The sequence below is a fragment of the Chrysemys picta genome, chromosome 1 (genome assembly GCF_011386835.1).
Source record: "Chrysemys picta bellii isolate R12L10 chromosome 1, ASM1138683v2, whole genome shotgun sequence".
Classification (NCBI taxonomy): Eukaryota; Metazoa; Chordata; order Testudines; family Emydidae; genus Chrysemys; species Chrysemys picta.
The window spans coordinates 115,266,182-115,410,360 of NC_088791.1; the positions used below are offsets into that span (position 1 = coordinate 115,266,182).

A 144,179-nucleotide genomic window follows, 5' to 3' on the forward strand; every position below is an offset into this window, starting at 1 on the left:
ATTCATTTCAGTCTTGCCTCAGGTTTTACTGAGACGTCTGAAATCTCAACGTAAACAGCCCAGGGTGCGGGATTTGCCTCATTAAACTAGAGGCCTGTGCCAAAGAACAAGGGACCGCTGTGTCTACACCGCAGCTGGGAGCGAGCCTCCCCCAGCCCGGGGAGCCAGACCCGGGCTAATGGGGCTTGAGAGCTGGGACCTCGCCACGCCTCCAGCCAGCTGAGCTGCTGCCACCCCCCCTGCGACATTTACAACCCAGCGACCTCCCGGCTCAGCGAGCGCTGAACTCCCGCAGGCGCGCGGGCTGCGCCTCCCTCCCAGCTCAGCCCCGGCACGTGCTCTCACCCCCTGATGCATCTGACCCCACATGCCGCCCCCAGGCTCGCGACAGGCAGCGGTGGAGGCAGGAGCCGGTGGGGGCTCGCAGGAGCCTGGTGCTGCCGCGGCCGCCAATCACGTCCAACCAGGAGCGGCCGCGGGGGCAGGTGCCGGGGGAGCAGGCCCAGCGCAATGCCGCGGGGCCGCCCGCTCTGGACAAACCCATTTGTCCCCTACTCTGTGTATTACGGTAACCGCGAGACGCCCCCGCCCCTGAACAGAAACGTCCCAGAGCCCCCGGGGGGCTGCGCCTGCCCGGAACCGCCAAGGAGCCCGCGGCGCGCGGTGAATAGAGACGGGGATCCCCGCTCGTCTTCCCCGCCCCCCTCTGTGTGACCTCACAGCCCCGCCCCCGCGAGACCGCGGCCCCTGACGCCTAACGCTCCTCGGACCCCGCCCGCAGCTGGCAGGGGGGGAACGGACGGAACCGCCGCTTGCGAGAGCGAGGACACGCGTAATTTCCGCGCGGAGGCAAACAGACACTGAGCTCCATTCTTTCCCCCGCCCCCTCGGTTAACGTAACTTCCGGCGACACCAACTGCTCCGGCTCGTCGTCACTTCCTCCGCCGCCGCTTCCTGTTCCTGCCTAGCCCAGGTCGGCCTAGCTCGTGTTCCCGTCCTGTGCTGTCCCGTGTGTGCGCCCGTCGCGCGCCTCCCTCTCCCCTTTCCCGCCGCCCGCTCGCTCCCCCCTCCCCCAGGCCTCGCCACACGCGCCGCGCGTTCCTCCCGCCCTCCGCCTCCCCGGAGCCGCCGCCGCCATGGCGATGAGACAGACCCCGCTGACGTGCTCCGGGCACACGCGGCCCGTGGTGGACTTGGCCTTCAGCGACATCACCCCCTACGGCTACTTCCTCATCAGCGCCTGCAAGGGTGAGCTCGGGGCGTGAGGGGGGCCTAGCGCGCTCCTGCCATGAATGAGCTGGGGGCGGGGGGATCCCCGGCCTGGCTCGGCTCGGCAGCGCTGCCTGTCTGGGGAGGGGCTGGGGAGAGACGCGAGGGGGAGGGGCTGGTTTCCCCTGTTCTACTCTCAGGTCTGTGGGCGGCCTCCACCGGGGTACCTGAGCCCCGAAGCGGGTGGATGAGACTCCCCCCCCCCCCCCCCCCGGTTCTAGTTGCGTTACCCTGCGCTGTGGACACGGGCGGGCAGGTGACGTGGGAGACACCCAAACACACCTTAAGTCCTAACTCTAGCGTGGGAGACAAAAACCTGCTGATGCCTTGCCCTGTACCCAGGCTGAGTTACCCATCTGGGATAGAGGCAGCCACAGGGGTCGGTCTGCAGGGAAGATAGTGGGTGGGATTGTGTCACATTCCACCCACAGTGAGCATGATCTCAGCTTGACATCTCAGATTGCACAGCTGTTCGTTATGTAGTTGTAACTGCTATTTCTTGCATGCTTTGGGCAGCAGTGAAATAACTACCAGTGTTGATATTTGTGGAAACAGCCTTAGGGTGTTAGCAAATTGAAAAGAATATTGACAGTTCGTACTTATTTCAGACTCTGCATACTAAGAGAGTCATTACTCCATTACCTAGCTGAGTTATGTTCAGCTCACCTCTTAACAGTTCTTGTCATAATCTTAAAGGGGTAGAGAATTAAAAATTTTGCTAGTGGATTTTTTTAAATTCTGAAATTAGGCACCACCACACCACCTGGCAAAAAATAGCAGTTCTACAAGTTGCTGTGAGCGCAGCCCCCTTCAACTCCTGCACTTTCTAGGTGGTAGCTGATTATAAAATGAGATGGTTTTTCAAATAAATTAACTGGCTCATAATTAGAATTAGAGTGCTAGTATTACAGTATATTAGCAGCACCGAATTGACTTTTCTTCATGCTCATATCCCTTTCCAGCAGGGCTTTCTTCCAAACCTCATAAAGCTTCCACCCTCCCACCAAATACATGCGCACACATTTTATTTCTCTACATATCCCCTTCTATAAAAGACCCTTTTGGACCATTTACTGAGTCCGGGTTGTATTTGTCTGTCTACAATGCCACTTTCTAATTCTGTTTTATTTTTATAACTGTACATGTATCTGAAGAGTAATCTATATATCAGACAACTTAAAAATGAAACTTTTTGTAAGCAGTGTTGGTATCAAAAGCAGGTGCTAATATGTTGAAAGACTTACAGCACTGTTAACAGGGTGACAGAAAACTACTAATTAGTAAATGAACCAGAACACAGACAAACTGTATTATTATTTATATTGCAGTAGTGTCTAAAGGCCCCAGCCAAAATTGTAGCACCATTTTGTTAGATACACATAGCAAGAGTCAGTCCCTATATGAACAGATAAAAAATTAAAGCACCATTTCTTATTAAATTGGTAACAAAATATATTGTTTCAAAGGTATGTCACATTTCCATTGACAAAGAGCTCTGGTGTTTTCTTTTTTGTTACACAGTAGTGTAACTGGAACTGTTTCATTAGAACTATGCTTGCTATTAAGTAAAATAAAGCTGTTTTATCTGAAAATTAATCTTTGTTTTTGCCTAGATGGTAAACCTATGCTACGCCAGGGTGACACGGGCGACTGGATTGGAACATTTCTAGGTCATAAAGGTGCCGTCTGGGGTGCTACTCTGAATAGGGATGCCACTAAAGCAGCTACAGCAGCTGCAGATTTTACAGCGTAAGTAATGATTAATACTGAAATTTCATTGTGTTGTGATTTCATCTTGTGATACTATATTTTTCTGAATTGTGGTGTTAAAGAAATTACTGTTTTATGAGACTTAAGATGGCTGAGGAGTCCAATCCATGCTCAACAGGTTTTTCCACATATATAACAGGTAGTTGCTTGGAGAGAGCACAACTGCTGGCTGGGGTACTGTACACTTTCCTTCCTTCTCCGCTGTTCCTCAGCCTCTTGAAGAGAATCACCTTGCTCAAAACAGGCTGAGGCTTGATGTATGATGCAACACCATTGCAGTCTAGTGCCAGCCAACTCTTCTCAATTTGTGGGGTCAGTGACTCTCAAGATATGCTTTCAGGGTGTCATTGTAGCATTTTCTCTGTCCCTCTGAAAGTTATGTTACCGTGACTAAATTGAGAAAAGAGGACTTGCTTCAGAAGACAAGTATCAGCCTTCCACACACAATGGCCAGCCCAGTGAAGTTGATTTTTCATAATATTCAACTCAACACTGTGGTGGTAGCTGCAGAGAGAACGCTGGCATTTGGTGCAATGATCTTCCCATCTGATATGGAGAATCTTCCTAAGGCAGTGCTGGTGGTATCACTCCAAATGGCTTTGGTATGTCATCCACGTCTCATACACATAAAGAAGAGTGGGGATGACTATTGCTTTGTAGACCAGGATCTTAGTTTCCATCTGCAGATCTCTGCCAATAAAGACATGATGAAGCAACTTTCCAAAGGATGCCCTGGCACAACAGATCCTGTGTTCAAACTCCACATTGAAATTAGCTGTTTGGGAGAGGTGGCTACCAAGGCAAGGGAAATAGTCAACATGGAGTCCACCACTGATGACAGTTTGTCAGAGAAGGGGGCAACTTGTGCTGGGGCAGGCTGGTGAAGCCACCTTAGTTTTCTCAATGTGGAGGAAAAGTCACAGGTGCCTGAGAAAAGATCTAGAGTGGATTGCAAGTCAGCTTTGGTGTGCGTGAGGATAGCACTGTCATCAGCATACTGAAGATCACTAATAACAGTCCTGCTGACCTTAGTTTTAGAATGAAGACGTCGCAAGTTGAAGAGCTGGCCTTCCATGTGATGCAATAATCCCAGTTCCAGAAGAAAAGCAGTCACAAAGAACAATAAGATCATGGCAAAATAGATGGAAAAAGGCTTTGGGGCAGTAACACAGCCCTGCTTAACACCAGTACAGATGATGAGTGGGTCTGTCTCCAGCCAAATAGAGAAGATGGTGGCAGTCATACCATCGTGAAGTAGCCTGAGAATGCAAATGATCTTCAATGGACAACTGAACCTAGATAGCACCTTCCATAATGCTCCACGATTGATGGGATCAGAGACCTTAGTTAGGTCAGTAAATGCCATAAATAATGGCTGGTGGTATTCTCTACACTTTTCTTGGATCTGTTGTGCTACAAAAATCATGTTGGTGGTGCCCTAAGATGGTCTGAAACCACAGTGGGATTCCAAAAGGACGTCTTCGGCAAGAGGGAGGAAATGGTTCAAAAGGATGCAAGCAAGGGTCTTCCCGGCAATGGAGATGAGGTCAATGCCTCGGTAATTCCTGCACATTGACTTGTCTCCTTTCTTAAAATGGTCATAATATTAGCGGTCTTTAGGTCGGGTGGAATTTCCTCATTAACTCAAATTCTAACAACAAGTTGATGAAGTTTTTACATGAGTGCTATTCCACCAATTTTGAAAACCTTCACAGGGACACTATTTGGGCATGGCACCTTGTTGTGTCTAGTCTGAATAACGGCACCCCAGTCTTGCTCAGAAGATGGGGTGGGAGGGTCTCCAAGTGGTTCTGTTACTGGATGCAAAGAAATGGATTTGATGGTGGGAGCTGAGACTTCAGATTTGCGGTCAATAGTTTCGAAGTGCTCCTTCCAACATTGCTTATGGGCTGCATTGTCCTTAAGGAGGGTGGAGCTGTCCTGAGATTTGCTTGAAAAAAGCTTCTCATATCATGTTGATCAGCGAAACTACGGATCTTGCTGACATTTGGCTGTTGCCACTGATTCTTGATGTCTCACAGCCTCCTTTGAACTACAGCTTTAAGCCTATATTAAGTCTCTCATTTTTGCAGGTTCATTTTGCCAAGTGTAAAATGGCTTTCTCTACACCTTTCTTCTGATGAATAAGTGCTAAGATTTCCTCATTCTCATTAAACTAATTTTGATGGCGGCGAGTGGAGTATGCAATCTCTTCAGCATCTTGTGAATAATGGTTGTCGGGTAGGTCAGAGAGCCTCTTATGAGGTTACAGTGAATGAGAAGCTAGATATGAGTCAACATTCCCCATTCATGGTGAGCAGAAGGAATCCTGAAAAGGACTGCTCAGTAGTGGCCGCAGCTGTTGAATTGTGCTTCTGTCTCACAAGTCCAAGCGCAAGATGACCAACACATGGCCGCCGCTTGCCTGCAGATTAATGACTAGGGACTCCCAGAGATCACTGCTCGTCCACTCCACTACTCATCCATTGCCGCGGAATTTGTTAGTGGGAGATGTTAACACCATTGGCAGAGGCATACGTGTGAAATCTTTTAACGTGAGCCAGTGCACAAGTGGCAACCTCGCAAAACTTGACAGGAAGGAGCCCTGGAGCCGGTGGCAGGGAAGTTTGAGACAACCAGAGGTGTCAGTCCTGCTGCAGCCCTTACCTACCTTCACAGCTGCAGAGAACTGACAGGTCTTCGAAATACACCTGTTCTGCACGCTTTGTCTGGAACCTCCCCTCAGAACTGTTCACCAAGGGTGGCCCTACCAGGAGTACACAACTCCGGATGACATAGTTCTGAGGGTCATTGGGACACACAAGCCTCTCCACCACAACAGGATAACGATCCAAGGAGAGGAATGGTAGTTAATACTGTCAAGTTGGATAACTGCCCTATTTTATGGATGAACAGCCTGATTAATAGCATATAGTGGGCCTACACAGACAATTCAGGTATCCTTCATAATTCTTAATTATGTTGCAATTATGTGGGATACCAGAGTTAATGATTTTGTTCCACCACTGCTAATTCCCTACTTTTAACACCCTGTTTTTCCATTGCGCAGGGGTCAGGTAGTAATCCATACAACTTTCCCACCAAGATTTTGCATAGAAGCATGTAACTCAAAGTACCTGCTGTTAAGTGAAATTGATGAATATTGAATATTCTTGAGCCTCAGTCTTACAAAGACTTAAGCACAAGCTTAACTTTATGCACTGTGAGCAGTCACCTTGATGCCACTGGGGATACTCGCAGTGTGGAAAGTTAAGTATGTGTGCAAGTCTGTGTGAAAATGTGAATTCCATTCATGAGCACTTAGTCTATGTAGATCTTGTGACGGGTTGGATCACAGAAACCCCCTTGGGAGCTGCCACCCGATGTACCAAGACTACCCCTGCTTCTGTTTTCCCTGCCAGTTCAGGACTCCAGCACCCTGTCTTGCTGAGCCAGACTCTCCCATCTGCTCCAACATGGACCCAGGGTCTGAATCACTTGCCCCAAAGCTGCAAGTTTACCTGAAAACAACTCACAGTAGTGTGCTTGTCTTTAGTACTCAGATACCCAACTCCTAGTGAGGTCTAAACCCAGATAAATCCGTTTTACCCTGCATAAATCTTATGCAGGGCAAACTCATAAATTGTTTGCCCTCTATAACACTGATAGAGAGATATGCACAGTTGTTTGCTCCCTCAGGTATTAATACATACTCTGAGTAAATTACTAAATAAAAAGTGATTTTATTAAATACAGACAGTAGGATTTAAGTGGTTCAAAGTAGTAACAGACAGAACAAAGTAAGTCACCAAAGTAAGCAAAATAAAATGCATAAATCTATGTCTGATCAAACTAAATACAGGTAATTTCCTCACCAGTTCCAGAGCACTCCCTTTTACAGGCTAATCTCCTTTTAGTCTGAGTCCAGCAATCACTCAGACCCCCTGTAGTTACTGTCCTTTGTTTCAGTCTCCTTCAAGTATCCTGGGGGGGGTGGAGAGGCTCCTTCTTTAGCCAGCTGAAGACAAAATGGAGGGGTCTCCCATGGGTTTAAATAGACTCTTGTGAGTGGAGACCCCCCTCCTCCCTCCTATTCAAAGTCCAGCTCCAAGATGGAGTTCTGGAGTCACCTGGGCAAGTCACATGCCCCTGCATGACTCCGTCTTTACAGGCCGACGCCATTGTCCACATGAAGAACAGGAGTACTTGTGGCACCTTAGAGACTAACAAATTTATTAGAGCATAAGCTTTCGTGGACTACAGCCCACTTCTTCGGAGGCATCTTGCATGTCTCCAGGAAGACTTCTCATGTGGATTGGAGCATTCCAAGATGCATTGTTCCCCAAGTGTTTCCTGATCAGGTACTTAACCTGGCGAATTCCTTCCTAAAGAAGCTGACCAAATGCCTCACAAAGCTTACTTAGAAACCAAGCAAGCATACAGCCCATATTCTTAACCTTAAGTAGAAAATTATATATATGTACAAATAGGATGAATAGATATAGTAGACCATAACCTTTACGGAGATATGTTACATGGCACAGGCAGCACAAAACATATTCCAGTTATGTCATACATACATTTATAAGCACCCCCTCCCCATAAAGCCTTATGGGGTACACTGTCACAGATCTAAGTAGGAATACTGTACCAATCTACCTCTAAAGCTACAAGTGTTGTTAATCCTGAACTGCTCCAGAGAGAAGAGAGGTAGGAGCAATGGGCTGGTAGTACAAAAGAATTAAGGAAATGGCTTTTAGGGGGGAAAAAAGTATTCTCACAAACTAATCATTTCCAGTATTGGGTTTTAACTGTTTGAGAAACTCACCTTTATCCAGAATGGTGATCCCTAGTGTGCAGTAATGATCAGAACATAGTAATTATGTATAAAAAGGTCTACTGTGTTAGAAATAATGGTAATTATCTGGGAAATGTCCCTGTAACCAGAACAGCCAAATTAGCTTGTAATAAAGTCAGTACTGGCTAATGAAACCACACTTGTACTTTCTTGTCTTTCAGTAAAGTATGGGATGCTGTTTCAGGGGATGAACTGATCACACTGGCTCACAAGCATATTGTCAAAAGTGTGGATTTTACTGAGGTATGAAAAATCTTTGTCTTATTTGTCAGGGAATCAAACAATTGAATGTAACTGCTGCCCTTGTTTTCATGTGCTTTATGCTTTGTCAGGGAGAGGTTTAGGTGAACTTTTCATTTCTGAGGGATGAACTAAATGTAATAGGTGTTTTAGCGGGTTACTAGAAAAGTGCTATTGTAATATTCATAGTAACATTTTAGTTTTTAATAAAAAAGCTGACTCGCCATGACTTCTAACTATTTCAGGACAGCAATTACCTGTTGACAGGTGGACAAGATAAATTGTTGCGTATTTATGACTTGAGCAAGCCAGAAGCAGGTTAGTCTGTTTTTCTTATCCTACTGACGCATTCATTTTGTAGAGTTGCACACAATTCAGTTGACTGTTCCTTTGAAAATATTCAAATCTGTTCTATTTCATGAATTATACTTAAGAGATCAAGATTTGAAATTCTGTTCTTAATGGTTGGTGTTGATAGGATATGAGATCTAAATTACTGTTGTAGGATGTGCTGAAAATCTCTAGCATCCTTCAGGTTGTGTTACCTTTTATTTATTTTACTGTCAACACTAGCTTGATTGCACATTTTTAAAATAAAAAACTTCAAATCATTTCAACTGTTTGATGTCTCATCAGTATGAAGCATGGGTTCATGCACACAAGGTACCTGCCTCTGAGTGTTTGCCGGGCTTCGTGTGCTCACATCTTGCATTTACCTGCAGGGAAATGTAAACTTGTTTAATACCAGCTACTTTGTAATGTTCCCAGTATTTCTAGACTAGGGGCTCATCTACACAATAAAGTTGCGCTGGTTTAATTTAAATGGATTTTTAAACAGTTAGTTTGAGCCTGTGCAAAATCCCGTGTGGACACTCATTTTGGTTTGAGTGTCTCATTTCAGTTTAGTTTATACCTGTTCCTAATTTACTTGTTCTCAACTGAGACTTAACTGAAGTAAGAGAGTTAGCATTAATTTAACTTCATTAGTTTAAATTCATACATGAAGTTAAATTGGTGCAACTTTCTTGTGTAGACAAGCACTAAGAAGCTTGTATCAATTTGGCCTGTGTCACTCACTCCTGGAATTACTTCAGGTAAAAAATAAAATACAACTCTATCCACTTGACAGCATTGTCATCCTGATGCCATTTACTGATTTATGACAACTGGTAATTATTTATAGTGACTTATAAACAAGGTGAAATGGTTTGTTCATTGGTTTTAAGTGGTAAGATTTTTTTTAAAATCTCCCTGTTATTTCATGTACTAAGATGTTTGCTTTAATCTTAAGAACCTCAGGTAGTCAGTGGACATACTTCGGGTATTAAAAAGGCTTTATGGAGCAGTGATGACAAACAGATCCTTTCAGCTGATGATAAAACTGTCCGGTAAGAAACACTAACTTTCCATTTTTTTTTAAATGCTGTTATCTCTCCATATAATTGTATGTGTGTACAGTTGGCTTTTGGGTTTATAATACCAAAAACATAGTTATATTTAGAACTCAGATACAGAAATAAATGAAACTTAAGTATATAAACTTCAATAGTCAGTGTCTGATTTGTGGTATGTGTGATTCCTAATTATTATATACCAGGTAGGGTGGTCTTATATTGACCTTTCTTAATGTCCTAATCTATGAGGGTATATAGCTGAGATAAGAATTGTTAATCATGTGATCTTATCAAATATGCTTTCTGTCACTAAGCCCCAATATACCAGTTGATTAATTTCATATTGTTAAGTCACTGCCCTCTGCCTTTTTCATGGCAAAACCCCCGAGAGGATGAATTCATAACTGGGATGAGTCCTGTCATTGAGGCATTGGGAGGGAACTCTTATTGCCTGTGAAGAGATAGTGGCAAACAAATGACTTGACCTTTAGTAACATGTCCATCATAGTCCAGCTTGAAAAATGTACCAGGTATTCACTAGTCAGAGGCTGATATAAAAGATGGGGAAGTGTTCTGCTGTCTGGAGGCAGTGCTCTGGTGACCGACCAGCTCAGTCCTCTTCCCCACCTTGCCCCACTAGTGAGAGAGGGGAGGGCGCTGGGATTCTTACAAGTGTCCTACCCCATTCACTGTATCTTTGGCTCAAGTCTGACTAGTAGGAGTCTGATAAACTTGAAGCCCCCACAGCCCCTCTGACTGGAGAGGAAGAGCATTCTTTTTGTTTTTTTTTCCCCATAGCCTAGAACCTCCTGAGCAAGCTTGGCGGAATCTATACTACTACTGCTGCTGTGACCAGGGTGTTATCTCCTCTTCCCATCCCCTAGACTTCTGTCTGATGTGATGTTGAGTGCAGAGTAGTAGAGGTCTGTGGAATGGGGTGGGGTTAACTCTGCCATTCAGTCCCTCCTCCTCAGTCTCCATTTTATCTCCATCAGTAACTGACGGGTTCACAGTTGTTCACAGGATTTGAAATACACCTCTACCTCGATATAACGCTGTCCTTGGGAGCCAAAAAATCTTACTGCGTTATAGGTGAAACCGCATTATATTGAACTTGCTTTGATCCACCGGAGTGCGCAGCTCCCCTCCCCCCTCCCCCGGAGCACTGCTTTACCGCATTCTATCCGAATTCGTGTTATATTGGGTCGCGTTATATCGAGGTAGAGGTGTAATAGTAATTAAAACTGGAAATATCCTGATTAGTTATCCTGAAGCTTAGCAGAGGCCCTAAAGCTGACAGTTTGCAGTCATAGGAAGACAGAATTGCATATGGTGTTTTATATTTAGACTGTTAGTACAACTACATCTTGCTGTAAATGAAACCTGAGATACTATATATGTATTAGCATTAGTCCCTCCTGCATCTGCACCAGAAAAAGCTTCCTGCTTACCAGCTAGGGGTTTGAAGTCTTGATCATAAGTGTTATCACTAGGAAGCTGGATTGCTCAGGGCATGGGTGATTGTGTACAGAGCTCATCATCCCTGGGTGACTGACTGAAACACCAGACCAGTTTAACAGTGTAAGTATCACTTAGTGTTGCTGTAGCAGAACCATTGCTGCGTTCTGCTCCAGAGATAGCTGTATTTTAAGAGCGTGTTGTGGCTAGTGATTTAGTGATTAAGATCAGCATACCATTAACAATCTAGAATGACTAGAACCAATTTTGGAGTTTTTGTTTAGGTAGCATTTGTAAACCAAAGCCTCGCATTGATGGGAATGAAAGTAATGTGGTTTACTCAAGTAATTTTAAGTGTCTTTTTTTTCCAACAGCCTCTGGGACCGGAATACCATGACTGAAGTAAAAGCAATAAATGTTGCAATGTCTGTGAGCAGCATGGAGTATGTTCCCGAGGGGGAGATACTGGTGATAACCTATGGGAGGACTATTGCTTTTCATAGTGCAGAGACGTAAGTTTCAAACTTGAAATCTTCAGGAGTAGAGGGCATATGGGAAAGGTGACACTGAGCCAGTATGGTTGTGGGAAAAGGATCTTGATCTGCCACACTAATGAAACTAAAATTTCTCTTTCCATCCCTTTCTTCTTTTTTCTGCCCTTGTTTCCCCCAAAATAAAGGGGCATAGACCCTCATCTTTAGTTTAACTATAAAAATCCAGCTGAAATAGTACTTGAAAATCATTAGCAGCTAACAGTTGTTTGCAGGTCTCTATCCAGTTCTTATTGCACAAAGGGTATATCACTAAACCACCTCAGTTTGTAGTGATTAGCATCTTTGTTTGGAATGGTGGTAGAGAGGCAAAGGTCTGACTGAGGTTGGGGACTGAACTACTCAATCAGCCCTAGAATCAAACTTACTAGCAGACACATCTAAACTAATGGACATATAAATTTGCCACAGCTATACATGGGTATAGTGCTTATAATAAATGCTCTTGTTGAGAATTATTATTTGTATTGGCTTCTCTATATAATATCTCAATCAGGATCAGGGCCCAGTTGTGGACAAACTCCCTGCAGAGCTTACAGTCTAAGAAGCCTTTTTGTTAAAGGACAACTTTCCAACAAATTACTCATTAACTCACGTTAAGACTCTTGTACTAGCGAATAAGTAACAAGGTACCAGTGTCCAAGAGTATACAATATAAAATTAGACAAAACAATTTGAAGACAAGGAAAAAGAAGAGATTAAGGGAAGAACAAGGGCGGCAGACAAGAATATTACGACTTTGTTTGGCTATACATGTATCATCAGGCAGCAAATGTTTTTGCATGTATAATTTATACAAAACTAATTTTGGTTTAATATGATTTACTTAAAGTAAAAATCTGAGGTTGTAGTGCAACACAAGTAGCCCATGCAAGAGAACTGTTACATGCGTACAATAAGTGAGGCATTGGTCACAAAACGTTAAGGTGTAATAGCTTGTCTTTAGCTTAGTGAAATGCAAATTTACCATCTTAAGATTTATACCGAAAACAGTATTTTTAAGAAAGCTGTGATTTTGTAGGAACAGCATCACGTTTTCCTAGACTGACAGGCTTAAAGTGCTGTTTTTAAAACATATACATATAGAGCATTAACAAAATTTTTTCCCTAGTCTGGAGCAGATTAAATCGTTTGACGCTCCTGCTACAGTCAACTCTGCATCCCTTCACCCTGAGAAAGAATTTCTTGTTGCAGGTGGTGAAGACTTTAAACTTTATAAATATGACTATAATACAGGAGAAGAGCTAGGTAAGTTTTCCAGTTTTCATGTGGTAAAGATTGTAATTTTATTTCACAATATCTTGTGATAACTTGTACTCAGATTAAATTTGAAAGTTTATTTGGCTCTCTCATTATTTCAGAACACATTTGTTACATATTTAAAGGCATGCTGTTAACTTTAACTAGTCTAAGCAGCCTGGAATAAGCAGGTATCCACTCCAATAGAAATCTATGAGTCAGATTCAGTGTTTATGTAAATGGTAGTGTAAATTGCATATCATGTGTAAAGTAGTGTGGCATTCGCTGGTTGCGCAAAAAAATAAGTTACTTAAACATTTTGTTTGCTTGTATGGACAATGCACATGTTTGTTTCTCCACATTCTTTATCTGTTTTTTGCCAGCCAAATGAATTTGGCAATATTCTTGTTTTTGAAGCACATGAGAATCTTGCCAATTCAAGTCCCATACTGGTTTAGAATAATGGATATAGTTGGGAGGATAGATGGAAGAGCCTGATGTGCACTCGTGATACCTGTGTCTTATTTGTTGGCATGCTTGCTTTATACAAGAAGGGAAATGGTTATTTCCCTGGAACAGACTATTAACTTGTCAGTTTTTAATTCAATAGCACATTTTGATAGACACCAAAATTCAAAGTAGCAGCCGTGTTAGTCTGTATCCGCAAAAAGAACAGGAGTACTTGTGGCACCTTAGAGACTAACAAATTTATTAGAGCATAAGCTTTCGTGGATTACAGCCCACTTCTTCGGTTGCATCCGAAGAAGTGGGCTGTAGTCTACGAAAGCTTATGCTCTAATAAATTTGTTAGTCTCTAAGGTGCCACAAGTACTCCTGTTCTTTTTACCAAAATTCAAGTTCGCCGGGGTGCAACTGTAGCTCGTACTCCTTGGTCTGAGAAGATACACGTGCAACCTTTTGAGAAACTGCTGTATTTTAAAAAATAAAACAAAACAACAACTTCCTTCTTCCCCTCTTCACCAGTAATTCATTAGTTCTATTTATTTGTTGCCTAAGATTTGAAATTTAACACTGTGCCAACACTGTTTCTTATAGAATCTTACAAAGGACACTTTGGTCCCATTCACTGTGTGAGATTTAGCCCAGATGGAGAGTTGTATGCTAGTGGCTCTGAGGATGGAACGTTAAGACTGTGGCAGACGACAGTAGGGAAAACATACGGTCTTTGGAAATGTGTAGTTCCTGGTAAGAACTTTGTTTGTATTTTTGTAAAACTCAGTTGCATCCGAACTTGTCAAAATCTTGTACAACTAGTTGCCGGTTAAAAGTCAGACCTGCCAGAGTAACTTCTTTCCTTTAACAATCTCTGTATCAGACCTATTCAATTTAATTACATAAATACTTGCTGTTTCTTTTTTGCAGCTACAAAATTAACCTTTAAAACCAATAAGCTAATTTAATAAACACTTGGTGAATATTCGAAGCAAAATAGTCTCATATAGAGTTTTTTTTCCTTTTGGTGTTATAAAAATGTAAAATAAGACTCAAACCACATGAAACACTGTATTTTTTTTCAGTAATTTAAGCAAGGGCAAGACAGTAGAAACAAGTGTGTATAAGTAGAGAAGCAAAGAGTGATATTGTAAAATTGAGGGAATTTTAAAAAATAAATTTGTTAAAACCAGCAATAAAATGCCTAGCCCCATGCAGAACAGCTCTCCAGTAATGGGAAGTGTTTGCCAACCCTCCCGCCCCTCTCACCACTAGACAAAGTTTTAAAATAAACTTTTCTTTTTCTCACTTAAAAATAACTGGGGATATTCTATCGGAGTCTGAGGTGAATGGGGATTAGGATTAGCAAAATTATAATAAATGTTTTGTTTTTTTTTCACAGAAGAGGAGGGTGGAGAGCTGGCAAAAGCAAGGGTCAGCCTTCCAGGAACAGCAGAAGAGGAGCTAGGTAATGTATTGATAACTATCTACTTCAAATACACCTAACAGTGTCAAAACTAATCCACAGGGATTAATCTGCATAACATTCCCTTTTGTGTTTGTGGATAAGGTGTCAACTCTTTACTGATGCTTTTCAAAATTTACAAGATCCCTAAAACTAGTTTCCTGAGACTATGTGGAAATAGCCAAACATTTTTAAAAAAAATCAAGAAGCTAATGAGAAAATTATAGACCAGTGAGTAGAACTATGTATAATCTTGTAAACTGTTTTAAAGGGATATGGTGAAATATTTGTGAAAAGTTTAATTTTAAAGATGGTTTCAGGTCCTGCTATGGTGGTTATTTTATTTTCTGTATCTAAGGTGAAGTTTGAAAATAATTTTCCTATTTTAACCACAGAAGACCTTACCTCTGAAAATTCAGATTCCATCTACAGCTCAACTCCTGAAGTTAAGGCTTGACCATCACAGCTGTTATGCAACAAATGGACATAGAGACTAAATCAAGCAAACGGTGATAAGCAGCAGCCTTCCAGAGTGCGCTTTCTACATAAGGCAAAGATGGGCAGTAATTGATGAGAATGTGTTGGAACTGGCTAGGTGGTATCTATAAGAGAACTGAGTATCGAAAAAGACAAGTAGTAGAGTTTTGCTATATTTTAGCGCACCTGCCTACTGTCTTTTTGAATGAAGTGTGCAAGCCAAGATCCAGTCTCTCCAATTTCAATTAAACTTACTGTAGTGTGTTTTCTTTATTATGGAGGAAAAAATGTAATGGCTTTTACCAGTATTTTTTCTGAAAGTTGAAAGATGTGGCTTTAGTTGTAAAGAAGGGATTATGTGCTCAAGTATTTGGTTCGGTTTTTCTGTTTCATTGTACACCGCTTCTGAACATCTGACTGTTTTCAGTTGTCTAAATAAAATGCCTTGACAACAGACTCATATTTTATTGTTGTTAACATTGGGTTCATATTCTTTTTTTTTTTTAGTATTCTGCAAAGAGAAAAAGGGAACGAGCATTTTTTCATATTTAAAGTCTCTGGAATAGTGGGTGACAGGTACCCTGCTTCACAAGTGTTGTATCTTTTATTCTTTAAACTTAGTTAAAATCTCTAAAAGATCAATTTTTGAAACACCTGAAGTATATGCTGCAAAAATATTTTGGTTGTACATCAGAATTGTTTCAGAAGCTGACCATCTTCCTTTACAGTGGATTTGTACAGAGCATGCTTTTAGTCATCAGAACTGGCTTACAAAATAGGTTTCTCTTTTCCTTCAGTATAAACCATATTTTTCTTCATTAAAGCCATGTTATTACCATACTTAAATTTGTAATGTCACTTATTTAATATTGTATAACTTTTCATTTGTGTAGTGCATGTGTGGAGCAGCCTGATAGCCACAACTTTCTTCCTTTCTGAGAGGTAATAAAGGCATTATTTATCAAATAATGTGGCTTCAAAAGAAATAGCTTTTGACAAAACAGTCTTCTTGCTGTTATAATCTGCCAAATAAATTCTAAGTGAACCAAAACGTGAATTTCATGGTATGGGGATGAGGATTTTAAAATGTTTTCTGTACTTCTGGTGTTCAGACTTGCAGCCTTTAAAATACCAGAATGGCTCCTTGAAAAGAAATATTGATATTGTAGCTTTATCATACTTGTTAAGATTGAAAGGAAATTTAAAAAGCGACCTCTGTGAGTGCAGTTAAGCATTCAAGTGGATTTATAAAAGTTAAAATAAGTCAAACATAGTATGATTCCTTGTTTTCTTTCCATATTTTAAAGTAGTAGTAACTGTCAAATGTAATTTATAGTAAAACTGTCTGACACTACTTTAAAATAGACTTTACAAAAGTAATACTTCATTGCAGCGGAGGACTGGAAATAGACAATGCCAAGATTTTAAATGAATAGTCTAAAATTAGACTCCTAAATCCATATTTAAGCACCTTCCTAATTTTCAGAACAGTTGAGCATCCAATAGTTCATTGGAAGCTACTTAGGTGTTCACCTTTTTTCAAAAATCAGGCAACTGCCTGGTGGCTTCCTCTAGCATCAATTGGAGCTATTGTGTTCTCAACATTTCTGAAAAAATCAGGTACCATTCCAGTTAGTTGGAATTTAGCTTTTCAAACTATCACATCTTGAAGTTTGTGTTGAAAAGTACATAGTTGCTTTTTAATCTAATTTTTAAATTGGTCTTTACCTAGTAGCTTAAAATACTATCCAAATTCTATATGATGTTTCAAAATCTTGTAGCCCTGACCCCTGCTCTCTTGCAGTGGCCTATCGAAGTGAGATTTTGCAGTTTCTAGTGCTGGAACGAAGGATGGGTGCCAAAACAGCCAACATAAATAAGCCAATATCTTCAGTCCCAGACACAACCCTAGGAACCTCCCTCTTGCAGTGTCCAGTTATGCCCACTGGATGCTGCAAGCTTTTATGAGTTTGTCAATTTAACAAAGAAATTAATATGTACTAGGTTTTTTTTATCCCAAGGGAGGTCTCTGACACACTTTCAACCAAATGTATTGCTTTAGGTAGAATAAACAGACATATTAACTATGGAAGATAGACTATAAGTCAAAACATAAGTCAGATTTGGTCAAATGAAATAAAAGTACAATGCATTCTAAGCTTCTCTTAACACTTTCAGTGCCCTTACAAACTTAGATACTTCTCATCATGGGCTGGCTGATTGTCCTTTAGCTAGACTCTCCCCTTTGATCAGCACATCAGTCGCTTGGGGTGGTGGCTGTAGATGTAGGTGGAAGAGAGAGAGTGAGCCTGGCAAATGTCTCTTCCTTTTATCATGTTCTTTCTTCCCTCTTGGCTTTGCTCCCTGCCCCCCCCTTCAGAGTCAGGTGAGCATTACCTCATCGCAGTCCCAAACTGGCCAAAGGAAGGGGGGGTGACTTACTGGAGAGTCCAACAGATCCTTTTGTTGCTGCCAAGGCCAGTGTCCTTTGTTCCTGTGAGACTGGGTTTGTCCCCTACCTGCCCTGATGAGGTGTGAACTATCTCTCTGCTCCTGGAGAGTTTTTGCTTGGGCTTATTTTAAGGCTTGTAACTATGTACATGAAATTATAACCTATACTATAACATTACTGTGACAACAATGCTCAGTGCATCATGAGCCTTCCGGAGACACCTGACATGACAAACTGCATTGGATACCACCCAATTATTTTACAAGGATGAACATGGGGGTGCTGGGTGTTCCCTTGTGGTACAGAGTGCCACGTACACAAACTGAAAATAGATTTTATCAGAAAGGGAAACAATTAGCTGTGATTTATTATGAGGAAGAGAAAGCATGTTGCTGAAGCTAGATTTTTTTGCGGGCTGTTTATACTGAAGACTAAAGTTTGGAGAATACCAGGAGCTGGGTTAGCTGTGAGTGATGGCTTATTTTTCTTTTATTCAAGGCTGTAAATAAAAAATGTATTTCATAGCTGTGAAAAGAAAGGCCACACTATTTTTATGTGCAAAAATTTTGTTATAGCTCTAGTTGTTTAACTAAAACTACCCAAGCCCTATACAGTACCTTTTTCCCCAAAAGAAGTGTAGGATGGTGTTGCCCTTACCAAAACACTTGAACCAATTTAAACAGGCACCAGCCAGCATTCCCTACCAACTGACAACAATTCAGGTTTCAGAGTAGCAGCTGTGTTAGTCTGTATCTGCAAAAAGAAAACGAGTACTTGTGGCACTTTAGAGATTAACAAATTCGTTGAGGGAGCTGGTCAGCATCCCCTGGATGGAGAGTGCGAGGTATAATTGTGCTGGGGCAGTGGCTTATGTCCCCTGAGGCATACACCGCAAAGTATGATTGTGCATGTGGGGAAGGTGCAGTGGTTGCTTTGAATGCCGACAGCAACGCACAAGTCCATAATGGAGGAGGGGAAGGAGCTAACGACGGGCTGTCCCTGCCTGCAGACAGCAATGTAAGGGGGTGGGTTATTACTGGGGAGCGCGAGTTCCCCAGACTCTCCTCCCGAGCAGAAGGGCCTGATTTGAGTTTGGTGGGAAGGCGCAGCTGGCCAGCGCGGAGCTAGCGCACCAAACCCCTCCCAGCCTGGGTGGGGGGGACGAATGAACAGCCTAGCCCGGGATCCGTCTTTCCTGCCCGCCGCGTGAGGGGAGGAAGCGAAGGGCTCAGCAGGGGCGTACCCAGGAAGTGCCGCACTCAACCCTGCTGCTTTGGCCCGAGGGCAGCGCGGGGCGTGAGCGTGGGGCCTGCTGCTAGTGCTGATCATGTCGGCTAGAAACCCGGGCACAGAGCTGGGTAAGGGACAGCAGCTGATCTATCCCACTGAGCAGCCTGCACGTGTAATGGAGGGGTGGGGGCGTGCAGCAGACACACGGAGAGAGTCAAGACGTTGTCCAGCGTTCAGGTGCCTAGGGGACTCCTCCCCAGTGGAGGTGAAGCTGTCAACAGCCCACTGGGGCGCTAAGGATCTTACCCTGCCTGAGCCTTCAGGGAAGGGATGTGTGTGCAGAAGTAATGGGACTCCCAAGTTTTGTTGTTGCTGGTAGATCTGTGCCGCCTGGACAGCAGAGAGGGTAGCATGGGCTAGCTGTGACCCAACAACATGACATATGGACCCCTCCAGAACAGTTAGTATCAAGGTGGGAACATGTCAATTTCCACAAAACTTTCATCAGGAAGGACAGAGAAAGAGAGGCTCTCTCTAGCTGGGTGGCTAGGGTACTGGGCTGGGGTATGTCTTACACACTCCCAGTTTCACTTCTGTGAAACCGTTTGAAAGATTTTCTTTTTGTTCCAAAGCTCAAAAGTTGTTGTGCTATGGAATTGTCATCTTGGGGTTGTCTCTATCTGTTTGAACTATTACTTGCTAACTTTTTATATGATGAATTATCCTGCTGGTGCACTGTCTGAGAGGAGATCTCAGATTTAAAGGAGTTTTTGTATTATGTAAAATTGTTGAGTAGCTTTTATGAGCATATTTCAGCCTATGGCATCATTCAAGGTTTTGATGATTAAATATTTGGAATTTGCTCTTTGAACTTAGTGATTAGTCATCTGTGCCACACGGTATTTTTCTGTTTTCACAATGGTTGACCTTACTTTTATGAACTGCTTTCGTCTGAAACGGATTATTTTCTTGGTTAAACAAATGTGGGGTCTTGGCCCACAATTTGCTGTCCATAAACATTTGTGAGAACAAAAGTCCAAGGGTGCAACTGCTCACAAAGCAGTATGAAGAGGCTGATTCCAACCCTGGTTTATAATCCCGGGATGTGTTTATAAAACAGATTTTCACACTATTTCAGTAGTGACCACCCCAAAAGTCAAATATCCTGAGTCAGGGCCCCCAACATCATGAGCTTGGCTTAAAAAATAATAAGCCATAAAAATATGGGTTGTTATTATTTTCCTTGTTCTTTAGCCTTTAGGCTAATCGTGGGTCACATTGTCAAGCTTTTCTCCATAACCATGAGGACTGGAAATATATTTTGTTGTTAAATGAATGCTGTGATTCACTTGTAATCATCTATCTCCAGAACCCGAGGCTTTAAGTAATACCCCAGTAGGGCAAGATTTAGAAAAACATTTCAGGAGTTGTCACCACTGCTGTTCCAAGCAGCTTTAGACAAATGCCAACAGTGCCACAAAAACAAGGTAGGACTCCCTGCCCTGATTGTTTTGTGACTCTAGGGTTCTGACTGAATCAATGTTTTCTCTGTTCCTTTCACCAACCTTATTGGGTGGTGAGAGAATGGGATGTTTTTCTACTCCTTGCATCCTCGTGTGAATCAAGGGATTCACCTTTCTCTGTACATTCCTTTTTCTTTCCTGGAGTGAAAGCGATTATTTTCCCCGCCTGGACTGATTCTGAGTTTCCCACAAGATTACTGGTAAAAAAAAAATTTGTTGCCCTCCATTACATTATCTTTAACCAAAAGGACATCTTTTATTTCCATCTCTTTGAAATGTTGCATTTCCTACAAGCAAGCTGCTGAATTACAGTGATCTAGTGCAGCAGCTCTCAACCTTTCCTGACTACTGTACCCCTTTCAGGAGTCTGATTTGTCTTGCGTACCCACAAGTTGCACCTCACTTAAAAACTACTTGCTTACAAAGTCAGACCTAAACATATAAAAGTGTCACAGCACACTATTACTGAAAAATTGCTTGCTTTCTCATTTTTACCACATAATTATAAAATAAATCAGTTGGAATATAAACATTGTACTTACACTTCAGTGCATAGTATATAAAGCAGTATAAAAAAGTCATTGTCTGTATGAAATTTTAGTTTGTACTGAATTTGCTAGTGCATTTTATGTAGCCTATTGCAAAACTAGGCAAATATCTAGATGAGTTGATGTACCCTCTGGCAGGGCCGGCAAGTTATATGGGCCCATGGTGCCCGTGCTCCAGGAATATTCAGGGGCATGGCTTCACCAATGTTTGGGGCCAAGTCTCTCCCCCATCCCTGCCTGCCACCCCCACGCGCCTCCTCTGGAGCGTCTCCTGGCCCTGCCTGCTGTCCCCAGGCAATTTAAAAGGGCCCCGGGGCCCCTGGCCACCACCACTGGCAGCACAGTGAGGCTGAGGCGGCTTCCTGCCCACTCTCGCTCTGCACCACTCCCGGAAGCAGCCGGCACATCCCTGAGGCCCTGGGAGGGGGGGGTTGTCTCTGCGTGCTGCCCCTGCCCCAAGCGCTGACTCCACATCTCCCATTGGCAGGGAAATGAGGCCAAAGGCAGCTGCAGGGTTGTGCCTGCGGGCAGTGGCACGCAGAGATCCCCCCTGCCTAGGAGCTGCTGCCAGAGGTCACTTTTGGGAGCTGCCTGAGGTAACCACCGCACCCCTCACCCTCTCTCGCACCCCAATCCCATGCCCTAGCCCAGAGCCCGCACCCAAAGTCCCTCCCAGAGCCTTAGGCAGGTGGCAAGGGGGCAGGACTTGGACCCATTCTGGGCACCACCAAAAATTATACAAACCTGCTGCCTCTGCCCCCTGGAAGATCTCTGTGTACTCACAGGAGTACGCGTATCCCTGGTTGAGAACCACTGATCTAGTGTATGATCTGGGGTAACTTGAAGTGACAGGAGAATGACTCTTAAGTGTCTCTATCTGAAAGGCATCTTTTTGCTGGCATATGTATGATAATATTCAGTGTTTGACTCACACCATCATACTGGAGGGTATGTGCAAACCTTATTCATGCAGATTACGTAGGGTGACCAGACAGCAAGTGTGAAAAATCGGGACAGGGGGTGGGGGGTAATAGGAGCCTATATAAGGAAAAGACCCAAAAATCGGGACTGTCCCTATAAAATCGGGACATCTGGTCACCCTAAGATTACGTGTTTTTTTTTTTTTAAACACTTAGATAGTGATCACCTATGTGGTTCACTGTGAAATGTTTATGTAGAATCCTATAATATTACCAGGCAAAGCAGATTGTATCCCTCTCAGTAAATTGTCCTCAAATAGATCCACATATATAATGGAGGTACTATTGTCTGGTGGATAGGTTATGGGACTAACTCAGGGGCACCTGGTTTTTATTTCTGGCTGAGTTCATGAGTTGCTGCATGACCTTGGCCAAGTCACTTAACCGTTCTATACCTTGGTTTCTACCTTCTACAACAAAACTCCAAAATAATGATTTGTAAAGTAATTTGAAATCTACAGCAGAAAAGCACTACATAAATTTATTATTACCACTCATTCTCTGTAATTCACATTCAAGTATGTTCAAAACATTTCTATAGCAAGTATTCCCTTCTGAAATTAATTGTTTTCCCCTCTCCAAAACAGCTCTCCTCCTTGACTTATTTTGAGTGCAAGATTATAGTATGGAAACCACTGTGGGATCCATCAGGATTAATGGTGCCATTTAAAATGTAAAATAATGTTAGAGGTTTTCCTGCCTGCATATTGGAAGAATGTTTTAAATCCATTTCTTAAAGAATATTAATATTTCAGGTCTGGTTTTTTTTTTTAGTTAAGTAAAACCTTCCTTATGCAGCGACATAGACTGTGTCCCAAATGTTAAGGTGCTTTAGTGTTTAGGAATCAAATCTGAGACACCTAGGGCCAGATTTTCTTCTGTTGGACTTATGGGTGCTCAGCATTTCTAAAAAAAACAGGCCCAAGGTGTTCCAAAATGGGCACAAATAAAATAATAATAATAAAAAAAAATCAAATGCTCTTTTTGAAAACTTTGCAGTGCTGCTGTTTTAAATATTTTTGGATTGCTTAGGTCCTGTATGTATTAATTCTTTAGATGTAAAATAAACTTCAAGCAGAAAGAGTCATTTAAAATAAAGTGCATTGTGTGGACAGAGCATGCAGACAAGCAGCTGAGGACAGCAATGGATTCTCAAGAGGCAGTGATTTAACTGTCAATTACATATTTACACTGGGGAATGCAGAGAATGAATTTGGTCGGATCACCTGAAAGTTTTTCATATCAGAGTCAGAAGCATAAAATAAAGACACTTTGAACATTTACATTTCTGCCATTTTCATGGCTTTGCTATGATGGCAGCTGTCCAAACCTTTTCTCCTAGACCCATGCAACATGGGAGGGCTCAGCAGGTATTCTAAGGGCTTAGCTAGCTTGTGCTAATATCTTTTCAATGGCAGTGCAAAGCATTTGCCTCATGCCTACCTGGCAATGCTTGCTGCACACAATCGTTGGATGGTGATTCAGGTTTTCTAGTAGACACCTAGTGGTCAAATATATTTACAAAGAATTTTAAAAGATTATTCCATTTGATTTCTTCCTTTCTCTTCTGTTCTATGCAAAAACATGTCACTTGTACATCTAAAATGTCTTATAAGGTGCCAGGATTATAGCACGCCTATCTTTTCCATAAATGAAAGTGAGACTGTTGTCCTCAACTCATGCCATATGATATAATCACTCTTTGTTTACTGCAATTTTACATTCCTTATTTTCTGTAAAATAAAGTATAAAAAAAATCATCAATTCCATCTTCTTGCACCCTCCCCCACTGTCCCATAATATCAGAAAAAGAAAGTTACTTGATTAAAACTAAGGGCAGGTGCAGTTAGAACAGATAAAAGGAAATACCACTTCGTACAGAATACAGTCAGCCGGTGAAATTTGCTTGCCACAAGACAGTCACGTACTGAAGGCAGATTCTGAAAAGGGCTAGAGGATTTTACAATCCAACATTTTTAGTTATACATGCTGAGATTGAGGAATAAATCTCTCGTATTTATGTATAAACTGATTGTCACAGGCATCCAGGGAGGAAGGAATCTGCCCTCTCCCCTCCCACACTGCTTCCAAAGATGCCCTGACCAGGTGCTTAATCTGTGTGTTTTACCACTTTCCTCTCAAGCACCAGGTATAGACTACTGGAAACAGGATAGTGGATTTGATAGACCATTGGTCTGCTTTGGTGGGGCACAGGCTACGTCTATATCAGATGAATAAAATAGACTTTTGCTGGAAAGCATTCTCCCCGGAGGAGTGACTTTTGTAATACATGCCTCTAGCATTCTCCTCTTGCCTCATTTGGTTTCACTGTGGGGTTAGCAAACTGATATACAGACTTTCCACCAGGAAGTTTATCATAATTCTCCCAGAGGGATTTTCATGTGAGGTAGCCTCATCAGAGGAAGAAGGGACGCCCTGTAACAGAGGTTACAGACGGAAGATAAAAAGAAGGATGCTTAAAACCAGAGATGCAGCTAGTCTGTGTAGAGCAGGGGTGGTCAAACTACAGCCCGCGGGTTGGATCTGGCCCATCAGGGCTTTGGTCCGGCCCATGGGATTGCCACCCCATGGCTCCGCAGGCACTGTGCTGCTCCCGGAAGTGGCCAGCACCACATCCCTGTGGCCCCTGGGGGAGGGAGTCAGAGGGCTCCACACGCTGCCCTCACCTGTAGGCACCGCCCCCTGCAGTTCCTGTTGCCCAGGAACAGGAAACCGTGGCCAATGGGAGCTTTGGGGGAGGTACCCACAGGTGAGGGCAGCATGCGGAGCCCTCTGCCATCCCCCCCAGCCCCTCAGGGGCCGCAGGGACGTGATGCTGGCCGCTTCCGGGAGCGGCACAGGGCCAGGGCAGACAGGGAGCCTGCCCTGGCTCCGGTGCACGCCCCTGCCACCCCAGAGCCGCTCCAGGTAAGTGGTGCTGGGCTGGAGCCTGCACCCTGCATCCCTCCTGCATCCCAACCCCCTGCCCTGAGCCCCCTGCTGCACTCCCTCACCCCTCCTGCCCCCAACCCTCTGCCCTGAGCCCCCTCGTGCACTCCACACCCCCTCCTGCATCCCAACCCCTTGCCCTGAGTCCTTTCCTGCACACCACACCCCCTCCCGTACCCCTACATTCATGTTCCTGCATGCAATTTCCCCACCTAGATGTGGCCCTCAGGCCAAAAAGTTTTCCCATCCCTGGTGTAGAGCTTGACTTCCCTTGTGAGCTTTAGTAAGTGAGAGCTCGGGCTCAACACCTTTCAAAAATATGCCACTTATTTAGGTGCCTTACTTTTAGGCCATGTTTTCAAACTTAGGTGCCTAGTGATTAGTCCCAGGCAGATAGAGGTGGGGTGAGAGATCCTGCAGCAAATCAGTGGGAAAGTTATGACTAGAACCCAGGAAACGTGGCTACCAATCCTGCACACTCATCATTATTACATCATTCTCTGCCTTTGCAAAACAGTAATCGTAATTCTGAGGTAGGGTGACCAGATGTCCCGATTTTATAGGGACAGTCTCGATTTTTGGGTCTTTTTCTCATACAGGCTCCTATTACCCCGCCACCCCCATCCCAATTTTTCACACTTGCTGTCTGGTCACCCTATTCTGAGGACAAAGTTCATTCTTGGATATTAAACAAACAAACAAATAAAATCCTTCCCATTTTCCTCAGCCCAGAAATTTGAGAGTAGATGGAGGGATTTTTCCACCAGGAATATAATCTAGTTTATTTGAAAGGTATATATTTGTATAGTTGGCATTTCTGAGCCATTTACATGTGCAATCTAGCCTGTTGGAAAGTGGCATTTATATAATGCAGTGTGGCATCCTTGTTTGAGAGAGCATAATATTATTATTATTTATTTATTATTAATACCTAGCTTTTATATAGTGATTTTCATTAGTGGATGTGAAAGTGCTTTACAAAGGATGTAAACATCATTATATTGGCTTAATTTTTAAATTTAAGATTTTTTTGTGATTGGCCATTTGATTTAAATATTAAACATTTCTTGTGCTTATTAAACTAATATTAGAGCAAGGTTGAAACTGGCTTACAGTTTCTCATTCAGGACTTATTTCTTTGTCTTCCTTTGAAGCATTAAACATTAACCATTGCTTAAGACTGGATGCCCCATTTTATTATTATAAGATGGGCTGGTAGCACTGCCTATTGAGGTTGCCTGAGGGGGCTGAACTGAGTGGGGTGGGAGCTGCTGAACTGATGGTGGAGGTTGCCGGGGGCGGGGCTGAACTGAGGGTGTTGAGGTCCGATGGAGTAGGGAGGCTGAACTGAGGGGAGGGATAGAATTGGGGGGGGAGGGGGGCATTGAGGGACAGGATTAATGCTGGGCAGATGGATGGGCAGATGTGGGGATGAATTGGAAGAGTGGGCACCACTGATTGCCCGCCACACTGGGGAGGGGCAGGGGGAGTTCAAAAGTCAAAGGACAGACTGCGCAAAAAAAATTTTTGTTTAAAATTGTAATTTTTTTGGCCAAACTTTTGAGGGCCAACTCGTGATTTTTGATTTCTTGAGATTCACAGTACTGTCGCTTGTGCTCTCAATGTGCCTTCTGTTGGCATCAAGGCAGCATGGTAGAGTAGGAGGATGCAACCTAACTGGAATGCAGATGGGGGAGGATGAAAAGCTGCAGGGTTGGGGACGGGGAAGGAGCTTGAGAGAGGATGGGAAACGAGCTGGGGGCGGGGAGAAGGGGAGTTCAGAGCACAGGCAATCTTAATTTTGTCATTTCATAACTTTTAGGTGCTCGACTTTGCAACCTTGACATTTGTTTAATGTAATTTTATTTAGGTTTTCATACCTGTTTCCTGATTGCATTCTTTACATGTGTGTGTGCCTTTATAGTAACTCATGCTTCTCTATGCCTTGGGAGAAATGGGGGACTCCACATTGCCCAGGGTTATTCCTCCACCTAGCACTGCTCTCCCCACCTCTAGGATAAAGAATGAAAATATTTGTAAAAATACTCTTAGGTTGAGTTGGTGGACAATTTTTAACTAGTGTTTTTGTTGAAAAATGGCCTTTCTGGAAAAAAACAAACAGTTTCAACCGTGGATTAGCTGAAAGCGTTGTGAAAAATTTCATGTAGTTCTGACTCTGTGCACATTTCTCATGACATTTTTGTAAAAACCATTATCAACATTTTTCTGTTTACCAATGCCCGTCCCCCCCCCCCCCCCACAACTAGGTTTTTAGGTAATGTGAAAAAAAATCTGATAAATGTCCCTCCCCCCCCCCCAATGAAAAATAGGTCTGTTTTGAACCTTGCAAAACTGACAACTTAAAATTTTATTGTGAGTTGTTTAAAATGTTTTTGACCAGCTCTAAATTTAGAATGGATCGATTTGACCCGTGGAAAGTAATTTGTGTGATTGTGTGTAATACAGGAGCTCTTGCAGATTCCTAACATGCCTGATAATAATTGGATTTGAGTAGGTGGATCTTTGTAACTATGCAGAGTCCCCTTGAGGTCAATGGGGTTGTCTATGCGTGCGAGGGTCACCTGCATGGATCCAGTTAGACCGCGGCCATGGAAGGACAGAGATGATTGCAGCCCTGCTGAAGCCTAGCATGGGGAGCAAGGACCACTGTATTACCATGATGTGACAAGCAGGGTCCAGCCACCCGAACAAGAGAACAGAAGGTTTAACCCCCCCAAATAAGCAGTTAAACCAACTGATTGCATACTATATTATTTTACTGTGACAATATATAGAGTAAGATCTTGTATGAAAGCTTGTAATACATAAAACTTAATCATGAGATAGGATATGGTTATGAAGGGTGCGTGTATATGTGTGTGGTGTATATCTATCTTATCTATCTATATACAAAAATTTAACTGTAGTGCAACTTCAGCATCACCCCGCAGCAGGGCAGTGAAGCAATCAGGCATGGAGTGGGGCTGCCTCCCCAACCAAAGCAGACTGGCTTTGAGCACCTAGCCCCTGGTCCAGGCCAGGAAAAAACAGTAAGGAACCACCAGAGCAAATGGGAACAGCTTGAAACTGAAAAGAAAACCCCAATCTTCAGGAACTAAGAAAGGAAGGAGTTGTCCCCACTTTAAATATCTTTAGTGACTGAGGTGGAAACAAAACTCAAACCCCTTTTAAAATGAAGGGGTTTGAACTGAAGAGTATCCAGAACTTGGGGGTTAGTTTCCAGGCTGTCCGTGAATGCTGAGGGCTTGTCTACACTGGCAACGCTAAAGCGCTGCCGCGGCAGTGTTTTAACTTGGCTTGTGTAGTCTACGAGGAGTGTAGGTACCAGCGCTGGGAGTGCGGCTCCCAGCGCTGGTGCACTGTCTATACTGGCACGTTACAGCGCTGAAACTTGAAGCGCTCAGAGGGTGTGTTTTTTCACACCCCGGAGCGTGAAAGTTGCAGCGCTGTAAAGTGCCAGTGTAGACAAACCCTCAGTCCTTTGTATAGCTAGGGGGTAGGCTAAGAAACTGTTTTAAGGTAATAGGTAACACTTCTTAGAAAGGGGAATTGTATCTAATCAGAAAGGTTGCATCTTTGTTAGTTTTCTGTGTAACTTGTATATGTTTGCTTTTCTTTGCTATTTCATCCTTGGAGCTGTAGTTTTTCTATTAAATTGACTTTGTTTATTTTTATCCCAAGCGGGTCTCAATTGTGCAAATGAGTATAATGTGTGTGCCAAAGTGAGCTGGTAACTGAGGGGCTGACTTAATGCCTTCAGGGATGACGAACCAAAGGGTGACGGTCTGAGTGTTTGGGAATTAAGAACTTGCAATGGACATATTTGGGGAGACCTGGGATTGGAAGAGTTAGTTGTTAGTGTCACCCTGCCAAAAGTAACGCTGGTTTCAGAAATTGAACAACCGCTGCACAGCACAAAGGTCCCCAGAGTTACAATGTATGCAGTGACAGAACCCCTTACTGGTTTGGGTGATACCCAAAATGTCACACATGATTATAGTTTCTAACTCAAAAAATCAAACCTCAAAACCCACTTTACGTGGTAAGCAATTTAACACATTCCATTATGAGATTTGATCCTTGAGCTGTTACTTATATTTGTAGTTCTGTTGAACTCATTAGGCCTATGTAAATGAGTGTGGGAGGCTGGATTTGGACTATGTTTAGTTAAATTTCTCACTTTACCACTAAAAATGCAAACACTATCTTTAAAAAATATATATTTTTTATTTTTAAGCATTCAATTTAGCTGTTCAAAGGGATTAAATAAAAGTCCAACTTCTGGTCAGGAGCAAATCTGCATTAAAAAAAGACTGGGTTATGTAGATCGGGTACTTATAAGGTTATGTATTGAAGCAGATTTTTTTATTTATTTGTTACTGATGGAAAAGCTTAGTATTATTGGATTTGTGTTGCCAATTCAAAAGGGAATGGTTTTCCTGTTAAAACTTTAACTACAGTTTTGAAGGTTTTCAGATGTCTTCAGAGGAAAAAGTAAACTTTAAGAGAGTGATTACAGAATATTGGCTAATTAGCTGTAATGTAGCTGCTTTAATTGCTCTTATCCCTGAAGCCACATGACTATGCAGATGACTAGCAGATGACTTATTTTTTTTTAAAAAAGGAGTGTTCACACTGCAAGGTTAATGAGCCTAATTAAATATAGTTTTCCCTAGCCAGACTCTCTAAATCATAAAGTGTGTGGGGGGGGGGGACCCAAGGCAAACAGTTCTGTTTAAAATAATGGTTATGTTCTGAATTTTAATAGACAAAAGTTAGGATTGAGACTGATTTTTTTTTTCTGAATAAAGACATTTATGTTTAAAGGTCTGGTAAGATCTCACATGGGAAACTTTGAAAATCTATTTAAAGATGATTATGCTGATACATATTTATTTATTTTTCTCTTCCCCATCCCCTTCTTAATTAATAGAGATGTGTGCTTGAAGAAAGGATCTGTGCTGCATTGGAGACTCCATCTGCTCCTGCTTATTACCATAACCTTTGTCCTTCCACACCACATCCCTTACAATTTTTTGTTACCCTCACACTTTGCCTCACATGTCTAATATTACATTGTAAATTCTTCTTGGCAGGGATTTTGGTCCAGATTTTTAAAGGTATTTGGGCATTGCTCTGCTCAGCATTGTAATCTGTAAAAAGAAGAACAGGAGGACTTGTGGCACCTTAGAGACTAACAAATTTATTAGAGCATAAGCTTTCGTGGACTACAGCCCATATATATGCATCCGAAGAAGTGGGCTGTAGTCCACGAAAGCTTATGCTCTAATAAATTTGTTAGTCTCTAAGGTGCCACAAGTCCTCCTGTTCTTCTTTTTGCGGATACAGACTAACACGGCTGCTACTCTGAAACTTTTCATTGTAATCTGTAAAAATCTGGACTCTTGTTTTATTTGTTCTGGTAAGAACCCGGCATCCTTTTTCGGTGTTGTACTAGTAATGATAATTAATATTGAGCAGATGACTTTTTAAGGGGGTATTGAATGGGAAAACTGAAAACATAAGTTGAGTTAACAGAAGAATCCCTTAATGGGATGGTTGGTTTTCCTCAGTTGTCCAGCCATCTCTCGAATGGCACAGACTCAGTTGTGTCTTTTGTTTAAAACAAATATATCTGTTAACATGCTTGTTACTTCCTCAAATATATGTCTGTGATTCTCCCTCCCAGAGAAAATTACCCAGAGTTCCTCAGTAGCTTTGACCAATGGGTTAACTAGCACCATATGAACTGCCATAACCAGATTAGATCATCTAGTACAGTATCATGTCCCTAAGAATGCCCAGTATCAGATGCATCAGAGAAAGTTGCTAAAGACTCCAAAGTGGATAATAATGGAATAACTTGCCCACGGGGGAAGTTTCTTCTTACCCCCCGAAGGATTGTCTACACAGCAAAAGCGGTGTGCAGGCTAGCTGACACAAGCGTGCTTGAATCCAGCTAGTGTAGATAACAGTAGTAGTGAAGACCATGCAGTGTGACCATGCAGGGACCAAGCACAAGCCTTGCATGGTCCCTGGGTACGTACTCGGCTCATTAGCCAACTCTGAGGTCCGTGCTGCGCTGTCCTCACTGCTGTTGTGTCACTTTGGTAGGCTAACCTGTGCACAGCTTTGGCTGTGTAGACTCACGCTCAGTCAGATTTAGGTTTATGGCATAAGATAGCACAAAAGGAAAGAATTACCAATTTGTAACAAATTGGATTTAACATTCCAATCCTTCCTCTTCTGCATTCTTTCCATATTCTGTACAAGCAGTCATGTGTTACGACAGACTTTTTAGCTCAATGAAGAAGTGATACAAAGTTAATTTTCTGACAGATCAACTCAATTGTCTTTCAGTGAGTGAGTGAGTCTGGAAAGAATCAGGACATTATGAACAAAGGGGACTCTTCACTGTTTGCCGTCCAGTGCCAGAGTAACTGGACAGTAGATCTTATTAGAGAAGAGGTAAAGCATTTCAGACGAGGTACTGAGCTTCTAAAAGAATTGATCAAATCTTCCAAAGGGATTGAAAGGTCGTGCTGCCCCCAGTAGGTACTAAAGTTATCAGGAGTCTTGATAAATTGCAGCAAGGTCTAATGATTCTGCCTGTACACTAGGCACACAGGAGGAGAATCACAGCTCTGACACAGATCCATGTTTTAATTCCTCTCCGTAGACTAAGTCAAACATTGTATATAATGGCTTCTGGGAACACTGATCACTTCAGGATCTCAACATCACTAGTACTGCTACAGCAGCAGCACAGCTGTACCGATGTAGCTGCGCCCTTGTAGCGCTGCTAGTGCAGAGAGCTCTCCCATCCATAGGCACTGAGTTTTTCTTTTCCCCGGGGGTGCTCCACCCCTGCTTTGCCCCGAGGCCCTGCCCCCACTCCATCCCCTCCTGCAACGCCCTGCTCTCGCTCTGCCTCTTCCCGCCCCCTGATGCCCCTACCTGCTCACTGCTCTCTGCCCTCCTCCAGCCGCTGATCAGCTGTTTGGGGGCACCGCTGATCAGCTGTGGCTGGTGAGTGCTGAGCACCCACTATTTTTTCCCGTGGGTGCTCCAGTCGGCGGGAGAGCTTCTCCTGTTGACATAGCGCTGCCCACATCGGCACTTAGGTCAGTGTAACTTATATTGCTCAGGGGGGTGGCTTTTCCACACCCCTGAGAGACTTAAAGTTATACCGAAGTGCTAGTGTGTACAAGCCCTAATGGATCAGCTACCTTATAGTTAAACTGTTTATATGTGCATGTTCAAAGGTCTTCCAGTTGCATTTCATTTGTCAAAAATTCTTAAAGGGATGAAAATTCTACCACCAACCCCAGGCTATAAGAACATATAACTATAGCACTTTCCAATGTTTTCAGAGATGTGGGGCGAGACCAGAGTGCTGTTCCTTTGAATGTGCAGGTTTTCGACGTAGCCAATGCAGAATCATTGAGGTGGTTCTGTTATAAAGTGTGTTTGCAATTACATAAATTCCTTCCTCTCTGATTTTAAAGCATAAGTGGATGTGTATGGTGAATGCTGCTACAGTCTTGATGGAAACATTACAAATTTGTAAATGATCATTTGTTCTCTATAATTACATCTGACACACTTGGTTCATTTTGATTTCTCTGCTTGCAGCCAGTGTTTTCTCTATGTCTTTGTTGCTTGTTCAATTATCTGTAAATAAATACGTGGTAGTAAGAAAATGTTGGATTGGTGGGATGTTAAAATTTTGCATGCTATTAGCTTTGTACAGATGTCTCCAGTTAATCTGCTGATAAACGCAGTTAAAATACTACAGCGGCACAGCTGCAGCTGCCCTGCTGTAGCGCTTCAGTGTAGACACTACCTACACTGACGGGAGAGGTTCTCCCATTGGTTTAGGTAATCCCCCTCCTCGAGAGGCAGTTTCTAGATGGATGGAAGAATTGTTTTACTGACCTAGTGCTGTCTCTACCAGGGATTAGGTTGCCTTAACTACATAACTCAGGGGTATGGATTTTTCACACCCCTGAGCAACATAAATGAGTCGACCTAACTTTTTAGCATAGACCAGGCCTTGGTTTCTTGCCTTTGTTCTGCGTTCCCACCACATCTCCCCTTAACCTCCCAGTCGCACTTGTTTCCTCCTTGAGCTTCCAGAAAGTCCCAGGTCATATATAAATTAGGAAAATGGGCTGTGCTTAAAAATGTATTGTCTAATATATTTGAACTAACACAATTTTAAACACAAACATAGACAAGGTTTAACAACTTTAAAAATGTGTTAGCTGGTCATCGTCAATCTTAGAGTCCAATGAGGAAAAAGACTTGGGCCAAGGTTTCCAAAGGTGCTTAGTGATTTTTGGTTGCCTCAGCTGTTGGGTGTTCAACTGAAGACTCTTCAAAGGGACCTGATTTTTCAGAAAGTGCAGAGCACCTACCTCCTGAAAAATTAAGCCCTTTTTAAGGTACCTCCATTTGGGCTTTAAAAAATGGAGGCACTCGGAATCACTAGTCACTTTTGGAAATCTTACCTTTGAAGCTTTGCATATCCATAGGTAAGTTGTCTTCAGAGTGACCACATGGCTTAATTCCCGGGTCAAGAGATATTTAGGAAGAACTAGTTGGAGTTTAACTGACCATAGATTTATAGAATATTTTTCTTTGCTTATATTCATCTGCCTTTAGTTTCATCATTGACTCGTTATTTGATCAAGAGTATATGTACACAAGTGAACGTTAATTCAAATTAAAACATTTGCATTGTCATGCCAATGAAAGTTTCAAAGTTGAAGATGTAGAAAGCCTAATCCTGGAATGTGCTGAGTGCCCTCCGCTCTCATTTGCTATTTAGCCTGTTTTCAAAAGTGGATGTTCATTTGGGTGCCTCCAATTTTTGGTGCTCAGCTTGGAACAGCTTAGGCCTGACTATCCGAGTTGGGGAGAAGCCAGAGCTCCTGTTGACTTTACTTGCAGTTTGTGGATGCCCAGCACCCAACATCCAAATCATTACCCACTTTTGAATGTTCTTCCTTCAATTTCCTTAAAGGCTGAGAGTGCTTAGCACCTCTTAGGGAGTATGCAGCATCTCATAGGTTTTGAGAGAGTCAATTTGCGCGCGCGTGTGTGTGTGTGTGTGTGTATGTGTTTCAAAGAATGGGTGATTCTGGAAACTGGTAAACACAGGGCCTGATCTGTAGGCTGCTAGTTGAAATTCGCCTGGGACAATAGTGACCCAAACTCCTTACCATCACAGGCACTGGGTGGTAGCTTTGGTGAAAAGTGATGGCATGAGCATAGATCCCAGGAGACAAGTGGCCACATCACAATTGGTTATAACTGGCAGCCTGAGCAGAGCAGCCAAAGGTTGAACGGGCACAATCTTGCCCCTCAAGGGACAAGTCAGAGGTTAGTGAAGCACACTGGTGGGTAGTGTGAGGAAACTGAATTGCCATTTTCTGTGCTGTACGTCTTATAGGCATAGAAGATTTCAGAGTCCAGGACTAGCAATCTGTCATCCTTCAACACCATTAAATTAACTCAGAAGTTTTAAAGGGAAACAAAAAGCCAATCTATACATCTGATTCACAGACCCTTCCCTTGAATAAGTGTTGACAAGGTGTCACGCTAAAGGGGTTTTTAATATTTTGCATTGGTGAAAGACCTTTACGTCCTTAAAGGGGCACACGAGTCCAAAGCTACCTTCAAAGGACTTGAATTATAAGGACCTTTCCTTTTAAAATACCATTAAAATATATTAAAAATACACTAAAATTAATGGGAGTCTTCTTCCTAGACCTTGGCTCGATCTCAAGAGTGCAAGTGAATCAACCTGCAGTTATAAGGCATGCAGAACAAATTCAGGCACGAAGAACTGTGAAAAAGGATTGGCAAGTAAGTGCTCTTTTTAAGCATTCTGTTTCTGTATATTTAAAGCAGTCATTTCCCCTCTCTAGACTGTAGTATTGGATTTCATTCAAGATGCATGTAAACCTAAAAGATTGCAGTTGTCCATGTCTTATTTTAATAATTTGTATTTGATGATGATGAGTTGGACTAAGATGATGCATTTATCCAAAAAAGTTAAAAACCTGATAACTCATGAGTGGCCAAACTACAAATGAATTTCAGGCATCTTTATTCATGAGTGGATTAAATTGTATATTACTATCCAAGCATATTTATTCTGTTTCCCAGACAGATCTCTCTACAAAGTCTAATTTTTTAATTTTTAAAGCTGTATGATATGATTGTGGTCCCTGTCAAGTTTGACCTACCTAACTGTTTTTTTCCTTAACGATGCCGAATGTGTGATTTTTGCTTAACCAGTTATGTACAATTCAGAATACGCAACTTACTGTGGAACTCTTGGTAAAGAAATTGGTACATCATGCATGTTAAGGGAGTTGATTCTGCAACCCTTACGCATGTTGAGCAGTATTTTGCCAGGAGTCCCACTGGCTTCAGAGGGGCGACTTGCATTAATAAATGTTTAACATACATAAAAGGTATGGAACTGGACCCTGTGATAGAAATCCTGGCAAGGTGCAAGAGTGTCCCAAGACTTGGCCAAATTTTGCCTTCAAATACACGCACGGCTTTCAGAGTTTCCAGTGGGAGCCCTATTGGAGGGCAGAACTTGACCCATAGGAAGTTGTGGTAGTGTCTTAAAGAAAAACTACACCTGTTCAGCTGTATAAAAAAAATCATAGAATAGGTAAAAATGGCTTATCTCCAGGAATAAACTGAAAACTTTAAACACTGAATTAGGAAATTGTTACATTATAATTGGCATTTCTAAGCTTAGGGCTGGAGGCAGCCCTCTTGTCAAAACTTGTGATACAAGAGGCCAAATTCAACCCTGGTGTAAGTGGGCATAGTTCCCATGGACTACAGTGAAAGTTCTCTGTTTACATCGGGATGCATTTGATGCTATCAATGTGAAAACCCAGTGGAAGAATCTGTAAGACCGCTTTCTACCTTGGTATAAGAACTGTTCAACAATCATAACATTAATGGTTCAAAAACACACTTTTAAACATCATTTCCTCCCCAGTCTGTTACAGCAAGTTTAAGGCAGGTTGGACGCTGGTTTACAGTCTCTCCTATGAGTGTCCTGCACTTTTTAGGGTCACATTGTAGCTATATGGTCTTCCCCCAATGCTAGGTTGAGAAATACCAACAGTGATAAAAAAAATCTTGGAATGCTTCTTAACCTAGAGAACATTTAGATGCTTGGGGCCTGATTCTCTACTCCCTGGGCATTCATTTGTACCTGTGTGAAGTGGGTATAAAACAGGAACAGGAGCACAAGAGCCAGCAAACAGAGCTGTAAACGGGAGTTTGAGTGGGAGTTCTGTTGGAGGAGAAGGGAGGAGGCAAGCCCCTGTACCTTCGAGGCAGTGAGTGAGTTTTGTGTGTGTTTTTTCTGTTTTGTGGGCGGGGGAAGGTTTTTTTTTTTTCCCTGTTCAGTTTGCAGACACTGGTCGGAGACAGTGTGAAACACAAGCAGAAACAACTATGATGTTACAGCAATGCAAGAAGCCTGGGAACTACAATGTAGGAACTAGAACTACTGGTGCTGAAAGTGAAACCAGATATTCTCGGAATAACAGAAACATGGTGGAATAGTAGTCATGACTAGAGTACAGGAATTGAAGGGTATGTGCTGTTCAGAAAAGACAGAAATAAAGGTAAAGGTAATATTGTATGTAATGATGAGGTAGACTGGAAAGAAATTAGAAGTGATGGAATGGATAAGACAGAGTCTGTTTGGGCTAAAAGCACTTTGGGGAAGAAAGCTAGTAGTGGTTCTCCTGGGATAGTGCTTGATCAGCAGATTGGGTATGCTACAGACCACCAGGATCCAATTTGGATATGGATAGAGACCTCTAATGTTTTTAATGAAATAAATATTACTGGGAATTGAGTGATTATGGGAGACTTTAAGTTCTCTGATATATATTGGAGGACAAGTGCTACTAATAATAGTAGGGTCCAGATTTTCCTAGATGTGATAGCTGACAGATTTCTTCACCAAATAGTTGCTGACCACAAAGATGTGATGTCATTGTAGATCTAGTTCTGGTGAGTAGTGAGGACCTCCTAGATGAACTGGTTGTAGGGGACAACCTTGGTTCGCGTGATCGTGAGCTAATTCAGTTTAAACTAAATGGAAGAATAAACAAAAAATAGATCTGCAACTAGGGTCCTTGATTTCAAAAGGGTAAACTTAAAAAAATTAAGGGAATTAGTTAGGGAAGTGGACTGGACTGAAGAACTCAAGGATCTAAATGTGGAGGAGGCTTGGAATTACTTTAGGTCAAAGTTGCAGAAATTATCTGAAGCCTGCATCCCAAGCAAGGGGAAAAGCCTTGTAGGGAAGTGTTTGACACCAAGCTGGATGAGCAAGCATCTCAAACAGGTGATTAAGAGAAAGCAGAAAGCCTACAAGGAATGGAAGATGGGATGTATCAGCAAGGAAAGCTACCTCTTGGAGGTCAGAAAGTGTAGGAATAAAGTGAGAACTACCAAAAGCCAAGCAGAGTTGGACCTTGCAAAGAGAATTAAAACCATTAGTAAACGTTTCTATAGCCATATAAATAAGAACATAATGAGTAAAGAAGAAGTGGGACCACTAAGCGCTGAGGATGGGGTGGAGATTAAAGATAATCTAGGTGTCACACCATCTGGTATGGGACACAAGCGCCAATCTCAGGTCAAACTGCTAGAATACAGGGCATATACCTCAGACTGGTGGTGTAGTCTATCATAAGGTGACATAGTTGTTAGTCCATAAAATCACTATACTGGTTCACAAAGTGTTGAATGGATTACAAACATTTGCCAGTGCTTGTATAAATAATTTAGCTGTTTTCAGTAACTCCTGGCAAGATCACATAAATCATGTAAGAATTGTGTTACAAAAGCTGAAGGAACTCCACCTCACTGCCAAAGTCTCCAAATGCAGAATAAGGTTTTCAAAAGTATCCTATATATAGGACACAGGATGAACAATGGGTTGGTATGCCCTGATCTCTTACAAGTAGAGGCCATCAAAAGCTGGCCTGCCCCTAGACCAAAGAAGCAGGTCCAATCCATTATTGGTCTGGCTAATTGTTACAATAGGTTTGTAAAGGGGTTCGGTAACGTTGTGACCCCCATAACAGTCCTTACAAAGAATGGGAAATTCTTAGGATGTATTCAGCAGTGTCTGGGACACCCATTCCTACATCAATTTTGTGTTCGGACTGTGACGCTGTACATAAAAAAAAAATGACCATGTTTACACGAAGATTCACTGTGCAAAGGTTCAAGAAGGGTATTGAACAAACTGACCTCAGAGACAAACTGTCTAAGCAGAAAGCACGGTGTAACAAAAATACTTGTAAACACTCATTTGTAAAGAAAATTATGGTGCTTATGGTAAACTGTGTAATGAAAAACAAGATTTATCATTAGCACTATAACTAGTCATTAGCGTTTCCTTCACCTTAGTGTTTCCCTTGACATATGCCTTTAATTCAATCATATCTTTAGGGCTCTGGTATTTTAGGGTTCAGTGAGGTAAGGGTGTAGGAGAATCTTGTATACTAGCAGACCCTCACCTTCAGGATCCAGCCCTTCTCCGCCTCCCATTCTTGGACAATTTGTAATCTGAGCCTTCTTGTTTAAAAGACTCTGCTTGCTGACTAGGAATATCTGTTTCTAGCAGCATCCTCTCAGCAGCTTTCTTTGGGTAAGTGGCTATGAGCAAAGCTCCCTTCCCCCTCCCAGCCAGTTAATTTGGATGTTTACAGACACTGCTGATTGCTTGATTTTGAATCTACAGCCATTACAAGTTCAAAGACTGGCCTCCGTCTCTAGGGAGATACAGTCAGTTTCCACCCACATGTCAGAATCAGTGTCCTGGTGACTTTCAACTATTAAATTGTGCTTCCACATGGAATCAGATGTACCTGAGCTCACTAGGACATATTCAAAGGGTCTAGAGGTGAGAGTCTGTCTACCACCACCTTTTGTGTTCCCGAGGGTTCGTCTGCATGGCTGCTCTGCTCTGAAAAGTCAGTTACCCAAGCAGGATCTGACACACAAGCTAGATGGACAGGTGCTGCATCAGCCTCTCTGTCCTGGGCATTTTCCATTAAGGAATCAGCATAGGATATGCCAACCACTCTACTACTCTAAAATGCTGGTTAGGCAAAGCCAACTGGTTACAGGGCATCTTTATATTCCCCCAAAATTCTTTTTCCATTTTCCCCTTCTGAAACCTTTGCAAAGCCACCTTTCCTGGTACTCTGTAGAGTTAAGTCAGTAGAGCTATGCTCAGCTGGAAAACTCTGGCATTTAGCAATGGGGACAGCTTTTTCAGTGGGTACACTGCTTTTCTCCACAGACAATGGCTCTTCTCGAGCTATTGGGAGCAATTCTCTCCTGCACTCTTCAGGCACAATTAATTATCTGTTTCCAAGTTCACTAGGAAGCCTCTCTTTCCCTGAAGGAGCCTTCCTAAACAAAAATCCTCCCCTTCCTTCTTCAGTTGAAGCTCTACTCTGAGCAGCAACAAATTCTTCCTGTGTTTAATTTAAGTCCAGAATCACCTCAGAATCGTATCAGACAAGTTCTCAACTGGCATAAGCTGGGAGACGCTCTCTACCTGCTTGCAGTTTTCCTCACTGACACCAGGCAGGGTACCTGCATCAGAGCCATAACTTCTCTGTGACCTGGTTATGATATTAACCTGATGAAACATAATTATGATATCATTAACAATCAAGATATCAGTGGGTAGCAAATCGCAAATACCAACCACAATATCACCTTTAAAATTTTCCCACTCCAGGTGGATTTTGGCCAAAAGTACTTTCACAGAGAACTCAGAGAGCCAAAATATTCACACACCTATCTGGCAACAAATCTCCTGCTCTGACAAGATTTCCTTTAACTAAAGTAATATCAGATGCTTAACAGTGCCATCCTACACAGCTAACATTATTAACTTTTGCACTGTTAATTATTTGCTACCATCCAGAGAGTCAGCATTAATATAATTCGTGGGGTCATTTCCTTCCTTTTCCATCTCCTTTCAGGCTAAGTGACAGCATTTGCACTCAAGGTGGCAGTGTTAGTGCTTACATGGTTAGCCTCTGTATTTAAGGTAACAGCATTAGCACTCAAAGCGGGTTTCGTGGGTGCAGACTGTGGAGTGTTTTTAAGGTTTGAGCAATTTGGTTTTATCTGGCATGGGATTCCACTGTGATTACAGATCACCTGTTTCCTCTTAGAGTGAGAGGTTTTATGTTCTGGACTTTTATGAGGTTATTTAACAAAATTAGGGTTAGGTTTATTCTTAAGCTTTTGAACCCTTTTAAATTGGGGTGCAGAGGGATTACCTTTCCTCTGGGGCTTATATCCCTCATGAGCCCTATTTGCTATACATTTGTCATCAATTTCTGCTTCTTTTAAAACTGAGTCAGGCTTTCTATCACATATTGTAGCCTTAACATCTTCAGATGTCAGCCTAAGCAACTGCTCTAGAGTAGTTAAATTCAACAGTTTACCAACGTCGTCATATGCTCCTGCTCCCATGACCCACTTCTTAACATAACCAAGCAGTTTATGTGTGCATTCCACATAAGTAACATTATCGGACATAAGATTTCTAAATTTCAACCTATAGGGCTCAGGAGTCATTTTAACCTTTTCAGTACAGTTGCTTTTATCATAGACTTATCATAGAATCTCATGGTTGGAAGGGACCTCAGGAGGTCATCTAGTCCAACCCCCTGCTCAAAGCAGGACCAATCCCCCGACAGATTTTTGCCCCAGATTCCTAAGTGGCCCCCTCAAGGATTGAACTCACAACCCTTGGTTTAGCAGGCCAATGCTCAAACCACTGAGCTATCCCTCCCCCCCAAGCTTCCTTCACCCCCAAGCTTCCTTCACCCCCATTTCATTAAACACTTGCCTCCCTTTACCAGTCAATTTGGTCAGGAGAATCAGCATCCAGTTTTCTTCTGGAATGTTATGAACATTCCATTTAACCACAAAGTAGATAAAAATTCTTCAAGCTACTTAGATTCTTTATAAATTGGGCAGGTTTTATATCAGTCTCTGTTGTTGAGAGAAGTATCCACAGGGTGTTCTCTTTGCCTGTTCAGGACATGGAGTTGCAGCTTGTGAGCCTCTACCTGTTTTTGATGTGCTTCTCTCTCGGCTTGTATCTGCTCCATGTGCGTTTTATGAGCCTCCTTTTCAATTTCAGCCTCTGCTAGGCATCTCTGGTATGCTCTTTCCTCTGCATCCTCAGCCTCCTTCTCCTTCATTTGAAGTTCTGCCATTTTTTCTTCATGCTCAAACTGTTGCTTGTTCACCAAGGTCTGCATCTGGATTGTCTCTGCTGCTGCCTTTTGGTCACATTCCATGAGCAAATCTCTCATCTCCTGATTGGAGATGTCCCCCGTAAGACCTATTCTTCTATCTTTACATACTTTTAAAGTTCATAACCTCATAGGATTATGACTGACTCATGGTCACTAACTTTTAACCCTTAAAACTCTCAATATCAACTTTAAATGTTAACAGCACTGGGTTCTGATCCAAAGCCCAATTGACCTATGTGTATCCTGCCAAGACTATGCCAATTGTCATGACACCTGGTTTGGGACACAGCTAAAATCACTCTCAGGTCACATTGCCAGAATACAGGGCATCTATCCAGACTGGTGGTGTAGTCTATCATAATACTTCACCAAGCCAGTAACAAATGTGTTCTTCCAAAATACTGCACTAGTTATCATGGAGCCACAGACAGTCCCCTTCAGGCCCTTTAGCCCTTCATGACTTCTGTGATAAATCATTATTAAAACCAGAAATCACATATATTAGGTTCTTCCATTTCCAAAGAACCAGAAACTCACTCCAGATCAATATGTATTTCTGGATCTCACCCAAAAACCAAGCTGATAGCCAACCCTTTAGTAAACTAAACTAAAGGTTTAAATAAAAGAGAAAAGAGTTATTAAATGGTTAAAATGAATCATATACATTACAGTTGATTTCAGAATCTGTAGATCAGGGTAATAGCAGTGCTGTTTAATCTGCTAGTTTGCAATAAGTCTCTTGTATGTCCAAAAGTTCTTCTTTGAGTGCTTGCTCATGTCCATTCCATATTAGGGTGTGTGTGCTCACCACATGCACTGGTGCCAGAAATTTTTCCCTTAGCAGTATTCGTAGGGGACTGGCTCTGGCACCCTCTGGAGTGGCACCCGCATGGCGCGGTATAAGGGGCACCGCTGGCTGCCCTCACCTCAGTTCCTTCGTGCCGCCAGTGATGGTGCTGGAACTTCTGCTGCTTCGTCTAGCGTTGTTTCGTTCTCAGTTCTTGAGAACTTTGAAAACCTGTAATATGGTTGTATATAGTTAGTAGTTCTTAGTTACCCTTAGTAGTAGTTCTCAACTCTTTGTTAGTCCCGAACGGGACTCAGCCAGGGGATGGGGCATGCCCCGGTCCCCAGGCTTTAAGCCCTGTGATTGATACAGATGGCCTATGCCTGTCAGTGATCCACATACCAGCTGCCTAAGGTGCTTGGGCGAATGGCACATAAGTGACAAGTGCCGTATCTGCAAGTCCTTCACACCTAGGACAAAGGAGGAGTGTGATATCCATCTGAAAGCGCTCCTGATGGAGTCGGCACTCACTCCGGCACTGGAGCAATGGTCTGACTCTTCACCAAGCGCCGCAGCCTCTGTGCGCAGTGCTCTGCTGGCGCCATACACAAGCCAGCACCGGTCCCCCTCCACAGCTCTGGTCAAGAAGCTGAAAAAGACTGTGAGGGAAAGATCTCCTACCTCCCGCAAGGGAAAGGGGAGGGCTGGGGGCGAGCCATGACCTGTGCCAGGCAGCTCAACACCCCGATTGGGAACTTGGGCCCCAGCTCAGGTCGAGCGGTGCAGCCCATCCCATACTTTGCTTGCGATAGCGGTGTTGGCCCAGGTCAGTTTCAGGTGCTGTCGACGCCCGAAGCCCTTCAAGTGGCTCAGGAGATCCTGACCCTCCCGGTGCCGCCCTCACTAGCTCCAGTGGTATCCCAGTCTCAGGGAAAATCCGTGTTGGGACCTATACGTGTGTCCCCACCTCAGCGGCACCGTTCCCCAAAGAGAGGGATGTCCTGCCATCGCTCACCCGCCCGAAGCCATCATGCCTCAGGACTAAAGGCAGGCTTAGCTAAGCCCTCTTCAGTCCCTGCACTAGGGTCACTGATCGAGGGACTCGAGGCATACTTCGCTGGTGGATTGGTGCAGACCCTCTGGGGCATGTGCCACTCGGCAGGAACTCCGGGACCAGCCCCGACTGTTTCCAAGGGCCTGGTACCGATTCCGGGACCGTTTGGACATCAGAGACCGCTGATCGCTGGGCCGTCATTGCCCATCTCCAAGAAGGAGATCACCCTACTCAAGAAGCGTGAGGCGTGGATTGCCAGGTATCCGATGCAGATCCACCAAATGCTGTTGGTCCCGGAGAGCCGGACCAAGACAATCTCACTCGGACAGGTCGGCTTTGGGACGCTGAGACCGGCACTGGTCAAACAAGAGCCGCCGCTCAGCCTGATACTGGTTGCCAGGTACCGACGGCTCTGTTGGTAGCTCTGGCTCTGGGTGAGGTTCCTTGACTGCGGGACAAGCCCCGGTACTGGTGGTGCCGACTACATTATCAGAAACGAAACCTGTTCCATGGCCCCAAGTGCAGTGGCCGGCACCATGATACCTGTGGAACCCCTGTGGGTTCACCCAACCATCCCAGGCTGCCCAATTGGTGTCTGGAGCCTCGGAGCGGCCAGTGGCCTCGGTATCCAGTCCCCCTCCAGTGCTCGAGGCTTCAGGGGGTAAGACCCTGCAGGTCCAGGAGGACCCGGGGGAGCAAGCTGCTGGACCACCAATGGATGTGGAGGTGGCACCGGCATCCTCCTTGTCATTGCCAGACAAGGCTATCACGGGGGCCCCCCTCACCCAGTTCCTCAGGATGACACCAAGGTGCACCAGGAACTTTTGAAGAGGGTTGCTTCTAACCTGGGGCTTCAGGCAGAGGAATTGGAAGAGCCCTTGGACTCTCTGTTTGATGTCCTCTGGTCCTCGGCTCCCACCAGGCTGGCCCTACCCCTTCATGAAGGGGTCTCCAAAATCACTAATGCCCTGTGGCAGACCCCCTCTTCCCTGGCGCCTATCTCTAAAAGAGCTGAGCGTAAGTACTTGTGCCAACCAAAGGGCACGAAAACCTATACTCCGACGCAGCCTCCAGTTCCCTTGTGGTTGAGGTGGTTACAACCCGGGACCACCCCCAAAAATAAGGACTCGCGGAGGCTGGATTTTTTCAGACGTAAAGTTTATTCGTCTTCCAGCCTTCAGCTGAGAGTAGCCAACCATCAAGCCCTCCTTGGCCGATATGCCTTCAATATGTGGCAAGCCAAGTTCAAAGGGTGGCTCCCTGAGGCTTCCAAGAAGAGTTTCCAAGCGATCCTCGATGAGGGCATGACTGCGGCCAAGGTGGCCCTCCAGGCAGCGTCAGATGCTGCTGCTGCTGCCTGCACCATGGCTTCCGCTATCTCCATATGGTGAATCTCTTGGCTGCTCCTCTCTGGGTTGTCCACCGAGGCCCAGCAGTCATTGCAGGAACTGCCCTTCGACGGTCCTATTTGCAGAGCAAACAGACAGCAAGTTGCATGGCCTCAAGGACTCCCGCACCACCCTGAAAACCGTGGGTCTCTACGTCCCAGCCCTGGCACATGAACGGTTCAAACCACAGCAGCCTCAGGGCCAGGGGAGCCAGCCTCGGAAAGACCAGCCCCATAAACGAGCCAAGGGTTACAAGCACCGCCCGAGCCACCCGCCTCCACCCTCTGCCCAGTTGGGCTCAACCTGTAAGCAGGGGGCCAAACAATCGTTTTGAGGGCGCGCCCGAGAGCGACCTACCAGACTATTCCCTGGATCCATCTTTCCCAGTGTTATCTGACCACCTTTCCCCTTTCCTCCTGGCTTGGACCGCTATAACTTCGGACCTCTGGGTCCTCAGCACAGTGGAAAGGGGTTATATCCTCCAGTGCCTTTATACTCTTTCCGCCCCCTTCCTGCCCCCCTTCCCCGTCCCTCTTCAGGTACCCCTCTCATGAGAGTCTCTCCTCGTGCAGGAGGTAAAGAGGTTACTACATCCTGTGGTGGAAAAAGTTCCTCTAGAGTACAGGAACGAGGGGGGGGCGGTTTATTCCTGGTACTTTTAATCCCAAAGGCCAAGGATGCTATATGGCCCATCCTGGACCTGCGAGACCTCAACAAGTAAAGTTCCGCATGGTCTGTCTGGCTTCCATTATCCCCTCCCTGGATCTGGGAAACTAGTATGCCGCCCTCAACTTGAAGGACGCATACTTCCACATAGTGATTTTTCAAGGACACAGACACTTCCTCTGGTTTACAGTGGGGCCCCACCACTACCAGTTTACGATCCTCCCATTTGGCCTGGCGACAGCACCGAGGGGGTTTACTAAATGCACGTTGGTGGTAGTGGCTTACCTCAGTCGCCAGGGTATCCAAATCTACCCGTACCTTGATGACTGGATTTCAGTAAGGCATCTGATACAATTTCACGTGGGAAATTATTAGTTAAATTAGAGAAGATGGGGATTAATATGAGAATTGAAAGATGGATAAGGAACTGGTTAAAGGGGAGACTGCAACAGCTCATATTGAATGGTGATCTGTCAGGCTGGAGGAAGGTTATTAGTGGAGTTCCGTAGGGATCAGTATTGGGACCAATCTTATTTAACATTTTTACTAATGACCTTGGCACAAAAAGGGGGGGTGGGCTAATAAAATTTGCAGATGACACAAAGTTGGGAGGTACAGTTTTGCCAATCTGGAGGAGGACTGGAATATCATATAAGAAGATCTGGATGACTTTGAAAACTGGAGTAACAGATGTGACAGGTTCCTCCCAGGGTGCCACCTGGAACTGGGGTACCACTGAGCCCTCTGACTCACCAGTCTGGGCTCCCTTTCACACTGTGCTGCTGTGACAAGCTGCAGACCTGCTCCGGTCGTATACTTCCACCAGCATTCACACAGGCAGGGACACATACAGCTGCAGTTACATGCAGGCTCTCTGACCAGCCACTGCATGAACCAACAATAGAGAGGCTACAGTCAAGATAACCTCCAGCTCCCCAGGCACACATACCCGCACTGGAGTATAAACACAAAATTATGCCATCTTGCACTGCACAGGGAACTGTACAGCATAAGCTCATAGAGTTTGCCTCTCCCTCAGTGTGGAGAGGCAATGCAACAGCCCCTGCCCCTTGAGCTAAGATTCCCAAGAACTTCACGCCAAATTTACTGGTTTAGATTAAAACATAAAATAAGTTTAACTACAAAAAGATAGATTTTAAGTGATTATAAGGGATAGCAAACAGATCAAAGCAGATTACCTAGCAAATAAACAAAACCGCAAACTACGCTTAACATACTAGATAGACTGGATATTAATTAGCAGTTTCTCACCCTGACTGATGATAACAAGCTTGCAGATTCTTAAGGGACAACTGCATTTGCTTTGCAGTTTGGGATCCCCACCCCTGTTCCAAGTCCTTTTCTTTAGGAGTGTCTCTTAGGTGTTCAGTTGTGGGGGAGTGAAGAACAACAGATGATGTCACTCCCTGACTTATATAGCTTTAGCACAGGGCGGGAACCCTTTGTACCAAACTCAGTTTGTGGTAAAACACTGGTATCCAAGATGGAGTTCCGTGTCATGTGGCCTGGCCACATGCCCTTGCTGTGTCATAGCAGCCATGACTTACAAGCTGTCTGCAGCATTCTCAGGAAGGCTGACCAGGTGGGGGATAAGCATCTCCTAAGGCCTATTGTTTTTCCTAATGGCCCATTACCTTGAATAGGCCCTTCACACTTGACTATCTAGACTTGGAAGCATTTTGCCTAGTGGGTGTGTCACCCAGGTGTGACTACCCGTGAAATACAGATACATAGCCAATATTCATAACTTCAGATACAAAAATGATACATGCATACAAATAAGATAATCATATTCAGCAAATCATAACTTTTCCAATGACCCCTTACATGACCCATCTTGTCCAAAATGCATCATAATTATATCATAATCATACAACTATGAAGAATATGGGGTGCAATGTCACAATAGAAATGGGTTGAAATTTTAATAGTGCAACATGGAAGGTTATGCGCTTAGGGATTGACTAACAAGAATTTTTCCTCTGAGCTGGGGACTTGTCAGTTGGAAGAGACTGAGGAGGAGAAAGACCTGGGTGGATTGGTTGACCACAGGATGACTATGAGCCGCCAGTGTGATGCAGCCAAGAAAAAAAGCTAATGCAGTCTTAGTATGCATCAGGCGAAGTATTTCCAGTAGAGATAGAGAAGTGTTAGTAACATTATACAAAGCATTGGTGAGGCCTCATCTGGAATACTCTGTGCAGTTCTGGCCTCCCATCTTTAAGAAAGATTAATTCAGACTGGAACAGGTGCAAAAAAGGGCTACTAGGATGATCTGAGGAATGGAAAACCTACCTTATGAGAGGAGACTCAAAAATCTTGACTTGTTTAGCCTAACCAAAAGAAGGCTGAGGGGAAATATGATATCCCTCTCATGTGTTTATAGAGAGCAAAATACCAGGGAGGGAGAGCACCAAAGTTGTCAGAAGAATAAATGGATATAAGTTGGCCATCAGCAAGTTTAGGCTCGAAATTAGAGTAAGGTTTCGAACCATCAGAGGAGTGAAGTTCTGGAACAGTGTCCAAAGGGGAGCAGTGGAGACAAAAAAATACCTAACTAACTTCAAGACTGAGCTTGATAAGTTTATGGAGGGGATAGTACAAGGAGACTGCCTACAATAACATGTAGCTGATCTGCGCTGCCAGCAGCAAATATCTCCAACGGCTGGCGGTGGGACACTAGATGGGGAGGGTTCTGAGTTACTACAGAGAATTCTTTCCCAGGTGTCTGGCTGGTGGGTCTTGCCCACATGCTCAGGATCTAACTGATCACCATATTTGGGGTCGGGAAGGAATTTCTCCCTGGGTCAGATTGGCAGAGACCATGGGATTTTTTGTCTTCTTCTGCAGCATGGTGCACGGGTCACTTGCATGTTTTAATTAGCGTAAATGGTGAATACTCTGTAATTTGAGCTCTTTAAATAATGATTTGAGGACATCAGTAACTCAGACAGAGGTTATGGGTCTATTATAGGAGTGGCTGGGTGAGGTTCTGTGGTCTGCAATGTGCAGGAGGTCAGACTAGATGATCAGGATGGTCCCTTCTGGCCTTAAAATCTGTGAGGAGCATTATGATTTGCTGTAAATTACCACATATTCACATAAGGTGCAATGAAGTGAAGAATCAGCTCCTTGGATTGCATAGATATAATCACTTGGGGTGGTGATTTACTCTGGTGTTGATATCCCCTTAATGTGTCTGCAAGACAGAGGCATTGTTGCCCCTGGTACCTTTCAGCTCTGTATTTATGTAGTAACATGACTGTTGAGCTAAATAATTGAGTGTTTCTTTAAAGAACACCAAAGGGTTGTTTTCATAAACATCTTTTTTCATCTACCCAAGTGCAGATGTAGCAGAATATCCATGTGCTGCCTAACAAATAGAGATGGATCTGAATGTGATCCTTAACTCTTAAAACCCTGAACTTTGGGGAAAGTTCAGATGTAGATAATATTCCACATCCGAACTTTGTGGCTCAAGTCCATATCCACGTACGTGTGGGTGTGGGTGTGTATGATATATAAAGCCAAAATCCTATTTTAAAACAAATAAAGTTCACACCATTTCTTGGAAGCAGTTTACTACATCTGTCTTCACAACTCATTTCCTAAGGGATGAGACTAGAATCCCTTTCTTAGCAGCTGATTAAATATTCCCTTCTTTTTGGAAAACAATTTTTGTTTTAATTTAAACCAGGTTATAAAAAAACCTAGTTGATGTAAAAAGCTAACTTTCTGAAGAAGAAAAAAACCCCAATCACAGTTAAAAATAATTTTTGAAGTTCTGTAGCATCTTTCGTCCAAGGATACTGAAATGCTTTAGCAATGTTAGTCAATTCTCTCAACTTTTTTTGCAGGAAGATGGGTAAATATTATTGTTCCCATTTTACAGACAGTTAAACTGAGACACCTAGAGTTTTGGACCCAAATATTAAAACATATGTAAGACACCTAGGGTGAAATCCTGGCTCCATTGAAGTAACTGGCAAAATGTCCATTTACTTCAGTGGAACCAGGATTTCACCCTGATGCATATGCACAGATTAGGGTTGTAAAATGTGATGGCAGCATGCATATTCCTGACTTGTGTGCGTTCAGGTGACTTGCACTTACAATTCATGCGCCTGCTGAAGAGTGTGTATGCTTTCTATGCAGACTAGCTCTGCATGAGGCAGACTTAGCATGTTACAGGAACGTGGACAACTCTGTTGGGGAGAGGTTGCATCCTTCCTCCAGTGGGTTGCCCAGATACAAGCATCATTGTTTTAGGATCCTGGTGGAATAATATGCCAGGATTCCTGCTCATTATTCAGCCTTTGATCCATGTGCCATAAATCGGAACTTGGTCCTTTGACTATATAATAGCTGATTTTTAGACATTGGGTAACATTTTCAAAAGCACCATTGATTGTCAATGAAACTTAGGTGCCTAAGAGACTCACTTTTGAGATGGGCTTAGTCTCCTAAATCATCTGGGTTGGGCCACATTAAAAAATTTAATCCATTTTTTTATGTATTACTTTTTTCCCTAATAAAGGCTGCTTGGCTACTGAGAGCTGTCACCTGCATAGACCTCACCACCCTCTCAGGTGATGACACCCCTTCAAACATTCACAGGCTTTGTTACAAAGCCAAACATCCAATCAGAGAGGATCTTTTGAGAGCCATGAATATGCATGATAAAGGTATGATGGTTTTGGTTACATTACTTGCAAGCTTTGGCTTTATAAAACTGGTTATGGGCAGAACATAAACTTGACGTCTTCTTTTTCAACTTCTACTGCCTGAACATTACTGATGCCAGAGCTAGTATTGCACAGCTAAGCAGCCCTGGAAGACTGAACTGGATCCTAGACAGTCTCATTCAAAGAAATGGTAATATAAGTTCTGATTGCAAAATCTTTATCCCTAGTTACGATGTAAGATGTGCAGGAAAAAGCCTCACCTTAATTTACAGATCCCAGATCGAGATTGCAATAGGGGCATGTGACGGGGTGGATCACAGAAACCCCCTTGGGAGCTGCCACCCGATGTGCCAAGACTACTTCTAGCCCTGCTTGCCCTGCCAGCTCGGGACCCCAGCACCCTGTCTTGCTGAGCCGGACACTCCCGTCTGCTCCAACAAAGACCCAGGGTCTGAATTACTTGCCCCAAAGCTGCAGGTTACCTGAAAGCAGCTAACAGAAGTGTGCTTGTCTTTAGCACTCAGATGCCCAACTCCCAATGGGGTGTAAACCCAAATAAATTCATTTTACCCTGCATAAAGCTTATGCAAGGTAAACTTATAAATTGTTCGCCCTCTATAACACTGATAGAGAGAGATGCACGGTTGTTTGCTCCCCCAGGTATTAATACATACTCTGGGTTAATTAATAAGTAAAAAGTGATTTTATTAAATACAGAAAGTAGAATTTAAGTGGTTCCAAGTAGTGACAGACAGAACAAAGTAAGTCACCAAGCAAAATAAAATAAAATGCGCAAATCTATGTCTAATCAAACTGAATACAGATAATCTCACCCTCAGAGATGCTTCAGTAAGTTTTTTTCCTCAGGCTGGACACCTTGCAGGCCTGGGCACAATTCTTTCCCCTGGTACAGCTCTTGTTCCAGCTCAGGTGGTAGCTAGGGGATTCTTCATGATGGCTCCTTTTTCCTTTGTTCTGTTCCACCCCTTTATATATCTTTTGCATAAGGCTGGAATCCTTTGTCTCTCTCTGGGTTCCCCCCCCCCCTTCACTGGAAAAGCACCAGGTTAAAGATGGATTCCAGTTCATGTGACATGATCACATGTCACTGTAAGACCCCAAACCTTCATTCCTCCCAGCCTGACTCACAGGAAGGCTTGCCTGCAAACAGAGCCATCCAGTCAATTGTCCTGGTTGATGGGAGCCATTAAGATTCCAAACCACCATTAATGGCCCACACTTTGCATAATTACAATAGGCCCTCAGAGTTATATTTCATATTTCTAGTTTCAGATACAAGAGTGATACCTTTATACAAATAGGATGACCACACTCAGTAGACAATAAGCTTTGTAATGATACCTTACAAGAGACCTTTTGCATGAGGCATATTCCAGTTACATTATATTCACTCATTAGCACATTTTTATAAAATCATATAGGCTGTAACGTCACAGGACACTTATAGAATACACTACAGTATTTGACATGGAAACCATTAAGAGAATAAAACTATGAAATATATTTAAAAAAAAACCCACCTCTCTCTTTTAATAACTGGACGGTAAGGTGCCACTAAATCTATTTGCATTAAATGCACATGATACCCCCAATAAACCTTTGGGCTTTTTTTTAATATCTGTAAATGTTTTGGGTCATAATCCTGGCTGAGGTTTTTCTGTGTAGCTCCAGGATCTGGCTCTTTGCCTTTGTGCAGACAATTAGATACAGACACGTGCTGTGTGTTGAAAAATTTGGCTTTTTAATCTCTCCTCAGAATTGTCTTTGCCACCCAGTTACTGTCAGTAACTAAGAAAGGGATCAAAATAGCAACTAGTTCTGTTTACTAATAGAGATTTCATTGGGGTCAGGATTTGACCGTAAGGGTGTGTCTACACTGCAGCTGGGAGACATGATTCCCAGTGTGGGCAGACAGACTTACTCTAGCTCGAGTAGAGATAGTGCGTTAAAAATAGTAGTGTGGACATTACTGCCCGGGCAGTGGCTCAGGCTAGCTGCCCAAGTCCAAGTCCACCTGACTCCTTGGGTCCAAGCTTAGGCAGCTAGCTGAGCCACCACCCTTGCAACAACTTCCATGCTACTCTTTTTAGCACACTAGCTTGAGCAGAGCTAGCACAAGTCTGTCTACCTGCACTGGGAATCACACCTCCCTGCTATGGCATAGGCATTTCCAAAGTATCTTGCAGAACTGGGCCCTCAATATAAGTCTAAATGTTACACCCAATACTGATTGGAATGGAATTGTTAAGGCATTGATGTGGCCCTACAGAGTTTCTATTAAATGATAGCCGTAAAATGGCATATTTTCATACAATATTCAGCACTGCACAACGTAACTTCTCAGAAGTATTAATATCACTGATGTGTCAGATGCAGGAGACTGTTTTAAAATGCCACATGATTTTGGTGCTTTGTTTGAACTACAACATTCAAACAAAAATCAAACCCACCAATATTGCATAAACTCTTGGAGCCTGATTGACAAATTGCAATGGTAAGTTTTACACAGACATAACCTCATTGTTTTCAACAGAGGTGTGTGGTGTAAAACTAGAGTAACATAGTGGTGAACCAGGCCCTGGATTGTTAGCCATAGTCATGAAATAAGAAAGACCCAATCCCTTTTTAAACTCTGATTTATGAATTCTTTCTAAACCTTTATACATTTTTTAAAAAAAAACTATTAAATATCAGTCCAAGTTCCTTAATCTGTGAGAATAAAATTTGAAATAGAAACATAGTGAAACTGTGCTAACCCAAACGGTATTCCATGCTAGTCAAACTGCGCTATAGGCCCCTAGGTACAATACTCTGATAGCATAGTTTCTTACATCATAAATCCCAGAGCAAACTGGTCTGAAACTGGCGTATAAAGAACTCCAGCCTTAAACTGTGTCTGCGATTGAGCTACGATTGATGCAGCCTTAGTGTTCTCAGGGCAGGGCTAATGGACATGGTGGCAGCTCTACCAGTGGCCACCTGAGCCCTGCTGCCATTAAAACTCCCACGGTTGCTACAGCCAGCGGAGAGCAGTTGGTGGTTGTGCAAGAGTAGGAGATTTAAAAAAAACAAATCTAGTGCACACAAGGCCATAGTGTGGACTAGAAGCCAATGCACATTACGTAGAAATATACAGGTGAAACAGTGGATTGTACTTTTTGCAGGTATTACTACAGCAGCTGTCTGTGTGTATCCAGCTAGAGTAGCTGATGCTGTTAAAGCACTCAAGGCTGCTGGTTGTAACATACCAGTAGCTTCAGGTAAGTTTCTTTTCTTTACAAGTATTATTTAAAAGATTATTTTCCTGGTGGGCTTGTGCCCTTTTTGCTTTTATAGAATGGGTGAAGAATACCTGAAAAGGTGGTGGGGTTTTTTTTGTTGGTTGTATTTTTGCCGGGGGCCGGGGGGGGGGGGGGGATCCTCCTTGTTTTTCACTAATAAGTATCTGGAATGTCAAGTTTTTAGTTGTCAAGTCTAAGTTTTGCTGGAGGAGGATCTCCTGGGAGGTCTTTGAGGTGTGTATGTTGATCTCATACCTGAACTGAAGAGGTAGGGATAATGAATCTTTACACCGACATTTTTTCTCCCAAGGGGAATTAGTCGTTAAAGCTGAATAGCTGTTAACATCAACAAATCAAAACCCTTCCTTGCTTAATAGCTCAGCTTTTAGGTTGCATGCAGGTGGATCCTTCCACCCCATTGAAGTCAGCAAAGCTCTGTGCAGGTGCAAGAGTCCATCCCTGTAAAAATACCTTCATCTTGACTCTTTGTGATGTCATCATCTCTCTAATTCTTCAGGAACCACAGAAGGGAGACAATGTGGAATTTAGGATTGAAAAGCACCACAAAAACATGTTTGTGTTTGCAGGGGGGAAAGAGAACTTTTCCAGATTCTCTTTATACATCAGAAGGGGAGAGAGGGGGAGGGAGTGGAACAAGGATAATTTTTTTCCTTTCCAAGTTATCTTTATATTGTTTAAGTACAAAAATTCAAATGACTGTTGAATAGGATATGATTGCATTCAAATTTACCTATATTGTGACTATTACTTGCCCATATTAGTTGCACTTATTTTCAAATACCTTTTACAAGAATTTGGGAGGACTAAAGAACATACACATCGAAGATGATTTCACACATTAGGACAAATTCAGAGCTTGTGTATGTAGGCAGAATTCTATTGAAGGCAATGGACTTATATGTATTAGCCAGGCTGAACTGGAAATAGCTGTAAGGAAAGTGGGAGAAATCAATTTGCAGGAGACATTTAAAACTGAGCAAAGCACTGATTAAGGAACTCAAGGGAAGAATTAATGTTCTTGTAAATGAGGTGGGGGATGAATTAGGTGCCTTCTAGGTCTTTGAGTCTTTACTGTCGCTCTAGAGTAACTTCCCTTTCAGGGGAAAAAAAGAAAAAAAAACCTTAACTTTTTATACCCCCAATCTGCCTTAATAACAATTATATTTATATAAAAGTCTTTGCTTACTTCACAACTTTATTTTTCCCATTCTTCATAGTGGCAACTGGGTTTCCAGCTGCACAGACTTCACTGAAAAACCGATTAGAAGAGATTAGGATAGCAGTGGAAGATGGTGCCAGAGAGATTGACATTGTAATTAACAGAACCCTTGTGCTGACTGGCCAGTGGGAAGGTAAGCACTTGCTAAAGCTAAAGAGCCAACTTTTATCCTCTGCCCATGTCGGTGATGGCAGAATTTGACTTTTGGTTGCCCACTGTGGGCCAAGATTTTCAGAAATGACTAGTGATTTGGGTACCTCTATTTTTTGGGTGCTGAACCAAGGCACTCTGAAAGATCCTGATTTTCAGATGGTGGGCGTGCTTACCACTTTCTGAAAATTCAGGCTACTTTAAGGGATGTCATGTTAGACAGCAAGAATCACTTGCTCACTTTGGAAAATCCTGACTTTTAGATTTAGTCTTGAAAGTGTTTATATAAAGAGATATTTGAAAAATAATTTCCCAACTTCTGCTTAGTTCAAATGAGACAGCAGAAAAGTGAATGCTGATGGTCTAATTACCCACAAACAGAATGGTTAAAAAATATCCAAACGGGTTGTCAGTGTAGATGGTATGTCGTTAAAATGTGTGTTTTGGTTCTTGACAAAAATGGATGTGTCTTCTAATTGCTTTTCTTCGAAGTTGAGAGTACAAATTTACAGTTCATATTGTTACTGGTGTTCTCTCTCTCTCTCACTCTCTAATTAGTTCATGTAATAATACTGGAGATGGTTTCACTCTAATTGGTTCTCCCTTAATGTACCGTGAATGGTTTGCCTTAAGTGCTGACAATGGTCCTATAACTAATCTCCATGTAAAGGTAAACAAGCACTAATAGCCTTCACTGAGAACTCTTCAGAAAGGAATATATGATAACTAAGTTTAGTTAAGGAAATGTAATCATCATAGTAACGTACCATATTTTCTGATCTATCTTCCTTCAATTAGCATTGGACTAAAATTTCATCAGTTGCAACATGCCAATATTTGTATCTTCATGAGTTTTATCGTAGTGCTAACTTGTTCATGTATCTTGATCTTTTTCACAATATTCTTCACTTACACCAGCTTGTACTCAAATATATGCAGCAACGCAGGTCGCTGGCATAGACTCATAGACTCATAGACGTTAAGGTCAGAAGGGACCATTATGATCATCTGGTCTGACCCCCTGCATGCTGCAGGCCATAAAACCGTCCCTACCCCTTCCCTGGACTCTGCTGCTGAAGTCCCCAATCCTGTTACTAGTGACTTCAATCGGCAGAGACCCTCCTGCTAGAGATCCCTGCCCCATGCTGCGGAGGAAGGCGAAAAACCTCCAGAGGCTCAGCCAATCTGCCCTGGAGGAAAATTCCTTCCCGACCCCAAATATGGCGATCAGTAAGACCCCGAGCATATAGGCAAGAGTCTCCATCCTGACCCCTGTTAGCCATTATGCTATTTACCTACCATTGCTTGGTTTTCTTGACTACTATGTTTTACCATTAAACCATTCCCTCCATAAACTTATCTAACTTAATCTTAAAACCAGACAGGTCCCTCGCCCCCACCGTTTCCCTCGGAAGGCCGTTCCAATATTTCACCCCTCTGACGGTCAGAAACCTTCGTCTAATTTCAAGCCTGAACTTCCCCACGGCCAGTTTATATCCATTCGTTCTTGTATCCACGTTAGTACTAAGCTGGAATAATTCTTCTCCCTCCCTTGTATTAATCCCTCTAATATATTTAAAGATAGCAATCATATCCCCTCTCAGCCTTCGCTTTGTCAGACTAAACAACCCAAGCTCCTCTAGTCTCCTTTCATACGACAGGTTTTCCATTCCTCTGATCATCCTAGTGGCCCTTCTCTGCACCCGTTCCAGTTTGAGTTCGTCTTTTTTAAACATGGGAGACCAGAACTGCACACAGTACTCCAAATGAGGTCTCACCAGCGCCTTGTACAACGGAAGCAGGACCTCCTTATCCCTACTAGATATACCTCGCCTAATGCATCCCAAGACAGCATTGGCTTTTTTCACCGCCACGTCACATTGTCGACTCATAGTCATCCTGCGGTCTACAAGGACCCCTAGGTCCTTCTCCTCTTCCGTTACTTCTAACCAATGCGTCCCCATCTTGTAACTAAAATTGTTATTAGTCATCCCCATATGCATCACCTTACACTTTTCACTATTAAATTTCATCCTATTTCTGATACTCCAATTCACAAGCTCATTCAAGTCTCCCTGCAGGATATCCCTATCCTCTTCCGAATTTACAACGCCTCCCACCTTCGTATCATCCGCAAACTTTATCAGCCCACTCCTGCAATCAGTTCCGAGGTCAGTTATAAATAGATTAAATAAGATGGGTCCCAAAACCGAACCTTGAGGCACTCCACTAGTAACCTCCCTCCAACCTGACAGTTCACCCTTTAATACGACCCGCTGCATTCTCCCCATTAACCAATTCCTTATCCACCTCTGGATTTTCATATCGATCCCCATGTTTTTCAGTTTAACAAAACTTGAACACCTTAATGAGGCTAAGTCGGGAGGACCGGACAATCTTCATCCGAGAATATTGAAGGAATTGGCGCGGGAAATAGCAGGCCCGTTAGCGATAATATTTAATGAATCTGTAAACTCGGGGGTGGTCCCGTTAGACTGGAGAATAGCTAACGTGGTTCCTATTTTCAAGAAAGGGAAAAAAAGTGATCCGGGTAACTACAGGCCTGTTAGTTTAACATCTGTAGTGTGCAAGGTGTTAGAGAAAATTCTGAAAGAGAAACTAGTTGAGGACCTGGAGATTAGTGGCAATTGCGATAAATTTCAACATGGTTTTACGAAGGGCAGATCGTGCCAAACGAATCTGATCTCCTTCTTTGAGAAAGTAACGGATTTATTAGATAAGGGAAATGCGGTGGACCTAATATACCTGGATTTCAGTAAAGCGTTTGATACTGTACCCCATGAGGAATTATTGGTTAAACTGAAAAACATGGGCATCAGCTTGGCTATCTTTCAAAATGGCTATTTTGATTTCAGATGCAGTAAATAAGTTGGTGATCTCAGTCCAGATCAGTGTGGACTGACATCTGTATCACAAAAGCCATCATTGGCAACAAAGGTTGAACTATCTTACTTAGATTGTTAGCTCTTTGGGGCATAGACAGTCCTTTTGTTCTGTGTTTGTAGAGTGCCTAGGACAATGGAGTCCTGGTCCATGATTGGGGCTCTTAGGTGCTACCAGAACACAAATAATAAATAATAACAGGAGTGAAATTGCCATGGTAAGTAGATGATCCTCTTTTCCTCCACTAGAGGTCATACCTCCAGTAAAAGATTGAAAGATACTAACTGGGAAGTAAGCATAAAGCTCAAACAGCTGCTGTCCACAATATATTTGTTCTAAGGACCTAAATGGAGATATAAATAATCATTATCATTCAAATGCCATTTTAAAGCTAATTCGTTGTGTTGATTTTTGTGTTGCAAAAATTAGTCTAATTCAGTGACATGGGAGATACTTATGCCCTATCCATGTTGTTATGAAGCTAAACTGGTTTTGAAAAGAGTTTGGTACAATTTGAACAATGGTAAGTGAAACCATTTTAGAAGCCAGTTTAGGCCTTTTCTGCACTGTGGGAATGTATCACATTAGAAAATGAGCTAGCACCATTTTAACGTAGTTAAACATGACTTATCTTCTAGAATGGACTAGTACCATTGTGTGGGTTTTTAAAAAATATATTAATTGATTGTGGTTAATCATATGTCCCGCTCCCATAATCCACTAACACATTTTTTAAACACAAAAGTGCCTGTTTACAGTAGGCTCCAAATTGTGTCTAGTATCATGCTAGTTAAAATGTGCGTGTTAACACATTTTCTAAAACAAAGCATTTTATGAGTGTAGACATACCCTTTGAGTGACCACACTAAAAATATTAGATGTGCTAGACTTCTAGTTGGAACAGTGTGCGCACTAGTTGGGTTCAAATGTGATTCTGTAGCACCTTTCCTGCATGGTTCAGAAACTGCTTAGTGTAGACACAATATGAAGTTGTAATAGAGACATTAATGGAGGCACAGTCTTCTAGTACTTTTTTATAGGGTGTATACAAATGGAACTATTCATAAATAATCTTCTCATAAACATATTTAGCATTTTAGCATTTTAATGGGTTACACTATGCAAAATATCAATAGCATTAATCCCCCCCCCCTTTTTTTTTACTATCTGACCAAATTCTGAATAATAGTTTTTTGTGTAGGATCCTAATATGGATCCAAATAAATTAAATTATAAGGCGACTTATATAGTTCCACTATTAAACATTCTTGAGAGCTGCAAAAATCAAAATGTTAAAATTTTTAAAAAGTGGCTAATTAGTTATCAGATATGAACAAATTAATTTTTAAAAGTGCAGGTTGTGCCCTTCTGTGGAAAAAACCACTGACTGGGATCAGTGAGGGGGATATTCAAAAAGTTCCCTCATGGTGTTTCCAATAGATAGTTCTGTCATCGAGGCAGGGTTTGTCCCATCCACCTAAGGAGCAAAGAAAAGGTTCAACTCAGACTTCCCCATCCTCTAAATTCTACTGGAGGCCAGAGCCATCTGCACAACAGGCCCCTTTGTCTCCACATTTGCTCTGAGTTTATTTGCTTTCCTCTACCCCTTTCAGCCATATTGCCAAACCCAAGTATGCAAAAATCATGAGATTTAAAACAACCCCCCCACCCCCCAAAAACAAAAAAATTAGTTCTTTTGATTTGCCTTCTTGCTTTAGAGTTTTTAGGGTTCACTTGGCTCACAAACTTTTCTCCACGACCCATGAGAGCTATAAACTTTGTAACTGAAAACTAAAGTTTTTGTATAATCGCTTGTCTCTGGGAGCTGGGACTGTAAGGGAAACATCAAATATTGCAAGACTTGATATAAAATAGAGAGCGTTTGCGATTTCCTCCCCCATTTCCCCCCCCTTTTTTTCTATGGGCAAGGAGAGAACCACATATGAAACGGCTGCCTCTACGTGACTATCTCCACATTATTGCTTGAGCAGGGTTTGCACCCCGACAGCAGACTTGAAGTGGCCACTGCTACTCAGTGGTGGCCATGTTATAAACAAATGCAGTATTTGCATTTTTTCCTTCTTTAGTGTTCAGACAGACATCTGACAATTACACTGAATTCCCATACAGTTCAGATATTCCATCCAGCCCTACCACATTCTCATAGCTGTACTTTTGTTCACAATCAGCGTTACAAAGCATATTATCACTGCATATCCAGGAACGGGAGTGAGGACTAGTCTTGAGCACAGTTCCAGCTAACCCAGTTGACTGCAAGAGAGCCCTATCCACAAGAGAACACCAATCTGCCCTAGAGTAGCGACAATTGGTGCCTGAAAAAGTTGTCAAGAATTGTTCTGCTTAATGTGCAGAACAGTGCTAAATAGCTGTTTCTGAACATGCCTGCAGTTACCATGCTTCAGAGGTCACAGCATGGGCAGGCTTTAGACACAAACTTCTTAGAACGGGGTCACTAAGTTACCCCATTTAATCATCAGAAAATGGAACTTAAAGTATATTGTACATGATTATGAAAAGGGATGTCAAAGAAGAAATAATAGAGGGACCGTGGCGGGCTTTGTACCTCGTCGACCCCTTAAGTCAGGGGGGCGGGAGGTAAACCCGCCTCTCTATGCCTACATCCATTTTCTAACCCCCCCCCGCCCCAATAGTCAGCACAGTGTGGCCCAATGGCCAGGGTCCGTCTACTGCCTGTTCCCGAGTGGGGTAATACGGCCTAGTGGCCAGAGTCCGTTCAATGTGCCCCTGGGGCAGTGCAGCCTAATGGCCAGAGCCCGCCTAATACCGCTTTCCCTAATGGGGTAGTGCAGCCTAGCATCCGGAGTCCATTCAGTGTGCCCCTAAGGCAGTGTGGTCCAATGGCCAGAGTCCGCCTAATTCCCCCTCCGCTAGTGGGGTAGCGCGGCCTAGCGGCCAGAGTCAATACTGCCACCTTTGGAGGCAAAACAGGGGGCCTAGTGGCTGGTGCCTGGGGGCCATCACAAGGGAGTGGTGGCCCCCGTAGGGGGCCCCGGGCCCACCCAACTCCACCATGCCCCAACCCAGGGCCCTGCCAGCGGCAGAACGGTCCACCACGGGGTCAGCGGGGAATCCTACTGAAACACGCTGACCTCATAAGGGTGGGAGGTACCACTCCCTCGCCCTCTCTGGGTCACTTCCTACTGGCTCTCCTGCAGCAGTGGTATCGGGGTCTCCAGGCTCCTCAGCACCAGACACTCCCTGGGGTTCCGATACCGGCAAGCCTCTGGTCCAGGTTTCTGGCACTTCAGCTCTCGTAGGTAAGGGCTGTAACGGCTCCTGGGCTGAAGCCCCTGCCAAGTGTCCCTCCTCAGCAGTCAGCCCTGACTGAGCAGCTCTGCAGGCTTTTACACCTGACTTCCAGGTGGAGCATGCCCAGCAGCGCCTCAGCAGTGGGTTTCCTTTGCTAGGAGGAAGGATTAATCCCCTTCGTACCAGTGCGGGGCTGATCTGTCCCGTCACAGGGACAGATCCTGAACACCTGGCTCTCAATCACAAGTTATTGGGCACAGTGCAGAAATTACTGTGTGAAATTGTGACCTGTGTTATGCAGGAGGTCAGACTAGGTGATCGCTATGGTCCCTCCTGGCCTTAAAATGAATTAACTCCGATTGAAGTTTATTGGAAGTTGCAGGTCTTAGGCTTTGCCCCATGAAACAGGATGAACTGGTACCACTGCAACTGTGGTGTGGATGTTTTAACTTGAACTGTATCCGCTTTTTCTGCATGTGGTGACAGACAGTTACGTATGAACAGAAGTAACTGGGGAGGAGCACTCAGATGTGACAGGGTGGGTGGAGTAGATTAAAAATAGACAAATCAGATTTTGACTTTTCTTCATTTCTTTTATCCACAGAAAGTGTGTGGCAAACTTGAAAGCAGGTTTTTTTTTAAAAAAATAAATAGTTGTGATTTATTTCCACAAGGGGGTCACTGAGTTTATCACTGATAGATTTCTGAGAGTTTATGTAGGAATGTACATCTGTGTGTACTGTAGCCTATCATATTTGTCATGAAAAGAGAACTATCCAAGGAACAAAATTTACTCACCCACCCTTACAACACTGACGATGACATTAACGGGGGAAAAAAACCCTGATATTTAACTCGCCCATCAAGGAAAGCAACTCTAGTGGATGAAGGAAAATTTTGTTGCAAGGCTGATGTTCAGTATATAGGATTAACATTCTACAGACATATATATGATTTATAATATAGCCCAAACTCTGGCTATATCTAATGTCTAGAAATGATAAATCTTTTTGCATTCTACAATTTATTTGAGGAAGCCAGAGAAAGGGCTAAGGAAGTCTTTCCAAGCAGGACCCATGTGTTATATAAAATTGAAAAGTGGTGGCGAGGGCAGTAAATACATCTTTGTTCCAGTGACTTCATAAACCACAACTGCTTTGCTCATGTGCTTTATAATAATGACAGAACCTTTGCATATACTTGTAGCCCCAGTGTATTTTTATGGTTGTTTTCTCATGCTGTGATTCTTCAAAACTTCAGGTGTTCTTGACAAAAATATGTGTGGTTTATATTAAGTTTTTTATTTTGCAAACTAGATCTTTCTGTTTTTATGTATTTTTTCAGCTTTTTCCCCCTAGACTGTGGGATAATTGGAGTCACCTTGATAGATGAAAACTGCATTTTCTAAGTTTTTTGTTACTTTGTTTAAAAAGTTGCTGGACAATGTTATATTAAGTATTTTAGTGAACATCCAATTATACTGAGAGTTACTTTAAAGCTATTCTAACATATTGTTGAATATATTTATTGCACTGGAAATATAATAGTCTAAATTTACTTTTTAACAATTTTTAACAAGCTTTCTAATGGTGCACGTTAAAAAATTGTTAAAGAGCAGATTTAGTACAGTAGTACTTTTCTGAAAGTATTGTGTATTTAACTATCTGATTTTTTCCACTGGCTTATTATGAATGAAAGGCAAATGACATTTTTGTTTGGGAGAGCAATAGGCTGCAGAAATGGAAATGGAACACTATACAACAGTATAGGCCATGTGTCAAAAAATATGGGCTTGATCCATGGCCCATTGAAGTTAATGGGAATCTCTATCAATAGGTGTGTGGGATTGGGCACTATGGTCCCAAAGCCTGCTGAGATGCCATGATCATGCTGCTCAATCTCCGCCAATCCCTTCTAGGTAATAATGAGCTCACCATCAGTTGCTCTATTATAGTTGAAGCACCAATGTCTTCTGAAGGCCGAACTCCATAGGGGAACTATATACCAAATCCCTCCCCACTACTGGTTCCAGTAAGGCTTCCTTCTCGGATGCCACTAAGGAATTGAAGGATCTGTCACCTTTTCAAAAGGCCACTTCAGAATTTGTCTCCATCTCCATTGGCCCACTGGACTTTGGTAACAGGAAGTTGCATTGTTAACGGGGCTATTGACAGACCTGTATTTGGAGAGTGACATCAACAAAATCACTTCACTACCTTCTCACCTTCCAAAACTTGCCTGGATTTGGTGGGGGACCTTGTTTCTGATTCTCATTGCAAGAAGATGGGTGAGGAATGGAAACGGAGGGGAGAGAACTATGAGAAGAGAAAGGAAAGGAAGATTAAAAAACCAACCAACCAACCAAAGAGCGAGTGAAGGTCAAACCAGAAAAGGAGAAATTCCTTAAAACAGGGTTGAGCAACTTTAAGATAATAGAGGGCCACAAATCCACTAAAATTCTTTGGCAGGCCAAGGAAAATTTTAAGATTGAGCAGAGTCACTGAGGGGCTCAGTCTTTTAACAAAGCTGCTGTTGCCTCATGCCACTCTGCATCCCCATCAGCACAGACTGTACCTCAGTCAGCTCCTCAGCTGGTGTAAACTGACACAGTTCTGTTGACTTTAGTGGTACCAATTTACAACAGTCAATGGGGATATGCTGATTTACATATCAGCTGAGGAACTTACCCAAATCTAAAGGCTAAAAGACAGGCTATGATTCTCTTTCTCCCCTTTGAGTCTTTGCTGAGTTGAAAGTGACAACTTTTAATACAGATATTGCTCCGTGTTTGCTACTATTAACAATTTGCGCTGGAGTGTTGAGGATTGGTTGGCTGTTTTTTGTTTTTTTTTACAAAAGCCAGAAGTTGGCGCTCTCACAGCCTTTCCAATGATAGTGGAGTAGTGTAATGGTCTAAGTTTCACATCTGAAACAAGAAGGCTGTTTCTACACTAGTCATTTTTGACATAAAAGAAGTTTTCCACCATTACTACTAATTGGTTCAGTGCCACCAGTTGTAGCAAAAGGAGCATTGGTGTAGACAAGGCATGAGGCAGTCACTGGCATTTTAACCACTTTGTCATCTAGCCCTCTTCAGGAAATCTGAACAACATAGTGGTTAAAATACCAGGGGCTGCTAGCATCCTGTATGCACTTTCCCAGTGATGGGACTGGTGGAGCTGAACAATAGACACACATTTTTGGCAGCAAACCCTACCACATACAAAGCCAGGACTCCAGGAAATCATGAGTTCAGGTCCAGTATGATCTACTCAGCCCGGTTTCTTTAGGAAGCATGCAACTTGAATATCATGAAGCTTGTGCAAGTAATTTGGATGCAACCTTAAAATGGCCTCCCGTCTGCTCTGTGTGAATACTGAAGCCTTTTTTATAGGGTTAGGGGTTTGTCCCAACATCCGTGATCAAAACTTCCTTTCTCTTTACTATATTGCAATATGCCTTGTGCCAGTAGGGTACCTTCCCCCCAGGTGCTGTAAAACTGAAAAGTGTGTTGGGATATTTTAGGATCAAAGGCACCAAATAAAAACAAGATATTATCTGTAAGAATTGTTCTCTGAATATATGGTAATTATTACAGACATGTTATTGTGTCCCCACTGCTAGAGTCAGGGGGAAAAAGTACATATCCATTTTCACCATTATCTTGAAGAATGTGGCAGAAAAGATACTGATGGCTGAGGAGCCTCAGTTATTCCTCTTCATTGGGTGCCACACATCCCATTGGCTAATGAGGCAGTTAACTCATTCCTGCACTAATTTCATATAGAAGCACATATCAAAAGTGTGTGTGTGGGGGGGATAATACTATAACTACAGCACTACCTTCAGAGAACAAGATAATTTTCTTTCATGGCATCCAACCTAAATTTACATTCTATTAATTTGTTTTGAAAATTTTGGCAGCATGTCTTAGAACTAGAGAAAACTTGAATCTTTTCTTATTGCTACTGAAACTAGTAGAACATGAAAGCTGCTTTCCTTGGTTTTCTAAAGGCTTCAGGAAATAGTCACTCCACAAAAAGAGACTGTATTATGATCTAATATGAGCATCAACCAGTCATATTATCACTTATCAAATCCTCTACTCAAGCAAATAACACAGGTTCTTTGTGTTTTCTTTCTGAGTGTTGATTTGATCTAGGAGGCTTCTGGAGTATCAATAATACATGTTCGACTGTATGGTAGCACTGATTAATTCACACTTTGGGTACATAGTGAGATGTGAAGTAAGCCAGGTGTCTATAAAGGGACTCACTAAGTGCATTAGCCAGTTGTCTGCTAATATGCATAGTATGTCGCAGCGGAACACTGCAGTGCTATCAAACATAGCAGCTACATCCTGACATCAATAGAATGCAGAAGCACAGCAGGTGGAGTGGAGGACCAGCAGTGAAGCAGTTTGATAAGTCCACTGAATGGTTTGGAGAGTCTCTTGGGGATGGAGAGAGGATTGCTAGTTTATCACTAAACATGTCTTTGCTCTGTAGTGTCCACAATTATCATGGTCATTGCACAGCAAAGCTGTATTTAAATATATTTTAACTTTATTTTATCATTATTAATATACATTGATTTCCATTCATGTATTAACAAATCTTACTCATAATCTGAATTTGTTACCTTTAAAGGACCCAGTTTGGTTGGTCATCCTTTATCTGTATCTTTATTTTGTTAAAATTCCAAAAATGGGAACATTATATTAGAGAAACTACTTGATTCTGATATAAAGCTGTTTGTCATTGTTTCCACTGAAAGGGCTTCCCATACTTGATTTCTCCAGGTCGCTAATGTTGGGGTATCTGCCCTTTTTCAAAATGTCTGTAGTTATATTTTACTAGAAAAGCATGACTGTGTATTAATATTCATGTTGGATTTATCTAGTGGCTGTTTCCCATGCTTTGTGTTTTTAGAATACTTCAGTCTCCACCAAAATATGGTGGATTTCCCAGTGCTTCCACACTCACCCCTCATTATCTGATCAGGTCAAAGAGGTTTAATCATTTTTTAAAACAATACCAATTAGAAGTCTCTTAATGTTTTCAAATTTATTCTAGTCCATACTGAAATAAGAGTCTGTCAAGTTGCAAGGGAAGGGCACTTGGGGGTGTGGCGTTCCTGTGGCTATGACAATCGTTTCAGATTCAAAAGCAGAGTTTTATTGGTTTGTTTGTTTCATAGCTACAGGTTCACACAAGAGCTCCTTCCTGAATTCTAACCAGCTCATCTTATCAATTATGGAAAAGGATAAGGGCCAAATTCTGCCCTTGGATGCATGTATGCAACTCCATTGGGAACTGTGTATGTCATCTAAGGGCAGAATTAGAAATGGTGGGGTAGAAGAGGAGTGGAAGACAAGACAGAGTGGGACAGGCTGAAAAACACATTCCAGAAAGTTGATGAGAAGGCCGAGAACATCAGAAGGCTGGAGTGAGAAGGAGAAAAATGACACAATGAATGTAGAGGAAAGCTATTAACAAGCAAACAGGAGAGACTTTAGAAGTATTGATAATGTTTTATTGGTATATTTAGGGCTAGTCAGTGAGATTTTTAAGTCTTTGTCCTGTTTATACTGCTGTCTTGTTCTCATATTTGAATATTTTCTTGTTTCTGAATGAAATGAAGTTAACAGCTATTAAAATGAAATTGAAACTGTATAGCAGTGCTAACTACCTACACAGCAATGTGATTCTTTGAACCTTTAACATTTTGCTTTATAACTAGTTCTTAGACCTGGATTCACCCAGAAGTGGAAATAAACACCGTACTTCAGAATGTTTCTTGACCAGCTTTATGACTTTCCTGTAGGCCTCTATGAGGAGATCCGTCAGTTTCGTCAGGCCTGTGGAGATGCTCACATGAAAACAATCTTGGCAACAGGAGAGTTGGGATCACTTACCAATGTCTACAAAGCCAGCATGGTAGCGATGATGGCAGGTAAATATATGCATTTTTAAACATTCTGTAGATAATGCAGTTACGAAAATCTTTAGTTTTAAATTAGGGGCTTGACAATTGGATGTTAAATACTTAGACTAGACAAAACTGTGATCTAACCCCCCCTGCTAGTAACTATTAATATCGCAGGTAATAAGATATGTCACTTGTTTTGTATAAAACTATGATATTTACTGGAGCTGGTCATAAAATGGGAAGAATAATTTGCAAAAGTTTAGTAAAAATTTGTCCTTATTTTTATTTATTTGTATTTATGGTAGATCCTAAAGGCCCCCATTGAGACTGGGCCCCATTCTACTACTCACAGTACAAACCCATAGTAAGAGACACTTCTTCCTCTGAAGCACTTACAATAAAGTAGTAAGTTCATCTAAATTCAGAATGTCAACAAAGCTTTTCATCAAAATTTCAGAATTCAGAACATTTGGACCAGTTGTAATATGGACAAAAAAATCTGATTTGTAAACATTATTAATTTGCCAAATAGTACATATGGGAGAACTATTTCCATTTACCTTGGGCTACATTGTGCAACCCTTACTCATACGAATGACCACTTACACGAGTAAGTCCCATATAATAATTCTACCACTTTATATATTCTTAAATAGCATTTCTCATTAGATCTCAAAGTACTTTACAAAGGAGGTCCGGATTAGTATATCCAGTTTCCAGATGGGAAACTGAGACAAAGAGAGGTAAAGTGACTTACATTAGGTTACCCAGTAGATCAGTGGAAGAGACAGAAATAGAACCAGAGACTCTTGAATCCAAGTCCTGTGTTCTATCCACTAGGCCATATTGCTCCAATATTGTTGGGACTGCTGCTGTAAGCTCATGTTGATGAGCCCTGTCTATCCCTATATAAGTGCAAATTTAGATCTGTGTATTGAGGATGAAATTCACCTTTGAGCCCTTGAAGTCTGGTGTTCTCAGGGTTTAAGTGGTGCATATGCCTTGGGCTGGGCCTCTGCATAGGTATGAATATCACCCGATGTTAGGGCTTATGTACTCAGGATGTTAGTGTGTGGCAAGCCAGCGTGTGAATCTACAGTGCACCAACTTGCCATGCAGTAACGTCCTGTGTGGGCACTGCTACGGTGAACTAAAAGTTCCATAATGCACTCTGACAATGGAACTTTTAGTGTACTGTAGCAGTGTGCATACGGGATGTTATTGTGGGGCAAGCCAGCATGCTATATATTCACACTCTGGCTTGTTGTGCATTAACATCCTGTCTGGAAAAGCCCTTTTAAGAATGTATAATAGAAATTTGCAGTGGAAAAGTACTGCTCAGTACTAGGATACAGTCAGATCAATGAAAACTGAAAACATATCCAGTATGTGCTTAATGGATTTTATTCATTTGATCATTCTTTTAGAGAATTCTTTTATACACTGATAGTAAAGCATTGCTTTGATTTATTTTATAAATAAGACTATTATACTGTGGCTGTTATAGGAATTACAGATAACATTCATTAGTATTTGTGTGCAGATAGCTTCAAAATGACAAGGCCCGCTGCATTTTCAGGGAGCAAATGGTGTCTGCTAAAGCATCCCAGCCTCAGTGCATCTGAACAGGGATGTATACAATTTTGGGGGGAGGGAGGGTGGATCCTTGTCCAAGCCAGGGCCGGCCCACAACATTTTGGCACCTGAGGCGGGGAGCTCAAATGACACCCCCATGCCCCCTCACTTGGGCCTAAACTTTGAAAAGTCTCAATTCTGCCTTCTTCCTGTTCTACTCCTCTCATGGTACTGCTCTGCTACCTACCGCAATAAAGGAGAACTAACAACTTAAAATGCCTTGTTCAAAAAATTTAAGTAACACTTAACTTTCAAACGCCTGAACAGTAAATGTAACTTTTCTTGTTTGCATAGTAAACACTGGCATTTTTATCTGTTTGAATAATCAAAGTGGTGCTTTCTGTGCCTTCTTGGTTGCAAAGATTTGAACTGCTTCCCGCTGAAGGTCCACAGTCTGGGCCAGCTCATGATCTATTGAGATGGTTGCAAGGCCGGCCAGCCTCTCCCGTGTCATTGTGGAGCGTAGATGTGTTTTTATTAATTTCAGCTTGGAGAAGCTGCGTTCTCCATTGGCAACTGTTACAGGAAGTGTTAGTAGTATGCACAGAGCAACAAAAGCATTTGGAAAGATGGTGGTCATCTTATTTGTGCACATATATTCCAGAACAGCCTTTGGAGTTGATCCTGCTGAAATGTATCTTGAAAGGTCTTTCAGTTCATCACCTAAATCACTCGCATCAATATCGCGCATGTCATCATGTGTCAACACTGTCTCTAGTGCCCTGCATTGCTGGTGTAGGTCTTCTTCAGGTATAGTGAGGAGTTTTGGAATATCATACAACATCCCAAATATACTGCTGTGTTCCTTGAAATTGCATGAAACGTTCTGCAACTGACTGCATTGCACAATCTAGCACCTGGTTAAAGAATTCAACTTTGAATTGTTGTTTGGAGTCTCTTACGGGATTATCACATACCTCGTAATCAAACTGTCGTCTTTTTCGGTGACTCTTGAATGGGTGGGAAAATAGCTTCAGTGTGAAGTTCCTCTGCTAACTTTTGTGCACTCTTCAGAACATTTTGAAATCCTTCATATGACCGGTAAGACTGTAGGTATGACTTTGCTTTGTCCAGTTGTTCCATTCCTCCAGATATATCAAGGTCAACACCTTGGAGTCTCTTGCTTACAACATTTATTTCAAACAGTATGTCATGCCACAACACTAAGCCACACAGAAATTTGAAGTTATGTATGTTTCTGGTGATTCCATTTCCCTCTGCCACTGTTCTCCCACGAACAGTTCCTGTCAGTTATCCTCCATAATGGCAACTATGGCATCATCTATCTTCCCAATTGGGTGTTTGATAGGCTTTATCACCTCCACTCGACTTTCCCATTGTGTGGCACTCAGAGGTTTCAGTATCAGAGAGGATGTTCCCAGATGTTGCTTCAAAATTTGCCGTTGATGCAGAGAAAAATACATAGATGCTTTGAATTACATTAAAAAATTCAGCAGCCTCACTAGAAGCTGAGGCTGCATCACTGACCATCAAGTTCAATGAATGAGAACTGCATGGGACAAAAAAAGCTCGAGGGTTTAACTCTCAGATCCGTGTCTGCACTCCTCTCTTCTTTCCTCTCATGTTGGCACCATTATCGTAGCCCTAACCTCTCCTGTCAGCTATCGCAACTCCAGCTTTTTAAGAAGCACATTTTTAAGAAGCAGTATCTTCCAGCTTTTTAAGAAGCACATTTGTCATACCAGCTCCTGTAGTATCATCAATGTCAATAAATTCTAGAAAATGCTCTCTGACAGTCACCATTTCAGGGACATTTTCACTAGGTTCTGTTGTTGTTACAAAATGCCCATTAAAATAATTTGTTCCATATGGCTGATGTCAGGTGTGCAGTCCAGAATAACAGAATAATATCTTGCTGACTTCAGATCTACCACAATCTTCTGTTTGACTCTTATCAGAGGGGTAGCCGTGTTAGTCTGAATCTGTAAAAAGCAACAGAGGGTCCTGTGGCACCTTTGAGACTAACAGAAGTACTGGGAGCATAAGCTTTCGTGGGTAAGAACCTCACTTCTTCAGATGCAAGTAATGGAAATCTCTAGAGGCAGGTATATATCAGTGTGGAGATAACGAGGTTAGTTCAATCAGGGAGGGTGAGGTGCTCTGCTAGCAGTTGAGGTGTGAACACCAAGGGAGGAGAAACTGTTTCTGTAGTTGGATAGCCATTCACAGTCTTTGTTTAATCCTGATCTGATGGTGTCAAATTTGCAAATGAACTGGAGCTCAGCAGTTTCTCTTTGGAGTCTGGTCCTGAAGTTTTTTTGCTGTAAGATGGCTACCTTTACATCTGCTATTGTGTGGCCAGGGAGGTTGAAGTGTTCTCCTACAGGTTTGACTCTTGTTGCCAGTAACTGTATGATCTCATTTTGAATTATTTTTCCAAGATAGTAGTGTGTGTACATTCTTGGGTGGTGACTCTTCTTAGATGCTCCTGGAGCACAGCATCAAACTCAGCCATCAGCACCACAATTTTAAGGACATTTCCATTGTTTGGCACATACAGCTGATCTGAAGTGTCACGCAGTGCTAGGTTTTGGGTAGCAAGCATTCTCACAATGGCAGTGAGCCTTTTCAGAACATTTTGCCAATCTTCTCTTGATGCTGATCATCTGTGGTGGCCTTTAACCTTAGTCTCATCTCAAGCTCTTTCCACCTATGGAATGCTCTCTGGTGATTTGCTGCCTTCTCATGGCATGCCAGATTTCTAGCCAGATTTTTCCAGTCCTTTGTTCCTGTAGAACCCAATGTAACTGGAACATTAGACTGGAAGAGTTTGCAACAAAAACAGTATGAAGTATTCTGGATTTTTGAGTACATAAGCCATGGCTTCTCCACTTTGTCACCATTGGGGATTTCATGCCAGTAATGTGTTGGATGGAAACTTCTATTTTCATTTTCTTTGGGGAACATGAAGTTTTTCACTTGCTGTGGCCCATGCAGTACAAGGAAGTCCCTCAGGCTACTGCTCAAGTGGGTCCACAGTCCTGGATCATTTAGACTTTCAGGAACTAAACTCAGCAGCAGCTGTTTCTTGCGCCTCCACCACACTCTTCTCTGATCTACACTTTTCTTCAGGAATGTGCATGGTTACCTTCATTTGAGATGGAGATATGGATGCTGCAGTAGCTGCCAGGTCACCTGCATTCTGACTAACTGGAAGATCAGGCATCTCCTCACCACTCACATCCACACTGGGGCCGGAAGGCTCACCGTGAACATTTGTGTCTATGTATCTCAGGAGAGCTCCTTCCTGCTTAGATAGAAAAGCTTCCTTTGCTTGCTTGCTTTTTCTGAATGCTGCCCCAGAGGGGCGTTTTCTTCTTTCACTCATGACTGCTGTTCTGTGCCAGCTATAGTGGCTCTCAACACTCAATTGAAGGGGACAAATAAGCAGGCTTGTAGCAGGGCCTGAGTGAGGGAAGATATCAGCATCTTAAGGGCCTAACTGGCTCCTACTACTTCAGTTGACTGCCTGTTCTCATCAAGTGGGTTCAGGGAAGCAGCAGGAAACAGGAAGCTCCCTGACAAGCTGGTGTTAATCAGTCCAGGCTCCTGGAGGTGCTAGAGAGGTACATAAGAGGCTCCTCCTCCTCTCTCTCCCTGCAGCTCCTGCTGCTTTCTGTTATTCCCTCTCACCTTTTCTCCTGCCTGCCTGTTATGTCTCTTGTGCCTTCCTTCCTCCAGCACAGCACTCCACCATCTCTGTGCAGCTAGAGCAGAGAGAATACATATGCACCAGCAGCAGACACAATTTTCTACACTTTGGGACTTAGTGGCGCGCCCCCCCCCCCCCCCACAGTCTGGCACCTGAGGCGGCCACCTCAGTTCACCTCATGGTAAGGCTAGGCCTGGTCCAAGCAATTCCAAAATGCCTACAGGTAGATATCCAACTTGGATTCTGTCACTTTAATATTTTAAATACAGTGAAAACTGCCTAGAAAGATTGATTTGGGCAACCCCCATTTCCATCTTCACATCCATTGTTGTGTAGAGAATGACAGCTCCATGAAACCATTAGCTTCCCAAATCACATATGTTGATACTCTACATGCAAAATCTCCAACGTGTAAGAACAGCACACATCAACTAGGTATTTTAGTGGTAAAATGGTTAGTCAGGTTATAATTGGGACACCGAGAAACAGCAATGTTCTCTATCTGCAGCTAAGAGGCACTCCAAAATTGCAAAATATTTCCTCCTTGTTGAAAACATCAAAGACAATTACTTTTAATCTGATCCTTATGCCTCAGCCGAAAGCTGCAAAGTAAGTGGGAGACAAACACCTCAGCATAAACAGGAAGTGATATTTTTTTGGAAGTGATTTAGGGTGTCCTCATACTTTGTTTGTTTGTTTTGCACTGGTATAGCTGTGACAGTGCAGCCCCCCCAGGTAGGTGCATGACAACAGTTCAAGCACTGTTTTGTACCAGTGCAATGTATGTATATTAGCCTGGTGCAAATTCCTTTAGTCTACACAAGCTTTTAGGGACATAAGGTGTCTCATAATTAAGACTCAGAACTAGGAGTTAGCTGACAAGGGTTCTATTCTCAAAACCCCTTCTACAAACCCACTTATTTCACAGTGCTCATTAAGAAGAGACTTTAATAATTGAATTAGATGGAGGGAAGTTTAAATTAGAATCACCTAAGTTATCCCCATCTCTGGAGTATCCTGTCTTACTTGTGCCCATCTTTATTACAGTTAGCTCTCTGAGACAGAGAATATCTTTATTTTTGTGTAGGATAAATCACCAAGCACATTATCGACATTGAACAAATACTACTCTAATAAAAACTTCCGGCTCTGCCACAGCTTTCTTCTGTGACCGTGTACAAGTTAACCTCTCTCTGTGCCTCAGTTTCTCCCTATGTAATTTAGAGATGATACTTTTCTACCTAAAAGGTGCTGAGAGGCTCAATTCCTTAGTGTTTTTGAGATGTTCAAATAGTACAGCGATGAGGACTATGCCTGTAAATATGGTTTTTTATCCATACATCAAAATAATTTGTGACAAGGGGTGAGCCATATAACAATTACACTGTAGTTTAATTTGATCTGCTGATCATTTTCACCTCTTTTGTAGTACATAATAGTTGAAAACTGCAAATAATTTTGGTTTATTCTATACATTATCTCCCCCCCCCCCCGCCTTTTTTTTTTTTACTGGTGTAGTTTTCTTGCAGTACAGCAGGTGGCTCTATTGTTAATGATTTTCCTAGCATCATGATTCATTTTGTAAGTACTCTTGTGAATATGTATAGTAGCTTCTTTATTTTGATCTCTTGCTTTCTGTTTGAGAGTGGGTGTGGGAATCTGAACGATTGGAGAGCTGTATCCAAGTGGTCTGGGTCAAATTTGGAAACACGGGAGCTTGACTTTCACATAGACAGAGAACCCAAAACTCCGGTTGAAGTCCGTGTGAGCTGCAGGTGCTTAGCACCTCTGAAAAATAAGGTGCTGTTGCCTAGATCTTCACAGGTGTTTAGACGCCTATCTCCCATTGAAATCAATAGGAGTTAGGCATCTAAATACCTTGGAGAATCTGAGCCTGTGCACCTAAAGTTAGGTTCCTAAATCTCTATTTTCAGGCACCTAACTTCTTTGCAACCAATACTATTTCTTTTTTAAAAGCTGTGCCTAATTTTCAGCTTCTAAATCTTTATCCTGAATACATGATCTGATTTTCATATGTGCTGATCATCAAGCAGACCCATTGAACTAGGTAGTTGCATGAAGGATGAATTTGACACTATGTCTTGGACCATGCTAGAAACTATCATTTTGCATGCATGGATGCAAAAAGAAAAAAATAAAAGTTGCCATTGCATGATCCTGAGAAAACTGGGCTTGACAGCATACTTTTTGCTATCATGCCTAACAGAGATGAGGATTTTTTTTTTAAAAGTAAACATTTGCACTGTTGTGATCTGATTATTTTGCTGTTAAATATCTGTTACTGCCTGAAGCTGATAGCATCACATCAAGCCAAAATTGTGAACTTGGGCTCAGGTTTTCAAAATTGAGTGCCTCGTTAGGCTCTTAAGTCCATATTTAGGCATGGTAAGAAGTCACCTGATTTGCAAAACAGGTGCAGATCAAGCCACTCCCATTGATTTCAGTGTGCTTAATTCTTGCGACCATAATACGTTTTTCACCACAGAAGAATCAAATAATTTAAAAAGCAATACAGCTGTGGGCTTTGTTTTTATTTTTTTTAAATTCTCACCCTTGTTAAATGACTCATGGAAACGGCTACAATTATACTAGCAAGAAGCATGCTGTCAATCCTGTTAACTTTAAAAAAGTTACAGTGATGCTGAATCTGGTTCCTAGATTGGGAAGGGCCCCAAGAGTGTAAACAGTAAGGACACCAGAAATTCAAATGGACAGATATGCCTTTCTGTGGTTTAACTATTACTATTAGTAGTAGTATTTGAATAGTGCCTACCAGCCCCAGTCATGGACCAGAACTGCATTGTGCTAGGTACTTTACAAACACAGAACAAAAAGACCATCCCTGCCCCAAAGTGGTTACAATCTAAATAATCCAGTTGCCAAGGCACGTAGGGAGTTTTCTGGGACAAGTTGGTGGAATCTTAGCCAGAAGTTTCTGTAGAATAAGCTTTAATCTAAAATAAATTACTCACCCCTGTCTGGTGAAGGAACCCTTCTGAACATATGCCGATTCAGTGCTGCCATCTTGAATTTACAGACAGCTAATCTGAAACAGACAGGCCCCTGAGATCCAAATCTAGGACTAGCAAACAGCCTGAGCAGTCAGGTTGTGCACTGACAACTTCCTCCAGGGCGGGAGCGGGAGGAATCCTTCTGCCCTTGAGCAATCACTGGCAGCAGAGAAGTTCGGTTGCCCTTACAGCCTCATGGCTGGAGAAGCCTCTGTACCACTTGCTCTGCATAGCCACTCCAAGTGCTGCTACATTCCATTTGCATACTAGAACTGGTTCTGCTACAGGAGGGCCATCTGTAGCCATTGGGGAGTGGGTGGGATTTGCCCCTAAGAGAGGTGAAATTTCCTCCTTCCAGCTCCATGGGGTACTAACTGTGCAACTCCTCTCTGTGACTTAATTTCACTCCTGAAAAATGCTATGTCTAACATATAGGATCTTTGATCTTCTCTCATCTGTTGCTCCAAACCTTGTGTACACCTTAAACACTGGCAGCAAGTAAGAGTAGTCTTCTGGCTGACTCCCTGGATAATTTGTCAAGTGGTTATTTTGTCAAAGCATTTCTGTATGGATATTGCCTGATTTTCAGTGGTGTTGTACACCCATGGCAGTTTGACTTTAGTAGTAGCTATTGGTGCCCAGCACCTCCGAAAACCAGGAAATAATGGGTTACATTAGATTTTATGTTGCCAGTGATATGTAAACATAACTGGAGAAACAATTGGCTGCTGCAGTGCTAATATTAATGAATTAAGTCTTGCAAATTTCAAAAGGCCTGTAGGCACTACAGCAATCCCAAATTAATCCCAGAATTGCATCAAAAGAACTTTTTCTGTGTCGTTATTTTAAATCCAGGTCAGCAAACTAACCCTCCTCCCAATGGTAACAAACTTTTTGCCCCTTAAACAACAGGAATTTGTGGAGCAGGCCAAGGATGTACTTCGGTAAATATTCAGAGGGTGAGAGTTCCTGTGACAGGGAAGGCGCTATCACCTTTCTGTCCTCTCAAGATTATAATGAAGGATGGTCTTAATTGCAGTGGTGAGGTATTCCTATGTCCCCAGGTAGACAGGTCCTATGTTATTTCACATCCCAATTCTGTTTCCTTATGGCAGAGGACAAAAGTCCATCTTCGGCCTAGGATTCCTACCTGTTCTTTAGACTTTGCTAGGCAACATATTTAGCAAGCGCTCTTCACCTGATCCAATACCCATGGAAATTAATGGAAAGACTCCCATTGGCCTAACGGTTTTAGCATTAGGCCTACAGAAGGTTGGGGAGCGAGTGCTTGGACAGTTTCAGCTGTCCAACAAACCCCAAAAAAGAAGTTAGTGGATCAGCCTATGTGACTTTATTGCATGCAGTCATATTGTTGGATTATATTACTATTTAGAGAACATGAGGCACATGTCAACACTAGTCACAGATTTCTTTTTTAAAGGAGGTGCTCCTTCATATTCAATTTCTTAACATCCCCATTATGTTATCCCCAGTCCACCCACATTCTGAATGTTCAGCATTGCACAGTGCGTTGTAGCCACATTATTCAAGCATTTCATTGTCCTCTGAAACATAAGGTGTTGACAGCAGCCAGAAGCAGGATACTAGACTACATGTACCATTCATCTGATCTGGCAAAACGTGTGCCTAGTTGAAGGCTGTGATTTTCAAAGGAGTGGGAAATATGTGCTTAAATTCCATTGAAATTCAATGGGAGTTGGACACCTGCCTCCTTTAAGCTCTTTTGGAAAGCCCAGATGAAGTCTTTGAGATTTGACTGACAGTATTAATTCTTCTGGAATATTTAACATTATACACCGCTCTTTATTTAACCCTGTGCTAAACCGCTACAAAAATCTTGACATCCCTCTAAGGATAATAAGTTAGCTGAGAGGTGCAATTCTTGCAGTGTTAGGGAAAAAATAGTGGCACCTGGGAGTGAGTGCACATAAGTGGCTAAGGAAGTACATTATTTTCGAGGAAGCAGACTGCAATTCAATATGAATCATGAATCTTACATCACTGGCTGTTTATCTGCCATGCTCTCATTTCTTGAGGTCTTTGAAGTCTTAGGTTATGGCTATGGTGCAATTAGACACTCATGCCTGGCCCATGCCAGTTGACTTAGGCTCGTGCTAAGGGGCTGTTTAATTGTAGTGTAGCTGTTCAGGGTTGTAGCTGTTCAGCCTGAGCTCTGGGACCTACCCACTTTGCAGGATCCTAATGCCTGGGCTCCAGTCTGAGCCCAAACTTCTGCACCATAATTAAACAGTCCCTAAGTGCGAGCCCAAGCCAGCTGACACAGGCCAGTCACAGGTTTTTAATTGCAATGTAGACATACACTTAGGCCTTGTCTACACTGGCACTTTACAGCACAACAACTGTCTCGCTCAAGGATGTGAAAAAACACCCCCCTGAGCGCTGCAAGTTTCAGCGCTGTAAAGTGGCAGTGTAGACAGTGCACCAGCGCTGGGAGCTACTCCCCTCATGGAGGTGTATTTTTACAGCGCTGGGAGAGCTGGTGCCACGACTACACAGCCACGTTACAGCTTTAATGTTGCTAGTGAAGACATGCCCTTAGAGGCGGGCTAAGGGAGATCAGCTTCTTAAGGGACACTGATTACACCTGTGATTCTATCAGCTGATTGCCAAACACTGAGGAGATTGAACCAATCAGTGGCGTTCCTTTGCTGGTGGCTGCACTCGCTGTGCAAGTCGTGCCCATTCCTACAGCAGATATTCAATCCTTTTAACCTATTGGCAGTACCAAGACTAAAGGGGCCAAATAAGAGCACATTTTCTCCAAGCCAGTAGGCGCTGTGCTAAGTTTTTCTCCTCTTCGAAATTGTTTTTATATGTATCGTTGCTTCTATCTTAGCCTGTGTACACAGCTTTGCTTATGACAAGAAGGCCTGTGTGTTTTTGACAAAGATATCAAAAAATTGGCAAGCCAGCTGTACAAGAATGGGGAAGGCAGCTGTAGCTTCAGAAAACACGTGGAAAACCTTTTCTATATGAATTAAGCAAGGGCACATGCCATGGAGAAAGTTTGTTTGGTTTTGGAAAATGGGTTTTAGCCGTATTGTCCAATTTTCAAAAATATCCCATTAGCACGCGAAGACTTGTATGGAGCAAGAAAGGGATGCAGGTGGGGGATTGAGATGGGGGGACTGATAGGTAAATGTACCCATTTTAGGAGCTAGTTTTCTGTGTGTGTCATTTTTTCCCCCACATGAAAGCTGGTCTGATATCACTCAGACCCTCCTCTGTCTCACCCCTGGGAAGTGTGGGGGGAAGAGATTATGAGGCTGTTATAGATGTTTGGGTTTATTAGAATATTAGAGGTGTTCACACAAGTATGCAACTACCCCCGGAAAGGTCATGAAGGTGTAACCCATACTCCTTAGCAAAGGTGCTCTTTGAAATGACTAAATATGCATAAGGAAATTAAATGATTGCATATCAAAGCATAATGGATTTAGTCAAATACATTTGGAAATACAATCCTAGAATAATTGAGTTTAAAAAGAGGATGAGGCAAATGTCTGAACAAGCTAACACTTGTGATCTCTATGTATTATAACAACTGCAAAAAAATATAAAAGGGCGAGGAAAACTGCTGTGTGAAAGGGCTACACTGGCAGGCCAGACAAAAGAAAAAAGGCAGATGGAATTTATAAACCAAAAACATTTCCTGATGGAGACTTTATTTCAGTCTGCTCAAACAGGAAAAGGAAAAAATTCCCAGTTTCGTAGTCACCCTTCAGAAGTATCTGCCACAGCTCATTACAAAAATCAATTAAACTTTTACAACCAGCCCAAAATTGAAGCAAATGGTCTCTCTTACCCACTGCTTTGAGAAAAGCCCACTAGCACAGTCTGGCTCTTTGGCCAGAATGGTGCTGTTTATATACCCCTCCAAATTTCCCAGCAGGCCTTGCCAGAAACTAGGACTGTTAGGAAAGACATTTCCCAGCAAACTTGCTGTTCTGGATCTCAGAAAGGATTGGCTTTCTTACAATAAGCCAGCCTTGTCCCTGACTACTGAGGGAATGGGGGAGTTCTAGCCTTCCCTGTTCATGGAACTCCCAGCCTAGGGCCCTGAAGCCACAGGCAATAGGTTGGGCTTCTTCACAAACCCTAGATGAGTTCCTCTCCCTCAATGATATTGTTTCCTGTGCTGGGACATGGTAGTACTGGCCCGATTCTTAAAGGGCCAGTACACCACCTTGCACAGGCGCCAGCTTGCAAGAGGCAGGGCTGGCTCTAGGTTTTTTGCCGCCCCAAGCAAAAAAAATTTTGGCTTCCCCCCCCCGTCCTAGCCCTGGGCTCCTCGCCGCACCCCCCTGCCGTCCCAACCCTGGGCTCTCCCCCAACCACCCACACCCCCTGCCCTGGGCTCTCCCCCTCCACCCCGACCCGCACCCTCCTGCCGCCCCAGCCCTGGGCTCTTGCCCCCACCCCCGCCCTGCACCCTCCTTCCGCTGCAGCCCTGGGCCCCTGGTAACTCGCTCCCAGGGCGGGTCATTCAGCAGGAATTTTGGGTGTGCACAGAACACAGACAGGATTGGTTCCCATATGGTTACAGAACTGCAGTAAAGTGGAACAATTTTCAGCTTGTGTGATTGGAGGATATCTGGATGCATATTATAAGACTGTCCTACATAAATGAGGAAAAGTTGAGGTGCCTTTATTCTTTTGTTCCACTCTTCCTTTCTATGGGGAATTTGCCAATCCAATATCACTGTCTTCCTTTTAAACAAACAAACAAACAAAAGGCAATGGCTGTTGAAAATAGCAATTCCAGTCCTAATAACTACTGGGAAGCATTTCTTGCTCAATTTTATCCTACTTTTTCTACAGCAAGTTACAGTGGATCAGTATATTTGATTTGGGAGAAATTAAGTAACAGCTGCCCAAACTGAGCTTGAGCACTCCTGAATTTTGAGGTGTTCAAATTTGGAAGGCAGGTGCTGGGAGAGGGCGGGGGGGGCCAGCTGTGGCTCCGCAGGGGAGCACGGCAGCATGTATGCAGCAGCGTGTCTGGTGCTGCGCGAAGCCAGACACACTGGTCTGAGTGGCACGGTAAGGGGGTTGGGGAAGGGGGTTCCAGGGGTGCAGTCAAGGGACAACGAGAAGGGGGGATTAGATGGGTCAGGGGTTGGGGGGGGAGTCAGGGGACAGGCAGCAGTTGGATAGGCATGGGAGTCCCAGGGGTTTGTCAGGGGACAGGTAGGGGGTGAGGTTCTAGGGAGGAAGTTGTGGGGGGGTCTCAGGAGGGGGCAGTTGGGGACAACGAAAAGGGAGGCTTAGATAGGGGGTGGGGTCCTGGGAGGGGGCAATCAGGGGACAAGGACCAGTGGGGCTTAGATAGGGGGTGGGATCCTGGGGGGCAGTTGGGGCAGGGGTCCCGGGAGGGGGTGATCAGGGGACAGGGAGCAGGGGGGTTGGATGGGTTGGGGTTTCTGTGGGGGGCAGTCGGAGGGAGTGGATGGGGGCAGGGTGGGGCTACCCTCCCTCCCTGTGGAGTGTCCTATTTTTGAATGTTAAAACATGGAATCCCTACTCACAGTGCAGCTCTCCATTCAAAGCAGGCTGCAGCATGAGGTCTCAGCTTCCTCGCTCCCTCCCCCTCTTTCCTGTTGGTAGTGGCCAAGGGAATACTGGGAAATGTAGTTCTTTCTCTGCTCCAGGGCTGGCTCTATAGGCAAGGAGCTAACCAAGGAACTACAGCTCCCAGGGCCCCCTGTTGGTTCTCAGCTCCCATGCTGGATCCCTGCCACCCCTGCAAATGGGCTGCCCCAAGCATGTGCTTGCTTTGCTGGTGCCTAGAGCCGCCCCTGGCAAGAGGGGATGTGACAGGCTAATAGCTTAAAAGAAGAGACAGGACAATCCAAAGTGTTTAGAGGATGGGCACTAGAAAATAGTCTTGTCTTACTTGCTCCCCCACAAAAGTTCCTCTGTTCCTAATGCTGGTGCAGCTCCGCTTATGCTGTGAATACTGGGAGCATGGGCAGAAAGGAGCTGGCAATTATTGGCATTTTAAGCACTATGTCCTGTTCTATGAAGGGCAGTAAACATACTGGTAGCTGTCTGGGTGCTGGGAACATTTTCCTGCTGTGATATGTGGACTATCCTGCTCCAAAGGAGAAAAATTCTTCCAAGCAAATGTTTTATGAGAAATGAACAAGGGAGGTGAGCAAGCTGGCAAAATCTGAGTGAAAAACTAGGCATACTGCCTGCAGGGTAAGAAAGTGTAGGAAACAAGACTGCTGAATAAATAATAATACGTAGCACTTAAAGATAACTATGTACATCTTCAAAGCACTCTACACACATTAGCAGAGTAACCTTTACCACACCCCACTAAGATGTAAAAGGATTCGCTTTTTGATTTTTTTAAGGAGAACCCAACTGGCAGAGCAAGTCAGGAGCTGGGATTAGAACTCCGGAGTTCCTGACTTTAAATCCTGTGCTCCGTCCAGAAGTTGAGATGTCACTCAGAGTTCACAGCATATTGTGTTTAAGGAAAGTTGTGATTTGTAACTAAAACTGCAGAGATCTAGTTAATTATGAAACTGAAAGTAAGAAGCAAACCAAAGCAAGAGAAGGTGTGGCAAGAGATGTAACAATGTTGAGCCCTATTCTTTGCTTTTTATTACAGAATTGCAATATCATTGAGTTCACTAATTTACTTCTGCTTTACACAGTGGTAAAGGGTAGCTTGTGTCCTTACCATAAGTCCTGAGTAAGGGGCAGTGCATAATTGCTCCAAGAGCATACAGGTCCAAACTGTTAGCCTGAGGCACAATCTGGTGCCTAGTTCCTTTCATCCTTCCAGAGGGAAGTAATCTGTGTGAGTCCCATAGCGGGCATGAATTGCTTCCCTTCCATAGCAGTTCACTGCACTGACTGGTGTGTTGGGACAGGGGAGGAATGGAGTTAATATTTGACCCAATCCCTGCTGTTTCGTCGTTGAAGAGGATGTAGCAGTCTCTCAGACTGCTCCGTCACTTGTGTGATGACACAGGATACGTACTGATAGTCGGAGCAAGGAGACACTTTACACTTCCTTCCTTCCCTGAATGGGTGTGTACAGCAGGTCACAATCTGGTCCTTCATGAGAGGAGAATCAGGCCCATAATCAACAGAAAGAAATCACATTATCTTTGTATAACTCTCTCCATTCTGTACAGCAGATGTCTTGCATCCTGCATAGTCTGCATTTGTTGTACATTCAGAACTTCAGATGACATCACCAGAAGTTCAGTGTAAAGAATGAGTACAGATTCTGTGCACTGGAGATCTGCTGTATGGAAGAGTGTATCACAGTGCAGGACAGAGAGGAGGGTTTTGAATAAACATTTAAATTAGATTATGGAATAAAAATGTTTTTGGATGACAAAGTAGAGCAAGAAATGTTTGTGCAGAAATAGGTGTCTCTCTCTCTCTCTCTCTCTCTCTCTGAAAAGGGCTGGTATAGCAATAAAAGGGACTTCAATTATCCTGATTCTGAGTGAAAAAGCAGTAATAGAGAAATGAAGGACGATGCATGTTCAATAAGGCAGTACAGGACGGCCCCCTGAAATGGTGCAATTGCCAACAAGCTTAGAGTTATTCTACAACTAATCTTTGGAAATAATGTAGGCATGAAAGAGAAGTTTGAAGTTGAAAAGCTCTAAAGATCCAATCACATAATCCTCAGATTTGAATTGCTGATGACAGTCCATAAAAAGGGTGGTGACACAAAAAATATTGGACGTGGGTAAAGCAGACCTTGAAGGAATGCAAAATGAGATTTTAAAAATCTGGCTGGAATTCAATAATTTATGTATGGGGAATCAAAAGTGAAGGAGTGGAAAGTAGTTAAGAAACAGTAGGGGATCTTATAAAAATTCTTCCAGTGAAATCAAAAGAGGAACAGAAGAGAGTGTGGTTAAGTTGAGAGCTAAAGTAATACCAGAAACAAACAGAGGCCTTGAAAAAAATAGAAAGCACCTGCAAGGGAGGGTCTGAGCGTTATAGAAATAAAATGAGAATACTAGAATTTCATTAGTTTACACTTCAATAAACTGCAAACCCAAATATTTGTACAGCACCACACTTTTATTGCCTAATTTTAGGTCTTCTACTTACCAAAAAGTGTACTAGCTGGCTTCTATAGCAGTGTTGGAGGGGAGATCAGGGTGTGTGCTGGGGCACTCCCTACTTCTCAAATGATGACATTTGCTGATTCATAATGTTTGCATATGTAGAAAGTGGTAACTAGAAAACAAAATTGACAAGAAATTGCAAACGATCGTAATTAGCAGTGAGGCTTATTTGCACATATACAAACACACTGGGCCAAATTCTCTGCTCCCATAAATCAAAGCAGCCATGCCAATTTAAACCAGATAATCTGGCCTACTATTTATGAATTATTACAGTTTCATTTGGTAGCGGCCATGATATACAAGGTGATTTCCAGACCTACAAGCAGGACTGTGCTTTCCCCAAGGAGCTCTCAGGGGACAAATGTACAGACAGACAAATGGGTCAGGGAGGGAGAACAACTAAAGGAGGTAGTATACTCAGAAGACCGAGGATTAGGACTCCTGACTGCCAGCCTGCTGTTGACATTAGACATGTCACTCAACCTCCTTGGGCTTCTGCTTAGCCATCTGTAATATGGATGTAAGACCTTTCACCAGACCTTTTGTCAGATTAATTAATGAATGTTTATAAAGTTTGTAGAACATTTTGAATGAAAGGTACCAAATAAATGGGGGTGGGGGGGAGAATTTTCTCGATGACAAAATATTACTCTGCTTAAAGGCACACGATGAACTGAGCATTTTGCCTGAGTAAGGAATGAAGGCCAAATGCTCCTCAGAGAAGATCAGTTTGTGGAGTGGAGATGCATTTCTCTCCACACATTCTTCTGTCGTAAAACACAGTTCTTCTTCGAGTGTCTTGCTCATGTCCATTTCATATTAGGTGTGTGTGCTCACCACGTGTACTGGTGCCGGAAGTTTTTCCCTTAACAGTATCTGTAGGGGATTGGCTCTGGCATCCTCTAGAGTGGTGCCCGCATGACGTGGTATAAGGGCGCTGCCGACTCCGCCCACCTTCAGTTCCTTCTTGCTACCAGTGACGGTGCTGGAACTTCTGCTGCTTCAGCTAGCTTTCGCTTAGTTCAATGTGTCTCACGTTTCTTTGTAAAATAGTTGTATATAGTTAGTTGGTCCCGGACAGGACTCAGCCTAGGGATGTGGCATGCCCTGATCCCCAGGCTTTAAACCATGCGATCGTTGTAAGCGGCCCAGGCCCATCAGTGACCCACACGTTAGCTGTTTAAGGTGTCACATCTGTAAGTCGTTCAAACCCAAAACAAAAAAGCAGAGACACATCCGTTTCAGGGCACTCCTGATGGAGTTGGCGCTGATCCCAGCACCGGAGCAGAGGTCCGACTCAGCCCCGAGCACCGCAGCGTCGGTACGGAGCGCCCCACCACTGCTGTCTTTGAGCCAGCCTGCCCTGGCCAAGAAGCCCCAGGGGTCTGCGAGGGGAAGATCTCCCACTTCCTGTAAGGGAAGGGAGAGGGTTGGAGGAGAGCCAAGACCCGTGCTGGGTGGCTTGACACCTCCGTCTGGGAGTTGGGCCCCAGCTCATGTCAAGCGGTCGAGCCCCTCCTGTACTATGCCTGCCATACCGGACAGTGACGAGGGCTTCCGTCAACTCAAATTCCCCTCGAGGCCCGAGGCCCTGCAGGGAGATTCTATTGATGCCTGGCCCGCTTCGACTCCTGGTTCCACTCTAGATCCCCGGTACAGGTCAAGCAGCGTGAGGCGTAGATTGCCGGTCTACCAACGCAGATCCATCAAAGATCCCTGGGGTCCCATGGGAGGGGCGAGTCCCGATTGGACAGGTCGGCGTCGAGGCACAGCGGCCGGCACTACGGTGTGGTCTCTCCGCAACATCTGTTCTGCTTACGACTCTGGTGCTGATCAGGAGTCCCTGGTAGCAGGACGGGCCCCAGCACCAGAGGTACCGTTGACCTCATCAGCACTGCAACTGACCCCGGGCCTCTGAGCCAATGGCCAGCAGCGTGGTACCCCTGGAATCCATGGGGCTTCACCCAGGCTGCCCGATCAATGGTGGGGGCCTCAGATAGGCTGTCTGCTGCAGCATCCTGCCTTCCTCCAGAAGTGGAGGCCCCACAGGGAAAGTCCCCTCAGGCTCATGATGACCTAGGGGAGCAGCCAGATGGACCGGCAGGGGATGTGGTGGATCCCTTGGTGCTGGATTCATCCTCATAATTGCCAGATGAAGCAATTACAGGTCCCCCACACCCAGTTCCACAAGATGATGCTAAGCCTCATCAGGAGCTTTTGAAGAGGGTCGCTTCCAACCTGGGGCTTTAGGCAGAGGAGCTAGAGGAGCCATCTGACTCCCTGTTCAACATCCTTTGGTCCACAGCACCCACTAGAGTGGCGTTACCCCTACACGAGGGGGTATCGAAAATAATTAATGCCCTTGGCAAACCCCCTCCTCCCTGCCACCCATCTCAAAAAGGGCTGAGTGGAAATATTTTGTACCAGCTAAAGGCCATGAGTATTTCTATACTCACCCGGCCCCAAACTCCCTCATAGTTGAGGCCGTTAACCAGAGGGAGAGGCAGCGTCAGCCCGGGGCTACGCCCAAGAATAAAGACTCGAAGAGACTGGATCTGTTTGGGCGAAAAATTTAGTAGTCTTCCAGCCTTCACTTGAGAGTGACCAACCACCAAGCCCTCCTTGGCCGCTGTGACTACAATATGTGGCAAGCCATGGCCAAATTCGAGGTCTCGCTGTCCGAAGGGTCCAAGAAGGAATTCCGGGCAATCCTCGAAGAGGGCACTGCTGCAGCAAGAGCGGCCCTCCAAGCAGCCTCAGACACAGCAGACTCTGTGGCTCGCACCATGGCCTCGGCCATCTCCTGGCTGCTCCTCTCTGGTCTGTCAACGGAGGCTCAGCAATCTATGCATGACCTCCCCTTCAACAGCAAGGCCCTGTTTGCAGAACAGACGGACGGTAAGCTGTATGGCCTTAAGGACTCCCGCACTACCCTGAAAACTCTGGGGCTGTACATTCGAGGTCCAGCCCGTAAGCAGTTCAAACTGCAGCAATCTCAGGGTCAAGGGAGTCAACCCACCAGGAGCCACCCCATAAGAAGAGTAGGGGTTAAAAGCACCGTCTAAGCCACCCACCTCCTCCCTCTGCCCAGTCGGACTTAACCCGCAATAAGCAGGGGGGTAAGTGAGCGTTTTGAGGGTGCGCTCAAGGGCAATCTACCAGGCTTTACCCTGGATCCATCTGTCCCACTGTTCTCCAGCCGCCTTTCTTTTTTCCTCCCCACATGGACAGCTATAACTTTATACCGTTGGGTCCTCAGTACTGTGGCAAAGGGTGATACCCTACAGTTTACTTTCCCCCCTCCCATCTCTCTTCCCCGTCCCTCTTCAGGGACCCTTCTCATAAGAGTCTCCTCACGCAGGAGGTAAAGGGGTTGCTACAATTGGGTGCGGTGGAAGAAGTTCCTCTCGAGTACAGGAACAAGGGGTTCTATTCCTGGTACTACTTAATCCCAAAGGCGGTCTGTGGCCCATCCTGGACTTGAGGGACCTCAGCAAGTAGCTAAAGAAGTGAAAGTTCCACATGGTCTCCTTGGCTTCTATCATCCCCTCCCTGGAACCGGGAGACAGGTATGCTGCCATTGACTTGAAGGATGCATACTTCCACATAGCGATCTTTCAAGGTCACAGATGCTTCCTCCAGTTTATGGTGGGGCCCCACCACTACCTGTTTGCGGTCCTCCCATTTGTCCTGGCGACACCACCCAGAGTGCTTACCAAGTGCATGTCGGTGGTGGCTACTTACCTCAGGCGTCGGGGTATCCAGATCTACCCGTACCTCAATGACTGGCTAGTCAAGAGCAACTCCAGGTCTCAGGTTCAAGAGGATGTCACGGTGCTGCAAGCCACGTGCTGCTCCCTGGGCCTACTGATGAACGACAAAAAGTCTACGTTAGTCCCCGTGCAAAGGATAGAGTTCATCGGAATGCTGCTCAACTCGACCCGCACCAGAGCGTTCCTGCCACTAGAAAGGTTCCAGATGTTGACAGACCTCATCGTGGAGGTTTCCACGTTCCCCCTGATTACGGCCAGGCTTTGCCTGTGCCTTCTGGGTCACATGGCAGCTTGCACATACATTGTCCACCATGCCAGGCTCCGAAAGCGGCCCCTGCAGCAATGGTTGGCGATGGTCTATTCCCAGTCCAGAAATCACCTGGACAAGGTCATTACCATTCCCCCAACGGTATTCGCCTCACTGCGATGGTGGACCGATCGCATGACCATCCTACAGGGGGTTCCATTTGACACCCCCTCATCACGCCATCAAGTTGATGTCGGATGCCTTAGACTTTGGCTGGAGCATGCCCCTCGGCGGCCTCCAGACTCAGGGTATGTGGTCCCGGAGAGATGACGTTACACATAAACGTCAAAGAACTCAGGGCGGTCCACTTGGCATGCGGAGTCTTCCTACCTCACCTGTCGGGCAAGGTGGTGAGAGTCCTGATGGACAACACAGCCTCGATCTTCTACATCAACAGGCAAGGGGGGTGCACGTTCATTGACTGTCTGCCAAGAAGCACTCCATCTTTGGGACTTCTGCATCAGCCACGAAATCCATCTGGAAGCTTGTCAACTCCCTGGTGTCAAGAACATGTTAGCGGATCACCCCAGCAGGGCCTTCTCCTCTCACCACGAGTGGTCGCTCCACCCAGAGGTAGCCTGAATGATCGTCCAGAGGTAGGGAACTCCCCAAGTGGACCTGTTCACCACCAGGCTAAACATGAAATGCCACCGGTTTCATTTGTGGCAAGGTCTGGGCAAGGACTCCCTGCCCACTGCCTTCCTCCTGTTGTGGTCAGGGAACCTGATATACGCATTCCCTTCGATTCCTTTCATCAGCAGGTCCTTGCAAAGATCAAGAAAGGCAGGGCACAGGTTATCATGATTGCCCCGGTGTGACCTTGCCAGCACTGGTTCGGCACACTCATGAACCTGACAGTGGCCCCTCCCTGGCCCCTGCCCAACCGACCAGACCTGCAGTCACAGGCCCACACTCGGCTCCTGCACCCCAACCTCGTGTTCCTCCACCTCTCGGCGTGGATGCTGCGTGGCTGAACCCAGAGGAGCGGACCTGCTCGGATGTGGCATCTCTCCCTTGCACTCTTCCGTACAGTCTATCTTAGACTACCTGCTTCATCTGAGGAGCCAGGGCCTGGCACACTCTTCCATTTGAGTGCATCTTGTGGCCATCTCTGCTTTTCAGCCACCGATCCAAGCACAGACTGTTTTCCCATGACATGGCAGTCAGATTCTTGAGAGGGTTCGAGAGACTCGTCCCGCAGGTACGGACCTCTGTCCTGCAGTGGGATCTTAATTTGGTCCTCTCTAGGCTCACCGGCCCACCCTTTGAGCCACTGGGTTCCTGCTCCCTTTCCCACCTGTCGTGGAAGGTCGCATTCCTGGTGGCAGTGACATCAGCGAGACGGGTCTCTGAAATTAAAGCCTTAACCCCAGGACCTCTGTACACAGTCTTCTACAAAGATAAAGTTCTGCTGCGGCCCCACCCGGCCTTCCTGCCAAAGTTGGTCTCCACCTTCCATATGAATCAGGACATCTTCCTCCCAGTGTTCTGTCCCAAACCACACAAGACCAGTGAAGTGAGGCTTCTTCATCCCTGGATGTCCGGATGCCTAAGCTTTTTACTTAGAATGTACCAAGCCTTTCTGAAAATCGACTCAACTCTTCATCGCTACAGCGGATAGGATGAAGGGTCACCCGGAGTCCTTGCAGAGGATTTCCAATTGGATAACCTCATCCATAAGGACCTGCTACAACCTGATTGTCAGAGCCTACTCGCAGGCATCTTTGGCGGCATTCCTGGCGCACATCCCTATCCAGAACATCTGTAGAGCCGCAATGTGGTCCTCTGTCCACACATTTACCGCTCATTATGCCATCACTCAGTAGCCCAGGGATGACTCTGCGTTCGGCAGAGCTGAGTTGCAATCTACACGTCCGTGAACTCCTACCCACCTCCAGGGGTACTGCTTATGGGTCATCGAATATGGAATGGACATGAGCAAGCACTCGAAGAAGAAAAGACAGTTACCTTTTCCGTAACTGCTGTTCTTCGAGATGTGTTGCTCATGTCCATTCCACAACCCGCCCTCCTTCCCCACTGTTGGAGTTTCTGGCAAGAAGGAACTGAGGGTGGGGGGAGCCAGCGGCGCTCCTTATACCGTGTGATGCAGGCACCACTCCAGAGGGCACCAGAGCCTGTCCCCTACGGATACTGCTAAGGGAAAAACATCTGGCACATGTGGCGAGCACACACACCTATTACGGAATGGGAATGAGCAACACAGTTACCACCAGTTACAGAAAAGATAACGGTCTTTTATTTGCCCAGGTCTGCTGGTGAGGAAGAAGTAGGAGTACAGCTAAGCCTCCAAAGGGGCTGTCCAAATATGCAGCAAGGGGAGACCTGAAGTTTTTGGGTGGGAGTAGCTGGGTCTGACCATCTGGCACAGTCTGTGGTAGAAACAGGGGAGGCAGCAGCTGGGAAGAAGGGTGCTGCTGCAGGTTGCAGCGGAGAGCCAGGCAGGTGGTGTAGTGCTGGGTCTGGAGCAGGAAAGGATGCCTTCCTTTAGCAGCTAAAGCTCCCACCCCATATACTGCATACATGGAAATCCAACTAAAATATACCCCGGATCATTCTCTTATGCAATGGGAGAGATTCAGCAAGCTGCATGGTACACTCCTTGAGGAGCTCAATGTAAGGAGGAATGCAGTGTACTGGTTGAGGATGCCTAGCAGCGGTATCCCATTTCTTCCCTATGGCCATGTCCCCAGTGTACCCTCTGCCTTGAGGAGTCAGAACAGAGAGACCTGCATGCGGGATAGAGTAGCAACACTTTGCTGACAGCACAGGATACCCCAGGGCTTGGTGCAATCTCCGCTCTGTTGAAATGATACTGTCTAGTATAGGTATGGATGAATAGCCAAAACCCATTGAAGGCAATAGTAGTGTTTCCAGTGAGTTCACTAGGCTTGGATCTGACCCAAAGGGAGACCTTTTATAAGTCTTCAGTAGTACGGTCCTAAAGCATGAGCAGTCAATGAGATCACTCCATTTATATCTTGCCTACCATTCTCTAATTTGCTAAATGTAGAGACTTGTCTTTGTGATAATGAAACCACCACCACAGTCATACAGTAAAACTGTGCTTTGTTTTACACTAGCCAAAGGGTTGACAGCCTTTGCAATCTTACGTAGGCGTAATAACCCTCACACATGGTTTATCAGCAAGGTTTAAACCCAGGACCTTCAGCACAGATCTCTACCACTTGAGGGAAAAAAAGAGCAAGTGGTTCACTGAATCACCCACTGGAGCAGGACGCATAAGATACGCTGAACAGTGGGTTACACGGAGTAGCATTATGATAAGGTTTATTGCTAGTGTTGTGAAGGGTCAACATTCTATTCATATTCTAGTGCTAATACTTGCATAGCATTTTTCATTTGATCATCTTAAAGCTCTTTGCAGCAAACATTAAGTAAATGATATATTTTCAATTTATAACCACCAACGCATAGAGGTGAGAATGCACCCCTATTGTGTTAATTGTCCTCATGAATGAAAGCTTGCTTTCCTATTAAATAATTTGTTAGCGTTTGTGCTAAAACTTCTGAAGTTTCATACCGCATCAGACTCAGAAATTATTGCAGAGTAGATAGTTCTAGTCAGACATGCCATCAAAATAATATGGCTTCATAGCATAAACTTAGCATCTGTGAAGACTCTCTATTGAAGGTAATGGGTGGTGATAATTTTAAAACATGTAGATATTATGAAAATCAATAGATGTACAGGGTACTGTATCTTTGTGTTATTTCAGGTTGTTTTTTATTACTTGAGCAGCAGTTAAATTTAACAAAACAAGCGATAAATAGAAATAAATATTTAACTTACTGTATCTAGAAATTATAGAAATACAAAATTGACTTATGAAATATTAAAGTAATTTTAAGAGATTGCTGGGAGGAACAATAGCTGGAAAACTTACCACCATTAAAAGAAATTTCATACAGTTGTGGAAATAAAAGAGGCATGACTTTAGGGTTGTTTTTTTTCTTTTTCTTTAAATGGGCTCAGCGTAGAGATCATGCTTATCTGATTTTAGATTATCTTGAAGGTGTGTGCCTAAGGTAGCGGAATATGAAATTGACTTGAAAGAAAACATGCTGAATGGGAAAATTGATTAGGAATTTGTTGTCTAGAACATCTTCGGTAGAAAAGCATGAAACATTGTCTGCATTCATTCAAATAAAACTGGTTTGTGATAAACAGCAGAAGAAATCTGAGTGATTCATAAAACATACAAATACAAAACAGGAAGTATACAAAAGGATAAACAAATGGCAAAATAAGATGGAAGAAAGAGACAGAAAGCTACTGCAAGTGAAAATATTCCAGTATAAAGAACCAAGTTAGTCATAAGGAGATTTTGTTAATCAATAAGGGTTTGATCTAAAACCTGCTGAATGACTCCCATTGACTTTCATGGACTCTTTCATCAGACCCTAAGGAGATGTCTACACTGCAATTAAACATCCATGGCTGGCCCGTCAGATGACCAGGGCTCGGGCTGTGGGGCTGTTTAATTTCGGGGTAGACATTTGGGCTCAGGCTGCAGAGCCCAGACTCCAGCCTGAGCCCAAATGTCTATGCTGCATTTAAATAACACTGGAGCCTGAGTCCTGTGAGTCTGGGTTGTGAGTTCAATCCTTGAGGGGGCCATTTAGAGATGTGGGGGGAAAAAAAAACTGTCAGGGACAGTACTTGGTCCTGCTAGTGAAGGCAGAGGACTGGACTCAATGACCTTTCAAGGTCCCTTCCAGTTCTATGAGATAGGTATATCTCCATATATTCATATTCTATTCTAGCCTTTTGTAACTGTTGTTCTTCGAGATGTATTGTTCATGTCCATTCCATGGACCCACCCTCCTACTTCTCTGTTGGAGTTATCGGCAAGAAGAAACTGAGAGGGTGCTGAGCCAGCAGGACCCCTTATACCAACACATACATGAACAGCTCCAGAGGGCACTGGAGCCGGTCCTTTGGCTATCACTAAGGGAAAAATCTCCGGAAACTGGGCACACACCTAGTCTGGAATGTACATGAGCAACACATCTCAAACAACAGTTACAAAAGGTTAGTAACTGTTTTGGTGGTTATTTTGCATGAACCATTCAGTCAAAACGTTAGAGAAACAGAGACAAAAGAGGGTGACTTAAAGGCGAGCACCTGCTCTGTATGGTCTTAAGAGGTTGTGATGTTGCATCCCATAATGCTTTCTAGAAATATGCTTATGAATGTAAATATGACATGACTGGAATATGTTTTATGCTACATATGCCATGTAACATATCTCTGCAAAGGTTATGATCTACTGAATATATTCATCCTATTTGTATGCATGTATCATTTTTGTATTCGAAGTTATGAATATTGGCTGTGTACTTGTTTGATTTTAAGTAGCCTCAGTGAAGCATTTGGTCAGCTTCTTGAGAAAAGACTATTCTCAGTAAGTGCCCAATCAAGAAACATTTAATCTGACAATAGACTTTGATAGACTCCAGTCCACAGCTGAGCTTTCCTGGGAACATTCCTGTGCAGAACTAAGTTATGCATGGACATGTGACTTGCTCAGGTGACTCAAACTCCATCTTGTAGAGGGGATTCTATACAGCGGGAGGGAGCAGTTTCCACCCACAAGAGAACGTCTATTTAAGCCCCTGGAAACCCCTCCATTTTGTCTTCAGCTGGCTCAAGAGAGAGCCTCTCCACCCCCAAAGGATACCTGAAAGAAACTGGAACAAAGGACAGTAACCACAGGGGTGTGACTGATTGCTAGACCCAGACTAGAAGGAAGCTAGTCTGTAAAAGAAGCTTATTGGAACATCTCTGAGGGTGAGATTTCATCTGTAATCACTTTCTTACTGTATTAGGCTTAGACTTGCTTGTTTTATTTTGCTTGGTAATTTACTTTGTTCTGTCTATTACTTGGAGCCACTTAAATCCTACTTTTTGTATTTAATAAAATCACTTTTTACTTATTAATTAACCCAGAGTATGTATTAATACTGAGGGGGGGGGAGGGGCAGGGGGGAAACAGCTGTGCATCTCTCTCTATCAGTGTTATAGAGGGTGAACAATTTATGAATTTACCCTGTATACGCTTTATACAGGGTAAAATGGATTTATTTGGGGTTTGGACCCCATGGGAACTGGGTGTTGGAGACAGGAGCACTTGTTAAGCTGTTTTGAGTTAAGTGTGCAGCTTGTGGGGGATGTGTTTCAGACCTGGGTCTGTGTTTGTAACAGGCTAGCATGTCTGGCACAACCAGGCAGGGTTCTGAAGTCCCAAGCTGCCAGGGAAAACAGGCTCAGAGGTAGTCTCGGCACATCAGGTGGCAGTTCCCAAAGGGGTTTCTGTGATCTAACCTGTCACAGAGGTGCCCTTGTCTTTTGTACCATGCTTGAGTGTTGCTTTCAAAGCAGGCAAATAGGACGCAATGAGATTTGAGATCTACATAGGAAAACGCTCTAGACAGACACAAAGTATTATTGTGTCAATATTTTATCACAACACGTAGTTATTCAGAAGGTATTGGAGAGCTGAGGCTAATGTCTAATTCCTGGAGTTGTGGAACATGGATGCAAGGAGGGATTGAGATTATTTGACTGATGCAAAGGGGAGCTGAGAATGGAGCCATTTCAAGCTGGAAAAAGTAACTAGCAAGGCACTAGAGGCGTTAGTGATGTATTTTCCATTCTTTATTGTTTATGGATGTGATTTTGATATGGCATATAGGTTTTCTGTGTTTTCATTTGATAAATTGGGTTGGACAACGTATAAAGAGCAGAGTAGTCCGTGAAATGTAGAAAGATTTAGATCAGCGGGATCCTACAAAGCTTGTAGATGTCTTTCTGCAGAGCACTAGCTGCTACCACACTGATTTTATGTTAACTTTCTAGTGAATAATTTAAAAAGACCTGTTTATTTTTTAATAAAAAGGAAAGATATAAATTGCCTGAGTGTTCATAATGTTACTTACAGCTGCTATTGAGCAGATGTTGGGGCTTCTTAATGGCATTTTAGACCAAAATAAGTTATAGGAATAAACAACAAACTTTCTTTTATTACCATTCTTTTCAGACTACTCCTCTGCCAACATTTACAAGAAATGTCTTTTTTTAAACCACCTTATAAATATTTACCTTTCATGTGCCACTTTTTTTCAGCACTTACATTTTAGTGATTGTGAACTATTTTAATAAAGTTGTTAAATAAGTTGCCAAATCCAGTTCCTACTGAAATCAATGGGATTTCCTCCCTTGATTTTATTGGTAGCCTCAGGGATGGGTTCGGGGGGGAGGCTAGCCCTTTAGTTATTGCAAATGCATCTGATAGTCACATTTAAACACACTGTTATAAACACACACCTGGGGCAGCTGACAGTATGTTATTTCATCTTGCATGTTTTAACTCTGCATAGTGTGATCTTAGCAGGTTGATGAAATATTGCCTGCCATCACCAGCTGCCATTCTGTTTAATGTAGGTATTTTAGTTGCAGTAAGTTTAAAAATGTAGCCAGCCTAATAGGTGCAAACGTATTAATATTTTGCACTTAGAGCCTTATGCAAGCCCCTGTTAGCCACCTAATTTAGATGGGAGATTCTGAGCACCCAGAGCTCCTACTGACTTCAGTAGGCACTGCAAGTGCTCAGCACCTCTGAAACTCAGACCGCTTACTTGAGTGCATACGTCTATATTTAAGTGCTTAATTTCAGGCACTTAAGTTTGAAAATTTTAGCCAAAGTGGCTTGTTTAAGATGACATAGCAAGTCAGTGGTTGATCTAGGAATGAAACCCAGGAATCCTGATCTTTAGTTCATGCTCTAAACAGTGAAGAAAGTTAACTTAATTAAAAGCAACTGCTGTTCAAAAATGTACAGATCATGTTTAAACTCCTCTTATATTGTTCATTTTTGTATAAATGTTCATATGTTAGGTTATACATGAAGAAGACCTAAAACATAGTAGTGGGTTTTATGATCCTATTTCGACACTAGATAACATAGATCACTAAAGACAATAATAAATGTGAAACCTAGGCCGTGAAAATTGTTCTTATGTCTGGTACAATACATCAGCTTAAATATTAGCAGATGGTGACAGAGTTAAAGAATACACTCAGCTCAAAAGATCAGAGCCAGATTTTTCAAGCCTCTATTTCTCCAGGCTATGTTGATTGGCCGTGTTTTTTATATAGTGTCTGCTAATATATACACTGCACAAAGCATATATAGTGCTGTATAGATAGACAGATGTTAGTGCAAATTTTTGCAGTATCACTGTGTACACTGGAATCACATGAGTATCCTACGGACAAAATAGCCACGTCAGGGATCTGATCATGCTCTTCTGCACAAGGTCTCCTGTGTCGTTATAACTGCAGAAGATCTACCTACTGACAAGTCTGTATGTTGGGAAGCTTGGAGTGGAGACCAATATTTTACTTGGCCACTTTTCCTGTGTATGCAAATGTGGAAGAGGTAGCCTGAAAGTGGCCAATATTGTCAAAAGCAGGACCTTAATTTTTTTTTTCCCCACACAAGACTGCCATCTTTAGTTGATTCTTTTAAAAAAGATAAGACATTACACATACAGGCTCTTTGAAGGTTGACATTTAATAACTCCTCACCAAATACCTGGCAGGATTTATACATCTAACACAAAAAAGGTTTCATGTTCAGTTCCTTCCATCTGCTGTATTTCAGTGGGAGGAATTAAATGCCAAAACTCAAAATGATTTTTATTAATATATAAAAATATTTTAAAAAGTAAAATCTACATTTAAAAATAAAAATGTAGGTTTATAAAGTAGGGTAATATGCAAAGCAAGTGTGAATATTTATTATTTTTAGAAAGTCTTTTACAAACAAAAATGGCTGTTTAAATCAGACTACTAATTTTTTAAAGGGAGGTGTTGGTTTGGAAGCCAGAAGATGGTTTGTAGCCTGTTACCAGATCAGGAATGGACACTGCTGACTAGTGGACCCAGAGAATCAAACCCCCAACGTAGTGTTTAGCGATTCCCTGGATTATAGCCACTTCTGACAGATACCTGCAAGAGTATGGGTTTTTTGTTGTTTTGGGTTTTTTTAGCACTGTGGTTAAATTCAGTGAGACTACAAATATTACCAAACTGGGTGTTGATCAAGCATTCATGTGAAATACAAATACACAATTTGACAGTAGCTAAGGCCGTATGTAGCTGACTTTTAAAATGCATAAGGATCCAAATCACTCCTGTAGGGAAGTTAATTTATGGAGAATTTTATTCATTGAATTGCCAATCCTACAAATCTTACTAGCAGGAGTAGTGCCTACTCAGTCATAAGGAAGAGTTGCAGATCAGGGCCCAGCATTCTAGGGTAAATTCATGTCTGCTAACATGCAGCAAGAGGGGGCATACATTCATTTAAAAAAAAATGACCCAAATGTTTTCCTCATCTTCATTTCCAGACCTTTAAGATTTGTAAAGGATTTCCCTTCTATGCTCCATCTTCCCTTTTATAATCCCCCATCTAAGAATCCTGTCACAAGGCCTAGAAGATATCTTAGCTTCAAATTGGGGATGGCTGTGGCCAGAGATACACGGTGTTGGAAGGGCAACTGCAGTGGGTGACAGCTAGGGCCCAGGAGAAAGGCAGCCAAATTAGTTGGGCCTTATGATTGGCGCCATAACTGTCATGATGCTACCTCCATAGTCTCCTTCACTGAGCAGAAGCTGACTATGGGAGAGAGACTGTCTTCTAAGTTTTCAGACATGGCATATAACCTTCACACATGGAAATCCCCTTCCCCTCACCCTCACCCCCAACCCCCCAAATCAATTCTCTCTCTCTCTCTCTCTCTCTGAATTAGAGAGTAGGGACAGCATCTTAAAGTACTTTTATCATAAGATATTGAAAAAATATTCAAGATGACATTGAAGTATCATGATTTTGGTTGTGTTATATACGGCTGTTAAAAGTTATGTTTAAAATTCATAGCACTTTCTAATCCTGAAGTAGACTAATTTTCTAGCTTGCTTTGTTCAGTACAATGTATTTCTAAATCCATTTTAAGCAGCTATTTCTTCAATTTGAGTAATTTTCTCACAAGTTAATAGACAATGCTCAAGCATACCTGACTTTTAGTGTTAGCAAGTTTGGAACAAATATATTATCGGCATTAGAAAGCACAAAATTAAACCCAGTTGCTCAAATCATATGTAGCATATTATGCTATATACTGCTATTCTTCTAAACTATTTGTACATATCTATTACTTTCTTCCAAATCATAGTGTTACTTGTGGCAGAGCATATGTTGCTATAGTTACAAATTTTAGTGCCTAAAACAGGGGTTTAATGGAGGTTGTGGTGGACAATATCTTGTGCTACTAAACAATATTGATCTAAAACTTGGACAGTCAATAAATAATAAATCATATTTAGAGTAGATATATTATTATACATATTGTACAATAGTTTTATTGTCTAGGATATTTAGTTTAGATTACCCTAATATGAGCTAGTGAGTGACACAGTGCAATTCAGTTCAAGTAAAGATAGATTTTCAAACCAGTGCACCTAATTGTATGTTTAAAATGGGAAATCGCGTGTACTAGAATACTCAGAATTGGACACACCATGGTATTTTTAAGCATGATGAAAATTGGCACATACCATGTTTCCATTATTTATGCTGCCCTGCTCAAAAACAGAGCTGACTATGAATAGTAATCACACAATTATTAGGTAAAGAAACATAGTATAGGCAAGCTTCCATTCTTGTTGGATAAGCTGAGGGAGTGTTTTCTAATGATTTCAGTAGTAGTGAGTGTGGGTATTTTGACTAATGGGCTCTCTTCCTGATCTCTACCTCTATCTTACTATGTGGCCTTACACAAGTCACTTTACCCCTCTCAGTTTTTCCATCTGCAAAATGGGGATAATACCATACAGGGGTGTTTTGAATTTTTATATCGATAAAGTGTTCTGAAATCCTTGAATGAAATGCATTATGTACATTGTTTTACATTAGAAAAATAAAAACCTCAGCTAGGAAAAAATGAAATTTTCATTATACATGACTATATTTATAAAGTATTTATTTTACCTCCAACTATGCCTGGTGAAGTTTGGATTGGAAGAACCCCTCTCAAAAATATTCAAGAGATAACACACAGGGCAAACTGCTGAATAAGAAAAGCTGATGTAGTTCTTCCTTTTGGATCGCCAAGAAGAACATGTATAAAATGAACATGTAAGAAACACAATACTAATGAACTGGTCCTATCCTATGGAGAACTGCAGTAGACACTATAATAGTGCAATAGCTAACCATGAATGATTCTAATGCCATAATTCTCACCAGACATCATCTACGGGTGCAGCATCCTGCTCTGACCAGAGTTATTGTCTTGAGAGACTTTTGCAGGAGGAAGGATTTCATGATTTGTGTAAGGCCCACAAGTGTCCCTAAGGGCAGAATCTTAATTACTGGTGATGATATGCAAGAAGGGAGGAACCCATTTTGACTCTTGAAGCCCAAGCGGAGATGGCAGGACTAGCAATTAGCAAGGTCAGCCTTTTATTTATAACCAGAGCAAATATGATATGGACTTCCCGAGAGACAGGGAGTGTGGAGCCCTCTGATGTACTTTTTACAGCCACTTTTCAGAGCAGAAGTGCACTATACAGTATTTGAAAATGTAAATGACTTTACTGTAAACTGATAGAGCAAAATTTTCAAAAATAGTAACTTAGAAGTAGGCACATAAATACTTAACTAGTCTGATTTTCAGAGAGCTGAGCCCCTAGCAGCTCCCACAGTCAAGCTACTTATTTAGATGTTTAAGTATGGACTCAGGAGCTTAACTTTAGGCACATTTTTAAACAAACTTGGCCATAAAACATGTATCCATTATTGACAATATGTATTAATCACTGCTACCTCTTCAACATGCGGTACAATCACTGTGTGCCTGTGTTAAGACAGCTTGGCCCCCAGTCATTTTACATGTGACCTAGAGATCTTGTAAGGACATACATTTACCCCATATTGCCACATAGTATTGTAACTGGGGTACAATCACAAAGAAATCTTCACGAGTGCTTTACTAGTAGTTATAGAGAATTGCAGTAAAATTGCCTATTATTTTAAACTGCCAGCCACATCTTTGTTCTTTATTAAGACTACGCAACTACAAGCAGTGTGCAGTTATCAGGAGATAATCATGCCCCCAAGGCATTTGAGGTGCTTTGCAACCCAAAGGTTGTGATTACTCCATGATTGCTACACTGCTTATTATTTCTTATTGCTTAATTATAGAACCATAATATTGTTCCTGAAAACTGTAATCTAAACAACAGTCGACAGTGTTAATCAGCTGCTCAATTACATTTACATGATATAAGCAGTGGTGAGCTGGAGCTGGTTCGCACCGGTTCGCGTGAACCGGTTGTTAAATTTAGAAGCTGGTTTAGAACCGGTTGTAAAAGAGGTGGGCAAACTCCGGCCCACAGGCCACATCCGGCCCTCAGGACCGTCCTGTCCGGCCCGCCTGAGCTCCTGGCTGGGGAGGCTACCCTGGCCCTCCCCCGCCTTCCCCCCTCTCACAAAGCCCGGCGCCAGCGCTCTGGACTGCTCCTGGGTAGCTCTGCAGCTCCTGCTGCTTTGAGCGGTATGGTGAGGGGGAGGGGCTGTGAGCACCAGCGGGCCCTGCAGCATCCATACACGCTGCCGTGAGCAGCATGGTAAGGGGGCCAGGCCAGGGCTGGGAGGAGGGGTTTGATAAGGGGTAGGGGGTGGTTGGAGGGGGCGGAGGTTCTGGGGGGGCGGTCAGAGGATGGGGAACGGGGCGAGTTGGGTAGGGGATAGGGCCCTGGGGAGCAGTTAGGGTGGGGGGTCTCGGGCTTGTACTCACCGGGAGGCGCTTAATAACCAGTTCCCTACTGGGTTGGCGGCGACACTTCGGCAGCGGGTCATTCACTCACTCCGGGTCTTTGGCGGTACTGAAGGACCCGCCGCCAAAGTGTCGCTGAAGACCCAGCAGGGAACCAGTTATTAACATTCTGGCAGCTCATCATTGGATACAAGGGATCTTTGCCATGTGAAGTGAATTGGGGAAGTATGGAAGGATGGTCCAGTGGTTAGGCCACTAGCCTGGTACCTGGGAGTCTTGGTGTTCAACTCCCTGCTCTGCCATAGATTGGCTATTTGGCCTTAGGCAAGTGAGTTAGACTCTCTGTTCAGTTCCCATCTCTACAATGGGGATAATAGCACTGCCCTACCTCACGGGAGTACTGTGAAGATAAGTTACTACAGTAATGGGGCCACATAAGTACCTACGATAGACAGTATAGATGTCTCTACCTCTGGTAGAGCTCATCCTCATGTCTAGATGCTGCTAAACCATCCTTACTAGGTATTGCATTTATTTCTGGCTCACAAAGCTTTTCTTCTGAAAAGTACACTTTTTTGCTTTTGAAATGCACCAGATTGTACTAAATAGCAGTATCTCCCTGTCACAGGGTCCACTCACCACTGGTAGCACCTTCTGTTGGTCATCCTAGAGATTAGCTCTAGCCAGGCATTGTGCCCTCCTCCAGGGGTGTCTCTCTCACCGACCTCTCCTCCTGTGGCCCCTCTCGCTCCAGAAACAGCAGCCTCCTTCTCATGAGTCAGCCCTCTGTCTAGGTCATTACCTGTGTTTCCCCCCTTCCAGGGTCCCAAAGTCTTCCTTCAGTCTTCCTTTGTCTGTTGACAGCTTCCTGGCTTTATAGGCCCTGTCTGTTCCTGCCCAACTGAACCTGTTTTCAATTCCCTGCTGCTTGGCTCACCTTCCAGATGCAGCCTGTGGAGTTAGTTGTCCTGCCTGGCCTTCTTAACCCCTTCCAGTCTTGTGTGGGGTAGACATCCCATCACACTCCCCTTACACCCCCAAAATAAATAATTAAATCCGGCAGAAAGAGATCCCTACAGGGCTATCGCTCTCTTGTAACCACAGTGTTGCAAATTATTCCATTCTAATAACAGATGTTTGAACCCTTTTGTCAATCTTTTTTTAAAAAACATATAGGTTCCTGAGTCCACACGGAGGAACCTAAATACATGGCATGATCTAGCATCTCCCAGTGTAGCCAATGGGATTTTCAAAAGTTCTGGGTACTCAGTGTTTTGTAAATTAGGACACTTAGTTAGCACCATAGTCCCTTGTTCTGTATAATTAGGGCCCTACCAAATTCACGGCCATGAAAAATGCTTCACAGCCCATGAAATCTGGTCTTTTGTGTACTTTACCCTATATTATACAGATTTCACAGGGAAGATCAGCATTTCTCAAACTGGGGGTCCCGACCTAAGTGGGGTTGTGGGAGGGTTGCAAGGTTACTGTAGGAGGGTTGTGGTATTGCCACCCTTACTTCTGCGCTGCCTTCAGAGCTGGGTGGCCAGAGAGCAGCGGCTGCTGTCCAGGCACCCAGCTCTGAAGGCAGTGCCCCGCCAGCAGCAATGAAGAAGTAAGGGTGGCTATGCCATGCCATGCCAACCTTACTTCTGCACTGCTGCTGGCAGTTGCACTGCCTTCAGAGCTGGGCTCCCAGCCAGCAGCCACCGCTCTTGGCCACCCAGCTCTGAAGGCAGCGCTAGCAGCAGCAGCGCAGAAGTAGGAGTGACAGTACCGTGACTCCTCTACAATAACCTTGCAATCCCCCCCACAACCCCCTTTTGGATCAGGACCCCTGCAGTTACAACACCATGAAATTTCAGATTTAAATATCTGAAATAATGAAATTTACAATTTTTAAAATCCTATGACTGTGAAATTGACCAAAATGGACCATGAATTTGGTAGGGCCCTATGTATAATATAGCATGCAGGCATACTACTGAGAATGCACAAAACTCCATTGAAGTCAGTGACTGGGATTTTCAAAGCTAGCTAAAGATTTTGGGCACCCAAAGCCCATTGAAATGCAATGGGAATTGGGTGCCTAACTCCCTTCAAGCTCCATTGAAAAACCTAAACAAAATGGTTCTGCATTGGCACAGCCTTCCACCTGTGCTCTGCATGATCTGGAATCAGGGCCTATATAGGGACCTAAGGACCAGATCCTCAACGATATTTAGCTGCCTAACGATTTAGGCACCTACATACGTTTGAGGATCAGGACCTAGAAGCCTAATTTTAGACACCCATTTTTGAAGAGCTTAGTCTTAGTATTTCATTGAGTCACTTTCTAATTCACAAACTATTTAGAAATGTATTTGAAAACTTGCCTTTGTGTATGTGCATTCATATAAGGGGGGCTGGGTGATGGTTATAGGTTCAAAATGATCTGAATCACCAGATAAAATTTGCTGAATTTTTGTCAGTCGCGTGTTTTTTGTTTTATTTTGTTTTTTACAAGTATAGAAAACACGGGGCTGGTGAATAATGTCACCAGAAACTCCAATTACAAGGTTGGCATGAATTCCACTTAATGACATGCTCCTTAAAGCAGGGGTCGATTTTTAAATCCCGTTTTTTCATAAGCGAAATATAAAATGTTAATAATACCTTACCCTGTAGTGCTCTCTGGTAGCATACATCTTCTGGGTTCCGCAAGATTCTTTATGGAATCCTGCTAGCAAACTCTTGTATCATAAATAGAATTTGTTCATGAAATAAAAATGTATTGTTTTCATTGTTAGATGATGCTAAATTGGCTGTATGTTTGTCTAATAATCACATCCAAAAGCTGATTATTCTGATAATAGCCTTAAGATATTATTTAAAAATAAATAAATAAATAAATGCATTACTTTTGTACTAATAATAGTTTTTAATCTCTTCTTGTTTCTCTGAAGTCAATGAAATTTTCAAAATTGAATAATAATTTGATCCGTTAATCTTTTGAAGCTAGTAATTTTATTTCCCCCTCTTTGCAGTCTCTGAGGCTCGCAAATGAATAGAGCTTCATTACTGGAGTCTGCATTTAATAACCATTATCCATTATCTTGTAATTAAGACTCCCTGTAACGAATCATGAGGACAATGCAAAAATACATAGTACATTTCTTTAATGAACTGGAAAATGTTCATCTTGTTCTATTTAGTAATGAGTTGCTGAATAGTCGTTAAATCCACTGGAGAATGGAGCTAGATGGATTTTGAAGACTATCTTGAGTTTGTGGTTAATCTATTAGAATTAAAATTTCATCTTCTATTTTTATCAACAGCTGATTAGAAGTCATTCTGTTTGACCAAATTGATTAGAAGACCATATACAAGGGCAGCTGTTGTTTAATGAAAGTTTTTAATGAAACTGTACCATAGAGACTTGTAATTATAAGACTTATAAAAGCTTTGACTTACCTTGTACTGTGGCGGGGAGAGGAAGTATTGTAATGAAGGACTTAAATTCTGCACTTAAAAGAAAAACTGTAAAAATTATAATTTGATAATGTTAAAGTTTCATTTCCATTTAAAAAAGGATGTGACCATTAAGTGTATACAGTGGGCTCAATCCTGCTCGCTTTTAAATCAGAAGAAAAACTCTGATTTCAATGGGAGTGGCCCCAGAGTATATAACTTGTTTAGTGTTTGGGTGACCTTAACTCTTTGTTTGCAGTGTTGTTGTAGCGATATTGTTCCCAGGATACTAGAGAGACCAGAAGGATTAGGTAAGATCTTTTATTGGACCAACTTCTGTTGTTGGAAAAAACAAACAGAAGTTGGTCCAATGAAAGAGATTACCTTTTCCACCTTAATTTTATGCAAAGTTCAGTCAATTGTTAATTGCCCTTTACTTTAAATTGCATGCCCGTGGTGTTAAGAAGAGTTTCTATGTTGCCCCATCTGGTCAAAATGTAATCTTCATCAGATGACACAGCTTACACAGCGATTGGTCTGTTCAGTACTTGAATGGGAAACTTACAGGGAAACCCATGGTGTTGTGGGATGTGGTGTGCAGGGGCGGCTCTGTGTATTTTGCCACCCCAAGCACGGCAGTCAGGCGGCTTTTGGCAGCATGCCCGCGGGAGGTACACTGGTAACGCAGATTTGGCGGCATGCCTGCAGGAGGTACACCGGTCCTCCGGCTTCAGCGTACCCGCTGCCGAATTGCCGCTGAAGCCGCGGGACCGGTGGACCTCCCGCAGGCATGCCGCTGAAGGCTCCCTGACTGCCGCCCCCACAGCGACCGGCAGGCTTGCTGCCCCAGGCACGCGCTTGGTGCAGTGGTGCCTGGAGCCGCCCCTGGTGGTGTGATTCAAGAGATGGCCTCCTTTGCTTTGCTCTTGTAGTGAAACTGCTCCAGATTACTGCTAGAAGGCATTGTGCTGCTGAAGATGCCACCGTTCAGATGAGATATAAAACAAACCCTGAGCTAAATTTGATGTCAAGGTGTAAGCAGATGTAATTTGATTTAAATGGGAGCGGCAGTCTTACCCTATGGTTGAACTGGTCTCCCGGACTACTTTTGCTAGTTAAAGAGCCTGCAGTTCCCAGGGCTCCAGCCTGCTGCATTGAAGTCCATGGGAGTGATGTCATTGATCTGTATGGGAGCAACATCAGACACCTGGCTATGCTCACACTCCTTCCCCTCCAAAAAAAAGTAGTATTTTGCGAACTGAGTACTGTGTTACAGGATTCACTTAAGACAACACTGAAATGCAGCCGGGTACAACCAACACTTCACAAGAGCTCAGGCCACAAAGTGAAGAATAACATTGTATTCAAATGAAAATGCAGAGTGAAATAAGCCAGGAACCAAGGCTAACTGTCCGCTTCTTTGGAATGTTTCTTCAATGCCTACATATATTACTGACCATGCATTTAAATGTTGTATATCATAACATTAGCTGATTGGCACATGAGCAAGGACAGATTGTGTTCTGATGGCTAGAGACAGGAACTAATCGTAGAAATGCCTAGCTTCTATCCCCTGGTTGTTCTTCTAAATTGCTCTGAAACTTTGAACAGGACTTTTAACCTCACAGTGGTTGAGGTTCCCCAGCTGTAAAATAGGGATAATTCCTACATTACAGGGATGATGTACGGCTTAATAATGATTGTAAAACATGAAAGGAGCTATATATACACGTGCAAAGAATTACTGTTATTATAAAACTACCATGGAGTTTTCTGTTTCTTTTAAGGTTCTGATTTTATTAAGACCTCTACAGGAAAAGAAGCAGTTAATGCCACCCTTCCAGTAGGCATAGTCATGGTACGAGCTGTTAGAGATTTCTACTGGAAAACTGGCAACAAGGTATTCTTACTATTGGAATCTTTTGTGTAAATAAAAACAGAGTCATTGAGAAGTTGAGGTAAAACCTGAATATTTGCAAAATACAGAACATATGGTTGATTGATTAACATATATCTTAGCTTTCATATAGATCAAGCTGCAACTCAACTTTCCTTATAGTTGCCTCTTTCTAATTGCTTATAAAAATGTTCCTCTTTGGCTGAAACTTTCTATGTTAAAGAGGAATTTTTTCCCCCTGGGAAAATTTGTGCAGCATCCATTCAGTCCCCATTGTATATATAGAGAGTTTTGGTTTACTGGTTAGGCTGTTTAAATGTGAATTTTAATAAACAATGGGGCAGATCCTCAGCTGATGGAAATTGGCCTAGATCCATTGAAGTTTATGGAGCAACACAGATTTACATCAGTTGAAAATTGACCCAATACATGCAATACTTGTAAGTAAAATGTTGTATCTTCTGACTTGATTAATTTATATTCTCACCCCAAGTACAAATTCTACTGCTTTCGTCTTGGCCATGTAGGGCAGGGGTGGGCAAACTACGGCCCGGGGGCCACATCTGGCCCTTCAGACATTTTAATCCAGCCCTTGAGCTCCCACCGCCGAGCAGGGTCCAGGGCTTGCCCTGCTCCGGTGCTTCAGACGGGGGCTTGCCCCTCTCTGTGCGTGCCATGGCTCTGTGCGACTCCCAGAAGCAGCAGCGTATCCCCCATCCAGCTCCTATGCGTAGGGGCAGCCAGGGGGCTCTGCACGCTGCGTCTGCCCCAAGTGCTGCCCCACAGCTCCCATTGGCTGGGAACCATGGCCAATGGGACCTGCAGGGGCAGCGCCTGTGGATGGGGCAGTGCACTGAGACACCTGGCTGCGCCTTCGTGTACGAGCCAGAGCGGGGGACATGCCACTGCTTCCGGGAGCTGCTTGAGGTAAACGCCACCTGGAGCCTGCACCCCTAACTCCCTCCCGTGCCCTAACCCCCTGCCCCTGATCCCCCTCCCGCCCTCCTGCACCCTCAACCCCTCATCCCCAGCCCCACCCCAGAATCTGCACCCCCAGCCAGAGCCCTCACCCCCTTCCGCACCCCAATCTCCAATTTCATGAGCATTGATGGCCCGCCATACAATTTCCATACCCAGATGTGGCCATAGGGCCAAAAAGTTTGCCCACCCTGATGTAGGGTTTCCCACCAGCCATGAAAGACAGTGTGTAAGTTCTGCAGCAGAACTAGTATGTGTGGGGAACAGGCTTCTGAGAACAGGATGTTTACTACTACTGTCCTTCCATATCACTTGGAGGGGAGACTTGGTGCAGATCCAATTTTCCATTCATCTGTTCCTGTACTTGCAACAGTAATGGAAGGGGAAGGTGGCCAAAGAAAGCTCTAAGCCATCTTTCCCTTTCCTGAGTTCTGGGGCAGTTGGGGGCCTGTGCAAACCCCAGGTTAAGTTGGAACAACCTCAGAACTGCTCTTACTTATGCTTTGTCTCCTCCCATGGTCCCCAGAAAGCAGCTATAGTACAGTACTCCCATGACATCTCCTCTCCATCTCTGGCTTGCCCCTCCCTCTCTCCCTCTGCCCTTATGTCAGCTGGGAAGCCCCCGGCACAGGCAGTAGTCTCAAGAGGCCATTTCCACTCGCTTTAATGTCCATTTAGGTTGCCAGAATAGCCTCCATGGGCATTAGTGTAACAGAGAATCTGGTCCATTTATCCACAACCCTGGCCTTGGCTAGACTAGGATTTTAACTCCATTGACTATCCCCCTGGAGAGAGGGGGGTGGGGTGTGTGTGTGTGTGTGTGTAAAACGGCTATGGGGGCTCCTGCAGCCATGTGACTAGAGTAGGATTTGCCCTTTCACACTGCATTACTATAAGATTTTTACATTTAATTAATATCATTGTTTAATTTATCTTTCATTTTAACACAATTCATTCACAGTTTAAAATGTGCTATTAAGAGACTCTGTGTGTGTGTGTGTGTGCGTGTGCGCGTGTGTGTGTGCTTGAGAGAGTGTGAGTGAGAGAGAGAGAATTAGATGTAAACTGACTTTATATCCTTCTATTAACTGAAGACAATTTTATCAGTGACAAGAGATTTCTAAATGGTTTCTTTAACAAACTAATTCTGCTGCTGTACAGAAGCTTTCTAGCAAGGCGTGAGCCGGCAAAAACAGGTTAATACAGAAATTAAACTTTTTCAAGGAAAGGAACAGGTTGCAGAGTAACATTTATTGAATGATAAGCTGTGGTAGTGATATGAAAAGTGTGCAGTATAATGGGAAATAATCTTTTCCTGTCATTATTGAAGGACACACATAAATTGGTTTTTCTGTTGGGAAACCCCCAGTCCAGAAAAACATATTACTTTTAATAATATAAGGTGAAGAGAAAATTCTCGAGGAGATGAACTTATTAAACAAAATAATGAAATGCTGTGAAACAGCAGGGAAAAAGCAGCTAGACTTTATGCAGCTCTTGAATTAAATATCTTTTTTTTCCATTTTTATGGCAGTCAGATGTGCTCTTTGGAAAGCTGGGCAATGAAGGTGAGGATAGGCCAGTCTTTGCCAGCTCTTTGCAAAAATAAAAACTTTTTTTGGAATACTCATGTTGAACAGGAAAAATTGTGCAAGTGTTATTTTTAATTTTTCTCTCCCCACCCTTTTTTTAAAAAAACTGAAGTTTACTTGTTTTAGCCACAGATTATCTCAAAGAGCTTTGACACTTGTAGGAAGAATCTAATGAGATTTTCATTAGTTTTTCCTTTGGGAAAGAAAAACTGACACCATATACCCTTTGCTTTAATTCTTTGCATTGCAGATGTTTTTCCAGTTGCTGTGGTTTGAATTATTTTTGGAAAACTAGAGCTATTACACTCACTCTTTTTCTCTCTCTCTCTTTCTCTCTGCATTTCAGATTCAGCTGCTTTTCCTGTTTTTATCTTTTAGAAATAGTGTTATTAGAATGCTTCAGTGTGAGAGAAACATACTTCTTCTACAAGTTTGTTTTGCTAAATTACTATAATCTTTACCAAATACGTAGTTCAATGATTTTTTTTTTAATTCCAGTAAATTTTCTTACGGATCTCACTGTATCCTCTAGAAAATGGGATTCATGTTTTCCAGGCTATAACTGCTTCAAATATTTAGCAGATTGATAATCCTCTCAGGGAGTGAGGGCGTAAGGAGAAAGCAGAATAAAAGAAAAAAAAATGGAACAGGGAAGGTCTCAGGGCTCTCTGAGGAGAATCTTCCTGGGGTGGAGGGAATTGTGAAAGCACCACTATATACTACACTGCAGACTATCCAGATTGTTCCTGCATTACATCAAATACCAGCAAGCCTGCTTCTTATTCTCTTTGCTTTTCAAGCTTCAGGGCATATGTATAGACCACTGCTGAAGGCAGGATAATGAACTTGATGGATAAATGGTCCATTCTAGTGTAGGAACTCCTAGGCTCTCAAGGACTGTGATGTGGACGGATTCTGCAATCCTAAAAGTGTATGGATATGCAGCTGACATAGGACCCAGAATGTGTTCTCTTAACACAACACGCATTGTTTAACTTCAGATTGTTTCATACACCTCTACCTGGATATAATGCTGTCCTCGGGAGCCAAAAAATCTTACCGCTTTATAGGTGAAACAGTGTTATATTGAACTTGCTTTGATCCACCGGAGTGCGCAGCCCCGCCCCCCCCCCCCCCCCCCCCCCCCCCGGAGCACTGCTTTACCGCGTTATATCTGAATTCATGTTATATTGGGTCGCGTTATATTGAGGTAGCGGTGTATATTGCAGGCCTTACATTTCAGTTCTGATAAAAAACACATTCTGTGGATGTTCTCTGGAATGACAGTATTTGCCAAATTAACAAACAAACACAAAATTTCATATGTCTAGCAGGGACGGACCCAACTTGGTGCATCCCTGTAGAAAGATTTATTAGATCTAGGCAATTAACTGAATATTAATTGTAGTGTACTAAATATAGCTAAAAGTAAAGACTGGTAGCATATAATTATCATGCATGCACTTTCAGTAAAATATAGAAGCCTCTCAGTTGTTGACAGATAACTCCCATTCCATACAGACCTCTTCACTTCCACATCTTTGAGGAGATGTTTGTGTGTGTGTTTATTATTAGACATTTAGAACTAGATGGTGACTATGTGCCTGTGCAATAGAATAAGAATCATCCTTTATACCCCCTACGTCAGCTACCCAGAACTTGGGAACAGGCATGTAAGAGTTGGAGACATTACCTACCCTCTCCCTCTTTCCCCAGAGCATGTGAATGGGGGATGAGGGGGTGGCTGGGAATGGACAGTCTTGCCTCTACCCCACTCTCTCATTGGGGTTCCAGAAGCAAGGAGGAAGCAGGGAGGGAATTGTACCTTTCACAGGGGTTAAAATGACTAGTTAAAAATGACAGAAGCTGCCTGTCATAACTATAAAGGGAAGGGTAACAGCCCTCCTGTGTACAATACTATAAAATCCCTCCTGGCCAGAGACTCCAAAATCCTTTTCCCTGTAAAGGGTTAAGAAGCTCAGGTAACCTGGCTGACAAAGCCTTCCAGGACTACTCCTGAGTTGGTGCAGCTTACACACTATTGCTTGTTCAAGGCTTTGCCTAAAGTTAGAACCTAACGCAGAACAGAGTCTTGACTGTACATTGTGGACATTTCCCAGCTGGAGATATGCAGATTTTCATTTCTCCTAAAATGAAGACAAATCACTGAAAATAAATAGTATTTTGTATGTATTGCACTTTTCTTAAGGTTGGATTTAAACCTGCTGGAGGCATTCGTAGTGCAAAGGATGCTCTTACCTGGCTCGTATTGATGAAGGAGGAGCTAGGAGATGAGTGGCTGAAACCAGACCTCTTTCGCCTAGGTGCCAGTACTTTGCTGTCCGATATCGAGAGACAGGTTAGTTCTGTGATAGCAGGGGACTGGATTTGAGGCCCTGGGAGGTTCCTTCCAGTCTTGGTTGAGAGAAAACATTTTTATAGAAAATGTTTGCTTATTGCTTTCATGAAATATGTATTCCACACCATTTCAAGGATAATGGAGCACGATTCTAATGACTTAAGAACTACAATTTTGCTTCCATGCTGGATTTCTTTAAATCTAGCTTGTTGCTACAGGGAGTCATTAGGGGGCTTCCATGATCTAATCAATCTGCATTGCCTCCCCAGGCAGCTACCTGGGCCAGGCTCACAGTGCAGAGCAGAGAGAATCTGCTCTGCTGGCTTTCAACCACTCAGAGTCACTCTGCTGTTGCTGAGCTCCAAAGCCTGCAGCTATGCCATGTTTGTTTCTCACCCTTCAGGACGTGAGAATGTGTTAGCAAAGGAGGGATGTGGCCAGATATTGGTACCTGCCTGCCATGCCTAGGAACTGCTTGCCTGCCGTGCCAATGATGTAAGATTCAGCCCTCTGCAGTAGTAGCAGCATACAGTAGGAGATTTTGCCTCCTGCTACTGAACAGCCATAGGGGAGAGGGCTGTGTTACACCCATTCTAGAGTAGTCATCTGCTTCTAGTGCCCCATAGAGTTTACAATCTCTAAAGTAACCAGGAGCATATGATAGGTGGGGGAGAGGGACATAAATAAAAAGTACATTTTATATTCAACATGGGTCTGTTCTGAAGCCCATCGTAGTCCATAGAAATCTTTCTACACACACACACACACATTTTAAAATATATTAACACCCAACTGGCCCTCAACATGTCATTAATTTGTTGCAGAGGGTCCTGTGGCACCTTTGAGACTAACAGAAGTACTGGGAGCATAAGCTTTCGTGGGTAAGAACTTCACTTCTTGCATCTGAAGAAGTGAGGTTCTTACCCACGAAAGCTTATGCTCCCAGTACTTCTGTTAGTCTCAAAGGTGCCACAGGACCCTCTGTTGCTTTTTACAGATTCAGACTAACACGGCTACTCCTCTGATAATTAATTTGTTGGTTAATGATACCTTTTTAATTTTTAGTTGTACATGATACCATTATAAATTCTCCTTTTCCTTGCAGATTTACCATCATGTGACTGGCAGATATGCAGCTTACCATGACCTGCCAATGGCTTAGCCATATGAGTAATTCAGGATGACTTTTATAAAGAGAATTTTAAGAAAATAATATCCTAAAGTCTTTTCTGCAACCGAGTCCAAAAGTGCATATAAAAGAACCAATTCTCTGTCTTCATATTTTTGTTGTATTTAAAAATATGTTCAAGTCTAGTCGGTGGTGCTTGAGTCAAAATGGGGGGATTTGGAGGGGTGGAAAGTAAATCTGAAATAGTTAGTAAAGATTTGCAGTGTTAATAACATAAAGTCTTCCTCAGCCCAGCCTGAAAAGCATATCAGTGGCAATGATAACATTGTAATACTATGAAAAAGTTTTAAATCGCCTAATAATGCTTTCCAGGAGCCGAATATGAAGTATCTGTGGAATGCTACAGATCTCTAATTACTTTCAAGAGCTACAGATTTTGCATTTTTTTCCCATGTCAATTAGTCTGCAGCTTTAGCCATAGACATGTTGCTCTATTAATTGTTACTTTAATTATATTACAGACACTGTAATCGGAGACAATGAAACTTGGCTATTTTTTTTTTTTAAATAAAATGTCATTGTAGCTAAAGCCAAATTTTTCAAACTTGAGTAGTTATAGTTAGGTATCTACATCCCTGATTTCCAGAACAGCTGAGCAGCCACTGTTGCTACTGATGTTAATGAGATCAGAACCACTGGAAATCAGGGAATCTGTATCTCGATGCCTAAATATACATTCAGGTGCCTATCTTTAGACACTCAAGTATGAAAATTTCAGCCTAACTTGCTTGGCAAAAACCTAATTTTTAAACACGTTCATGCAGAACTTTGCATTTTCATGTACAGGTTCAGAGTGTCCATGTCTGAATGTTGCTGCTGTACAAGAACTTACAGGCTGAGTTTTCGACTTTGTCTGTCTAAAAACAACTTACTTTTGACATTTTTAAAATGTATATGTAAAAAGATCAGTTATTTGAGAGGTATCCTATACAGGGCTGCTCCCTGTCTTTTACACATTGGGTAAAGTAGTGTTTACACTTACAACACCGTAACAATAATACCCAACTCACTACCCATCTGCTGATCAAACTTCAGAGAGTTGAATGTACTATGTCATCACTGCATTCTTCTTGGTAACTGGAAATATGGTAAATCTTGATTATCTCATTACTGTAACTAGTCCCACTGACTTCAGCGGGACAAATCATGTGATTAAGGTGGGAGGGATTTAGCCACATATCAAACTGCTAGTTTCAAGGAGATTCTTGTCATGTAAAAATCAAGATTTGGTTTATTTAATATTGAAGTTCTACCAGAGTTCCAGTGCTTTAAAGTAGCGTACTGTACTATTAGACAAATGGATATGCTGAACAGTAGGAAAAATGGAGTATGGTATTTGCAGAGAATATAATCCTATATGCAATACTTGGTACTAGAAAATAGGTTTTAAGCTGATTTCCTAGCAGGCAATAGAGTCCAAGTGCCTTTGACCTTTTCTGGTTTACTCCTGCAGCACACAAGAATCAGCCTTTTAGACTGAGCTGTGTAGCCATGTTTGCATATATTCTTTTTCAAAATGAAGGTGGTGCTTTTTACCACAGAGCTTCTCTCTGACTTCGTTGCAAGTCTCTATGAAGGAAAATTCCGGTTCTTGGGTAGAATAACTTTGTGGCAAAATTCTGCTCCTGTGCCTGAGCGCCCATGCCGTGGAGGGAGGCAAAGGTATGGCCCAATGCAGCCACTTCACAGGAATAGGTGGCAGGCTAGTATCCCTTGCAATTGTTAAGGGCTTGTCTACATTAGCCACTGGATCGATGGGCAACGATCGATCCAGCGGGGGTCGATTTTATCGCATCTAGTTTAAACGCGATAAATCGACCGCCGAGTGCTCTCCCATCAACTCCGGTACTCTACCAGGGCGATAGGCGCAGGCGGAGTCGACGGGAGAGCGGCAGCCGTTGACTTACCGCAGTGAAGACACCATGCTAAGTAGATCTAAGTATGTCGACTTCAGCTACGCTATTCATGTAGCTGAAGTTGCATAGCTTAGATCGACCCCCCCTCCCCCCGCCCACTGTAGACCAGGCCTAAGTCACAGTCACAGTCAGAGAAGAGCATAACATGTATTCAGCATACCAAACCATTTCAGAGGAGGATCATTTCAGAGGTGCTAAGACCTTCCAATCCCAATATTTTGGCCTAAAGCTATTTTTTTAATTGCTGAATTTCAGACATTTTTGTAAGAATTTATGTACAACATAGGGACTAATAGCATTTTGAGATCCATAGACAAAGAGTGCTGTATAGGTGCTGATATGGCTAAAGGACCAGTTGCTGCCACCTTCACTACTCAACATGAGTAACTGCAAGTAATCTCATTGATTTCACAAAAAGAACAGGAGTACTTGTGGCACCTTAGAGACTAACAAATTTATTAGAACATAAGATTTCATGGACTACAGCCCACTTCTTCGGATGCATATCCAAAGAAGTGGGCTGTAGTCCACGAAAGCTTATGCTCTAATAAATTTGTTAGTCTCTAAGGTGCCACAAGTACTCCTGTTCTTTTTGCGGATACAGACTAACACGGCTGCTACTCTGAAACCTGTCATTGATTTCAGTGGGGCTACTCCTATAATTATGTATTACTTAATCTGAATAAATGTGGCAGAATATGCCATAAAGCATAGTTAGGTGCCAAGCAAAATTGCACACATTTCTGCCAGTGCACTCCCAATTCTTGATCCGCAACACCTGTTGTCCCAGTTTGTTTTATTTTGTTCTTTTCTTCTTCTTTAGACTCCCATTATACAGCCACTGAGGTAAACCTAGATTTAAACACAGCCTTTTGCAACTCCTCTGAGCCATCCACTGCTCCTCATGTCTTTTCTTCAAGGTGTTAAAAAAAAATGACCCAACTAAAATATTGTGCAACTCCTGGACAATCAATCTTTTGAAAAAGCTGAACTTCTAGAAAGCATCATCTGCTCATATTTTAAATGCTTCTGTCTTGGAATTTGTGATATACTGAGAAAGGAGGAAAAATTAATAAAAATAAAAGTGATTACATTAAAACTGTTTTGTGCTTTGTTTTTTAATAATAAACAGTCTGCTGGTGTTGTGTGACTGGCCCTAGGTTTGTATTGCCTTCTCCAGCCTGTCCACTGCTACAGCCATTTCCCATTTTTCGCCAACTGCTTGAAGGATATTAAGGTCCTATTGTCAAATAAATCCCTGAGGAAGATGAGTCCCTGCCTAGGTTATTGTGATGGTATCAGCTGCTGCCCAAGAAACACAGGACAGACTGAGTGCCTGAAGTCAGTTACTAACTGGAGATAGCCTGCATGGAAAGTTTGGCACCATATTTGAAGAACTCCAAACTTTGGGAAACTTCAGATCCAAGGTTATGTTCTGCCCATTAGAGACATAGCAGCCAACTGTGCAGTTCAGCTCTAACTACAAAGTTCCGCAGAGTTCATGGGATGATATGATGCAAAGTTGGTTTCAAGTCATGCTGTAGTTCTAACGTGTAAAACCATTATTTTTAAATGAGGACATTTTCAGTGCCCTGTTATTGATTTGGGATCTTAGTGTACTTTCTTTAAGCATTTTAGTTTCTTTATTAAGAAAAAAATTCTTGCCATAGGGAATCAAGAGAAAGACTGTACAAACCAAGCTCAGAACATTTTCTAAGATGCTGCACGTGCCTACATGCATGGGGAAAAAAGGAGATGGTGTTCAATTGTTATATTTTATAACAAAGAAGGAACTTCAATCGGGATTATATCCCAGGTGTAAATTTCAGATTGTGTAAATTGTATTTTGATAGGTGCAATGCCCTTATAACAGAAGTCTACCACCCATCCCCTTTTCTAAAGTAAACAACCAACCCTGTACATTGTAAAACATATCAGGACAACCTGATCTACTTTTAATTTTGTTTTGCTCAGTTAGAACTTTGGCTTCTTGCCTCCCCAAGTTTTATCCAAGACCTGATGATCCTTTGCTGAAATAACCAGAGGTAACCTCTAGATGATATATAAAATGTGTAGGAGGGTAGCAGGAAGGGAGGGAATAATTTTTAATTAGATACAAGTTACCCAGGAGGGAAAGACAGAAAAATCTCCATCTGGTCACTTCTTAATAGGGCAGATGAGACTGAGACTATTCTTGGTACAAAGATGTAGTATACAAAATGCCAACTGACCATTTGCATTGAAATCCCAGATAGTCTAAACTGGGTTAAGAGTGATAAAGTCGTACTGTCAGGGAGTTGGAGAGAGCACAGCTTTCAAGCTGTGGCAGGCATTTGATGGGTGGCCTAGAAATACCTTAGATCAGGCAATCAAGAACTTTTACATAGTAGAGACCACATCTTAATGGACAGATTGTTCAGACACCTCCCCTCCCTTTAGGAACTACAGCAACTGCTTATTTGGAAAATTAATATTTGCAAATAATTTATTCCAGTTTTAGCTTTATTGACATTTAGCAGCTGAAACAAGGAGATCCAGTGCTGGTCAGGTTATTCCAATGTCTAGTGATTTTAACTGCCTCAATTTTGGGTGCCTAGCTTGAGATAGCCTAGGGGTGACAGTTCTCAGAAATTGCTGAACTGCCATCCTCTGAAAGTCAGGCCTCTTTAGGGTGTCTCAAGTACGGCACCTAAAATCACTAGTCACTTTTCAAAATGTTGACCTGTCTGCTCAAGGGAACATTGTAGAATTACTGCCTTAGATGGACTAAAAAGCAAAACATTTTACTACCAAATAGAAATACTAGAAAACCAAACTCATGGAAACACAGTTATTAGGATTTATTAGAGTTGGTTTTGGAATTGACATGCCAGTCAACTTCTATGTTCTAAATTTTTTTAAAAAGTAATATTGGCAAATAGTATTTGGATTCCCTCCTTACCAACCATGACAAACAAGTACCTAAGTCCCAGTGGCTCTATAGATCATGCCAAAAATGACAAAGTTGAGAGGGTATCCCAGTTTTATCACATGTTCATGCTAAACAATGGCTGATTAATAATAGCTAATGCAGCTAGCACATGTATTAGAGGAAAATTAAAGGAAGGGGATGTCTGCTATTAGCCAGGGTGGGCAGGGATGGTGTCCCTAGCCTCTGTTTGCCAGAACCTGGGAATGGGAGACAGGGGATGGATCACTTGATTACCTGTTCTGTTCATTCCCTCTGAAGCACCTGGCATTGGCCACTTTCGGAAGACAGGATACTGGGCTAGATGGACCTTTGGTCTGACCCAGTATGGCCATCCTTATGTCCCTTATCATCTTTCACTTGACCTTAGAGAGATTATTATGAAATCAAACTGATTTCTCATCCTCTCCCATCAGTTCCAGTGACTCAGACTCAGCATGCATTCATCACATTGTTTATGGATGGATCATCTGATAGTCATCTATTTTATTTATTTGGAGATTGCAGTTACTGCATTCGCTGGCCTGCATTACAGTTTTTCCTTTATCTCTATCCAAAGCAAAATGACTATTCAGCAGATCAAAATATTGCTCCATCGTGTACACTATGCTGCCCTTGGCATTGGTAGATACACCAGATGCTTCATTTGGTACTGCTCTATTTACAGGGTGTAGGTGCACAAAAGCCCAATTGTCTTTCCCTATTTAGGGAGCATGGAAAAGGGAGTTTGCAGGCACAGTGAGCACTGTTTAATGTAGTTGTAAAAATTGGAGGCACAAAAGCACAATGTTTTTTCTGCAAAACCAAAAATACCACCTCTCCATTTCACCAGTGGTGTGAAATTTGTTTGCAGAGTTTTACAAGCCACAGCGGGTTTGCATCATGTGTTTGAGCTAGAACAGCTCTCACATGCTGATAACAAGGGTATCTTGGTTTAAAAAAAAAAGAGGGAGGGCAAGAGCTCCCCTTCACCAGTCAGTGTGGAGAGGAACAAATGCACTAAATATGAAATAGAGCAGGACCTACCCTCATGAAGTACCAGCTGCTCCTACACCCAATGATGTCTGAGGTTGACTGTGATTTCAGGGAGGATGTAACCAGATTGCAGGGGTGGAAGAGCCACGAAGTAGTTACACCTCTACCCCAATATAACATGAACCCGTTATAACACGAATTCTGATATAACGCGCTAAAGCAGTGCTCCAAGGGGGCGGGGTTGCGCACTCCGGTGGATCAAAGCAAGTCCAATATAATGTGGTTTCACCTATAATGCGGTAAGATTTTTTGGCTCCCGAGGACAGCATTATATTGGGGTAAAGGTGTACTTTGCATTGGATGTTTTTCCAGGAGAAATACAGATTTCTCCTTGAAAATTAATGCTGCTTCTGGCAGAAGCAACATTAGACCCACCAGTTTTTCTTCTCCGAAGCAGTAGAAGCCCACAGCTGAAGACCAGATAACCTACTGTGTGATTATGCTGTTGTTGGCTATGTTCTACCACAGGAAAGGAGTCTATAGCACTGCATGGATGGACTGACACTCCATTTGGATACCTGGAGATCTGTGGTGTTGGGACTTGGATTCCCTGCATACTCTCAAGAGCAGTACTTTTAACTGGCCACATTCCTTCTCCCTCCCTGCTACTTGTGAGGTAAGAATACAACTGGCCTGATCCAGTGTAGGACTTGCCAAATTGGATCCAACATGTGGTCTATCTAGTCCAGTAAATTGTTTCTGGCAGCAATCATCACCAGATGCTTCAGTGGAAGGTGCTAAAACCTTATGCTGAAGTTAGCTGCCGATAGAGGAAGTTTCTGCCTTACACCCGTGAGTTAGTTGTTGACATATGACTAGAAGCATGAGGCTTTATATTTTTTAAATAATATATTTAAATCATACATAATGTAACTGTGGATGTTCTCTTCAGCTCCAGAAGAGAATGCATCCAGCAGCACTGTAGTGGGGTACTGTCTGGATACTAACAGCATCAACAACTAAAATCTGCATTACCACTTTCCATGGCTGCACCTTGGTCTTCCTGTCTAACCCAAAGCACTCTTTCATGCTCAGACTTATTTCAGGAACTGAATTCAATCAAGGCACAGCATAGTGATCCAGCCTCTGAGCAAGAAGCACTTAGTTGTCTGGTTAGCAGAAATCTAATCCAATTCCAAAAATATGGATGAAATCACCCCTTCTGATCACGATTTCAGCCAAGCACCTGGATGGATGATGATTGGAAAGGGAAAAAAGAAAGGTGGGGAGTAAAGTAAAGAAGACCACCACCACTTGTTCATAGAAATAAAATCTTTTGTGATCTTTTTGGAACAGGAGGTAAATAATAAAACAAAAGGGAGGGAGAAATTGAAATAAATGTAGTGTGAGTGCATGTTAAAATAGATGTCAGATTAAAAATAACTGAAAAAGAAATTCTACTGTAGGGAAAAACAGCTACTTTTTCTCCAATATTTCATATTCCATCTTTATTAGGCAGCAGATAAGAGAAAAAGTGTAGGAAAAAGAGAACTTGTGTTGTTTCTCTCTGAACTTGAAGAGAAGTGTAATGTAAGCACAAGGGGGACGGTTCTGTGGAATGCTGTGTTAGAACAATTCTCAGAGTGAATTCCAGGACCTGCAGGATGTTAAACAGATGCACTGTGAGAGTGCCAAGGTTGGGGAATTGGAGCTCTAAAGCTACAGTACACTATATCCAGGAGGTTTTCTCCCAAGCATCCTTTAATCCTAAATTACAGGTTTGGATGAGTTCTCTAATGTTTAAAACAAAATCCTGTAAAGGGGTAGGATCACACTGTATCTAGCACCGAGCTGTGACACATTTGTAACTGTAGGATCTAGGAACAAAGGACTGCACGCTACTCCTCTCCCTACTCTTTTTTTTTTAAATGATGACTTCATCAATGGGATTATTTTGTTCAATGAGAGGAAAGGCATTGCTAGGCCTGTTTGCTGTTGTGGGAGGTCCTGCACAGAGAGGAACCTTAAAACGTTTCCCTCCAAATCGTAAACTCATAGTGACCTTTGGAAGCAGGCAACCCCACTGAGAACGCCTTGTCCCATCCTACGAGAGCTTCATTCAGGGTTCTGTCAGGTGGCTGTAGTTTTCGTCAATAATGGCTTATTGACCACTTATGTGGTCTGTGAAATGACTGGGGCCGTTTAAAGCTAAAGACCTACACCTTGAAGAGATTCTGGGAGCCATTGAACTTCCCAGAGCACTAGTGTGCATCTGTCCCACTTAGATGGCATGCTTTCAGGGGATGAAACAGATGCAATTTTTTGCCTGATATCCCCCTTCAATCCTAGGCAGTTTATTACACCAGGCCAGCACAAAGGTGACAAAAGCACAAATCACTGTGACTTGGGCTTCATTTTAAAGACAAGAGCATAATCTCCTGGCTAGTTAAAAATGACAGAAGCTGCCTGTCATAACTATAAAGGGAAGGGTAACAGCCCTCCTGTGTACAATACTATAAAATCCCTCCTGGCCAGAGACTCCAAAATCCTTTTACCTGTAAAGGGTTAAGAAGCTCAGGTAACCTGGCTGACAGCTGACCCAAAGGACCAATAAGGGGACAAGATACTTTCAAATCTTGGTGGGGGGAAGGTTTTTGTTTGTGCTCGCTGTTGTTGTTGTTCGCTCTTGGGACTGAGAGGGACCAGACATCAATCCATGCTCTTCAAATCTTTCTGAACAAGTCTCTCATATTTCAAACTTGTAAGTAAACAGCCAGGCAAGGCGTGTTAGTTTTATCTTTGTTTTCTCAACTTGTAAATGTACCTTTTACTAGGGTGTTTACCTCTGTTTGCTGTAACTTTGAACCTAAGGCTAGAGGGGGTTTCTCTGGGCTCTTAAAGTTTGATTACCCTGTAAAGTATTTTCCATCCTGATTTTACAGAGATGATTTTTACCTTTTTCTTTAATTAAAACCCTTCTTTTTAAGAATCTGATTGATTTTTCCTTGTTTTTGGATCCAAGGGGGTTGGATCTTGATCCACCAGGAGTTGGTGGAAAAAAGGCGGGGGGATGGTTAATTTCTCCTTGTTTTAAGATCCAAGGGGTTTGGATCTGTATTCACCAGGGAATTGGTGAAGAGTCTCTCAAGGCTACCCAGGGAAGGGAATTAGCACATTGGGAGTAGTGGCAGCGGACCAGATCTAAGCTGGTAGTTAAGCTTAGAAGTTTTCATACAGGCCCCCACATTTGTACCCTAAAGTTCAGAGTGGGGAAGGAGCCTTGACACTGCCTAATGTTGTAACGTGTGTTCAGGAGACCTGATAAATCCAGTGCACCCAGGCACTGCATACTTTCTTCTCCAGTGAGGGTACAGATCTTCCCCCGCCCTCCCAGATAGGGAATGTGGTCTAGTTTCTGCAACTTCTCTGGGCATTTTCTTTTTTATTCCAGCAACGCTCCAGCCTCTCCTAAATATATCTTGAGACCGTTTCCTTTCCACACAAGATGGAATTTGCTTCAGACACTGGGATAGCTGGGAGAAAACAGTGATGGTGAGGGAAGTGAAAGGAAAACAGAGTTGGTGTCACTGGCGGAGTGAGGGCATTGGGGACCCAATTGTCACAAAAGTCATCCCTAGTGTTCTCACATATAATGTTGAATAGTGACAGGATTGAGATCTATAGGTGAGAGCCTTCGGGAAGGAGAAGCAGTTGCCCATTATGACTCTTTGGTATTTGCCAGAGAAGAATGAGTGGAATTAGCTTAATGCAACTCCATCCATCCATGCAAGGTCTCCTGGGTGAGTCAACAGCATCTTAGGCACAGAAGTGTCAAAGATCACTGTGAGATCAAGTCTTGCCTCTGTCCATAATCATCAGAAGGTTGTCTCTCCATGACACCAGGAAGAAACACTGATGTGGACTGCTCCCCTGCAGAACTCACTTCCCATCAATACAAATGGAGCTTCTGTTGTGAAGCTAATGTCCCCAGTATGGCTTGCCTGCATTCTTCCCATTAATCTGTCTGCACCAGAACTTCATGGTTCTCAATAGTAAAAAACCCTAGACTTCCTGCTAAAAAAATAAAGACCCCTTTCCCTTGAGCTAAAGAAAAAAATCTTTATTCACTGTTAATAGTACATGGGCTCTCTGGGTCAGCCCCTAAAGGGCAACATCATCATCATTTGTTAACAACAAACAACATGTATAGACAGCAGAGGTCCATAGCTCCAAATGTCCATGGTTGGCCACATTGTATGGCTTTATTCCAGGTGTCTAAAAGCTCCAAAGGGTTATTACTGATCTGGTGCAACTAGGTTAGTTGTGAATGACCACATGGCCACCTCCAGTCAGTGGCCAGACAATATCTCTTCCTGACCTCAAGTCAGATTGTCAGAGCTCAATGTGCAGAGGCTTTATCTCCAAGGTGGCTGTATGACCAAGATGTGACAGTTGACTTCAATCCTCTCCAGGCTAGTCCTCAATAATACATCCCTATTACTGATAAAATCAAACCATATTACGCCCAGAAGTCACTGCTGGCAATACATTTGCAATGCCTCCAGCCACCTCCTGTCTTAGTTAAGCAACTTCAGATCCATATAAGAGGACTGGAAGTATGCAGGTTTGATAAATCTGTACTTTTGTATATAATTTCACCTTCTTTTGGCTTCAGATACTATGCAGGTCCTTCATGGTCGGGGCTGCTAAACTGATTCTCCTTTGGATGTCTCACTGGCTGTGCCCATTTGTTGACAATTTACTGGTCAGACAGATGAACTCATCCAATACTTTCAGGGTTTGTCCAGTGGCACAGATGTCTTGTATCGCAACCTTTGCGCTGACACTCTGGATTTTGTTTTTGCCCAAGAAATCTTAGTCCAAGGGCAACTACCACGTGCTGAAGTTCTCTAGTGCATATTTATTAGGGCTGTCGATTAATCGCAGTTAACTCATGCGATTAACTCAAAAAAATTATTGTGATAAAAAAAGTAATTGCGAATAATCGCAGTTTTCATCGCACTGTTAAACAATAGGATGTCGATTGAAATGTATTCAATATTTTTGTATATTTTTCTACATTTTCAAATATTTTGATTTCAGTTACAACACAGAATACAAAATGTACACTGCTCACTTTATATTATTTTGGATTACAAATGTTTGCTCTGTAAAAATGATAAACAAAAGAAATAGTTTCAGAGTAGCAGCCGTGTTAGTCTGTATCCGCAAAAAGAAGAACAGGAGGACTTGTGGCACCTTAGAGACTAACAAATTTATTAGAGCATAAGCTTTCGTGGACTATAGCCCACTTCGAAGAAGTGGGCTATAGTCCACGAAAGCTTATGCTCTAATAAAAAAGAAATAGTATTTTTCAGTTCACCTCATACAAGTACTGTAGTGCAATCTCTTTATTGTGAAGATGAAACCTACAAATGTAGCTTTTTTTTGTTACATAACTGTACTCAAAAACAAAATAATGCAAAACTTTAGAGCCTAGAAGTCCACTTGATCCTATTTCTTGTTCAGCCAATCGCTAAGACAAACAAGTTTGTTTACATTTACTGGAGATTATTCTGCCCACTTATTCATAATGTCTCCAGAAAGTGAGAATAGGCATTCGCATGGAACTTTTGTAGCCGGCATTGCAAGGTATTTACAGGTCTGTCGCATCTTACACTGGGGTTATGTTCTGCAGTCAGCGCATAAAGCGAAAATCACGTACAGTCAAAATGACCCTTGAAAATCCCTTAAATCACCCATAAAGTACAGTTTTGTGTATACAACCTTGTACAGTACTATGTATTGTATACAGCAATGTACAGTACAGTATATAATAAATACTACATATGCAAAATATAATTTTACATTATTTTAATAACATAACAGAGAGACGGAAGAATGAAAGAATAAAAAATGAAAACAGTACAGTGCAGTACTGTACACCTGAACAGTCACCAGTCATCCTGGACATTCTTGCTTGTCTTGTACTGTACATACTCCAATGATTAGTCTTCCTCTTCCCCTGACAACACTATCATTGAGTCATCAGGGCTTGATGTCGCTCCAGGAGATAATGGGCCAGGCTTGGGTGACGGAGAGCGAGTCGTAGACGAAGTGGTTGGCTCTGGTTCAGCTCGAGAAGTTGATTGTGTAGGCTTTGCTGCTGCTGGTTCTTTTTTCTATAAAAACATGGCGATTGGCAACTGTCGCTGTTGTCTCTTGAGCTCCTCAAACTTTTCTTGGTACAGTCTCAAATCATCCGTAATACTACGTGTGATTTTGAGGCTTCATTCCATAGAAGGATCGTATTCAGAAATTAAATCATTCAAGTGTTTCGCTGCTTGGAACACTTCAGAAAATTTACGAAGATTCCAAGTTGCTGGCTCTTCCTGGTCGTCGTCATCTTCATCTTCTATAGACGATTCTATCAGTTCCTCTAACTCTTCGTTAGTCAAAGTTTCTCTATGGCCCTCAATTAATTCCTCAATTTCTTCCTCGAGGATGTCGATGAAGCCATCACCACCCACTTGCCTGGCCACCTGAATAATGAGTTTCACTTCTTTGTCAATGGTCAGGAAACCCTTAAAATCATTCACACAGTCTTCCCATAGGTTTCGCCCACATGCATTGACTGTTTCAGGCTTGATTGCAACCATTGCCTGTTTAATATAAGTGATGCAATCAGCAATGCTGAAGGACTTCCAACACTCCATCACATTAACATTGGGATCAGCATCCATAGCGGTAACGATCCATGAGAATGTAAGCCTCGTGTACGTGGCCTTGAAACAGCTAATGACGCCTTGTTCGAGAGGTTGGAGGATGGAGGTGGTATTGGGGGGAGAAAGACGACTTTAACGTCATTATGCGCAAACCGGAGTGCCACAGGGTGGCCAGGAGCATTGTCTAGGATCAGCAACACTTTAAAGTCAACTCCTTTCTCTTCAAGGTACTGCTTGACCTCCAGAATGAAACACTTGTGGAACCAATCCAGAAATAATGCCGCTGTCACCCAAGCCTTTTTATTTGATTGCTAGAACACAGGCAGGAGATTTTTGTTCTTGCCTTTTAGGGCACAGGAATTTGCAGCCCTGTAGAGCAAGCATGGCTTTATTAAATGCCCAGCCGCATTGCCACAAAACAACACAGTCACACAATCTTTAGCTGCTTTGAAGCCAGGGGCTTGTCTTTCTGATTTCAAAACATAAGTGCAGGTGGGCATTTTTTTCCAGAAGAGCCCAGTCTCGTCAGCATTAAAAACTTGTTCTGGAAGATAGCCCCTTTCCTCTATGACTTACTTTAATTGTTCGGGGTAGGCTTTTGCTGCCTCCTCATTGGCAGATGCAGCTTCACCAGTAGTCTGCACATTTTTGAGTTGAAGCGGTTCCTAAAACTGTTAAGCCAACCTTGGCTGGCTTTGAATTCCTTCTTATCAGAAGGCTGTCCCTCTTCGGCAGAAGGTTTGAACAGCGTGTAGATGCTAAGAGCCTTTTCTCGCAACATGTTGCCATTGATAGGCACGCGTTCACAGTTCATGTCTTCCAGCCATAAATGTAATGCCTTTTCAGTCTTCACTAAAGTCTTATCACGCACTTGGCTTGTCACCTTAGCAGTTACTGGAGCACTTGATGCCATGGCTTGACGAATTTCTCTCTCTCGAATCTTGATGGCACGGATGCTAGATTCATTGCGGCCATATTTATGCGCCACGTTTGCGATGGACATACCGTCTCTCAATAAGTCCAATACAGCCAGTTTTTCCTCCAGCGTTGGAACAGATCGCTATTTCTTCGGTTGAGCACCAGATGAAGTAGGTGGCTTGTGTTTAGGGGCCATGTTATACGAAAAATACGTACAGTATCTTTAAACAGTACAGGTACAGTAGAATCTCACTCAGCGTAGCGAGATGCCCACAGTATGAGAGGCACAGGGGGACTAAGTACTGTAGTGGGAACAGCACATTCACTTCTCCCATCTCACACTCACTCCGGGGCATACGCTCTATTTAAACTGTTTTTTTTGTTTGTTTGTTTTTTGTGCCAACCCTCCAGGGTTATTATAGGGGAGAACCTTATCACAGGCCTAAACACATGCTGTTGCTGTCAATTCCCCCCCCAAAAAAAATATTTTAGTGGGAACAGCAGATTCGCGTCTCACGCTGGTGTAATCGCCCACACTTCCCCTCCCCGCCCCCGACCACGTAAAGCTGAAATCGTGCATGTTAAATGCGCGTAAGATGTGACAGACCTGTACATGCCATATATACTAAACATTCGTATGCCCCTTCATGCTTCAGCCACTATTCCACAGAACAAGCTTCCATGCTGATGACGCTTGTTAAAAAATTAATGTGGTAATTAAATTTGTGACTGAACTCCTTGGGGGGAGAACTGTATGTCTCTGGGTCTATTTTACCCACATTCTGCCATATATTTCATGTTAGAGCAGTTTCGGATGATGACTCCGCACGTTCATTTTAAGAAAACTTTCACTGCAGATTTGACAAAACACAAAGAAGGTACCAATGTGAGATGTCAAAGATAGCTACAGCACTCAACCCAAGGTTTAACAATCTGATGTGCCTTCTAAAATCTGAGCAGGATGAGGTGTGGAGCATGCTTTCAGAAGTCTTAGAAGAGCAACACTCCGATGCAGAAACTACAGAATCCAAACCACCAAAAAAGAAAATCAACCTTCTGCTGGTGGCATCTGACTCAGATGATGAAAATGAACATTCGTCAATCTGCACTGCTTTGATTTGTTATTGATCAGAACCCGTCATCAGCATGGACGCATGTCTTCTGGAATGGTGGTTGAAGCATGAAGGGACATACGCTAAAGCGTCATATCTAGCATGTAAATGTCTTGCAACACTGGCTACAACAGTGCCATGCAAATGCTTGTTCTCGCTTTCAGGTGACATTGTGACAAGAAGCGGGAGCATTATTGCCTGCAAATGTAAACAGACTTGTTTGTCTGAGCGATTGACTGAACAAGAAATAGGACTGAGTGTACTTGTAGGATCTAAAGTTTTACATTGTTTTATTTTGGAATGCAGTTATTTTTTGTACATAATTCTACATTTGTAAGTTCAACTTTCATGATAAAGAGATTGCACTACGGTACTTGTATTAGGTGAATTGAAAAATACTATTTCTTTTGTTTTTACAGTGCAAATAGTTGTAATAAAAATAAATAGAAAATGAACACTGTACACTTTGTATTCTGTGTTATAATATATATTTGAAAATGTAGAAAACATCCAAGAATAGATAAATAAATGGTATTCTATTATTGTTTAACAGCGTGATTAATCACATTTAATTTTTTTAATCGCTTGACAGCCCTAATCTTTATTTAAGGCTGTTTGCATCCTGGCCAAAGAGGACTACGCGGATGATGTCATCAGGTTTGAACTGACAATTACAGTAGTATTTGTGGAGACCTGTTCAAGCAGCCAATCCATTGCATGGAAGAACAGGGCTGGGACTAGGATACATCCCTCCTTCACCCCAGATCTAATGTAATCTTATCAGGCCTATGGGTCCTCCATCACACTTGTGCCCCTTGAGTTATTGTGTAGATCTTGAATTAACTTCAGGAGGATGTTGAATCCAGTGCCTCATAGAGTCTTCCATAGGGAAGCTCTGTTGACATAATCAAAAGGTGCCCTTAGATCTACATATGCTGCTGTCAAATGGAGCTCAGATAAAAGATGAAGAGTAAAAAGTAGAGTCTCTGTTGTAGATCACGCAGCAGTGAAACCCTGAGTAAGAGCATTTCACAAGAAGAGTCTGGAGTTGGACATTTGTAAAAACATTTCTGGGAGCAGAAAGCAGAGTTATTGGCCTGTAGATACTGCAAGTGTGGAACTGAGCCCTTATAAAGCAGGATGATGATCCTTTCCTCCCACTCTGCTGGTATCTTTCCAAAAGTCCAAGCCTGGACAAAAAGTTGGTATAATGCTACACGTATGGGCCCTGTGATGCAACTGAGAAGTTCGAGTGTTATGACCTTAGGTACAGCATGCTCGCCTGCTTATTTGTTGAGCAGTGACTTAATTTCATTTTCTTGAGAAAGTCTGACATTTTCTCCACTAGAGGGCAGTGGTATAAATTTGTTAACAGTACCTACTCCTGAGGGCATTCTGCACCGAAAAATTAAAAAGTCTGAACATAATATTTTAAAATTCTGCAAATATTATTTGTCAAATAAATGTGGAGGCTCCAGCATGGCATTGGGGAGCACAGGCCATTGGCTGCACAGAGGTGGGAGATCACTGTGTAGCTCCCCCCTCCATCCCCCCCAGGACACAGACTCAGCAGTGAGGCTACACCCAACCCTGACACAGCACAAGGACTGGGCCTGCCCCAGAAACAGCCCAGGGCCCTGCCTCTCTGTGCCAGGTGCACCAGGTGTGGGCAGGCAGGCTCAGCAAGGCAGGATCCAAGTGTGGAGGGGCTTAGTGTGTGAGATCCAGGTGTGGGTTGAGGGGGTTTGTTTGGGGCAATCTGGGTGCTGGCGGCTCAGTGGGGGGATCTGGGAGTGGGGGGGATCTGGATGCACAGGGGCTTGTGGGAGAGTTCTGGGTGCAATGGTAATGGGACTCTGCAGGAGGGTCCAGGTGAAGGTGGTTGGGGCTCAGCAGGGGGCAGTCTGGGTGTGGGGGAATAGAGAGAAGGGTGGTCTGGGTGTGGGGGGATTAATGAGGGGGTCCAGATGCTGGGGGAGTGAGACTCAGTTGGTTGGGGATCCAGGCGCAGCTGCTTGGGGCTTGGTGGGGGGATCCGGATGTGGATGGTGGATGGCTTGTTGGGATGGTCCAGGTGCAGTGGGGCTTGTCGGGGGGGGGGGGGGGGTTCTGGGTGTGCGGGGGTGAGACTTGGTGGGAGGGTCTGGGTACGAGGGGATTTGGATGCACAGGGGTTGGCTGGATGGGGGAGTAGCTCCCTGTACATTGATACCCCCCCCCCCCCCGCATCTGAGGAGTGATGGGTGCAGGAAGTGCAGGGGGGGGGGGAGAAGAGATTAGAGAGCTTCCTACACCAAGGGGAGAAATTTGGGTGTGGGTTTAACATGGCCCTGGATGCCGTGCAGGGGAAGAGGAAGTCCCACCCTCCCCAGAGGCTGGGGCTAGCAGCTGAAACTGGCACAGGGTAGGAGCCACCAGCCTGGCTTTCCCCAGTCCTGCCCCCTACCCCACAGTGATTTACCTCTCTGCCGGCTGCCCTGGGCACCCAGAACATACTGCTGGGGAGGGTCGCAAAACCACTCTTGTGGCTTCCCTTTGCTTCCCCATCAGAAAGTAATTTTTCTGTGGGGCAGCAAAGAAATCTGAGGGGCACATAAATTCTGTGCATGCGTGGTGGCGTAGAATTCCCCCAGGAGTAATACCCTGGCACTCACTCAGGAGTTTCACACTAATGACATGCAACACGTATAACTTTTTTTGGCCACATTCCCCACTGTGTTACTCCAGTTTTATGCCAATGTAGCCCCTTGAAGTCAAATTAGTGCAGCAGCATAAAACAGCAGAATACACTGAAGAATCAAACACTTTGGCCCAGATCCTCAAAAGTATTCAGGTGCCTAACGTCTATTGATTTAGTGTTAAACACTGGACTAGAACTAGGAGTATAAGATTAAACTAACAAAGGTTAAATTTAGGATGAATATAAAAAATCTTTTTGAAAGTAAGATGTTAGGCTGCTCAATAGTCTCCCAGAGGAAATAGCAGAATTCCCATCACTTGGGACTAGATTGAATAAAACACTAGACAGACATGTACTGTAAGAGCACAATTTTGCACTGGGAGTAAGATAGAAGAGACCATTAGATCATCCAATCTCTCTTTAACTTCTAGGATTCTATACAGCTTTCCCCAAAAGCCAGCAGAAATAAGGAAGTTGTCAGAAGAGATGATATATGTTCATACACATTTCTGGAGCTGAGAACTATGAAAAGAAATCAAATAGTTCTCTTCCATGAACTAAAATTGAAAGCAAACTCTATTCCAAAAGGAGACTGGCTTGCAGAGGAGCATATAAAAATCTTATAAAGCTCTGCAACGCTCTATAAATAATTTTCAGGCAAGAAGCTTTCTGTTTCAATGACACAATGTTACAAAGGAAGAATGGTGCATATTAGTTAGGGAAGAGTGGACCAATCCAGTTTAACCATCCATACTGGTGGTAACTTTAATCAGTACAGGAATAGCAAAAAATCCCCCTTCCCTGCACACAATTATTGGTCATTTACTAAAAACATAGGTTATTGCTGCCGAGATTTAGATTAATGCACATGAGAATCTGGTATCTTGCCAACAGTGCCCATGTGATGCAAAAAGCATTGAATAAACATTTTAACAAGTCAGTGCGTTATAAATCCTACAAATGAAAGAAATTAAAAAGCCAGGAGCAATTCTGAAAATGATTTATGATTGGAGGTGCACTTAGCAGTGCTTTTATTGTCACAAGAGCATCTCCTCTCACATTCTAAAGGTGACAGAAAAACTCTACTTTGCTCAGAGTTTCTCGTCATGCCCTAAGACTACATGAGAAGAGGCAAGAGCAGCAGAAATGTGCCAATTGATTTGTTTATATGTGCACTTTAGGAGCACTCTTAAGGTTCTAAGAGTTTCTTTTGCACAGCCTTAGGGTGAGGGAACCACAAATCATTTCTGACACCTTAAGTATGTGCAAAGAGACTATTTTTAAAAACAAAACAAAACCATAACTATATTCCTAAGTGCACATATAAACATTTTATAATGTGTATTTAGAATAATTCTTTAAAAATAACCTTAACCCTGGTTCTTAAGCATAAGGTACTCTTATCAAAATAGCAGTCCTACAACAGTCAGATATCTGCTCTGCACACATAAAACACAACAGTCTGACTGCATATCTTCATAGTTAGGATAAATATTTCTCATATTTAAAAACAGAAAGTGATGAAAGATGACAGACTGACAGCCCTGGAAACTGAAGTCCTCTATCTATCCACAGAAAACCAAAGGCAGTGGCAGTTCAAGTCACTATGCCTCATCATGGATAGGGACAGACTGGGTGAGATTTTCTGTCTGCTCTGGCTCCTTTATGCCAGATGTCACAGCTATGGGGCTAGCTGCTTCTCTGGTGGATTTCTGGTCTGGTCTCCGAGTGCATCCCCTGAGGTGTCCAGCTGCATGCCTTTATCTCTTCTGGGATGGAATCACACAATTCTACTGCTCCTAGACTAGGCCCTCAGCAGGTCCCAACTGACTTTAGCACCCGTGGTTCTTCCCTTTGAAAGTCTGTTACCAGTGGTGAATAGAATGATACCCCACCACCAAGGTTGCCAGTTAGTGGCTACTGTGATAATGATTTTCATGCCCCCTCCCCCACTCAGTTTCTCATTTTGTAAAAGGGGGGTGATATTACTGTCCTCCTGTGTAAAGTGCTTTGAAGTCTCTGGAGGTTGTATTAAATAATATTTTCAAAGAGGCCAGATGGTTTAAGCTTTACAGATATATTTAAAAAGAATATAAGGGAAATCTCTTTAGGGGTATTTTATAATGCAACAAAGGCAATACAAGTCCTTTACCTAACTGTTCAGGGAACATCTGAAGTGGGTGGCCAAACAAGATTTTAGACGAATGGGGCTGTGCTCCCTGCTTTAGGGCTAGATAACCCTGCTTTGGTTAACCGGAGCCTTAACTAAGGGGTGAGCGGTGAATGGCCTTTTAACTGTATTTCAGTCAGTGGTCCTGCTCCTCCACCCATTGAAGTGTATGGAAAAACTGCTAGTGGAGCCAGATCACTATCAGTTTTCATATGAGATAGTCATCACTGTCTCAGTTCGGAGAAACTTTGCCTCATGGCTCCTTTTTCCTCTCCCTGTTACTCACCCCATCAGCACGATCATGAAAAAGGGAGGCCACCAGGTGCAGTTATTAATACATAATAGAAATGCCAAGTGTGATTGGCTGTGACTGTTCCAGTACTTTATGCAATGCAGATTTAGAGATTTCATTGTAAAGTCATTTTTAAACTCTGAACTAATGGGTAGTTTGGCAACAGCTTCTAAGTATGAAATCATTATTAATTCCTTTAGTACTGTAATAACATTGATTTAGATGAACTCTTATAACATAGAAATTGTATAGTATTTAGCAGTAATTAACGTCCCCTAATTAGGAAGTGTTGCCAAGTAGTTTTCTCTGCTGGCTCTGTTGTAGTTAAGTGCAGCTGGATGAAAATTAATCACAAAGGGAACAGCTTGTGTTTTATGTGAAGTTTGCCTTTGATTTATTAGAAAAAATATTCCTTGGTACCATATTTTATTATCAAAAAGGGTACACTGAAATACCAAAGTTACAGAGAGGAAATAGTCCACATGCCATAAGCCATATATAGATAAACCCAACGAGCTAGATACACATTTGGAAAATTTACAAATTTACCTTGCAGCAATGCCACTGCTTACCACAATGAAATGATCTGATTTTAAATGTGGCTATCATTATCATCAAAGTCTGTAGGATTACAGTGGAAATTAATATTACTTAATGTCCACTTAGAGGGAAATCATCCATTGCTAACTGGAGAGGCATTTATTGGTATGAAAACCCTGACACTTTTTGAATTTCAAATTATAAATTAAATGCTCCTGTCAGTTTATTGTGAAACTTTGTAGCATATGGTACTTCTGCTGGTGGGTGTTATTTCAAAGTTTGCAAATCACACTAGGAGAGTGTCCCTCTGGTGAGCTCTTGCAATGCTTAGCAACTGTGAATCAAAATTGACAGTACAGAGGAAGAAAGACTTAAATTTTTTTTTTGTCTCTGAGTTGGTAGTACGAAGTGCCTGATAACTTAATACATTTGTACAGGGGATAAAAAAAAAGAGGCCAACCCACTAAAGCTAAAGAGATCCAGTTTCTTCATTCTTGCAGAAAAAGCCACACTCCTAAATTGTTAAAATAAAAATATGGTTCCTTTCTCCCACTCTCTTTGACTTCATGGGATAACAAGAGAATTAAAACAATTGGCAGATAAAATGAAGAGCAGCTAAGAATCATTTTAAAGCTCTGGTAAGGTTGCTTCAGGAAATAATGAAATTTGCTGAGAAAGTCTTGTAAATGTATATGCTTTATTACTCAAAATAGAATTTAAAATTAAATAAGTTACAGAAAGCAAAATAAAGATGGTGACATCATAGTGCTTAAGTGAATGAATTTAGCATATGGTGTTACATTTATCAAGAAATAATATATCAAATCACAATGAATGAGGATTTTATCTGATGTTAGTAGGTGGATTTGTATTTTAGAGGCGTAAGTTTGGTATAAACATGAAACTATGGATCTTCAATACAAGCCTCATCAATTTGCCACTCAAGCTTTCTAAGAATGAAAAGTGATGGGACTGTCAGTGGCAGTTCAACCAAAAGTAATTCTAAAATAAGCAATTTGAAAATTCAAACAGTTACAATGACCAAGAGTTATAAACTTGGCCCTTAATTACTGACATGCCAATTTAACTCAAAATTGCCTTCCCAGATAATGATAATGCACAGAGAAATCTCTCTCTTTTACACCCACCCATAGAATTCATTAAGTCAAGCTTTTTTCTTTTGTCTGAGAAGATGTCAATTTCATGTGACATCACATATTAGCTGAAAAATCTCTAGGCTGTCTGTCTTGCTGTAGGTGTGCATGCTTTCTTTTCAGCTGTATTTTCACCATATGGAAGCACATTTGTTAATAGAAGTGATATTGTGCTGAACTAATGTAGTGAGTTTCCCAGTCTTTGGCACTCAACCACTTACTAACTCAAAATTAGTTCTAGGCATCTACGGTGAGACCTGTTAGTGAAATACAAGGAGAATCCTGAGGGTTTCCATTGCCCACCCCCTGGCACTTTCTCCCAGCTGCTGTGGTTGCTTCCTCTATGGAGACAGAGAGAGACTGAACTCATATCTTGAGTGTGTCCCTCTGCCTCTGGCGTAAGAGGCAAGCGGGGCTGGAAAAGACCTAACTTTCCCTATAATGTCAATGAATATTCATATGCAATACCTGGGTTTAAATATATACAGCAATCTAATCTTTCTAACTGTGAATTATATAGAATTGTGTTGCAATTTTTCATGTCTATCAGTTGCAGAATTTTGGACCAGACGAAAGAAGTAGAACCATCTTCATATTCAGAATCCACACACTAATTATCTATAGTTCATATAACCCATAATAATATCCCTTCCAGCAGAAGGATCTCAATAATCCATAACTGTGGGTACAAAATAGCCACATTTCACACCCCTATTGCAATCTCAGAATTAGTCATTATGGGACCGATTCTGCCATTCATTCTCATGAATAAGTAGCACCTTATTCCATGAGAGTCAATGGAGCTATTTACAGAGCGAGGTGCTACTCAATGTAAGGGTAACAGAATCTGGCCCTCTGAGAAAAATGCATCACAGACACAACGCCCTAGCACTTACTAACTAAAAATTGAATACATAACAGCAGCCATCCAAATTCACACTGGTTCAAACAGCTCTCAGATTGTCAAAACTGGCTCACCCTGTCAATGTGCTGTGTCCCCTAAGGGGTAGTTATGCCCGACACAGCACTGCAACCAAGGTCTGTATTTTCATGCACAGAAGGGGGAAAGAGCCTTTTCTTACTGCCTTGGAGAGTTTTAAATTGCTTCGTCTTTACTCCTTGCTTCCAGTGGGGTTAAGGAAGGGTTTTGGCTTTGATTAACCATGCATCTTACCACCACAGGACTTGCAGTGTATGCTCTCCACCGCCCCCTGTTTGTGATAGCTGCATAAGGGTCACAAGCCTTTTGTTGCCTCTTGCACTTTTCCTTACTGATTTGGATGTAACTTGCTCGCTTTCTTTTTAATGCACATGATGAAATGGCAGGGGCCTTTGGCACTTAAAAATAAACAACCCTCAATAAATCCCCTTTTAATTCTGCTTACGCTCCTGATGTGCATGTTCTTATCCTGCTCTCCCCCCTGGAAGCAGTTTATTTCTGTCTGTCAGCACTGCCAAAGTGACAAAATCCCCTTTCCCACCCACCAGGTAATTGCTCTGTTGCTGCCCTTCCCACACATGCCTTTAGAAAGAAAGCTCTTGCTTTATTTGTACTGCTGAAGTGAATAAAATCTCCTCCCTCCTGCCCTCCCTCTATGTGGCTTTCAAGTAGTCATACTGTTAGTTATTTCTGTTCTAGTGGAGCTCCCCATCTCAGGGGTGAGTATATTCAATATAAATAGATTAAGGTCCTGAGCCTACATTCCTTGCACACTCCAATCTCTCATCGGATTCAGTGGGAGTTTTGGGTGTGCAAGGAATGAAGCATCAGGCCTTATGGCGGTAGACAACTTGGAGGGAATTCAGAGAAGTGAAGTGCAGTAATGATGAAGCCAGAAGAACTGGCTGCTGGAAAGAATGTATGAATACTTAGACTGTAAGCAGTTCAGGAAAGCATCTAGCACAATGGGGTCCTTGTCCAGGACTGGGTGCTACCATAGAACAAACAATAAATAATAAGACGCAATTATTTCTCCATATGTTGTGATCCTGAACATTTCCTTCTAAATTCTTGTGGCTAAGAAACAAATTATGCAAATTAGTGGGATAAACTTGCCTTAAAACAAACTGGATTTATTTCTTCCAGTTAACTTAAAGAATCACTACAAAGACATGTGTCCACACCTCATTCCAGATGCAAAGAATGTGATTGCAAGAACATGGAAGCGATCCATCTCTCAGCAATGAAATGGACAGAAAGCATTTGGTTCACCTTGCAGTGTACAAAATGGCATTGAATCTCCTGTTAAAGTTTCAGAATTCCATTGCAACATGGACATATGAACATAGGAAGAACAATTTCCCAGGTACAGGCAGACCTAAGGGACATCATAACTTCACTGTTTTGTAAATTATATATGTGCAATTCCTTATTCCTTTCTGAAGCTTTTACAGATGACATGGCCCCAGATATTCCAGCACAGGCTAAATGCATAAAACTTGCATTAGGGGCAACTAATTTAGCACAGTGAACAATGACATAAGCCTCCCCATGCCTGTCTTCATTTGGTTGCCAGCAAGTGTACAGGAGTAGTTCCCTAATACATGTACACACTAGTTGGTTACACCCACTTTGAGGCCAGGAGTAATACCAGACTCATGATCTGGCCAAACCATTAAGAGCTGAAGGGAATGCATTGAATAGTCACATATAGAAACCAACAAATGTACTGGGATACTGCAAGTAACAACTCCAGTGCACTAGGTGGGACTTCAAACTTCCTCAACACTCTCCCATCCTGCCTTAAATACAACAACATAATATCAAAACAAGACTACAATTTAGCACTAAGATAAAAATCCAGCAGCATCTGTTGGTATAATTGCTATCTACACTAATCATTACTGTATCCCTGCTACTTCCTGAGCATGTACACTGGGAAAAAGGAGCGGCTTCCAGCATCCTCTGCCATACTTACTGCCACCTCATGGGGCTAAGGGGAAATGTGATCACCTTTAACAAATATTCAAAGGGTGTCATTACTAGAGCTGGTCAGGAAATGGGATTATTTCCCCATTGGAACCTTTCTTTGAAATCAATTTGTGTTTTTTTTTCATTTTCATTGTAATTTTCAGCAGAAAATTTTGAGTTTTCATTACAGAAAGTGAACATTTTAAATTTTAGCCAAAATTTTCCAAACTTCAGTTGTCTGATTAAAATCTAAAACTTGAGAAAAAGCATATGCTTTGGGTGAAAACATTTGTTTGTCAAATACACAGTTTTCTATCAAAAAAAGTCTCAGTAGAAATTTTTTGACCAGGCTTAGTGATCACCCAAGAAGGAAGAGGAATAATTTTAGATGGTGTATTTTCCCCCCCCAAGTGTGTTAGGTAACACACACATTTTAAAAGACAAATGTAGGCAGGTCAAGTTGTATTTTAAACACATTAGCTGGTCATCTTAAAGGTGAATGTTGGGGTACTTTTTCTCCTAGTCTAGACATTCTCTGAGCGAGGCTCACAGGGGTATAATCAGAAGCAGTGTGATGACGTTAAGAAAAGTTACAAAAGAGGGGCACGCAAATGGCTGAAGAAAAAATCATTAAAGTTTCTAACACGATATTCATGGAAAATGTTTTTCATTATTTGCTTGTGTGTAGTAGTTTCCCAACATTCCAGTTGAGGCACAAAAAAAAGGTCAGTGACTTTGCCAAGGTCTTCAATCTAGCCAGGATTTGTAAATGTGACCAGCAATTTTGGGTGTTGCAGATCTTAGAGTCCAACTTAAGCCACTGTAAAAAGTTCCTCACTAACATAGTGGGTGCACCCAAAATCATTAGTAATTTTTGTAGATCTTGGTCTGTATCAGTGGCTAGGCTGGTTTGAAAACAAGGCTCCTCCGGACTCCTTTGTCTGCACTCTGATTATTAGCGGATATATATAGTAGTGTATGGTGCAGTTCAACAGTTCAAAGTACAGACTGGGAAGCAGGCGGGAAAGAACTTACACACTGTATTTTAGCAACAGCATAACAAGCAAAGTTCTTAAGTAGCCATTTCTGAATGTCTGTGCTTTCCTTTGTGCTACTGCTTCTCCCTTGGGACCTCCCCTCCCATCAGTCCACACCTCCTTCATTCCTCCATCCCAGCTGCTATGCTTTGTAGGCAGCTGGGCAGTTTTAAAGATTTACCTTTAATTAAGAAATTGAATTAAAAGTAAGAGACAGCTGGGCTACTTTAAAGTTAACTCTATGAAGGAATCGCTATATCAGAATCACAGTCCTTCCTTTTCTTGGCTAACCTAAGTGATTTTGTGACTTGACAGACCTTTGTCACGCCTCCTCCCATCATCTTCTGCCTATTTTGGTTGGTCAATAAACATATTGCCCAACACAGATTCTCGCGTTGATTGGGCGGGGGTGATGGGAGTGGGTAATCCTGTAGTGCAGATCTTTATATCATGGCAATCTAATCAATGTCCCAGAGTAAGAACTCAGAGGAAAGAACCTGCTGAATTATCAATACACCACGATGGGATAGGTGTATCAGTTCACTGGTGTAATGTGTGGTGGATTGGATTACATTAAGGAGAATAAAGTCTACATTACAGCAGGTCATATCCAACAAGTAGTCTCTTTTGCACTACTACTAATTTTTTTAAAAACATAAATGCACGGACCACATACCCGAAAGTCCAGTGACTAAAGGAAGCAGTATTTTTGGAGAGAAAAAAATAAAAAGAGAAGATAAAAAGCATTACATGCTGGAAAACAAAAGGTTAGGAATTAAGTAGCTTTGTAACACTTTTACCTTAAAGATCAGAATTGGAGTAATACTGAAGGTCTTAGGTGAAATGAGTATGATGGATTAGGTTCAGTTACTAGCTGTCAGTATATTCCATAAAAACACTGCACACACATACTCAGCTTAGTACAACTAGCTGTTCTCTCTGCTCATGACAAGTTCCAGATGGAGCTAACATGAAGACAAATTAACTCCTGTCCCCAGAGAAAATGTGTCCCTCAGTAAGGCAAACTATATCCACTCAGAAAAGCACTCCAGTGCTACTGGACTCCTTAACTTTATAAATGGGACAGTTGGTTTTTGTTTCCCATTGTTAATTTTGAAAATTAGATTAAGCAGGACAGTGCCCTAGTGGTGACAAGAATGAGAGGGATAAAAGGAAGCATTGTGCCCCTGTTTTAGTTTACCAGAGGTGAGATGACCCAGCTTTCTCACATGTCTCCTGCCACTTCCTCATACCTGACTTGGCTTTAATGGAGGTAGTGTTTCTTGTTGGTGATTAACATGAGGTGCTGTTTCCAACATATATTGTCTCATTTTATTTTTTGCTGTTGCTCCTCCTATTGTTTTCTGTCTTCTATTCCCTCTCTGTGCTCCCCCCACCTTTTGCCACTCTTCCTCACTTCTTTCCCCTTTTCCCACAAATTTCTGAAATGAAACTGGCTTTATCTATTCCACTGATGCTTGCCCTTTGTATCAGTCACTAGATCATAACAGGATGTCAGTACTACAATTCCTTACCCTGAAATTGACTCCACTAGGAACTCTGCTCAGATAAAGCATAAGCTGGAGCATACCATACTTGCTGGAGCTTATGTTAAAGAGCAACTACTTTGAACACAAAACCATTAGTTTCCTACTATGCATAAATCTGCTTGAAGTTACCTGTTGGAGTGTAACACCTTCTGTTAGGTGTTAGCAGCAGCAAGAAGGCCTAGATTGAAATAGCTGTGGGCCTCTCTTAAATGTAACAAACGCCACCAGCTTGAGCCCGCAACCCAGAATTTCTGGGATCACAAACACCTTCCTGGGTGTAACCAATAGGCAATATTTCCAGACTCACAAGTGCTGAGTCTGGGTGCGAAACAAGAAAAACTTTGTTAGGGAAAAGAAAACACAGCATTAACTTGGAGAAACAGAGCAACAGTATATCTAAATGAATAAGTTAAACATTCCACCACGGTAACTTTGGCAGCAGTCCATTTATTTGTTTCTCTATCCACCAGTGTGAACATCCAATGGGCAAATGCCCCATTACCACTTCCCCCTTCCCCATCTGCTAAAACCCGCTCACTCTTTTGTGTCAGTGGGTAGTATAGTCCTAGAGACTGCGATGCAATCATGCAGGCCTGTTTCCAGTCCCCTGGGAAGTGCTTCTTGGTCCTCTTCTTAGGCTCCATCATCTAACCTAGCTACAGAGATTTCAGCTTTACTTAGAGGCTGGGTAGGCAGAGCCTCACTAGAATTCACTCAGCTCTTCTGTTGTCTTCTGTGGCTTCAACAAACAATGCTCTCTGCTTTTCGACCCACTGAGCAGCCCCCTCTACAACATCTCCTACCAAAGACTTCTCCCAGTCATGCGGGACCCTCAATGGAAGGGAGCCAGTAATATATTGACCCTTAAGCAGAGTCCTTGCCACTATGCAGGAGCCCTTTTCTCTCTCTCTCACAGCATTTCCACTGTTCAAGTAAGTCTGATTTTGTGCACCATTATGGTGACTGGCTAAAATGTCACTGGAAGAATTTTGGGTAAATAGCTTATGCAGATGAAGCTCTCTTTAGCCAGAGTTCCCCTTGTTCACTAATAGATGGGGGCAGAGAACTCCTTTCCTTCTGAAGTGTTTGTCCACCTGGAGTTCTGGGTAAATAGCAACCTGTGGCCGTTCTTCATCCAGTTCACCAACAGATGGGAACATAGAGCTCCTTACCTGCTAGAGCATCAAGCCACAGGGATTATATCAGGTTAAAAGATCTAACAACAATGCCTCCTTTAGTTCCTTACTACTATAAATGTTGGCATTTTGAGTGAACATAGAATGGGATATTTTAATGACGATGCATCTTTTTCTTATCATAACAACTCCCCCCTCTTTTTAAATGCGAGTGGTTTAGAGTGTGGTAGTAGGATTATGGCCTATAACTGCCCTCTTAACAAAGGTTAGTTCTTCACCCAAGACTACAACTTCCCAAAGATCTTATTTACAGCCAACAGTTACCTGCATCTATCTTTTTTTGTGCATTTACATTAATATTCAGTGCCAAATTAAATCCCCATATGAAAAAAAAAAACATTGAATAACATACGTCCCTATTTATGGGGAACCTGGCACAGTGCCTCTCACTTTGCAGTCACTGCTGATTTTGGTCCTACATCTTGTTTGATCTAATCTTCAGGAATCACATCCTTTGTATTAAAGATAACCACTTACCTCCTTTATTTTGACCAATATCGATCACATTAGATTAGAAATGGATGTAAAGTACAAAATCTGGATTCCCAATGTTTGAGGGTGTTTGGATCCAGGCTTTTTCTTTGACCCATTATACAGAGAGTGGCCATATGTGAAATTCATGTCCAGATTTGGGTTGGATTTTGTTTTCTCTCCTCACTCGAAAGACCACCAGTCTGTATTTAGATCAAGGGTTTTGATTCTGGCCTCTCTAGTTTAGACAGGTACTACTGGATAATTTGATCACTGGCTGTATAAAGTTAACATTTAATAATAATGAAGGTCAGACATTTGAGTGAGATAATAAAAAAAAAGAGAGCTTGAGGCTGGCAACCCATGAAAGAGAAAGATGGCCACTGTTAAAAACTATGTTATTTAGACACTGCTATTCACATTGTAAGCACTCCTTAAGAAAGGTTAAATAGGTTATGGGAAAGGATGACTTGAGTCACCCTTCCAGAAGGGAGTGGCCTACTTATTGGGGGTTTCAGAAGCAGCCAATTATTGACACAGTAGTTCCTCACTAGCCAGCAGCATAAGAGGTTGTGATGTCTAGAAGAGTGGGGAGCTCTATGAGTAAATATCAGAAAGAGGCCCCAAAACTAAGGAAGAGGCTGACTCTACAGCATGTTCTGCCGTACTGGAAGAGATGATTCCTCACCTAAATAAAGGCCTGCTAAGAAACAACACACAGCTGTGAATACTTGATCCCAGAAATACTGCACCTCAGGATGGTAGTGAGAGGGTTAATATCTTTGTATCTTCTCAAACCATCATGCCATATGCTCTATGAGCCGTGGTAAGCAGCACTCTTGTGGTCTTATGATGTCCAGACTAGGTGCTTATTTCAGTCCAAGTGAGAAAACTAGACTTGTTTGGAACAAAAGGAAAGCACTATATGTTGCACATGCGTGTACGTTATTGAATGATTTCATTAGAAATGATCATTTCAGGATTACATTTTACAAGGGAGTCCTGGCAAATGCATGTGATACACACAAAACTGCTGACCCAGAAACCAGAACTCACTACTCATCAGTCAGTGCCAACAGTCTGAGAAAGCCTTTAAAAAACACCATTTGAGGACAACAGGGCCTGGCAGTTGTCAACCTTATTGGTACGGTCAGTAGGGAGAAAGGCTTGGCTAAATAGGTCAGACCCTTCCCAAGAGCTATTGGCCAAGGCTCTTGCCAAACCTCTCGGCATGCTGGATGGAATTAGTGAAGAAAAGGCTTTTGCACACTGCAGCAGACTGAGAAAAGCTTACATGGATGCATGGGTATTGTCCTAATTTTGGTCTTAGATTATTACTACTACTGTGCATTTGTGAAATTAGTTCTGTATAAGAATGAAAAAATAGTTTCATAGTATGCATGGAATGTGTGACACTCAGATGTGCTGGTCTGTACATATAACTGATCTAAAAGCTTATGATGTCATTGCTAAGGTTTTGCACGCGAGTGCCAGTTAAATGAAGTTGGGATAGCCATTGTTTTGGGGTATCTTTTGGAAATGGAAGTGAAAAGCTTTATGGAGTGCCAGAGTATGTTATCAACAGCATTAAAGGGAAGGAAAGCACCTCTTTCCCCTTCTTTCTATGTTTTTAAGGTTTGGAGTGGATGGCATGTGTCCTGCTGCAACCTTAACTGTAAACTAAAAGTAATTTTTGTTTGCAACACATATATTCGTTTTGTGTATTCATTAGTATTCAACCCACTAATATGGACAGACACCTCATTCTATTCTAAAAATATTCAGTTAAAAGCATATACTCCCACCTATGCAAAATGCCCAAGATCCACTGCTGTATCGATCCTCCATTGCTTCTCCCCACTATGAAAGGAGCACGCTAGGGCTGCAGAGCATAATACAGCCCTTAGATTGGAGCAGCCTTGGTGGAACACCTCTACTGTTACTTGGTGGCTTGAAGGGAAGATTCTTTTAACCCAGGGGTCGGCAACCTACGGCACACGGGCCAAACATAAAACGGAAGCCGATTTTGAGTGGCATGCAAGCCAATTTTGAGTGGCACGCTGCTGCCTGCCGTGGTCCCGGCCCCCAGTCCCACTCAGCCCTCCCGCCCACCACTCTCCCCTGCGGGGACAGGAGGCAGAAGCTTGGTCCTGCAGCAGCCAAGCTTCCCCCTCCCCCACTTCTTCCCCCAGCGTGGTGCTTTCCTGACCCTCCTCTTCCCCCCACCCCGCTGCCGATCAGCTGATGGCCCTTGCGAGGGGAAGCGGGACGAGTGGCAGTGTGCTCGCTGCTCCGTACAAGAGGCAGAGAAGAGGTAGGGACAGGGCCTTGGGGAAGGGGGTGGGACAGGGCATATCCCTTCCAGCCCCCTGCCATGATCTGCTCAGGGCAGGGGGCTGGGAGCACCCCCACGAGCCGAGCACCCCATCCCTCTGCCCTGACCCCTGAACCCTCCCCACACACCCAGCCTTCTGCCCTGTACCTCCACACACCCCCAGCCCTCTGCCCTGACCTGTGAACCCCCCACACCCTCCAGCCCTCTGCCCTAACCCCCCCACACACCCAGCCTTCTGTTCTACACCCCCCACACACCCCAGCCCTTTGCCCTGACCCCTGAACCCCCCCACACCCTCCAGCCTTCTGCCCTGACCTCTGAACCCCCCCCACACCCAGCCTTCTGCCCTGCATCCCCACACACCCCCCAGCCCTCTGCCCTGACCCTCCCCCCCACACCCCCAGCCCTCTGCCCCCCCCCCCGGTCTGGGGTCCCAGCTGCCAGCCCCTGGCCAGCTGGCGTCCCAGCCGTAGGCCCTGCTCAGCCCACTGCCGGCCTATGTGAACAGAACCCCAGGCTGGCAACGAGCTGAGCAGCTGGAGGCGTAAGATCAGCATTTTAATTTAATTTTAAATGAAGCTTCTTAAGCATTTTTAAAACCTTGTTTACTTTACATACAACAATAGTTTAGTTATATAATATAGACTTATAGAGAGAGAGGCCTTCTAAAAACATTAAAATGTATTACCGGCACGCGAAACCTTAAATTAAAGTGAATAAATGAAGACTCGGCACACCACTTCTGAAAGGTTGCCTACCCCTGGGCTAGGTATTTCTAAACTTTGTTTCTTTGCTCCCATCCAACTTTTTCATACATGAGAGGATTTTAACTCTCATTGAATGGTTACCAACTTTTCATAACTGTGTCTCAATTCAGAATTTTACACTCAGCTCTAGTGTTTTCCAATTTAAACAAAAACCCTTCCTTGTAACTTTAACCAGAAGGCCTACACGTGTGTCAGGCACACATATTAGAACTGTATATATTAACTGCTGATAATATTTACACTTTGTTCCTGAAAACAGAATTTAGCACCCCATACTGAGAGTATAGCTCACTGCTCAAGTGGGGTGGGGAGGGAGTGGGGGAGAGACTTTTAATAGAGTGGGGACCCTCGGTATGCTTCAAAAGGTATTTTAAAAAATCTGCCATTTAGTACAATCTGGTTATTTTAAAGTAGAAAAAAAGGGCTCATCATAAGTTGTTTTGTTGTTGTTTTTTTGTGTGGCTCAGGGGCGATAACTGTAGCAGGAATGATTTAGCACTTTCCAGATGAGCTGAATTCTATCAGGAAGGAAATTGCCCCAGCTCTGGGTGAGGGAATTTTAGTCATGGAGCTTGAGGAATCCACTCTAGCACTTCAGTGATACGGGACCTGATCCAAAGACCATGGGGTCAATAGAAAGAATCCCACTGACTTCAGTGGGCTCTAAAATCATTATTCTTATCAGGCTCCAATTTCCCAATACAAAACCCATGCCGGTTTGTCCTTATTATATTTATAATTCTGAAGTTACTAATTTTCTCAACTATTTTCCTTAATTGTAAAAGTCAGGCTTATCACATTGTAGCACTCAGGATCAATACTCAAGATTCAAACAAGTAGCATCTTTAAAAAATATTAGAATGAGATTAGCCACGTTCC

At 42.9% G+C, this 144,179-nt stretch overlaps 2 protein-coding genes across 2 annotated transcripts; both read left to right on the forward strand.

The window, feature by feature from the left end:
* The first annotated feature begins 617 nt into the window (after positions 1–617).
* On the forward strand, positions 618–15,628 carry STRAP (serine/threonine kinase receptor associated protein). Its single transcript, XM_005287509.5, has 10 exons — positions 618–1,248; positions 2,883–3,018; positions 8,059–8,140; positions 8,383–8,455; positions 9,429–9,525; positions 11,364–11,501; positions 12,652–12,788; positions 13,836–13,985; positions 14,635–14,700; positions 15,093–15,628. The coding sequence occupies exons 1-10, from the start codon at positions 1,137–1,139 to the stop codon at positions 15,152–15,154; spliced, it is 1,053 nt and encodes a 350-aa protein (XP_005287566.1). The 5' UTR covers positions 618–1,136; the 3' UTR covers positions 15,155–15,628.
* Positions 15,629–18,821: 3,193 nt separating this feature from the next.
* Positions 18,822–113,581, forward strand: DERA (deoxyribose-phosphate aldolase). Its single transcript, XM_005287508.5, has 9 exons — positions 18,822–18,984; positions 34,653–34,750; positions 49,692–49,839; positions 53,025–53,120; positions 54,380–54,514; positions 66,553–66,681; positions 105,356–105,468; positions 110,245–110,394; positions 111,500–113,581. Exons 1-9 carry the CDS (start codon positions 18,954–18,956, stop codon positions 111,554–111,556), a joined length of 957 nt encoding a protein of 318 aa, XP_005287565.1. The 5' UTR covers positions 18,822–18,953; the 3' UTR covers positions 111,557–113,581.
* Positions 113,582–144,179: the final 30,598 nt, after the last annotated feature.

Bases quoted from the DNA above. Each gene is read 5' to 3' on its own strand.
- STRAP (XM_005287509.5), top strand. From the start codon at position 1,137: ATGGCGATGAGACAGACCCCGCTGACGTGCTCCGGGCACACGCGGCCC. The intron at 9,526-11,363 runs GTAAGAAACACT...TTTTTCCAACAG, and splicing joins GCTGATGATAAAACTGTCCG to CCTCTGGGACCGGAATACCA. The intron at 12,789-13,835 runs GTAAGTTTTCCA...TGTTTCTTATAG, and splicing joins TAATACAGGAGAAGAGCTAG to AATCTTACAAAGGACACTTT.
- DERA (XM_005287508.5), top strand. From the start codon at position 18,954: ATGTCGGCTAGAAACCCGGGCACAGAGCTGG. The intron at 53,121-54,379 runs GTAAGTTTCTTT...CATTCTTCATAG, and splicing joins TAACATACCAGTAGCTTCAG to TGGCAACTGGGTTTCCAGCT. The intron at 54,515-66,552 runs GTAAGCACTTGC...ACTTTCCTGTAG, and splicing joins GCTGACTGGCCAGTGGGAAG to GCCTCTATGAGGAGATCCGT.